The sequence below is a fragment of the Microcaecilia unicolor genome, chromosome 5, assembly GCF_901765095.1.
Source record: "Microcaecilia unicolor chromosome 5, aMicUni1.1, whole genome shotgun sequence".
NCBI classification, from domain to species: Eukaryota; Metazoa; Chordata; class Amphibia; order Gymnophiona; family Siphonopidae; genus Microcaecilia; species Microcaecilia unicolor.
Window position 1 is genome coordinate 358,077,920 of NC_044035.1, and position 144,179 is coordinate 358,222,098.

A 144,179-nucleotide genomic window follows, 5' to 3' on the forward strand; every position below is an offset into this window, starting at 1 on the left:
GGCGGGTCCTCTTAAAGATTTGTTTAATAAATCCTTGGAGACGGGAGAGGTTCTGAGGGATTGGAGAACGGCGGAGGTGGTCCCTCTTCACAAAAGTGGGGATAGGGAAGAAGCTGGAAACTACAGGCCGGTAAGCCTCAATTCGGTTATTGGAAAAGTAATGGAAGCCATGCTGAAGGAAAGGATAGTGAATTTCCTGGAAGCCAATAAGTTGCAAGATCCGAGACAACATGGTTTCACCAAAGGGAAGTCGTGCCAAACGAATCTCATTGAATTCTTTGACTGGGTGACGGGAGAATTAAATCAAGGACATGCTATGGACGTCATCTACTTAGATTTCAGCAAGGCTTTTGACACGGTTCCCCACAGGAGGCTCTTGAATAAACTAGAAGGGCTGAAGATAGGACCCGAAGTGGTGAACTGGATTAGGAACTGGTTGACGGGCAGACGCCAGAGGGTGGTAGTGAATGGAGTTCGCTCGGAGGAGGGAAAGGTGAGTAGTGGAGTGCCTCAGGGATCGGCGCTGGGGCCCATTCTGTTCAATATATTTGTGAGTGACATTGCCGAAGGGTTACAAAGTAAAGTTTGCCTTTTTACGGATGACACCAAGATTTGCAACAGAGTGGACACCCCGGAGGGAGTGGAAAACATGAAAAAAGATCTGAAGAAGCTGGAAAAATGGTCTAACGTTTGGCAATTAAAATTCAATGCGAAGAAATGCAAAGTGATGCACTTAGGGAGTAGAAATCCAAGGGAGGCGTATGTGTTAGGTGGGGAGAGCCTGATAGACACGGACGGGGAGAGGGATCTTGGGGTGATAGTATCTGAGGACCTGAAGGCGATGAAACAGTGCGACAAGGCGGTGGCCGTAGCGAGAAGGTTGCTAGGCTGTATAGAGAGAGGTGTGACCAGCAGAAAAAAGGAGGTTTTAATGCCCCTGTATAAGACGTTGGTGAGGCCCCACCTGGAGTATTGTGTTCAGTTTTGGAGGCCGTACCTTGCGAAGGATGTTAAAAAAATGGAAGCGGTACAAAGAAAAGCTACGAGGATGGTATGGGAGTTGCGTTCCAAGACGTATGAAGAGAGACTTGCTGACCTGAACATGTATACTCTGGAGGAAAGGAGGAACAGGGGTGATATGATACAGATGTTCAAATATTTGAAAGGTATTAATCCGCAAACGAATCTTTTCCGGAGATGGGAAGGCGGTAGAACGAGAGGACATGAAATGAGATTGAAGGGGGGCAGACTCAGGAAAGATGTCAGGAAGTATTTCTTCACGGAGAGGGTGGTGAACGCTTGGAATGCCCTCCCGCGGGAGGTGGTGGAGATGAAAACGGTAACGGAATGCAAGCATGCGTGGGACAGGCATAAAGGAATCCTGTGCAGAAGGAATGGATCCACAGAAGCTTAGCTGAAATTGGGTGGCGGGGGGAAGAGGGGTTGGTGGTTGAGAGGCTAGGATGGGGGAGGGCAGACTTATACGGGGTCTGTGCCGGAGTCGGTGATGGGAGGCGGGAATGGTGGTTGGGAGGCGGGAAATACTGCTGCACAGACTTATACGGTCTGTGCCCTGAAAAAGACAGGTACAAATCAAGGTAAGGTATACACATATGAGTTTATCGTGGGCAGACTAGATGGACCGTGCAGGTCTTTTTTGCCGTCATCTACTATGTTACTATGTAAAACCACATTCAGTAAAGCAGTCTCATTTGGCAGAGTGTCTATCTTGTTACCGTAATCTTGCAAAGTTCTCTAAATGCATTTCCCTTCTTCCTCTGAGATATTGTCTGGGAACAGATGATGAAAACTATGTAATGGGTGTGGCCATGTCCGGACAACCCAATAGAAAGATGAACATCCAAGCGACATATGGACGTATTTCACATTTTTTACATAAGTACATAAGTAGTGCCATACTGGGAAAGACCAAAGGTCCATCTAGCCCAGCATCCTGTCACCGACAGTGGCCAATCCAGGTCAAGGGCACCTGGCACGCTCCCCAAACGTAAAAACATTCCAGACAAGTTATACCTAAAAATGCGGAATTTTTCCAAGTCCATTTAATAGCGGTCTATGGACTTGTCCTTTAGGAATCTATCTAACCCCTTTTTAAACTCCGTCAAGCTAACCGCCCGTACCACGTTCTCCGGCAACGAATTCCAGAGTCTAATTACACGTTGGGTGAAGAAAAATTTTCTCCGATTCGTTTTAAATTTACCACACTGTAGCTTCAACTCATGCCCTCTAGTCCTATTATTTTTGGATAGCGTGAACAGTCGCTTCACATCCACCCGATCCATTCCACTCATTATTTTATACACTTCTATCATATCTCCCCTCAGCCGTCTCTTCTCCAAGCTGAAAAGCCCTAGCCTTCTCAGCCTCTCTTCATAGGAAAGTCGTCCCATCCCCACTATCATTTTCGTCGCCCTTCGCTGTACCTTTTCCAATTCTACTATATCTTTTTTGAGATACGGAGACCAGTACTGAACACAATACTCCAGGTGCGGTCGCACCATGGAGCGATACAACGGCATTATAACATCCGCACACCTGGACTCCATACCCTTCCTAATAACACCCAACATTCTATTTGCTTTCCTAGCCGCAGCAGCACACTGAGCAGAAGGTTTCAGCGTATCATCGACGACGACACCCAGATCCCTTTCTTGATCCGTAACTCCTAACGCGGAACCTTGCAAGACGTAGCTATAATTCGGGTTCCTCTTACCCACATGCATCACTTTGCACTTGTCAACATTTTTGTCAGTAGAATCTGCAGAAATAAGACCGGTGATGTTTGATCCTATAATATGCACAACGAGAGATGGACCTAGACCCAGGGGGATCGTAACCACTGGACATGACTGAAACAGGTCTAACTTGGGACGCCTTCCTTTTTAGAATTGGACGTTTCTTCCTGTTCAATAATAGCTGTTGGATGTCCTGATTTTGGACTCTCCCTAGTCCCACCAAAAACAGCTCTACCATACCCCCCTCCCCCTTGCTATTTGGACGTGCTGCAGTGTCAGACGATGAGACATCCATATGCTTTGAAAATAAGCTCCATAGACACTCTCAGATTCAAGCGCCTGGACTGGTTTCCCAATTTTCTGCTGGATTATATCACCCACGGGCCAAGCCCTGTACGGGCCGGAGTTAGGGGTGGGCAAACAGAGCACTTGCCCTGTGTCACTGGGGCTCCAAATCTGCCTAAAGTTGAAAGAGGGACAATCTGCACGCAAGCTTTGGGGCCCCCTCCCTATCATGTGCCCTGGGCCCCATCTTGTCTAGCACCAGCCCAACCTTGTAGGGTCATAAGATACCTCTTTATCCCAGCTAGCTCATTACTTTCTTGCTGCTCAACCTGTCCACAAAACTGGAAGAAAACTCAGTTAAATGATTAGCCAGTGTTTCTTCCTCAGCAGCCAGGGCATCCCACAGGGACTCCAAACTTAGCAGTGCTGGTTTAACTTGAAAGGCTTTCTTTATCTGAGGGCTTCCCGGAGCTGAAGTTACCACAGAAATGAGAGGCTCACCCTTAAAAAGCTGCTTGGCCTCTCTCACTGCCAAACTCTCACCTGCAATTATATTCTGCACCAGACACTCCCCTCCACAGGAAGACATAGATCATGTAAACACCAATTCTGGGTTCCCAGGCCACGGCCTACTAGCGTAACATGAGATAACATACTTTCTTATATTTCACAATTCCCCATTAGCATTGGTTCAATATGGATAACAAACCAAGAAGCTAGAACAACTCTGGGAATGTACAATAATGAACTTCATTTAACACCTCAGCTATTCAATTTTAAGCAGTAACAGGTCAAATTCCGTTAATAGAATTATTTATCTAAAAGGAATTTCTGAAACAAGCAGGTTTTTAATTTCTTTTGAAATCTCATGTAACCTGTGTGAAAGAAGCACAGCAGCGGCAGTCTGCAGATCGCCTCCCTTCGGGCCTTCCTTCCCTGTGTTCGCCCTTGTCTGACGTAACTTGCTCGAGGGCACGACATAGGGAGGGAAGGCCCAAAGGGAAGCGATTTGCAGGCTGCCGCTGCTGCGCTTCTTTCACACAGAGCGAGGTCGAGGTGAGGCGCTATGATTTGAATTCAGGGGGGCCCGGCCCGGTGGTGGACGGAGGGGGGCGGTGGCGATGACGACCTCGGGGGCGGGGCTCGGGGCGGCCTTGCCCCGGGCCTGGCCCAGTCTCACGGCGGCCCTGGACCTGAGTATAACATCTGAGGGTGGCAAGTAATGTTTTTATCACATTTTGGGGGGTGGGAAGAGGTTAGTGACCACTGGGGGAATCAGGGGAAGTTATCCCTGATTCCTTCCAGTGGTCATCTTGTTATTTAGGGCACCTTTTTGTGCGTTATTCATAATAAAAACAGGTCTAGCTCAAAACGTCTAAGTTTTAGTCCTGGACGTTTTTGTTTTGTTCCATTATGGCTGAAAAACTAAGTCTTAGGAATGCCCAAGTCCCGCCTTGAATACGCCCCTGGCACGCTTCTTTGAGATTTAGACATCCTTCTGATAGACTTCAGAGAGAAACCGTCTAAAAATAGATTTTGAAAATACTGATTTGGATGTTTTTGTGAGAAAAACGTCCAAATGCAGACATTTCGTCCTTTAGATTGTAAGCTCCTTTGAGCAGGGACTGTCCTTATTTGTTAAACTGTACAGCACTGCGTAACCCTAATAGAACTCTAGAAATGTTAAGTAGTAGTAGTAATGTCACTTTTTAGATGTTTCTCTCTTTTGAAAATGAACCTGTTTATGGTGTGGTCTGGATTTTTGTGAGAATGGAAGTCTGATGCCTCACTTGCCCAGCCCTCCAGCTAAAAGGTTGGTCCTGGCCCTGCTCCCACCAAATAAATTCTCTATGTGCCCCTTCTCCCACCATCCCGGTCAGTGACTAGGCAGCTGCCTAGCTCACATATACAACCAAGGGGCTTACATGTGTTCCCCGTGATCCCTTTCTCTTAGATCAAGCAGGTCAGGAAACACCCAAGAATTGGGCCCTACTTCCTATCTCTCTCAGGGTCTCAACACTCATTAGCTCTACTGCTCCCCAGGGTCCAATCAGAGGCATAGCTAGGTTTTGATGTCTGGGGGAGCAGACTTGTAAAATAGGTGCCAGAAGGGTAGGCCGGCCACAGCATCCCACAGCAGAGAAGGTGCAACTAGACATTCTTGGAAAAGAGAAGGCACTGCTAACACGCCCCAAGCCTAGGAGACACTGGTGGGTGCTTTGGAGTCTCATTGGGATTAGCACATCTTCCAAGGCTCTGACTCTCCTATAAAGGTAACAACCATACAGGAACTTCTCTGACCTTTTACACTGTATGCCAAGTGGCAGCCAAGTGCAAAGTGATGAATGTGGGTAAGAGGAACCCGAATTACAGCTATGTCATGCAAGGTTCCGCGTTAGGAGTCACAGACCTAGAAAGGGATCTGGCAGTCATCATGGATAAGACATTAAAACCTTCTGCTCAGTGTGCTGCAGCAGCTAAGAAAGCACACAGAATGTTGGGTATTATTAGGAAAGGGAGGGAAAACAAACACAAGGATGTTATAATGCCGTTGTATCGCTCCATGGCACGACCGCACCTCGAATATTGTGTCCAATTCTGGTCGCCGCATCTCAAAAAAGATATAAAGGAATTGGAGAAGGTGCAGAGAAGGGCGACGAAAATGATAAAAGGGATGGAACGACTTCCCTATGAGGAAAGGCTGAGAAGGTTAGGGCTCTTCAGCTTGGAGAAAAGGCGGCTGAGGGATGATATGATAGAAGTCTACAAGATAATGAGCGTAGTAGAGCGGACAGATGTGAAGCGTTTGTTTACACTTTCAAACAACAATAGAACCAGGGGACACAAGATGAAGCTAGAATATGGTAGATTTAAAACAAATAGGAGAATGCTTTTCTTTACTCAGCGTGTAGTTGGACTCTGGAACTCGTTGCTGGAGAATGTAGTGACAGCAGCTGGCATTACAGAGTTTAAGGGGGGTTTGGACAGATTCCTGAGGGAAAAGTCCATTGAACATTATTCTTTTCTTTTTTTGGTTTTGCCAGGTTCTTGAAGCCTGGATTGGCCGCTGTCGGAGACAGGATGCTGGGCTTGATGGACCATTGGTCTTTTCCCAGTATGGCAGTGCTTATGTTCTTATGTAACACTAATACAAACATAGGCCGAACAAATATTTTTCACACTTGCAACCTATATTATTTACATGGGCGTAGTTTGACTGTTTCATTTGGGGGGGGGGGGGGGGGGGGGGGAAGGATGGGGCAGGGTATATTATCATATTCATTTGCATATATATATATATATATATATATATATATATATATATATATATATATATATATATATATATATATATGCAAATGAATATGCTAATATGGATGGAGGAAGGAAGAAAGAGTTGGCTTTTTTGGGAATAACCATAATGAATATGTATGAGATATCTCATGAAAGGCTACAGAGGAAATTGGAGGGTCATGGGATAGGAGGAAATGTCCTATTATGGATTAAAAACTGGTTGAAGGATAGGAAACAGAGAGTGGGGTTAAATGGGCAGTATTCACAGTGGAGAAGGGTAGTTAGTGGGGTTCCTCAGGGGTCTGTGCTAGGACCGCTGCTTTTTAATATATTTATAAATGATTTAGAGCTGGGCGTAACTAGCGAGGTAATTAAATTTGCTGATGACACAAAGTTATTCAAAGTTGTTAAATCGCGACAGGATTGTGAAAAATTACAAGAGGACCTTACGAGACTGGGAGACTGGGCGGCTAAATGGCAGATGACGTTTAATGTGAGCAAGTGCAAGGTGATGCATTTGGGAAAAAAGAACCCGAATTATAGCTACGTCATGCAAGGTTCCACGTTAGGAGTTACGGACCAAGAAAGGGATCTGGGTGTCGTCGTCGATAATACACTGAAACCTTCTGCTCAGTGTGCTGCTGCAGCTAGGAAAGCGAATAGAATGTTGGGTATTATTAGGAAAGGTATGGAAAACAGGTGTGAGGATGTTATAATGCCGTTGTATCGCACCTTGAGTATTGTGTTCAATTCTGGTTGCCGCATCTCAAGAAAGATATAGTAGAATTGGAAAAGGTGCAGAGAAGGGCGACTAAAATGATAGCGGGGATGGGACGACTTCCCTATGAAGAAAGATTAAGGAGGCTAGGGCTATTCAGCTTGGAGAAGAGACGGCTGAGGGGAGACATGATAGAGGTATATAAAATAATGAGTGGAGTGGAACAGGTGGATGTGAAGCGTCTGTTCACGCTTTCCAAAAATACTAGGACTAGGGTGCATGCGATGAAACTACAGTGTAGTAAATTTAAAACAAATCAGAGAAATTTTTTCTTCACCCAACGTGTAATTAAACTCTGGAATTCGTTGCCGGAGAAAGTGGTGAAGGCGGCTAGCTTAGCAGAGTTTAAAAAGGGGTTGGACGGTTTCCTAAAGGACAAGTCCATAAACCGCTACTAAATGGACTTGGAATAACATGTATAGAATGTTTGTACGTTTGGGAAGCTTGCCAGGTGCCCTTGGCCTGGATTGGCCGCTGACATGGACAGGATGCTGGGCTCGATGGACCCTTGGTCTTTTCCCAGTATGGCATTACTTATGTACTTATGTACTTATCTCATACATACTGATTATGGTTATTCCAAAAAAAGCCAGCTCTTTCTTTCTTCCTTCCTTCCTTCCTTCCTTCCTTCCTTCCTTCCTTCCTTCCTTCCTTCCTTCCTTCCTTCTTTCTTCCTTACCCTCTTCCTCTCCAGTAGTATTTCCCCACCCCCTTTCCCATACCATGCCAGTGTAGACCTTAGAAATGCAAAAGCTCTATATGTGGATCCTTCAAGAGGTAGTGTGTCATGATTTAGGCTCTATACCCTTTCTGATGTTTTGGTGCCTCCTCAGTAAGGCCAACACACAATCTCTCCACTTCAAAACACTATACACAAACTTGTGCAAAAACACACTAATAACCTTACCAAACCATAACAGCACTAATTCCAAGGACAGGACGAGCTACAACCTTATGCATGGAAAGGCAGCACTGTAATTACACCGGACTCTAAAACGCCAGTACACTACCTAATGGAAAAGCAAAACAAATCAAAAAGGGCTGCAAATACTACACACTAGCAGAATACTGCTCCTTGATCACACATGAAAAACACATGACACAACAGATATGACACAAGGAACTAGAAATAAAAAAAATATGAAGGCAAAATACTGAACTGGAAAGTTACCTCAAGAAGTAAGACTCAGCATGCAGCAATACTAGAAAAATTGAAACTTACATGTAAAATATCACAGATGCACATTTCTAAAAGCTGACATATTCCAATCAATCAATTCTGAATAAAATACTTTTTTCTACCTTTGTTGTCTGATCATAGTTTTTCTATTCGCTTTGGTCCCATCTTCTGTTTTATGCAGTGTCTTCTTTCCATTTGATATTTTTTCTCTCACCATGTCCACTATCCTCCTGTGTCCTTATGCGTCCTGTCTACCATCTGTAGCCCTGTCCCTATCCTTCCTCCAGTTTCAGCCCTCCCCTCCTCTCCATGTCTAGCGATCTCTTCTCTCCTCTCCCCTCCATCCATCCATGTCCAGCAACTCTCCATTCTCCCCTGCCTTCTCCTCCATCCACCCATATCCAGCAAATTTCCTCTATTCCCTGCCCCCATTTATCCGTCCATGTCCAGCAATCTCTTCTCTCCCCCTGCCCTCCCCTCCCATCCATGTCCAGCGATTCTCCCTTAAAATATGCTACTCAAACGATATAGCACATAGAATCTATGGGTAGCAGACCTGCAACGTTATCAGTTGGGACTGGGGGCAGCAGTTATTATTGGGGGTTAATGGGGAAGGAGAATTACGTCCTTAGTGGGGTTTGAAGCTTGGCTTGTCCTCTCCCACTTGGACTATTGCAGCGGAATTTACGCGGGCTGCCAGGCCCCTCTGTTGAAAAAGTTCCAAACAGTTCAGAACACTGCTGCGAGACTCATCCTGAGAGAGCAACGCTTTGCACATGCCGAACCCTTACGGTTCAAATTACACTGGCTGCCTGTTCAGTAGCACATTGCCTTTAAACTCTGCTCCTTGACCCATAAAATTATCTATGGGTTTGCCCCGGAGTATATGCACCCCTTGATCGACCTCCCGCCCAGGAATGCCAACCCTGCTGCTCGTTCCTTCCTCTACCTTCACTTGCCAAACTGTAAGGGTGTCAAGTACAAGAGGATCTTCGCCTCATCTTTCCGCTATTGGAGTCCTAAGTACTGGAATTCTCTCCCGCAACACCTTCAAACTCATGCGGACTACGCCCTCTTCAAGAAGTTGTTGAAGACCTACTTCTTTGCCAAGACCTACTCCTCACTTTATACCGCTGCTTGATGCACCCTCCCTGGCTCCTACCCTGCTAGTTCACCCTGTTAGATGCTTCTCCCCCTGCATACTCCTTGTATATTCTTGTAAGTTTTCCTATTCTATATTTTATTTAATGTTTGTAAGCCACATTGTGCCTGCATGAGTGGGAAAATGTGGGATATAAGTGAACAATAAATAAAATAAATAAATAAAATTAGTACATGCAAATTTTCTCTTCTTGTTGACACGCCTCAGGCAGAGGTTAAGGATGGGGTTCACTTTCTTTTCTTCTTGTTTTGTTTTCTATTAGCAATGTTGAATATACAATATCAAATAGAATAAGGAAAATAAGGCAAAAAATATATTATCCACACAGATAATAAAGGACAACTAATCAAAAAGCCCAAATCACAAGGGAAATGATGCACATATTTATTTATTACATTTGCAGGCTCAATGTGGCTTACATAGTACCGTAAAGGCGTTCCCCAATTCCGGTATGAACAAATACAGTAATGTTGTGGTAGAATAAGGTTCGTGTGTACAGACACATTAGGGAATCGTAGAGGAAGAGAATCGTAGAGAGGAAGAGTTATTATATGTCCATTACGAGCTTTGGTTTTGTTGTGTTGCAGGGTACATGCATTTAAGTTGGGATATAACTAAGAAAGAAGGAAATCAAATTAGATGCTACTACACCCAAAATTCCTAACACAGCCATAGTTTAAATACCTCCTAATAGCTAACCAGGGCCATCCATTAAGTTACAACAAGAATTTTTTCCATCTGTAAAGAATCCCAAAAGACATAATCAGTATTTTGGTATATATTTGCAAAGAAGTTGTTTTTTAAGTGTCCCCAATACCCAGAAATAGAAAATCCTTCCTCCAAAGCAGGATGACTCTGGCCACATCAGGAAACACCAAAATTTTAGCTCTCCTTATTTTTTTTAGAACCATAAATGTATTCCTTTCATGTGCAAAGACAACAATAATACAGTGGTTCTTGAAGAAATTGGATCCTGAGTGCCTGTCTTGTAAAAACTTTGCCAAATCAAACTCCTGGGACATACAATAAACTGATCGATCTTTTCGTTACCTTCTACAGAGCCTTGTTTCTTAAAAGAACTATTAGATATAATCAAACTATCTGCTGTTGCAATCTCCAAAATCTCTTTAAGATATTTTCTAAGCAAAATATCTGGGCTCAATAGGTAAATAGACAGAAAATTCAGGTTTCTTACTCCGTGTGTGTCGGGGATGGGTGCTAACTTCTGCAGGTGCTGTGGAGGGGGAACCCGTCCAATTTCTTGATCCCCAGCAGCCCCACACACACACAGTACGTCCTTTACCTTACCCCTGTACTTCCTCCTTTCCCTCAAGCTCTGGACCAGGGACCAAAGCTCAGATGGGCCCCAGAGTGGGGTAGCTCCTGGGTCCTCTCTGGACCACTACTAAGGAGGAAGGGACAAGGCTCCTCTCTTCTTTGAGTTTTACATTTCTCTGCAAAAGTTTAATCTTTGATTCTCTTGGGCCACGTTCTCAGAGTTCAGTGATATCTTTCTGGAACAGGGGTCCAGAATAGCCTCCTGCAACTGCATAGAAGGGCTCATTTTGGCAAGATGCTATATAGAATGGCAAAATGGCATTTAGACAGAAAATCTTCACAAACTCACTCCTTCATGGTCTGCTAAAACAAAGTTAAAAAAAAAAAAAAAGACCATGAAGGAGTGAGTTTGTGAAGATTTTCTGTCTCAATGCCATTTTGAATGGTGTAGTAGTATTTCATTGGATTGATTGATTATATGTAGGGTTACCATATTTTGTCCACCAAAAAGGAGGACACATGCCCCGCCCCACCACACACCCCGCCCCGCCCCCTTTCACACCCTCGCTCCGCCCTGTCACATTTTCCCCTCCCTCCTGTCACATACCCCGTTGCCCCCCCCCTCCCCGTCACCCCCTTCCCTTACCTTACTACTGCCCTGGTGGTCTAGTGACCTCTTCGCGGCAGGAAAGAGCCCCCTCTTTTCTGCCCGGAGCACTGCCCTGCATGCATCCTTCCTGTTGGTGATCTCGGCGCCGATTGAAAATGGCCACCGAGAGTTGAAGTCTCGCAAGGTCCCTTCAACTTTCGGTGGCCATTTTGAATCGGCACCGAGGATCACCAACAGGAAGGATGCATGTAAGGCAGCGCTCCGGGCAGGAAAGAGGGGGCTCTTCCCTGCCCCGAAGGTGGAAGAGGTCACTAGACCACCAGGGTAGTAGTAAGTAAGGGGCGGGGAGGCTAGCAATCTGCCCGTTTGTTCGGATTTCTGGACAAATGGGCAGACTGGCAAAACCCGCCCGGTTGCCCGGACATGCCCTCAAAAAGAGGACATGTCCGGGTAAATCCAGACATATGGTATCTCTAATTATATGAGAGGCTGAGGTTTGTGAATACACACTGGCCAATATTCAGCCTGCAGTGGTGAACATTTTGCTGTCCACTGCTGGCATTATTCCCAGATATTCCATTCTAGGCCCTGTTCCGGCTTCGGCTTAATTATCCCTTTTTTTTTTTTTTTGAGCCGGCTAACACAGTTGCTGGTTACATTAATATTGAGCCCCTCACCACATAAGCCAAAAGGTTTAAAATTAAGACGGCTATTTATGCAGCCCAATTTAAGCTGTTCACTAATGCGTGGAGGAGCTGACTATCGGCACTTAACCTGACTCCGCCCCTAGAATGGCCCACAAATTTGCCTCTTTTGAATTCACCATTAACCGGTCATTTTTCAGTGGCGAAAGCGGTTAAGTGCCACTGAAAATGACCAGATAGCCATGAGCAAGCATTTTAAAAGATACCCAGCAATAGATGCAAAAACACCAATACACACTTCTGCTTGAGTGTGGGGGAAGGGACAGGATGTAGTTCTCTGAAGTTTGTCCTAACTTGATTCCTGTGAATGAAGAAGCAAAACTAAAGTTTTCTAAAGCAAATTCGTGGAAAGGTGAAAAATAAAATTATTTCTACCAAGGGGAGAGGAATGAGAGTCCATGTGTGACACAGAGGAATGAGTACATCTGTGTGTGATGCCTGTGACACAGAGAAGTTGCAGCTGACAGTGAGAATTGCGGCTACAAAGAAACAGTGGCAACCATAAAGGAAACTACCTTGCCAGCAAAGCCACACGTTTCACCATGTGATGTATATGAAATAACAAATAAATCCTGAGGAACAGAATGGCCCTCATTAACGAGGGCACCCGAAAGAGATCAGCAAAGAGTCATGAATTCACTCTATTTTGAAATATTGCTTATCTGGGATTCAATAACAATTGAGATTTAGGGTCATTCTTACTGTTCTGCCCTCATTTGCATAAGAATATGTGTTAAGCATTGTCTGTAACAGATTATATTGCCTGTACTTTTAATTAAGGTTGTGCCCGTGCATTATAAATCCCTGTAATCTTGTAGTTCTGTGTAATAGGCTCTTCCAGAGCATATGTCTCAGATCTCTGTGTCTTATGGGACTCCTTCTATTGGCTTGGCTTGTTCTCTGTGCATGCTGGGCTATTGAGTATTGTGTTCAATTCTGGTCGCCGCACCTCAAGAAAGATATAGTGGAATTGGAAAAGGTGCAGCGAAGGGCGACTAAAATAATAGCGGGGATGGGACGACTTCCCTATGAAGAAAGACTAAGGAGGCTAGGGCTTTTCAGCTTGGAGAAGAGACGGCTGAGGGGAGACATGATAGAGGTATATAAAATAATGAGTGGAGTGGAACAGGTGGATGTGAAGCGTCTGTTCACGCTTTCCAAAAATACTAGGACTAGGGGGCATGCGATGAAACTACAGTGTAGTAAATTTAAAATAAATCTGAGAAAAGTTTTCTTCACCCAACGCGTAATTAAACTCTGGAATTTGTTGCCGGAGAACGTGGTGAAGGTGGTTAGCTTGGCAGAGTTTAAAAAGGGGTTAGACGGTTTCCTAAAGGACAAGTCCATAAGCCGCTACTAAATGGACTTAGGAAAAATCCACAATTCCGGGAATAACATGTATAGAATGTTTGTATGTTTGGGAAAGCTTGCCAGGTGCCCTTGGCCTGGATTGGCCGCTGTCGTGGACAGGATGCTGGGCTCGATGGACCCTTGGTCTTTTCCCAGTGAGGCATTACTTATGTACTTATGTACTTCCCTCCCCCCTTCTTTTCCCATCGGGTCTGTAGAGTTAGTCTGCAGCATGTCTCCTCTGAACTGAAACTGCCTATGCTATATTTTGCTATATGACCCTCTTGAAGCTACTGTGATACTATCAAGATTTTACCAGTGTAAAAGTATAAACAGCATCGTTACTCAGCGTGTTGCTGAATTACGCCCAGCTTCTCTCTTGCATGGAGAGAGAGCTGGTGGAGAACAGACTCCCTGTTGCAAGGCAAAAACTCTTGTCCAGCACATCTGAACTGTAAGTTATTTTTCCTGGTTAGATTACTGCATTAAAGAAGATTTTGGTTCAACAGTTCTGAGTCTTCTCATAGTGAAGTTCTATACTCTGGCTTAAGCTGCAGCCAATCACACCCAGTGAAAGGGCAGATTACTTAATAAATTCCCTTAAAATTAATCTTTTTCAGAGACAGCGAAGCAGTAGAGCTACAGGTCATGAGTTGAGGTTGTAGGGTGGGAGACTTAGGAGCCAGTGGCAAAGTTAGGATTGAATGAGCCCCGGTTAGAAAAAATAAGATGGGATCCACCTATAACACCATCGCTCCCATGGTAGTGGGGACTGAGGGGAGGGGGGAGGATGCACATTTCTTAAAGCTGACATAAAACAATTAATATATTCATAGTAACATAGTAAGTGACGGCAGATAAAGACCTGTAAGTACGGTCCATCCAGTCTGCCCAACAAGATAAACTCATTTACTTGATATGCGATACTATATATATATATATATATATATATACATACCCAAGTTTGATTTGTCCTTACCATTCTCAGGGCACAGACCATAGAAGTCTGCCCAGCACTCTTCTTGTACTAAAGTTCTGAACCTAAAGTCGAAGCCCCTTAAAAGTTACACTCCAGCCCATCCATATCTATTCAGTTACAATCAGGGCATAGACCGTAGAAGTCTGCCCAGCACCAGTGTCGCTTCCCAATTACCAGCGTCACCACCCAATCTCCGCTAAGATTCCGTGGGTCCATTCCTTCTAAATAGGATTCCTTTGTGTTTATCCCATGCATGTTTGAATTCCATTACCATTTTCATCTCCACCACCTCCTTTGGGAGGGCACTCTACATATCCACCACCCTCTCCGTGAAAAAATACTTCCTGACATTACTCCTGAGTCTGCCCCCCCCCCCCAACCTCAATTCATGTCCTCTAGTTCTACCACCTTCCCATCTCCAGAAAAGGTTTGTTTGCGGATTAATACCTTTCAAATATTTGAACGTCTGTATCATGTCACCCCTGTTTCTCCTTTCCTCTAAGGTACACACGTTCAGGTCGGCAAGTCTGTCCTTGTATAGTTTGCAACGTAAATCCCATACCATTTTTGTAGCTTTTCTTTGCACCGCTTCCAGTCTTTTTACATTCTTAGCTAGATTTGGTCTCCGAAACTGAACACAATACTGAAAAGGATGACTTTTTTTCTACCTTTTGTTGTCTGAGCGTTGCTTTGGTCCTAGAGTCTTTCTTCTGCTTTTCTAGATTTTTTTTTTCTTAACTTTCTTCAGGGTCTCCTGTTCTTTGGACATTTCTTCTCTATGTCCCACCATCCACTTTTCTTATGTGTGTCTATCCATCCTGTCCAGTGTGTCCCCTCTGTGTCCCTGTCCCTATGCTCCCTCCAGAGCCAGCATTTGAGACCCTGTCTCTCCTCATGCCCAGCTTCTCTCCTCGCTCTTCACTTCCTCCTGTGCCACTTGACCCACTGACCCTCCTTCCCATACCTTCTGTAGTCTGACAGCTCTCTGTCTTTCTCCCTCTCTCCAATTGGGCCAGTGTCTCTCCCCAGTCTAGTCTCTGCCTTTCTCTCTCTGTCTTCCCTCTGGCTGCTCCCCCTCCCCCCCAGTCTAGCATCTGCCCCTCTCTTCCTCCTCCCATTTGCTCCAGATCTCTTTCTCTTCCCTCAGCCCCCAACCCACCCCATCCCTACCTTAGCAATCAGCACTCAAGAAAAAGATCTAGCTGTCATTGTAGACAATACACTGAAATTTTCTATCCAGTATGTGGCAGCCAAAAAAGCAAACAGGATGCTAGGAATTATTAGGAAAGGGATGCAAAATAAGACCAAGAATATTATAATGCCTCTATATCGTTCCATGGTGCAACCGCTCCTTGAGTATTGCATTCAATTCTGGTCACCTCATCTCAAAAAAGATATAGCTGAGTTAGAAAAGGTTCAAAGAAGAGTGACCAAAATGATAAGAGGGTTGGAGGAGTAGCCTAGTGGATGTTGAGCCTGGGGAACTGGGTTTCATTCCCACTGCAGCTCCTTGTGACTCTGGGCAAGTCACTTAACCCTCCATTTCCCCAGGTACAAATGTACCTTTATATACTAAGTAAACTGCTTTGAATGTAGTTGCAAAAACCACAGAAAGATTGCATATCAAGTCCCATTTCCCTTTCCCTTCCATTTGAGGAAAGGCTAAAGAGGATAGGGATCTTCAGCTTGGAAAAGAGACAGCTGAGGGAGGATATGATTGAGGTCTATAAAATCCTGAATGGTGTAGAACAGATAGAAGTAAATCAATTTTTCACTCTTTCAAAAAAAAAAATTCAAAGACCAGGGGACATTCAATGAAATTACATGGAAATACTTTAAAAATAAATAGGAGGAAATATTTGTTCACTCAAAGAATAGTTAAGCTCTGAAACTCACTGCTGGAGAATTTGCTATTTATGCAGTCCAATTAATTTAAGCTGTTTACTAATGCGTTGAGGAGCTGACTCCGCTCCTGGAATGGCCCACAAATTAGCCTCTTTTGAGTTCATTTTCAGTGGAGAAAAGTGGTTAGGTGCCCCTGAAAATGACCAGATAGCCATGAACAAGCATTTTAAAAGGTCAGCGGCCATTCCCAGCTGGTTAAATCATTTTGAATATCGGCTGGATTGAGTTTACTCACATTGAAAACTAAGGACGCTTCACGCAAGCACTTGCCGAAACATGGCCACGTGGGGTCAAAAATAAAATTTATAGCCAAAGTGTAGCTCCAGTGTATCTGGGTTTAAAAAAGGTTTGGACATGTCCCTAGACATAAAGTCCATAGTCTATTATTGAGATGGGGAAAGCAACTGCTTGCCCTGGGATTGGTAGCATGACTGTTGCTACTCTTGGGTTTCTGCCAGGTACTTGTGACCTGGATTGGCCACTGTTGGAAACAGGGTACTGGGCTAGATGGACCATTGGTCTGGCCCAGTACAGCTATTCTTATGCTCACTCCAGGACCAACATCTCTCTCTCTCTCTCTCTCTTCCCCTTCTCCTTTGATCCTGGCTCTCTCCTCTTCCCCTCCCCCACATGTCCGGTTCTGTCATCTTTCCCCCATGTATCCATGTGGGTCCAGTGTTTTCCTACTGCCATTCCCCCCGTCCTCCAAATACTGACAGGTAACAACAGAGACAGCACTGAAGGCTTTGGTGGGACCTTTCCTCTGTCCTGCCCATAGAAAGTTGTATCAGGGATGTGGCAGAGGACAGGCCTCATTGGACAGAAAGCAGCCTTCAGTGCTGTCTCTGCCATGGTCTCCCAGGATTTGGAGAACGGGTTTTGAGGGGGGGGATGGAGGTAGGTAAATGCCGGACTGACACGAATGCACAGGGGGAGATGTTAGGGGGGTAGGGGCTTCAATTTCAGGTAGCCTCTACCATTGGGCATTTTGCTGGGCTCACTCAATGGTAGCTACACCCCTGATTGGAGGAATGGGGTGGTGGATGCCTGGAATGCCTCCAGCAGGAGGTTGTGAAGACAAAAACAGTGACAGAATTCAAGAATATGTGGGATAAACACTGAAGATCACCTTAGTGTTGACCTTTGTGTAGCAGCTTGAAGCAGCAGTTGAAAATCAATTACAACCTGTAGTAGATTGTGACTGTTTTGTCTTTGGGTTTTGATTCTTGGGATTGGATAGCCAGCTTTTCTGTTGGGAAGATGTGCTGGTTATTTACCCTTGTAGTGTATTGTTGGGGTTTAGCTGTCCTGGGGGAGGTGGGAAGGGTATTATTAATTATGACACTGTATCCACAGTCTGTATAATTGACAATTGGACACGATGTTCTAAATTACCTTGTCATAGCACTAGGAGGCTAGAAAATCTTATAGACTGTCTTAGCGTGTGACCAAGAGCTATACCAGTACTTGTTAGTGTCTGAGGAAAGAATGTTGATCAATCTAAAAGTCAGTTAAAGGATAGGGAAGTTGTTCAAATACCCTGTAAGCAGGATACAAAGTGTAGAGAGGATTATGAGATAATGGAATGTTTGTCTTTTAATGCGAGGTCTGTTTGCAGAAAAGATTTTATAGTTAGGGATTTTATTGCTGATCATTCTCCAGGGCTAACTTTTATAGTTGAGACATGGATTCCAGCTGTCCATTCTCCTTATGTGTTATCAAATGCACGGAGAGTGGTGGATACTTAGAATGCCCTCCCGCGGGAGGTGGTGGAGATGAAAACGGTAACAAAATTCAAAAATGCGTGGGATAAACATAAAGGAATCCTGTTCAGAAGGAATGGATCCTCAGAAGCTTAATGAAGGTTGGGTAGCAGAGCTGGTGGTGGGAGGCAGGGCTAGTGCTGGGCAGACTTCTACGGTCTGTGCCCTGAAAATGACAGATACAAATCAAGGTTAGGTATACACATAAAGTAGCACATATGAGTTTATCTTGTTGGGCAGACTGGATGGACCGTGCAGGTCTTTCTCTGCCGTCATCTACAATGTTACTATCACGCTTATTTTCGAAAAAGAAGGACGCCCATCTTTCAACACAAAGTGGGAGATGGGCGTCCTTCTTGCAAGGTCGTCCAAATTGTCATAATCGAAAGCCGATTTTTTTGACACCCTCAACTGCTTTCCGTCGCGGGGACAACCAAAGTTCACGGGGGCGTGTCGGCAGGGTAGCGAAGGCGGGACTGGGGCGTGATTAGGAGATGGTTGTCCTCGGCCGATAATAGAAAAAAGAAGGGCATCCCTGACGAGCACTTGGCCGACTTTACTTGGTCCATTTGTTTTCACGACCAAACCTTCTCCTGTTGAGCAGCAGCGGCCGCTACAAAAAAAAAAAAAAAGAGCTAATTAAACAACCAAAATGTTTTTAAAAAGCAAGAGCGGCACTGCAGGCAGCCATCAGGCATTGGCTGTTGGCTCTGCAGCCGCTCCTCTTGCCTCTCACATCGCTGCGCTCCTCCGGGGTCCTGCTCCAGGGGCAGTGACGTGAGAAGCGAGAGGAGCAGCTGCAGAGCCGACAGCCAATGCCTGATGGCTGCCTGTGGTGCCGCGCTTGCTTTTTAAAAACATTTTTGTTTTTTTTTTTAAATTTTTTATTTATAACCATTTAAATTTTTACAAGCAATAAAACAACTTGCTGGAAATACAGAGAAAGTAATATGTAGGAATTATTTCAGTCAGGTAATTCTATTCTCTTCCTTAGACCACTAAATAGGGAGAGTGAAACAAGATAAGGAGATCAATTAAACAGTAAACAGAAAAAAACTGTGGTATTAACTGATTATCCCCAGATATTACTCGTCTAATTCATTATTCCACATTGATCATCTGGTTGGCTTCTTCAAGGCACATCATTAATTGTATCTGTTATCCTGTATGACAATGTCATAACAAAACTATGTAAGCCACATTGAGCCTGCAAATAGGTGGGAAAATGTGGGATGCAAATGCAATAAATAAATAAAATACGGTGTATAGTCAAATCATTTCATTGAAAACATACTTATTGGCCAATATTAGTTAGAAATAATACATCTGATTACATTCTTTCTCTTTTAAAAACCAGAAGTTATTTAACAATACATATACTTAAATCTCTAATTCAAATCCCACTGATTAAAGTAATCCCAGTTTTCACAGGCATCACTCCTTTTAAAGTAATAATTTGAGGAAATATTTCTGAGGAAAACTGTAGGAGTCATACCCGGAACTCTGGGAAAAACAGTAATCTCGATATTAATCATCTATAATAATATTCATTTTATTATTCAAAATTTCTGGTCTATTATCATTTTCAAAATCATAACCACTTCCTGCTCATGTAGAATCATTTGTTATATCAATTTTTTACTCTCAAAGGGTTCAGTTGAATTGTCCATATAACTCTCTAATAATATTATATCTGAAACAAAATTATTTACTGCCACCGTTAGGTCCCGAAGCGCCTTCCAGATGGTATTCAATGTAACCTCCACGGGAGCCAAAAACTCCAAGTTGATTTCTCATGGGTGTTTAGGAGTGGTTCCGCTGATTTGGGTTCTGCTGTAAACGTCCTCCATTTCAGCATATACCTCTAACTCACTCCTCCACTCCTTTGGGCACGGTGGTTGAATAATTCGGAAGCGATGGAATTGTTTTTTCTAGGTCCAAGAGTGTTGACGCTCCTTCGCCGGTGCTGATCAAAGGACTCGCCAACCCTTTCATCTGTGGGCAGTTCGTCGCTCAGCGGTCCCACACTTGCTGCTCAGGGGATAAACGCTGGCCATCAGCGGCTGACCGCCGGTTGTCCCCTTCCTCTCAGTTAAGGTAACTGCAATTGCAGAGAGGAAATTTACGTGAAGAAGACGAAACTTCAGAGGGCAGCTGGGCCGTTGGGCATACGAACTTCAGGTCACCATCTTACCACTCTCCCAGTTTGGGACACTCTTTGTCTGGTTTCTCCTCAGAGGCCTGTCTGATATGAGTAAACCTTCAGCAATAGCCCTCTAAGTCATTGAAACACACAAGCCCCTCCACCCCTACAAGGTGGTGTCCCTTTGGAGGGGATTTTTGGTTGTTTAATTAGCTCTTTTTGTTTTTGTAGCGGCCGCTGCTGCTCAACAGGAGAAGCAGCAGTGGCCGGAAATGGGAGCTGGCGCTGCACATTTCGTGGGAGACTTGGCAGGTCTGTGTTGGGTGTGCGGGCCTGGATGGAAAGAAGGGGATAGAGAGAGAGACACTGGATGGAAGAATCGGGAGAGGGGGGTAGATGGATGAAAGGATGAGGAGAGAAAAAGGGAAAACAGATGGAAGGATGGGGACAGAAAGACACGATGGAAGGATGGGGAGAGAAAGACACTGGATGGAAGGATTGGGAGAGAAAGGGGGAGATGGATGAATGGATGCAGAGAGAAAGGGGAGAGACTGGAAGGATGTGGAGAGAGAAGGGACATTGAACAGAAAAGGGTAGAGAGATAGAGAGACACTGGATTGAAGGAGGGGGAGAGAGACATTAGATGGAAGGATCAGGAGAGAGGGTAGATGGGTGGAGGGATGGGGAGAGAGGGAAGACGCTGGATGGAAGGGTAGGGAGAAAGAGGAGACACTGGATGGAAGGATGCAGAAAGAAAGAAGGGAGACACTGGAAGGATGGGGAGAGAAAGAGGGGAAACACTGGAAGGATGGGGAGAGAAAGAGGAGAGCTGCTGGATGGAAAAGGGGAGTAGAGAAAGACTGGAGAATAAGAGGAAGGGGCATGGGGAGAACAAGGGTGAGAAAGATGAAAAGCCATAGGTAGATGAAGGAAATTAAAGAATGGATAGCAAGAATGAATTAAATCTGGACAGAGAGAGAGGCTGAAAAATATTGAAGAAAGCAAAGCAAAAGGAGAGAAAAATGACAAATGGTGCAGAAGAGTTAAGCGAAAATGAAGGAAAGCAGAATCTAGAGACTGGGAGCAACACAATGAGAAAAAGTAAATGGTCATACAACGAAGGTAAAGAAAATAATTTTATTTTTAATTTAGGAAAAAGTAATATGGTACCTGTGTTAGTAACATTTCAGAGACCAATACTTCCTGGTCAGGAGAGGATACCATAACAGCATTATATTGACCTGAGGCAGGAGGTTTTGGCTTCTGAAAGCTCATTGAAAAGGGTGTTAGGCTATTAAATAAATTATTTTCTGAAACCTGATGCACTGAAAAGCAGCACTTTACCCCTGTGTGACAAATGCATCTGATTAGTGTGACTAAATTTTGCTGGGGGGAGGGGGGTAGAGAGAAAATTTTGTGCCCACCCACTTTGGGTTCAGGCCCACCCAAAATTGGCAGTCTGGCTACGTCACTGCACTGCAGTGCCCCCTAGGGTGCCCGGCTGGTGTCCTGACATGTGAGGGGGACCAGTGCACTAAGAATGCTGGCTGTCATGTCTCTCACGGATCCTCAGGGTTAGTGAGCCCTTGGGCCACTGCCGCGGGGCGGCAGAGGCAGGAGAATCACCCAAACACAGACAAGGCAGAACAGATGTACCAGCAAACCCAGGACTGGAACTACCAGGCGAAGACTGTAACTGAGGCAACTCAAGCTGGAGCAAGCAGGACCGGAATTCAGCCCAAACTTCACCTGCATTTGACCGCCGTTCCTCAGGAGTTAAGCCCCTGGGTGCAGGCGGCCAACAGGACTTACCGGACAGGGCTGGAAGGCAGAACTGTAGGAAACAGCAGCCGGCTGGCGAACAGCAGGAAACTTCCAGAAAACACACCGGGGTTCCAGGCAGGCAGCAAGCAGCAGAATAAACCAGAAAACAAGTCGGGTCTGGGCGGGCAGCAGACAGAAGAATAAGCCAGGAGACAAGCAGGGTCAAAACCACAATCAGGAAAAAGCACAGCAGCACTGCAACAAACTCTCACCAAAGGAAACTCCTCTGAGGTCCTCTGTTGCAAGGCAAACTAGAGACCTTCCCAGGTGGTTAATAAAGGCAGCATACAAGGGAGTTCACCAGGTATGGGTACTGCTTAGTTCCAAAAAACTCCCAAAACAATCTGGAAGGCTGGAAGATCCGGACCGGACCAGCATATCTTCTGGAACATGGGAAACGGTAAGCCATCAGTTCACAGCAGCCACCAGGTCTAACCACCGGGGGGGGGCGAGGTGACTGAGAGCAAGGAACCTGGGCACAACCGTGACACTGGCTCTGTCCACAACCAAAGGGCTTGGATTTGAACGTTTTTGAGATATACGTCTTTGGTTTCCATTATCGCCGAAAACCGAGGACAACCATCTCTAAGGTCGACCTAAATGTCAAGATTTGGGTGTCCCCGATTGTATTATCGAAACGAAAGATGGACGTCCATCTTGTTTCAATAATACGCGTTGCCCCACCCCTTAGCGGCACCGGTCCTTAGAGTTGGGCGCCTTTAGAGATGGTCGTCCCCATTCGAAAATGCCCCTCCACATTACTATGTAAGATTATTTATTGTCCTGGCAGTATAAGAATGGTGGAGGTTCTGGCTCTGGTTTTTAAAGATTTTTTAATATCAAGTTAACTGAATTTACAAAGGTATTAATTTGGAATTAATGATCTGCCAATTTATGAATGTATGTAAAAGGGCACTTTGGGTCTGATATTGATCTAAAGACCACCTAAGAAACGGAAGTCTGCACAGCAGCAGCTATTTGAGAAAATAACTATTATGCAGTGCAATTTTCTGAGGTTATTGTGCTGGGGGATATCAATTTACATCTGGAAGACCCCTCTGATTTAGACATATTGACTTTTTTATATTTTCTGCTTTTCACAATTCTGTCATTAGTTGGGGGATGTTTCTGGGGTTGTGCTATTTTCATTGCCTCTGGTTCTACCACAGTACTTCTTTTTTTCGCTATCATAATGATGCAACGCTGCAAAGAATTTAACAGGGGCAAAGCTTGGAAGGGCGAGTGTTTCTGGTTCACAGATCTTAGTGCTACCAGAGCCTACTGTGACCCATCTTTCCTCTGATGTTTCATTCTCTGAGGCAGTGGTGGGTGGTAAATTAGCTGGGAAAATGACGAATCCTGGACGCTTCTTTAATTGTAGTTAATTCCTTCTTGAGTTTGTTGATCTCTTCTTTCAAGGCTGATATTTGGAGACAGATAGGACAAGCTCTAAGGTTCCAGATAGTTTGCCTTAGAATTAAAGCAGAACATATATTACACTGAATGAAGGTCATAATGAAGTGATTCACAAGTGTGAAAAGGTGAACTATGACAGGGAATAACAAGAATTAGGATTGGCCAATTAAGTGTAATGAAGATACTTGTCCCTTGATTGCCCTATATAAAGGGAGTTTACCTAGGGGTGAGTGGGAGTGGGGTGGGTGGGTGGAGCTGGGACACAGGTAACCTCAGTTACCAATGAAACCAAGTCTGAAAATGCCCAGCGCAGCTCCCAGCTCACAAGGTAAACTTAGGTTCTACTACCCAGCTCAAAACAAAATTGCCCCTCCTCCAGAGCTATGAGTCACCAGATGCTATGTAACCAAAACTGATTGAATTAAGTCTCTGGCAGTGTAGATTTGAACACACAATTCTAATGAAAACAGACACCAAATTCAGTGTCACCAGATTAAGTCACAGGTTTAAAACACTTGACACAGGTTAAAACACAGTTCCAATGAAAACACCTTTAAGACAATTCCAGCATAAAAAGATGAAATCAATGTTTGGGATGATTCAATAAATAGTACTTTAGAGAGACTTGCACCATTTCGGGAAAAGAACTCTAGGTTGTTAAAAAATCTTTGGTCTAATGACTCTCTTGCATTATTGAAACGAGCTTGTAGACGACTGGAGTGAATATGGAAGAAGAAAGGTGACAAATTATCTTATTTACTAGGGAGGAAAGAGATAACCAAGTATAAGTTACATGTGGTCCCTCTTCACAAAAGTGGTGATAGGGAAGAAGCTGGAAACTACAGGCCGGTAAGCCTCACTTCGGTTATTGGAAAAGTAATGGAAGCGATGCTAAAGGACAGGATAGTGAATTTCCTGGAAGCCAATAAGTTGCAAGATCCGAAACAACATGGTTTTACCAAAGGGAAATCATGTCAAACGAATCTCATTGAATTCTTTGACTGGGTGACTGGAGAATTGAATCAAGGACGTGCTATGGACGTAATCTACTTAGATTTCAGCAAAGCTTTTGACCCGGTTCCCCACAGGAGGCTCTTGAATAAACTGGACAGGCTGAAGATAGGACCTGAAGTGGTGAACTGGATTAGGAACTAGTTGACGGACAGAAACCAGAGGGTGGTGGTGAATGGAATTCGCTCGGAGGAAGGGAAGGTGAGTAGTGGAGTGCCTCAGGGATCGGTGCTGGTACCGATTCTGTTCAATATATTTATGAGTGACATTGCCGAAGGGTTAGAAGGTAAAGTTTGCCTTTTTGTGGTCGATACTAAGATTTGTAATAAAGTGGACACCAGGGAGGGAGTGGAAAACATGAAAAAGGATCTGCAGAAACTAGAAGAATGGTCTAAGGTTTGGAAATTAAAATTCAATGCGAAGAAATGCAAAGTGATGCACTTAGGGAGTAGAAATCCACGGGAGAAGTATGTGTTAGGCGGGGAGAGTCTGATAGTTACGGATGGGGAGAGGGATCTTGGGGTGATAGTATCGGAGGATCTGAAGGCGACAAAACAGTGTTATAAGGCGGTGGCCATAGCCAGAAGGTTGCTAGGCTGTAACATAGTAACATAGTAGATGACGGCAGTAAAAGACCTGCATGGTCCATCCAGTCTGCCCAACAAGATAAACTCATATGTGTATACCTTACCTTGATTTGTACCTGCCTTTTTCAGGGCACAGACCGTACAAGTCTGCCCAGCAGTATTTCCCGCCTAGGCTGTATAGAGAGAGGTGTGACCAGCAGAAGAAAAGAGGTGTTGATGCCCCTGTATAAGTCGATGGTGAGGCCCCACCTGGAGTATTGTGTGAGGCCGTACCTTGCTAAGGATGTAAAAAAAATGGAAGCGGTGCAAAGAAAAGCTACGAGAATGGTATGGGATTTGCGTTACAAGATGTATGAGGAGAGACTTGCGGACCTGAACATGTATACCCTGGAGGAAAGGAGAAACAGGGGTGATATGATACAGACGTTCAAATATTTGAAAGGTATTAATTCACAAACGAACCTTTTCCGGAGATGGGAGGGCGGTAGAACGAGAGGACATGATATGAGAGTGAAGGGGGGCAGACTCAAGAAAAATGTCAGGAAGTATTTTTCACGGAGAGAGTGGTAGATACTTGGAAGGCCCTCCCGTGGGAGGTGGTGGAGATGAAAGCGTAGCGGAATTCAAGCATGCATGGGATAAACATAAAGGAATCCTGTGCAGAAGGAATGGATCCTCAGAAGCTTAGCCGAGATTGGGAGCAGGGCTGGTGTTTGGGTGGTGGGCTAGTCTGGGCAAGACTTCTACGGCTGTGTCCTGGAAAATGGCCGATACAAATCAAGGTAAGTATACACAAGAAGTAGCACATATGAGTTTATCTGTGTTGGGCAGGACTAGATGGACCGTGCAGGTCTTTTTCTGCCGTCATCTACTATGTTACTATGTTAAGGAAGCAAAACAGGTTTACTAGAGCCAAGAAATTAGAAGATCTGAAAACTCTTCTGAACTTCTTTTGGTAAATCTTGTGAAACCAGAGTGAGTATTGCTGAATGTTAGCGCAGACCAGATTCACATCTAAACTAATAAGTCAATTGAGTACTAACAATGAATTATTGACATTAATTGGAATTAATTGGCGCTTAATTGACACTAATTTGGATTTATGTGTACATCTGCCTACATGCTATTCTGTAAAGCTGCTAACCCGAAGTATCTTGCATGCAACTCGAAAGAGGCCGTAGCCATGGGAGGGGCATAGGCAGGTTAGGGGGTGTTCCAAATCTTTAGGCACAGTGTTATAGATTGCCAGGGTTATGCACTTGTGTGCTAGGATTTACACCAGGGATGTCCAACCTCAGTCCGTGAGGACAAATGCAAAGTGATGCACATTGGAAAGAATAATCTGAATCAGTTACCTGATGCCAAGGTACATCTTAGGGGTCAGCACCCGAAAAAAAGATCTAGGTGTCATTGTGGATAATATGCTGAAATCATCTGCACAGTGGGTAGCAAAAAAGTAAACAGGATGCTAGGGAATTGATATACTGCATGTCTGTGGTTTTTACATTTACATAGTAAATACAGGCACTTATTTGTACCTGGGGCAGTGGAGGGTTAAGTAACTTGCCCAGAGTTGCAAGGAGCTGCTGTGGGAATCAAACTCAGTTCCCTAGGATCAAAGTCTGCTGCTCTAACCACTAGGATACTCCTCCACTAGTAATGTGCCATGTAGAATCTCAAATAGAACTAACATTCTATGTATAATCTCAAATAGGGAAAGGGAAATGTGACTTGATATACCACTTTTCCATGGTTTTTTGCAACTGCATCAAAGTGGTTTACATAGTATATGCAGGTCCTTAATTGTACCTGGGCAATGGAGGGTGTAAGTGACTTGCCAAAGTCACAAGGAGCTGCAGTGGGAATCACCCAGTTTCCGAGGATCAAAGTCTGCTGCGCTAACCAGTGGGGTACTTCTCCACTCCATCATTAGGAATTATTAGGAAAGGGATGCAAAATAAGACCAAGATTATTATAATGCCTCTATATTGCTCCCATGGTGCGACTTCACTTTGAGTATTTATGTTCAGTTCTGGTCGCTGTATCTCAAAAAATATAAGTGGAATTAGAAAGGTTCAAAGAAGAGTGGCCAAAATGATAAAGGGGATGGAACTCATCTCATATGAGGAAAGGCTAAGAGGTTAGAGTCTCTTCAGCTTGGAAATAGACAGATGTAGGGGTGATATGATTGAGGTCTACACAACTCCTAGGTGGTGTAGAATGAGTAGAAAGAATCGATTTTTTACTCGTTCCAGAAAGTACATAGACTAAGGACGTTCAGGAAATAGTTTTTTCACTTGAGTGAGTTGGGCTCTGGAACTAGACTGCACCAACTTGACATTTTGTTCTGTAGATTGTAAGCTCCTTTGATCAGGACCGTCCTTCTTTGTTATTTGTACAGCGCTGCGTAACCCTAGTAGCGCTCTAAATGTTAAGTAGTAGTAGTAACTGTTTGCCAGAGGATGTAGTATAGTGTTAGTGTATCTGGGTTAAAAAAGGTTTAGATTAAGTTCCTGGAGGAAAAGTTCATAGTCTGCTATTGAGACAGACATTGGAAAGCATGGAATGTTGCCATTATTTGGGGGTTTTGCCTGTTAGTTGTGACCTGTCTTAGCCACTGTTGCAAACAGGATACTGGGCTAGATGGACCATTGGTCTGACCCAGTATGGCTCTCTTATGTTCTTATGATTTCCCTAATGAATATGTATGTGATTCTATTTGCATGCACTGCCTCCATTGTATGCAGATAGATCTCATGCATATTCATTGAAGAAATCCTGAAAACCCAACCTGGTTAGGCTGAGGTTGGACACCCCTGATTTACCCAAATTTCATCTGCCGTAAGTCCTCCACGCTCAACAGTTGGACAGGGAATCCACTCTAAATGCGTTTCTATAAAGGGTAAAGATTCATCATACAGGATTTCGGTGTTTTCTGCTTGTATGGAGTGATCACATGAGAAATTGAAAAATCCCTTAAAATGTATCTATTCCAAAAAGTATCTGGATAAGGACCCTTTAAATGTGACTAATTAGTATGCACGCATCTGGGCTCCATGACCAAATATGGACATCTAACATTGGCTAACCTGTATAAGTCCACCTTTTTGATGCTGCTTTTAACTCCTAACCCTTATTCACTTGTTCAGAACCCTTATTTTATCATCCTCACTTCAATATTCCCTTAGCTCTTGTTTGTCCTGTTGTCTGTCCTAATTAGATTGTAAGCTCTGTCAAGCAGGGACTGTCTCTTCATGTCCAAATGTACAGCGCTTGCGTACTCTAGTAGCGCTTTTAGAATTATAAAGTAGTAGTGTAGTCTTTGGGATTCTGGATCTTGCTACTTTGGGATTCCGTACGGAATGTTGCTACTCTTTGGGTGCTCTGGAATCTTGCTACTCTTTGTCCTTATCCGCATTTGTGCTGTTTGTTCTGTCCTAATTAGATTGTAAGCTCTGTTGAGCAGGACTGTCTCTTCATGTTCAAGTGTACAGCGCTGCGTACGTCTAGTAGCCTATAGAAATGATAAGGTAGTAGTGATAAGTAGTATAGAATCTAGGGCAAATGTGAGTAACTGTGTTCCCTTTCAGTCTTTCTAGTCATGAACCTTCAACCTTCCAACCCAGCTGAGACTCACTGCTTTGATCCAGGGTATTGTCCCTGTTATAGATTGTGAAATGTTATCACTTCAGCAGCAAAGATACTAAGTGACCTTTCTTCTCATCGGCTAACGTTGCTTGCTTCCCGTGGCTGAGGATTAACTTCTGTTGGCAGATATAGTCCTCTTAAGCATCAAAATTACCATCATAAAGTAGATTTCATATTTTTTTGTTCTCTACCATCCTCCTCATGTCTTTATTGCACCTATGAATATCCTTAATAGCAGCAATAAGGACTATTGTTACACAGAGGGCATTCTGATTCTATATCTCTATTTCCATTCATGGGCAAAGGTACTGGTACCAAGCCCATGGACAGTATTGACAGTGGAGTAGTAGAGCTGTTGGAGGCCAAGAAGCAGTACAGCTATCAGAGCTAGCTTCCAGCTCTTAGTGGTGTACCTTCAGAAATCTTGAGCAGTTGAATGTAAATCCCAGGTTAGAATCCCCTATTAAATCTGGCTAGAGACTTGACGGGACCCACATCACACATTTTTGCAAAAACTCATTGGCTACCAGTACACACAGAGCGAAATTTAAAACCTATGTCTGATCTTCAAGGCCCTGAAAGGGAATGGGCCCTGAGTACCTGAAGGTAGGAGGATCCTCCACTACATCGCCAGGGACACTAAGGTCCTCCAAGGACTATCACTAACTACACCCTCTCCAAAAGACATTACACAATGTGATACCCGCAATGCTGAGCCTTCTCCGGAGTGCCCCCACCCTCTGGAAGCATGCCTTGAAAGGCTCCACTTAACACAAGAGTACCTCTTACTTCAGGAAGCAGGTGAAAACTTGGCTCTTCAACCAGGCCTTTAATGGAAGAAGTAACTAACTTATTAGTCTCACTCACACACACAAGGATTGACTCGGGCTGCATATACTGCGACGGGACATGTTTATCCACTCCTACCCTAGCTGAGATAATATTTAACCATCTCTCTGACCTCATGTGCAACTTTCTTTAAATCTGTCACCTTACTTTCTAAGTCTTCCTACTTTCTTACCTATCTATATGTTACATCTTTGCTTTAGCCTTCACTATCAAATAAAATGTTCTATTACATATTGTGTTGACATTGTAAGTAGTATACCATGCCATACTTTGTATTGTTATTTGAATATTTTTACTGCTGTAATTGGCTATTGCTCATGTTTAATCTATTCTTCATGTACACTCCCTTGAGTGAATTCCTTCAAAAAGGCGGTAAATAAATCCTAATAAATAAATAAATAAATAAAATTAAGTTTACAAGCTATAAAGAGAAAACTAGATGCCAAAGTTGAGGACCGTTCTCCATAATCTAAGGATGAACATTCACAGAAAACATGTCCTACTGCCCAAGACTTACTTATTTATTTATTTATTATATTTGTATCCCGCACTTTCCCACTAAAAGCAGGTTCAATGCGACTTACATAGTAATCGGTAACACAGAATTTTGTTACGTAAAGTAGGAAATTGAGTATAACATAGTAATAGGATGGATGGGTAGTAATAGGATGGATGGGTAGGTAGAAACAGGTGATAGAGAGGAGGGTAGGTGGGAGATAGAGTCTAGGTCAATGTCGTTTTCTCTTCGGTATATGTAAGGTAGATGGGTTCATAAGATTAATCTGGGTCCTTTGGGTAGGCTTGCTTGAATAAATGGGTTTTTAGTGCTTTCCTGAATGGTAGGTGGTCATGGATTGCTCGAATAGGTCTATCATTTCACCAACAAGATCCTCAAAATTAGGACCAAACTATCTAAAGCTACACCAACAGAGGAAAATAGTCCATCCCATAGCTCAGCCTTAATTGCTGGAGATCCTACAACCCAAGAACTAAAAATAGACCAAAACTGGGAATCTTTTCAACCACTAACAGTTGAGGATGTAAGATCACTACTGTTGAAATGCTCCTGAGCCAACTGCTCCCTGGATGAATGCCCAAAACACCTACTGAAATCCATCCCTATGGAAGCAGTAAACTAGTTACTCAATAATAATGAGCTGTTAAAAATTGTCTCTCTTCCTCCTGATATGGGCAAAATTGTTCTCACTCCACTATTGAAGGGATCTGCACTAGACATAACATCGACTGCAAACTACCGTCCAGTGGCAAGCATACCCCTTTTGACTAAAGTATTAGAAACCTACATTGGTAAATATTTCTCTTTATATCTGGAAAAAATTCTCTGTTTTACACTGGTCACAATTTGGCTTCAGATCGTCACATAGTACAGAAATATTGCTGCCCAGGGCAGGCGGCAGACAGAGCTTCTTGTATCCTGACACTTCCTATCCTTCCCCCTTGCTTCTTTTTGCTCACATTATCTAGCTTCTCCTAGAAGCAAGAGTGTGCAGATTTGAGTTTGTCAAGACCTATAGCAGTTTGATCCCTGGGGCAGGCCTGGTTGAGCGCGAAACACGGCCTGTGTCGGGTCTTTTACTTGTATTCCACATTTTCCCACCTATTTGCAGGCTCAACGTGCTTGCACCAAAGAGTGAGAGGGATATATACCTTCAGCGTTACAAGCTGTTTAAATAGGGGCAGAAAGGCTTGTAAGCTTCTTGCCAACCTAGTGAGGAGCCTCTCTGTAGGAAACAGGTCCATTACCTCTATTAAAGATGAAAAAAGGGCAGGAATACACCACAGAAGCTCAAATTATGGAATCGTTTGTAAAATTTACAGCTCTCTTTATCAAGCATGGGAATTTAATGTGGAAGCATGCAAGGCTTTTTTTCAGCATATGGATATGCCTGTTCTTACGGTAAAGCAGATGTCTGTTTGAACTCTCCCATAACGGACCAGAGAAGTTAGCCAGGGCATTAAAGCCTTGAAGGTGACCTAAGCTCCAGGACCTGACGGTTTGGCCCGATATTTCGCATTTTATCTGACTGGCAGTAGCACCTTGAAGAGCGAATGTTCAGTGGGGTGGGGGAGGAAGGCATGGCCTATATCAGAGCTTGCACGTATGGTGTTTATTCCAAACCGGATAAGGATCCAGCGCAAGTGGGATCTTACCGACCCATTTCGCTCTTAAATTAAATGTTAAATTACTAGCGGCTATATTGGCCCGATGGTCCTGAATGTGGGTGATATCCACACCTGGTACATGAAGATCAAGTGGGTTTTGTCCTGGCCGCTATGCTTCAATGAATCTTCTTAGGGCTTTGTTGGCCATTCAGGAATATAGGGGGAAGAGAGGACTGGGGGCCATAGTGGGTTTAGATAATGGAGAAAGCTTTTGATAGCATATCATGGCAGTACCTTTTTTGGGTCCTGGAGCGTTTGGTTTTCGGGGAACCTTTGGGTGCTTGGATCTCTGCTCTTTACACTTCCCCCAGGGCACAGTTGCTGATAAATAGTAAACTCACAGATAGATTCTCTTTGCAGAGGGGTATGCAGCAGGGGTGTCCTCTTTTCCCACTTCTTTTCTTATTAGCTATTGAGCCCTTGGCTTTGAAGATCAGGGGGAGTGAACGTATACAGGGTATACTGGTGGGGATAGGGAGATGCGTAATAAATCTTTTGCAGATGATATTCAACTATATGTGGCGCAGGCCCTTGTGGCCTGCCAGAGGCGTTGTCTCTGGTGCGGGCATTTGGAGATCTTTCGGGTCTGTGGGTTAATTGTTCTAAATCAGAACTTCTCCCTCTGTCTGGACGCTCTGAGGAGCCTTGTTTTTTCTCGTTACTTATCCCTCCTGTAAAAGGCCCGATTAGTTATCTGGGTACATATCTCAGTACTAACCCAGCCTTATTTTATAAGTACAGTGTCCTAGACCCTATAGATAAAATCAGGAGGCTTTGTGCAGCTTGGAGGGACCTACCGCCTTCATTGTTGGGTAGAGTAGCCTTAGTTAAAATGATACATTTGCCCAAGCTGTTTATAACCCCCTACAGGCTGCTCCTATTTGGGTGTTATGGAGAGATGAACGTCTTTTTCTGTCTTTGATTCGCTCTTTGATCTGGCGACAGAGAGGAGCGAGGAATAGGATATCAGAAGTTAATCTTGGACAAAAACCCAGAAGACTTGGGCCTCCCAGACCTACGCTTATATAACGTTGCAGCCCTGATGCATTTTATCTTTGAGGGGATAAAGGGGATATACTGTTTCTCTCCTCCAGGATGGGTGGCGGAGTGGAGTAGCCCTATGACATTTATAAATGTTTTGCATACACCCCCTGGGACTTCTTTTCGGATTGCCTCTAAGTTGAGTTTTCTTCGACCTTTGTGAATTGATTTTGCACTTTTCTGCTTATTGACAGGCATGACCCATGACCTACATAGCTAAAAGCTCAAACCTCATATTTCTATGCTTTCTGCTGATGCTGTAAATGCAAGGTGCTCTTCCCCCTCCCCTGACAGAAATGGTGCCACTGACTCTAGCTCAGACAGTTTGGGAGGGTAGAATTGTTGAGGACTTAGATAGCACAGTGATGAGACCCAGGTCCGAGGGAAATTCTTGTAACAGAATAGCACTGCAATCTTCAGTAAAAGAACCTTGAACTTATTTTAAGATGCTGAGTTTTATAAACATTATTCTGTATTCTGTAAACAATAACGTAAGACAGAATTTAGCTGATGTTACAATAAATTTGGCTGACATGGCAAGTTGTAGACTGAATGGGAGGGGGATTGGTGCTCAGTCCAATGTATGTAAAGCCACTGTGGTACTGTATATAGTCAGAGGAGGAGATGATCAACAGAGAGTAACTTTTTACAGCAGTGGTCTCTCTCCCTCTCGTAACAAATTGCTATGGCCTGATTTCTTTGCATTTGTTACTTTACCTTGCTTTGTCCAATTACTTTATCTAATTGCTCTGTCTCTATCTAATTACTCTGTCCAATTACTTGACCTAATTACACTACCTAATTCCCTAATTCATTCATCTAATTCCCTATCTAATTCCCTAATTACTTTACCTAAATCTCTAATTACATACCTAATCTCTTTGCCTAGTTGTTTATTGTCTAATTAGATTATTGTCTAATTGCTTTATCATCTTATTGCCTTTTAATTATCTGTACTGGAATAAAGACTATCCCTTTGGAAGGAAAATAGCTTCTGTCCTTTCTATCACCCCTTACCTCGGGGGTGGTTGGTCCATCATATCTGGGGTGGGTGTGAGGAGGTAGAAAAACCTTATTTGCTACATACTTCCAAATTGTATATTTCTTATGGTACATAGATATATCAGAGAAATAATTCCCACATAATCACGGTCCTCACTGATACTAGGCTGTCAGAGGAGGCCCTAAGAGACTCCACTATAAACATTTGCAAAGGGCCTGGTACTGGTGGCAGGGACACCAGGGTCGCTGTCCTGAAGCCTCACCTTTCCTGACACTGGTGGGAAATAGTGCCTTCCTGGCAGGTATGGGTTGTTCAGAGTTTCAGAGATGGCATAGAGCAGGTTGTACACAATTTGCTCAGTTACTGTCAGACGGGGGGGGGGGGGGGGGGGGGGGGGGGGTGGGGGGGGGGGGGACTCTTTTCTTACTTTCACCCGGGTCAAAGAGAAACGGGGTTTTCAAACCATCATATGTTACAGTACGGCATTATTGGTCTTCACTGAGGGGCTAGGTATGACACCGGTTGGATGTATGGAGACCTAGACACTATTCTCCTTCACTTACCTGTATCAATCAATAGATTGTCCACTTGGTACAAGATTTTGAAATTGACTCTACCATTGGGGGGGATTGGAGACACCAACGCAGCAATGGAACAGGGATCTAGGCATTGAGTATACACGCACCCAGTTCAGTGCAATTTTTTTCTACACTTTATGAAATTACTAAATCAGCAGAATTGCAAGAAGTGCAGTATAAAATAATACATAGAGCCCATATGACATTACCTGACTCTTCTTCCCCCTTTCCCTCTCTAAGTTCCCCCCAAATGTTTCCTACCATACATGTACCTCATTATACCACAATATCACTTTGTATTCATTCATACTATGTATTTGTTCAAACCATAACCAGCTAACGCTGTTAACGGTTATATGTAAGCCACATTGAGCCTGCAAAAGGTGGGAAAATGTGGGATACAAATGTAACAAATAATAATAATAATAATGACTAGGGCAAAAGGGGCTAACTTGGGTCTCTGGGACAATGACTGCTGTCTGCTGCGATGTAATTGTGGAAAGGGAACTTTTATTCACACCTTTTTGGAATGCCCTGCTCTGTCCTTGTGGAACAGGGCTTTTTCTTTGCTTAATAAGGTTGTCCAGATGGAGGAGGATTGGGATTATGCTACCCTGCTTCTGGGAGATCAAGGGTTATTTCATACCCAATAATTAACTCAGCCTCAGAGGCACTTCCTGTATATGCCCCTATTGCTAGTTAGGAAAACTATATTGCAGTTCTAGATCTGGGTGGCCTGTGAAATTAGGAGAGATAGGTAGGCATGAAACTCAGCTTTATTCTAAGTCCTTTAAAATGGATAATAGATCTTATGCCTTGTTGTGGTCAAGTTGCTTGGAACTGCTTGATAATTAAGGGGTCGGGAGGGGAGGGGGAGGGAGTTGATGTATGGGTGGATGAATGAGGGTTGTCAGAGGCTGTCTGGTGTGGTTTTGATACAGAGGGAAGTTGTGCTAGTGGAATGTACTTGGCTTAGAAGCATTGTATACTCTAAAGGTCAATGCGCAGGTATTTGCTCCGTGGTCGGTTGCAATGTATATTTATAGTTGTTTTTGTTACTTATGTTTGATATTGTTTTGTACCCAGTTCAATTGTGCTGCTGAACATTCTGTATTGACAACCAAAAATATAATTTCAGAAAGGTAACTTTAAAACCATACAAAACGTAAGACCTTTGAAGTCAGAATGATTGAATATTTTAACACCCAACAGAAAGGACTTAACAAGGATCTGGGGTTCCTAACCCATTATAAACCATAAAGCTGTATGTCTCTGTTGATCACCCCACCCCTCACCTATCCACACCCATCCTGTTAGAATATCTATGATATGCTTTGATGTCCCCATGCATACCTCCGACCCACCCCCATCCTCCCACCCTGTCAGACTGTCATAGTAATGCTTGAATGTTTTCACTTATATACACTGTCAGCTAGCACATTTGCTTATTTCCGATCTGAGGAAGAAGGGCAACCTTCGAAAGCTAATCAAGAAATGTATTATGTCCAATAAAAAAGGTATCATCTTATTTTCTTTTCCATGTTTTATTTTCTTTGATTTCTAACACCCAACAGAAAGGACTTAACAAGGATCTGGGGTTCCTAGCCCATTATAAACCATAAAGCTGTATTTCTCTATTGATCACCCCACCCCTCACCTATCCACACCCATCCTGTTAGAATATCAATGATATGCTTTGATGTCCCCATGCATACCTCTGACCCACCCCCATCCTCCCACCCTGTCAGACTGTCATAGTAATGCTTGAATGTTTTCACTTATATACACTGTCAGCTAGCACATTTGCTTATTTCCGATCTGACGAAGAAGGGCAACCTTCGAAAGCTAATCAAGAAATGTATTAAGTTATGTCCAATTTTCTTTTCCATGTTTTATTTTGTTTGATTTCTATTGATAAGAAAAAGAAATGAAAAGGATAGGTCTGACTATTCTGTCACCTAGTACCTGGAGAGAGGTGACTGAGCTCATAGAAAGGAAATTACTATGTAACTAGTCTGCAATGAAGAATTAAAGCTCATGTGAAGTGTGAACTGAAAAATTTAATCTGAGTCTGGTGTGAAGGATTAATGCTCTGATGTGTAAACTGGAAAGATTAGGTGAAGCTGATTTGAAGGATTAAAGCTCCTGTGATATGCTCAATAATTGAAGAATCTGCCTAGTACATGAACTCTTAAATTCTGATTGAGTGGAAGAGAAATGGCCTATGATAAGCAATTATCACAGTGAAATTGTAAATGACAGCAGATAAAGACCTTCATTCACAGCCCATCTCGGTAGCCAGAACCGCATTGTTTTATGGCTGCAGCATAGTCACACTCATTATCATTGCGTAATTAAATGATTTCCTGACTTGGTACTGATTTCTTACTTTATTAGTTAAATCAAAGAGATGCTTTTACAGAGTCTATTGCTCAGAATTTCTCACATATCAATGACACACTTAATACCAATTTCTGGGTTAAATATTCAGTAATTAGTCTCTGTAGCATTAAATACCCATATTATCTGACTAATATACTCTAAACATTTAATAATCCTGTCTGATAACATATACAAACATTACACATTCTGCATTTTCATATTTATTGTAACAAACACAACTACTTCATACAAAAACTAAATAAAATGATGTCCAAAGTGTTCCCTTCCTCCAAAATCTTCAAATCACAGCTGCTTGGAATATACACACAAATCAACGTCTCTTACATGTCAGAAGAATAGTCTTGTAACCTCAAGCTCAACTTGTCATGTCCCAGGCACGCTGCATTTGATAATAATGAATCTGACAGCTGAGAGAAATCACAGACATCATATAGATGAAATTTCCACTCGTTCCAACAAATTAATCTGAAGTGATAAGGAAACACGGCCAGTGTTGGTCCCAAACCGAGACTGATGATTAATTTGTTGGAACGAGTGGAAAATTTTATCTGTATCATGTCTGATATCAGATCCTTCCAATGAAGTTGTGATTTCTCTCAGCTGTCGGATTCATTATTATCAAATGCAGCGAGCCTGGAACATGACAAGTTGAGCTTGAGGTTACAAGACTATTCTTCTGACATGTAAGAGACGTTGATTTGTGTGTATATTCCAAGCAGCTGTGATTTGAAGATTTTGGAGGAAGGGAACACTTTGGACATCATTTTATTTAGTTTTTGTATGAAGTAGTTGTGTTTGTTACAATAAATATGAAAATGCAGAATGTGTAATGTATGTATATGTTATCAGACAGGATTATTAAATGTTTAGAGTATATTAGTCAGATAATATGGGTATTTAATGCTACAGAGACTAATTATTGAATATTTAACCCAGAAATTGGTATTAAGTGTGTCATTGATATGTGAGAAGCCTGCGCGGCCACATTGGTGATCTGCAAGGGCCGACTTCTACATGGAATGTTGCTAGTGGAATAGCAACATTCCATGTAGAATCTCAAATAGTAGCAACAGTGGAGGAGTGGCCTAGTGGTTAGGGTGGCCTAGTGGTTAGGGTGGTGGGCTTTGGTCCTGAGGAACTGAGTTTGATTCCCACTTCAGGCACAGGCAGCTCCTTGTGACTCTGGGCAAGTCACTTAACCCTCCATTGCCCCATGTAAGCCGCTTTGAGCCTGCCATGAGTGGGAAAGCGCTGGGTACAAATGTAACAAAAATAAAATAGATACTATTGGAGATTCTACATGGAATGTTGCTACTATTGGAGATTCTACATGGAATGTTGCTATTCCACTAGCAACATTCCAGGTAGAAGGCTGCGCAGGCTTCTGTTTCTGTGAGTCTGACGTCCTGCACGTATGTGCAGGACGTCAGACTCACAGAAGCAGAAGCCTGCGCGGCCACATTGGTGATCTGCAAGGGCTGCTATGAGTGGGAAAGCACAGGGTATAAATGTAACAAAAAAATAGTGAGGGAGGCACAGTGGTAAGAATGTGTCACTGATGTTTAGGAGAGACTGCAGTAAAAGTGACTCATTGATGTTTAAGAGAGACTGAAGTAAGAATATGTCACTGATGTTTAGGAGACACTGCAGTGTGTCCTACTAATGTTTGGAAGAGACTGCAATAAGAGTGTCTCTCTGATGTGAGGGACACAGCAGTAAGAATGTCACTGGTGTTTAGGAGAGACTGCAGTAAGAGTCTCTCATTGATGTCAGGGAGACACAGAGATAAGAATGTGTCACTGATATTTAGGAGAGATTGCAGAACCAGTGGCTCACTGATATGAGGGCAACACAGTAGTAGGAATGTTTAGGAGAGACTGCCATAAGACTGTGTTACTAATTTTTGGAAAAGACTGCATTAAGAGTGTCTCGTTGATGTGAAGGAGAAGGTGTCACTGATATGAGGGAGACACAGTGGTAAGACTGTCACTGATGTTTAGGAAAGACTGCAGTAAAGTGTCTCACGATGTTTAGAAGAGACTGCAGGAAGAGCGTCTCACTTATGACTGTGTCACTGATGTTTAGGAGAGACTGCAGTAAGATTGACAGCAGTAATAATGTGTCACTGATTTTAGGAGAGACTGCAGTAAAAGCATGTTACTAATTTTTGGAAAAGACTGCATTAAGGGTGTTTCATTGATGTGAGGGAAGCACACTGGTAAGAAGCTGTCACTGATATGAGGGAGACCAGTGGTAAGACTGTCACTGATGTTTAGGAAAGACTGCAGTAAAGTGTCTCACTGATGTTTAGAAGAGACTGCAGGAAGAGTGTCTCACTGATGACTGTGTCGCTGATGTTTAGGAGAGACTACAATAAGAGTGTATCACTGATATTTAGAAGAGACTGCAGTAAGGGTGTCTCACTGATGACTGTGTCACTGATGTTTAAGAGAGACTTCTCTAAGAGTGTCTCATCTAGTTATCTGCCTGGTTAGTGGGTGATAACTGGGTAGGTGCCTCTCTTACCTGGTTACCACATCTCCTGCTGAACAGGCTCCTATCCGGTTATCTCCTGCTGAATATTGGCCTTAAATTTTCAAAAGGGGAATTTGAGCTGCTATATTTAGCTGCAAAGTGGAGTGAATTTTCCATGTGTTTGGTATAGCTTTGGGTTTTTTGTTTGTTTTTGTTTTTTTATGTATCTGCTTTACCATTGTTTTAGGCACTTGAATTATTTTTCTCAGCTAAGCTTTTTACTTTGGAATCCCATCTAGTGATACTGTTATTGCAACATACAGACAATCCCAACAGGAATTTATTTACTTATTAAAATGACTTGTGGAGGGGCATTTTTGAATGGGGGCACCCATCTCTGAGGATGTCCCCGCGAAGGGGCGGGGCATCCCATATTATCAAAATAAGATGGGCGTCCATCTTTTGTTTCAATAATACGGTCGGGGACGCCCAAATCTCAACATTTAGGTCGGCCTAAGAGATGGTCGACCTTAGAGATGGATGACCTCGGTTTTCGAAGATAATGGAAACCGAGGACACCCATCTCATAAACGACCAAATGCAAGCCCTTTGGTCATGGGAGGAGCCAGCATTCGTAGTGCACTGGTCCCCCTCACATGCCAGGACACCAACTGGGCACCCTAGGGGTCACTGCAGTGGATTTCACAAATTGCTCCCAGGTGCATAGCTCCCTTACCTTTGGTGCCGAAGCCAGCCCCCAACCCCCCCCCCCAAACCCACTCCCCACAACTGTACACCACTACCATAGCCCTAAGGGGTGAAGAGGGGCACCTACATGTGGGTACAGTGGGTTTCGGGTGGGTTTTGGAGGTCTCACATTTACCACCACAAATGTAACAGGTAGGGGGGGGATGGGCCTGGATCCGCCTGCCTGAAGTGCACTGCACCCACTAAAAACTGCTCCAGGGACCTGCATACTGTTGTGATGGAGCTGGGTATGACATTTGAGGCTGGCATAGAGGCTGGAAAAAATGTTTTTTAATTTTTGTTTTGGGTGGCAGGGGGTTGGTGACCACTGGGGGAGTAAGGGGAGGTCATCCCTCATTCCCTCCAGTGGTCATCTGGTCAGTTTGGGCACCTTTTTGAGGCTTAGTCGTGAAAAAAATTGGACCAAGTAAAGTCGGCCAAATGCTCGTCAGGGACGCCCTTCTTTTTTCCATTATTGGCCGAGGATGCCAATCTCTTAACCACGCCCCCGTCTCGCCTTCGGTACACTGCCTACACGCCCCCGTGAACTTTGGTTGTCCCCGCAATGGAAAGCAGTTGAGGAAGCCCAAAATCGGCTTTCGATTATGCCGATTTGGGCGACCCTGAGAGAAGGACGCCCATCTCCTGATTTGTGTCAGAAGATGGGCGTCCTTCTCTTTCGATTATGCCGCTGATAGTCAGTTGATCCATTAGTCCTCTTTGGATTAAAAGAAATGTACAGAATTGAAAAAAAGAAAACATAAATAGAACATTCATACGGCTACCACATCAGTTTACTCAACATTCATAATGAAATATCAAAAGTATATACACAAAATTATTCAAAGGTTTATACTATTAAAACTTTCATCAACTAAAGTGAGATGGCTTGTTGGGGGGGAATGCTTTAACCTTCTTTCTAAAATCCAACATAACATTTATTGGACAAAGCTCAAATGGTACAGAACTCCAGATACTGGACAATATATAGGACAAAAAATGTTTCTAGTTGTTGCCAAATGACCAAATTTCAATGATGGAAAACACAACAGATCTTGGTCCACTCATTGAAGAGACCAAATAGAATCCTTCAATGAGAATGGAATGAGACTATGAACAGCAGAAATTTATTTTGAACCAGCCTTATGGCTTGAACCGAGGATATTGGTAAACCCATATAAAGAAAGCTATAGTAATCTATAGAAGTCAACACAAGTGACTACACCAGAATCCATTCTTCAAGACCAGAATGTTATGTAGGCTAAGGACCTATCTTGATTAAGAAGAATAGATTCTGCACAAGACAAGTATGATTTTTAAATGATACGAGGAATCGCAGATCTTAATACATTGATCTTTCCCACTCATGGCAGGCTCAATGCGGCTTACATGGGGCAATGGAGGGTTAAGTGACTTGCCCAGAGTCACAAGGTGCTGCCTGTGCCTGAAGTGGGAATCAAACTCAGTTCCCCAGGACCAAAGTCCACCACCCTAACCACTAGGCCACTCATCTCTACATGAAGAGACAGTTCCTGCTTGATAGAGCTTACAATCTAATCAGGACAGACAAACAGGATAAATAAGAGATAAAGTAATTACTTAAGGTGGGAATGATAAAACAGACATGGATATTGCACAAGTAAATATGGTTTAGGAGTTAAAAGCAGCCTCAAAAAGGGGGGCTTTTAGCCTAGATTTGAAGTGCCAGAGCTGGAGCCTGACGTACTGATTCAGGAAGTATATTGTACTGTGCAGCAAGATAAAAGGAACGGAGTCTGGAGTTGAAGCTCTTGCTCCAGTCTCTTCCGGACATTAGTAATACACTCTTAACTGCAGTTTCTTCTAAACCTCAGTGACACATTCATACCACTGTGTCTCCCTCACATCAGTGAGAAACTCTTACTGCAGTCTCTTCCAAGCTTCAGTCAGACACTCATTCTGCAGTCTCTTTTTTTTAATTTGTAAGAAGTCTTTATTGTAATTTAAAGAATCCCTGTACAATGGTTTCTAACACAAAGTAAACAAACAACTTATAATATTCCACAATAGAGTTACCAAAGCCATTTCTTCACAACCAGCGAGCTTACTCTTTGCAGTTAAACATTAACAACAGAAATCAAACAAAATAAAACATGGAAAAGAAAATAAGATGATATCTTTTTTATTGGACATAATACATTTCTTGATTAGCTTTCGAAGGTTGCCCTTCTTCGTCAGATCGGAAATAAGCAAATGTGCTAGCTGACAGTGTATATAAGTGAAAACATTCAAGCATTACTATGACAGTCTGACAGGGTGGGAGGATGGGGGTGGGTCGGAGGTATGCATGGGGACATCAAAGCATATCATTGATATTCTAACAGGATGGGTGTGGATAGGTGAGGGGTGGGGTGATCAACAGAGACATACAGCTTTATGGTTTATAATGGGCTAGGAACCCCAGGTCCTTGTTAAGTACAAGAACGTAAGACCTTTGAAGTCAGAATGATTGAATATTTTAACACCCAACAGAAAGGACTTAACCCCCATCCTCCCACCCTGTCAGACTGTCATAGTAATGCTTGAAGGTTTTCACTTATATACACTGTCAGCTAGCACATTTGCTTATTTCCGATCTGACGAAGAAGGGCAACCTTCGAAAGCTAATCAAGAAATGTATTAAGTTATGTCCAATAAAAAAGGTATCATCTTATCCATGTTTTATTTTGTTTGATTTCTATTGATAACCTTAAGAGTGGACTAACACGGCTACCACACTCCTCTACATTAACAACAGAAATTCCAATTCTACCAGTAATATACACAATGACCTCCAATTTATACAATTTTTGAAGATTGTATGAATCTACCTACCCCACCCCCACCCCCCTACTAAATCGAATTCCCTCCTCTGCAGTCTCTTTTAAACACCAGTATTACATTCTTACTGCTGTGTCTGCCTCACATCAATGTGACACTCTTCATGCAGTCTCTTCCAAACATCGGTGAGACCCTCTAACAGCAGTCTCTCCTAAATACTCTTACTGTGGTCCAAACACCAGTGAGATACTGCAGTCTCACCCTCACATTGATGAGACACTCTCGATGCAGTCTCTTCCAAACATCAGTGAGACCTTCTAACAGCAGTCTCTCCTAAACACCGGTGAGATACCGCAGTCTCACCCTCACATTGATGAGACACTCTTACAGCAGTCTATCTTGCACATAGGTGAGACCCTGTAATTTCAGTGTCTCTCTCTTGTCAGTGAGACATTCTTACTGCAGTTTCTCCATCACTTCATAAAGGCATTCACAACCAATACACACAAACAAGGATTCTTCTTATTACTATGTTACTATGTAGGTTAATTTCAATCTGTACAATTTCCATTAAATTCTCCAGCCACAAGGGATTTTTCTTGCAGTGAAGCGCGCGTGTTGTTTTCAGGTTGGATGACTCATAGGGAAAGAAAATTGGTCTTGTTCTGTGAAAAAGGTTTGGTGGTTAGGTGCTGCATTCATACATACAGCCCACACAGTGCACTCAGGGCACTTTTCCTGTTCTGATCAAAAAATAGCTCCCAACCACAAGTTTCTGCTCTATAAACAAACTCTGGCTCTCAGAGATACAGAGCTCTGGCCCCCACAGGGCTCAGAGAGGGAGGACCCAGTTTCTCACTTCTCAGAGACATTGAGCACACGGAGCCCACATCAATGCTACCCAGTTACCCAGCTCCAAGGGGGAGATTTTAGGCCAGCACTGAGGTGTAAAGCACAAAACCAGAAATGGGTAACTTAGCAACTCTGTCATATACCCTGGTTTTCACTCCTCAGTAGGGTACTGGACTCAGGCTCTTTCTCTGGCCTTTATGACTCAACCAAATTGTTCTCTCTGCTAAATAAGTAGAGAAAACATTTGTTACTTTTACTTTTACCACAGTAATAATTTCACCAATTTTTACCACTCGTGGAGTCCTCAGTTACCTGATGCTTGCAGTTAAAAGTAAAAAGTAAAAGTGGAAGCAAGACATAAATGGTAATTCCTCAGTAAATCAAATGAAACAGCAAACAGTGGATCATCTCATCCTAAATTTTGCTGTTCAGTGAATACAGCCTGTAAGAACAATGGAGTTGCCTGTGTTTGTTGCACTGGTTACTGGACTCCAGCCAAACAGAACAGTGATGAGTTGGGTCCTTTTAAATCAGAGGTGACAGCTGAAGCCGGTAGCAATTCCTGGTGAACAGACATATGTCTTTATCATCCCATGGAAATGTTTACATTGGGGTGACTATCCACTGGATTGATGGTCTTTAGAGAGGAAGTCTGCTTGTTGGGCCTTAAGACTGAAGGGTTTCCAGACATTTGACATTCTTGCATCAGTTCTCAAAAATATTCAATTTGCCATCAGATGAAAAATTATTAGAACAACAATTCCAACTTTGTGAAAGCCTTCGCTGTAATTGGACAGCATGAAGTTGGACATGAAGATGCAAGGAATGAATTAGAGAGCACTACTTCTAATGCAGATGATAATGACAATGGTGATGAGAAAGTACTCTTTGCTGTACGGAAGTCAAGTGTTTCAGACAGAGGTTCCCTTGATCAATACTTGCAAACCCAAAGAGAAGACATCAGTAATATTGCAACCTGGCCTAATCTGAAGGAACTTTTTATTCTGCTAGTGCAGTTGTTGAACCTTTTTAGCTGTGTTGGATTAATGACTCACAAGCACACTTGCATGAGTGGCAGTCATTTTCAAAACTTTAGTTTTACTAAAAGCAAAGTGGATTGAATTGTAGAGCAATAAAATTTTGGATAAAAGCATTATCAATAGTTGCATTTATCGTAGTTGTGATACTTTTACTTTTTACTCAAAAAGTATTATTTTAGGCAATAACTTTTTTTTACTTTCACCAAAGTACATTTTTTAATGTGTTCTTCACTTTCCTTTTACTTTTACTTAAGTATTAAAATATAGTTATTTTTACTTTTACTTAAGTACTTTGAACAACAGTGTCAGCTTGTCTCTCTCTGAATGAGGTGTCTACATAAGAACATAAGAGTACCCAAACTGGGTCAGACCAATGGTCCATCTAACCCAGTATCCTGTTTTCCAAACAGTGGCCAAGCCAGGCCACAAGTACCTGGCAGAAACCCAAATTGTGGCAACATTCCATACTACAAATCCCAGGGCAAGCAGTTGCTTCCCTATGCCTGTCTCAATAGCAGACTTTTCCTCCAGGAATTTGTCCAACCCTTTTTAAAACCCAGATACGCTAACTGCTGTTACCACATCCTCCAACATAGAGTTCCAGAGCTTAACAATTCATTGAGAGAAAAAATATTTCCTCCTATTTGTTATAAAAGTATTTCCATGTAACTTCCTCAAGTGTCCCCTAGTAAAGACTACAAAGGTACTTTTGGAATGAGTAAAAAATCAATTTACTTCTACTCGTTCTACAGCATTCAGGATTTTGTAGACCTCAATTATATCTCCCATCATCCGTCTCTTTTCCAAGCTGAAGAACCCTAACCTCTTTAGTCTTTCCTCATACGAGAGGAGTTCCATCCCCTTTATCATTTTGATCACTCTTTGAACCTTTTTCTAATTCCACTATATCTTTTTTGAGATATGGCGACTAGAACTGAATGCAATACTCAAGGTGCAGTCGCACCATGGAGCGATACATAGTATTTTCGGTCTTATTCATCCCTTTCCTAATAACTCCTAGCAACCTGTTTGCATTTTTGCCGTCGCCACACACTGAGCAGAAGATTTCAGCATATTATGTACAACAACACCTAGATCTTTTTCTTGACTGCTGACCCCCAAGGTGGACCCTAGCATCAGGTAACTATGATTCGGATTATTCTTTCCTGTCACGATTGTGACTGTATTCCATGCCTACACTCACACACTCACCTTGCCTCCAGGTGTCCAGGCCCTATGGCTGCTGTGGACTCTTCTTCCTGTTTCCCAGACATGTTCCAGAGTTCATTCCAGTCCTGATGTTCCAGCACTCCAGACTTGCCCTGGTGTTTCTGCTGCCAAGCCTCACCTGTGACCTCATCTGTAATTGCCTTCATTAAGCACCTGGGAACTTTCAGACTTGCCTTTGCAACAGAGGTCTTCAGATGAGTTTTCATCTGTGAGTTCTTGTTGCAGTTCCAGCCCTGCTAGTTCTTGTCTTGTTTGTTTCTAGCTTCAGTTCCCCTCCTGCTTGTATCTACCCTGGTTGTCTTTAGCTTCTGTTCCCCTCCTGTTTGTATCTGCCCTGTTTGTCTCTAGCTTCAGTTCCCCTCCTGTTTGTATCTGTTGTTTGTCTGAGTGGGTCAGCTTTGTATCCTGCTTCTGTCTGCCCTGTTTATCTTCAGCTCCAGTCCTCTTCCTGCTTGTCTCTGCCCTGTTTTGCTTTCAGCTTTTGTTCCTGCCAAGCTTGTTTGAGTATCCTGAATCCTGCTTGAGTATCCTGTCTTGTTCCTGCCAGGCTTGTTTGAAAATCCTGAATCATGCTTGAGTATCTTGAATCCTGTTCCTGCCTAGCTTGTTTGAAAATCCTGAATCCTACTTGAGTATCCTGAATCCTGTTCCTGCCAAGCTTGTTCCAGTATCCTGAATCCTGTTCCTGCCAAGCCAAGTCCATTCCAGCATCCGGCTCCAGCCAAGCCAAGCCAAATCTGTTCCAGCATCTGGTTCCAGACAAGCCGTCCGTTCCAGCATCTGGTTCCAGCCAAGCCAAGTCCGTTCCTGCATCTGGCTCCAGCCAAGCCCAGCCAAGTCCATTCCAGCATCCGGCTCCGGCCAAGTCCATTCCTGCATCCTGGTCCAGCCAAATCAAGTCCATTTCAGAATTCTGTCCAGTCAAACCTGTTTGAGAGTCCTGAATCTTGTACCAGTCTCTCTAGGCTCGCTTCCTGTTGGGTGGTTCACCTGCTGCTGCCGGTCCCCAGCAGCGGCCCAAGGGCTCAATACGGATCATTCCTCACAGCTGTGACATTTCCAGTGTGCATTACCTTGCATTTGCCCACATCAAATTTCATCTGCCATTTGGATGCTCAGTCTTCCAATTTCCTAAGGTCTTCCTGCAATATTTTTACAGTCCGCACGTGTTTTAACAACCTTGAATAGTTTTGTATCATCTGCAAATTTAATCACCTTACTCATCATTCTGATTTCCATATCATTTATAAATATGTTAAATAGCACCGATCCCAGTACAGATCCCGGCGGCACTCCACTGTTCACCCTCTTCCATTGAAAGAAATGACCATTTAACCCTACCCTCTATTTTCTGTCCAATAACCAATTCTTAATCCACACCAGAACCTCACCTCCTATCCCAGGACTCTTTAATTTTCTCAGTAGTGAGTGTGTCTCTCTTTGGTGGATGGAGTGTATAGTGCTCAGGATGACTCTAGTGGATGGGGTATTTAGCAGTGAGGGTGTCTCTCATGGGTGGATGGAATGTTTATGTAACCCCCCAAGGGGTTAAAGTTTTAAACTTACCTGGGCTGGGTCGGGGAGTAGAGGAGAGATGCCGGAGTGTTACCGGTGTCGGGGTCATCTGGGAAGCTGGCTCCGCCTCTGACAATGTTGGGGTGGAGCGGAGCAACGATGTCGGGGCACCTCTGATGATGTTGGGGTGGGACTGAGGCAGCGATTTGTGGAAAAGGAGCGTGGGAGTGTCCACAACTTTGGCGGCATTATGGTAGCTGCTTTGGGAGAGAGAGGGCGGTCCGGAGCAGAGGTGTTGGCCACGGTGGTAGCAGGAGCGGCAGCGCTGAGGTTGATAAGGGGAGAGGAGGCTCGGGAGGGCCCAGGAGGGGGCTGGGTCACTGAAAGGTTTGGCAGCATGTTGACAGATGCTGGGAGAGAGAGGGCGGTCCGGAGCGGAAGATCCGATGTCCGGTGGTTGCCGGCATTTCTCACAGGGCTGCAGGCTTAGGCATCAGTTGTTTGGAGGCAGAGAGGAGGAGGGCTTGGGAGGAGTCTTGGGCCCTGATTGGCTTGCGTTGGTGTCTGACGTTGACGCGATGATGTCAGACACCCGTTTTTGACACAAGGGCAGGGGATTCTGTTTTTTTTTTAAGGAACCGGCTCCTTTTAAGAAGTAGAGCCGGCTCCGGTGCACTTTCCCAGCGTTTTTATTTTTAATAAAAGCGGCCAGCAACGATGTTGGCGCTGCATGCGCCAAAGAGAGTGAGGGCCGGGTGCAGAAGTAAAGGCACAAGCCAGATGCTGGCTCCTGACAGAGCTGGGTAGGAGGCTCGTGCCAGAAGGGATAAAGAAGATTTTCGGGCTCCAGGGATCAAAAGGTACAAACTTTATTGTTAATTTCAAACCTGTGAAAAGGTGAGGAACTTTAAAATGCTTTATTTAACTTTAACATGTTACTGTGCTGTGCTAGGAGGGGGTTTAGTGGGGAAGGCTCGTGGCAGAAGCTCGAGCTTGGGGTGATGTAAGGAGAGTTCCAAACTGCCTTTCTGTTCAGTTGGGAGGTAAGCACTACGCTGTACAGACCTATGTTGTTGGTCTGAGAACAGTTATCTTGAAAAACCTATTTAAAACAGATTTTGAGGTTGTAGAAGTTGTTGGAGTGTGTGAAGAGTGTGATTAATATAAATTACTTGGTTTGAAAAGCCTTCCGCGTTCTTGCAGGCTTTGATAGAGGTGGCTGTCAACTATTTATTTATTGCATTTGTATCCCACATTTTCCCACCTATTTGCAGGCTCAATGTGGCTTACATAGTCTGTTGTGGCAATGCCATTACAGGGTAGCAGATACATGTGGAGGGGCCTAATTGAACGCCCATCTCCATGGGCGTCTATGTCCGAAAACGGGTATGTGAAGAGGTGGGACAGACCGTATTATCGAAAAAGATGGGCGTCCATCTTTCGTTTCGAAAATACGGTTTGGACGGACCAAATGCCATGGATTTGGTCCCTTCTGAGATGGGCGTTTGTTTTTTTTGCGATAATGGAAACTAAAAACGCCCAGCTCAGAAACGTCCCAATCCAAGCCATTTGGTCGTGGGATGGACAAATGTACAACACTGCCATAGCTCTTAGGGGTGAAGGAGGCAACTACATGTGGGTACAGTGAGTTTTAGAGGCCTCCCATTTACCACCACAAGTGTTACGGGTGGGGGGGTGGGGGTGGGCCTGGATCTGCCTGCCTGAAGTGCACTGCAGTACCCATTAAAAGTGCTCCAGGGACAAGACTTGTTGCTGGTGTATAACCTTGGCACAGCAGTTGACATCTGAAGACTAATCTCGCTGACAATGTCCTTTATTTGAATAAGCCCCTACAATATTTGCTTGCCAAACTACTATCATGTTTGATCATTATCATGTCATCCAAAATCCTTCTGCTATTACTAATTGTATACTTTCTCATGTATTTTCATTATTCATGATGTATTGTAAGCCACATTGAGCCTGCAAAGAGGTGGGAAAATGTGGGATACAAATGCAACAAATAAATAAATAAATAAATAAGCACCTTTACTCACAGTTAACTGCAGATCAGAGGTTGTGCCCCACTGGCAACGAGTCTCGCTGGTACTGAGATTAGCAATAGGTCCGAGCTGGCAGAATGGTGTACAGTGCCCTCTTTCAGCAACATTCAAGGTAAAAACTAAGTGCTGTAACGTGGCTAACACATGAAAGGGATCTAAAAGTGTATTACAAAAATGGCCACTACCTCATGGACTACCGGAAACAAAACAGGGCACACTCTGACCCAGTAAGCAGAGGGAAAAGCACCATGGGAGTAGAGCCTACCAACTACCAACATCGTGAGCATTTAACACAAGCTAGTGGAATCACGGAGCCCAATACCCTACACCCACCACAATGCATTGCTGATGTGACTCTGCAGTGCCCTTAACAGAAAAGGTGTCACACTCACCCGAGACCCACATCAGAACCAGGGAAAGGCTGTCAGAGGATAGAACACATTCTGCTGTCATGGAGGTGGGTACGGCATTTGAGGCTGGCATACAGGCTGGGAAAAAAGTTTGTAAAGTGGGTTTTTGTTGGTGGGAGGGGGTTATTGACCACTGGGGGAGTCAGGGGAGGTCATCCCCGATTCCCTCCGGTGGTCATCTGGTCAGTTGGGGCACTTTTTTGGGACTTGGACCTGAAAAAAAAGGGTCCAAATAAAGCGGACCAAATTCTCGTCAAAAACGCCCTTCTTGTTTCAATTATCAGCTAAAGACGCCCATCTCTCCTCGGCCAATAACCACGCCCCAGTCCTGCCTTCGCCACGCCTCCGACACGCCCCAGTGATCTTTGTTCGTCTCCATGACGGACTGCAGTTGAGGACGCCAAAAATCGGGTTTCAATTATACCGATTTAGGCGCCCACGGGAAACGGACGCCCATCTCCCGATTTAGGTCGAAATATGGGCGTCTTTCTCTTTCGAAAATAAGCTGGATGGTGTTACAATCAAGTATCGCAGAAATACATTTGTTATTATCAAGTATAACGGATATACATTTGGTAATGCAAAAGGATCAAGGATCAAACAATTATGTAGAGAAGCGTTTCAGGGAAGGTAAGCTGTGGTTTTATTTGACAAGAAGCTTAATAAATCAAAGTAAAAGACTGATGGTTTGTTGAGCTGAGAAGAACTGAATAACGAATGAGTTGTCACCTTCAGTATTTCAATAAGAGTGCTGACCGTGGTGCTCCTAAGATTCTATGAACTCCAATGGGTTTTTTTTAAAGAATTCTAAAAGGTAAAATCCTCAACAAACTTGTTAATGAAAGGAGCAAATATAACAAAAAGAGAAAATAGCTGAGAGCTATTTGGATCTTAAAAGATTTTACCTTAGGTACAACTAGAATTCTGAGAGAAGAAAGTTTTCACACACTCTCCTTTAGAATAATTAAAAGTGGGAGGGATAGAACAGGGTTCAATAATTATTTTTTTTTGTTATTTGGGTAAGTTAGTTTAGGGAAGTACTGAGATCTTCCTCTGTATGAGCTCAAGTAACCACATTAGATAGATTTTAGGGTTTATTGAGTTTTTTTTTAGCTCAGTGTAGTAGGTTCCCTGGTTCCGGAGGTCCTGCTCCTGGCTCCTGAGATCATCGAAGCTTCTAATGGTACCCATCGTTAAAGAAAGGTGAAGAAAAGAAGTTAAACAAGAAAGCTGAAGACATATCCTTAAAGGTGTCTATTCAAGAAAAAGAATAAAAGACTTTTAAGTGAGCTCTTCTATATACTACAAAAACACTATAGACTATTGTTACTTACCTTGCACGAGATCTGAAAAAGAACCTAAAACAACATAAAAACAAAAGAACAAAGAATCAATTCCTACTTACTTAAAGGAAACAGAAAGAAAAATAATAATTTCTAAAGTACTATATTACTATATTATAGTACTATAGTACAAAGAGGGCTTGTGTCATTCTAAGAGAAAAAGAAAATATTTAATGTTATCTGAAATTATTCATAAACATAAATAAATGTTGGACGGTTTCCTAAAGGACAAGTCCATAAACCGCTACTAAACGGACTTGGAAAAATCCAAAATCCCAGGAATAACATGTATAGAATGTTTGTACGTTTGGGAAGCTTGCCAGGTGCCCTTGGCCTGGATTGGCCGCTGTCGTGGACAAGATGCTGGGCTCGATGGACCCTTGGTCTTTTCCCAGTATGGCATTACTTATGTACTTATGAAACATAAATTTTGCTCAACTGAGTTCTTTTAGTTTACTTCCCCTCTCGTTTTAGAAACTAAGAGGGCGTGGTTAGTTTTAATAATCACTTCTCATCTCTATAAAGTTTCTCATTGTTCACCCGAGGTATTATTAGGGTATTTGTAGGGGGAACAATTGAGAACAAAGGGGGAGGGTACATTTAGCAGTGAGGATGTTTCCTTCTGGTGGACAAGGTGTTTAGCAGTGAAAGAGTGTCTCTCTGGCAGATGAAGTGTTTGGTTTTCAGGATGTCTCTAGTGGATGAGGTGTTTAACAGTGAGGATGTCTCTCTTGGGTGGATGGGGTGTTTAGTAGTGAGGTGGTTTTCCATTGGTGGATGGGGTATTTAGCAATGAGGATCTCTCTCATTGGTGGATGGAGAGTTTAGCAGTGAATGTCTCTCTTTAGTGGTTGGTGTTCAGGATGTCTCTGGTGGATGGGATGTTTTGCAGTGGGTGTCTCTCTTTGGTGGATGAGGTGTTTGATGTTCAAGATGTCTGTGGTGGATGGGATGTTTAGCAGGGAGAGAGTGTCAAATACCTCATTCACTGGAGAGACAATCAGGAATCATTAATCTTTTCCAGTGTAATTTAATCATTAAATTACACTGGAAGCATTAATCTTTTCCAGTGTAATTTAATCATTAAATGAGATATGGGGACCTGCTTATTTGAGTTAGGATCTTGGACTGACAGACACTAAAGCCAGTTCTTCCCTTTACAATCACCATATCTCTGATTACTTGATTACTGTGTGTAATGATTACTTGGGAGCCAAAAGAGGCTGTTCTGGAGGAAAGAATGGCTAATCTTCAACAGGACCTTGAAATATGGCCACAGTGTTATCTTCAGTGCTGGTCAAGGTTAAGCCTCTGTCTTTTTTGTACTTCCCAAATCCTCCTCATTCCCAGTTTCTTCTTCATTTCTATAGTTTCCTACTCCTGCCCTGTCCTAGCCCCCCTCCTTACTGTTGTCTGTCTGTCCATGAAGAACTATGCTTCAAAACATGTGCTATCAATCCTACAGTGATGTTGGAAGGGAAGGAGGGAGCTGGTGCCCTGGGACTGATTGATTTACTGTGTGGAGCTCCTTTGCCCTGTTACTAATTAACCTTGCACTGAAAGAAAAGACTTACCTGCTGCCACAGGACAGGCAGTTGTATCTTGTAAGGATCAGGGCTCTACCTTACCTGAAACTAAACTAGATCCAGATGCAACAGGTGTGATGGACAAGGGACCATTTTAAGCTAGCAAACAGATGGACAAACAAAGCAACGTTTTACCAGGACCTTTAGAAGGAGCAGGATCCAAGGCTTTAGGAGGAAAGCAGTTTATTTACTAGCGGAGATATTAACGCATCCTTATAAGTGCTGGTAATCTGGGAAGAACATGTTGGATGTTCTGCTCCTTCTCTTTGTCTGCTTCACAGCGGGCTCTGGGGAGACTTTCAGAGAGAGAGCAGAGAGGATCATGAATGGTACTCCTGTGATAGATGGGTAAGTTAAACACACCAGAGGAAGGTGCTTCCCTTCCCACTCACTGCCCTGTACAAAGTGCTCTACGGGCTTTTGCTGGTCTCCAGTAGCAGCAGATGTCCAGCATTACAGTAGGTTTGTTGTCGCCATGACCTGGGGCATCTTATCCTTGCTCCCATCTCTCTATACCCAAAAAATATAAAGCCATGTGTTTGAGGGACTCTGTCTCACTGTCTTAGCAATAAAGGTGCCTCTGCTATTTGGTTCTAATTTGGAGGTTTTGTTGTTGTAAGTATTTTGATTTGAGGAGTTCTTCAACATTTTGTTGGAAATGCAGAGTAAAGAATCTGCTGATTGTGAATACCATCTCTATTTTAGGAGTGATGGGTTGCTTTAAATACTGCAGTCAGTCCAGACCAAAGTATTGGCCTGCCTGTCTGACATCACTGCCTGGATGTCTTGCCGCCACCTGAAACTAAACATGACCAAAACCGAGCTTCTCCTCTTTCCCCCTAAACCTGCCTCTCCTCTCCCCTGTTCTCTATTTCGGTAGATAACACTCTCATCCTCCCTGTCCCGTCTGCGCGCAACCTTGGAGTCATCTTTGACTCCGCTCTCTCCTTCTCTGCTCATATTCAGCAGATTGCCAAAACCTGTCGTTTCTTTCTCTATAATATTAACAAAATTCGCCCTTTCCTCTCCGAGGACGCTACCAAAACCCTTACCCACACCCTTATTACCTCTTGCCTAGACTACTGCAATTTGCTTCTCGCTGGTCTCCCGCTCAGCCATCTATCTCCTCTTCAATCTGTCCAAAACTCTGCTGCGCGTCTTATATTCCACCAGAGTCACTATACTCACATTAGCCCTCTCCTCAAGTCGCTTCACTGGCTCCCTATCCGCTTCCGCATACGGTTCAAACTTCTCCTTTTGACCTACAAGTGCATCCACTCGCAGCTCCTCAGTACCTTTCCGCTCTCATCTCTCCCCACACTCCTCCCCGTGAACTCAGTTCGCTGGGTAAATGTCTCCTGTCGTCCCCCTTCTCCCCCACTGCTAACTCCCGGCTCCGTTCCTTCTATCTCGCTGCTCCCTATGCCTGGAATAGACTCCCTGAGCTAGTACGTCAGGCTCAGTCTCTGGCTGTCTTCAAGTCTAGGCTTAAAGCCCACCTCTTTGCTACTGCTTTCGACTCCTAACCATGACTCTCTTACTCAACACCCTCACTTATCACCCCTACCACTGCAATTTCCCCACCCCTAGCTGTCTGTTCGTCTGTCCAATTTAGATTGTAAGCTCTGTTGAGCAGGGACTGTCTTCATGTTAATTTGTACAGCGCTGCGTAAGTCTAGTAGCACTATAGAAATGTTTAGTAGTAGTAGTAGTAAACCACCAAAATCAGCAAGTGCAAAGTGATGCATGTGGGAGAGAGGAACCCGAACTATAGCTTTGAGATGCAAGGTTCCACCTTAGGAGTCACTGCCCAGGAAAAGAATCTAGGTGTCATTGAAATCCTCTGTTCAGTGTGCAATGGTGGCTAAGAAAGCAAATAGAATGTTAGAAATTATTAGAATAGGAATGGAAAACAAAAATGAGAATGTTATAATGCTTTTATATCTCTCCATGGTGTGACCGCACCTCAAATACTGTGTGCAATTCTGGTCACCGGATCTCAAATAAAAGATATAACAGAGAAGAGCAATGAAAATGATAAAGGGGATGGGACGGACTTCCCTTTGAGGAAAGGCTAAAGTGGCTAGGGCTCTTCAGCTTGGAGAAAGGACGACTGAGGGGAGATATGATAGAGGTCTATAAAATAATGAGTTGAGTGGAACGGGTAGACGTGAATCGCTTGTTTACTCTTTCCAAAAATACTAGGACTAGGGGGCATGCAATGAAGCTACTAAATAATAAATTTAAAATAAACTGGAGAAAATATTTCTTCACTCAACATGTAATTAAACTCTGGAATTCGTTTCCAGAGAATGTAGTAAAAGCAATTAGCTTTACAAGGCTTAAAAAAAGGTTTGGATATTATTAAGGTGGACTTGGGGAAAATCCACTGCTTATTTCTAGGATAAGCAGCATAAAATATATTGTACTGTTTTGGGATCTTGCCAGGTACTTGTGACCTGGATTGGCCACTGTTGAAACATGATCCTGGCCTTGATGAACTTTCGGTCTGTCCCAGGATGGCAATGCTTATGCTCCTATGATCTTATGTACCTTTCACTCTGAAGAGCCATGCACATTATTTTGAAAACAAGAATAACCCAATACAGCACAATTAGAGACACTTCACCAGGGTCAAATGGCACCAACATGGCAGGGAACGTTTGTACTGCAGCCTGTGCTGTCTCTCTTCTGTAGCGGGGCTGTGTGTCTGTGTGGGGTAAGTTGCACTAATGCTGCCTGTGCTGTCTCTCTTCTGTAGCGGGGCAGTGTGTCTGTGTGGGGTAAGTTGCACTAATGCTGCCTGTGCTGTCTCTCTTCTGTAGCGGGGCAGTGTGTCTGTGTGGGGTAAGTTGCACTAATGCTGCCTGTGCTGTCTCTCTTCTGTAGCGGGGCAGTGTGTCTGTGTGGGGTAAGTTGCACTAATGCTGCCTGTGCTGTCTCTCTTCTGTAGCGGGGCAGTGTGTCTGTGTGGGGTAAGTTGCACTAATGCTGTCTGTGCTGTCTCTCTTCTGTAGCGGGGCAGTGTGTCTGTGTGGGGTAAGTTGCACTAATGCTGGCTGTGCTGTCTCTCTTCTGTAGCGGGGCAGTGTGTCTGTGTGGGGTAAGTTGCACTAATGCTGCCTGTGCTGTCTCTCTTCTGTAGCGGGGCAGTGTGTCTGTGTGGGGTAAGTTGCACTAATGCTGCCTGTGCTGTCTCTCTTCTGTAGCGGGGCAGTGTGTCTGTGTGGGGTAAGTTGCACTAATGCTGCCTGTGCTGTCTCTCTTCTGTAGCGGGGCAGTGTGTCTGTGTGGGGTAAGTTGCACTAATGCTGCCTGTGCTGTCTCTCTTCTGTAGCGGGGCAGTGTGTCTGTGTGGGGTAAGTTGCACTAATGCTGCCTGTGCTGTCTCTCTTCTGTAGTGACATGGCCAAGTTTGGTAACTTCCTCAGGGAAGAGGTCCAGTTCTAAAGAACTTGCAAGTTTCACATAGGGAAACTTGGCCATGTCGGTGGAAGTCCTCATGCTGTTGGAAACAGCTGTGAGTGAAGTGGTGCTAGTCACACTAAAAAAAAAAAATTTGAATATTTTTGGACTATTTTGAAGAAAACTTAGCAGAAAGCTAATTTAACAAAACAACAACTAAAACGTTAAAATGATGGATCGATGAAGATTTGCACATTGTTGCTTTTGAATGTTTGCATAGCAACGTTGAGGCTGTGAACTCTGATGATCCTTGTATTAGAAATATGAAAATGTTGAAGAATACTTTGAAAAATTCATGAAACTGTGACGTGTTAGTGGTATTGCTATTGCGACTGCGTTGTGTTTAAGTAAGCAGTTGCTGGCAAAGTATTTGGTTGGCACAGCAACACCAACAGTGAATGTTATAAAGGAAAACACACATGCATTTAGGTAACGCATCACACGTGTAATGAATACACCGGATATACAGACAGAATAATAGGATTTGACATCTGAAGTGGGCTTTTGATAATACGAATTTAAATGAGAATTATTTACTGGTACCAGTTGTAGATATCACAATATAAGTGTGAATGGAACTTAGATTGTTTGGGGTTTAATGGGAATTAATATATTCCTGTTGGGCACGTTAATGTTTGGATAAGACTGAAATGTACAAACCCACCTAGCAAGCTCCGCTTTAGCTCTGTCTTCTGTAGCTGGGCTGTAGATGTGCCAGGCTGGCAGTGCTGTCTGTGCTATATCTGCTCTGTGGTGGAGCAGTTGGGGGGGGGGGGGGGGGAGATGTACTGCTCCTGTCTGTGGTGTGTGTGGGGTGGGGACTTGTATTGTTCCTGTTGGTTCTGTAACTAATTAGTTGTGTCTTGGGGGGGGGACTTGTACTGCTTCTGTCTGTGCTGTAGCTGTTCAGTAGTGTGTGTGGGAGCCTGGGGGGGGGGGGGACTTGTACTGGTCCTGTCTGTGGGGTGTGTGTGGGGGGGGACGTACTGTTCCTGTCAGTTCTGTAACTAATTAGTTGTGTGTGGGGGGGGGGGGGCTTGTACTGTTCCTGTCTGTGCTGTAGCTGTTCAGTAGTGTGTGTGTGGGAGCCTGGGGGGGGGGGGGACTTGTACTGCTCCTGTCTGTGCTGTAGCTGTTCAGTAGTGTGTGTGGGAGCCTGGGGGGGGGGGGGGGACTTGTACTGCTCCTGTCTGTGCTGTAGCTGTTCAGTAGTGTGTGTGGGAGCCTGGGGGGGGGGGACTTGTACTGCTCCTGTCTGTGCTGTAGCTGTTCAGTAGTGTGTGTGGGAGCCTGGGGGGGGGACGACTTGTACTGGTCCTGTCTGTGGTGTGTGTGTGGGGGGGGACTTGTACTGGTCCTGTCAGTTCTGTAACTAATTAGTTATGGGGGGGCTTGTACTGCTCCTGTCTGTGTTGTAACTCTTCAGTAGTGTGTATGTGGGAGGGGGAGGGTTCTGAGACAGTGGAACAGTTGTGGAGCGTTTTCGGTTGTGGTGCAATTAGTGGAGTTATGGGAGTAGTTTTGAAGCGGGGACAGTTGATGGAGTGGTAGTGCAGTTATGAGGGGTATTTTTTAAGGGCTTAGGCAATTCATTCAATCATAGGGCATTTGGAAGCTAATTTTTGTGGTTGGGGAATTTGATGTGTGATGTGACTATTGCAGGGGATAGTTTTTAGGATTGAAAGATTTGTGGGATGGTGGGGCAGTTATGGGGGCTGGGTTTTGGGTTACTGTTTGTGGTTGGAGCAGTTTGATGGGTGGTGAGGCCGTTGTAGGGGACTAGTTTTTAGGGTTGGGAAGTTTATGGGACAATGGGTAGTTTTGGGGCTGGTAGGTCAGTAGCAGGTGTTCATTTTGGGGTTGGGGAGGTTGTAGAGTGGTGAGTCAGATATGAAGTAGAGTTTTAGAAGGTGAGGGAAGTTGTCAAAGTGATGAGGCACTTGTAGGGTAGTTGCAGGGGTTGGGGCAATTAGTAGGTTGCTGGGGCAGTTGAGGGGGTAGTATTTGAGTTTGGGAAAGTTTACAGGTTAGTGAAGAGGTTGTGGGGGTACATTTGGAGGTAGGGCATTTTGGTGGGGGTGAGCAATTGCAGGAAGTAGTTTAAGCATTGGAGGCAGTTTGGGGAGGGGGGGTTGGAAGAGTACAGAATGGGGGGAGACACCTTGAAAGGAGGAATTTCCTAATAGCTATGTTTCCCTGTATGTAAATTTTTATGACACGGAAGCTAGACCTCCATCTCACATGGTATTGCATTGGGCTGTGTTTTTTTTTTTGGGTGGGGGCTTATTTCTATGGAGCCCCAGTCCAATTTTGCCCATTTTTGAACTTAATGCATCTATTGGAGGAGTGGTCTCGTGGTTAGGGTGGTGGACTTTGGTCCTGGGGAACTGAGGAACTGAGTTTGATTCCCACTTCAGGCACAGGCAGCTCCTTGTGACTCTGGGCAAGTCACTTAACCCTCCATTGCCCCATGTAAGCCGCATTGAGCCTGCCATGAGTGGGAAAGCGCAGGGTACAAATGTAACAAAAATAAAATAGATACTATTGGAGATTCTACATGGAATGTTGCTACTATTGGAGATTCTACATGGAATGTTGCTACTATTGAGATTCTGTTGCTACTATTGGAGATTCTACATGGAATGTTGCTATTCCACTAGCAACATTCCATGTAGAAGGCTGCGCAGGATTCTGTTTCTGTGAGTCTGATGTCGTGCAGGACGTCAGACTCACAGAAGCAGAAGCCTGCGCGGCCACATTGGTGATCTGCAAGGGCCGACTTCTACATGGAATGTTGCTAGTGGAATAGCAACATTCCATGTAGAATCTCAAATAGTAGCAACAGTGGAGGAGTGGCCTAGTGGTTAGGGTGGTGGACTTTGGTCCTGAGGAACTGAGTTTGATTCCCACTTCAGGCACAGGCAGCTCCTTGTGACTCTGGGCAAGTCACTTAACCCTCCATTGCCCCATGTAAGCCGCATTGAGCCTGCCATGAGTGGGAAAACGCAGGGTACAAATGTAACAAAAATAAAATAGATACTATTGGAGATTCTACATGGAATGTTGCTACTATTGGAGATTCTACATGGAATGTTGCTATTCCACTAGCAACATTCCATGTACAAGGCTGCGCAGGCTTCTGTTTCTGTGAGTCTGACGTCGTGCAGGACGTCAGACTCACAGAAGCAGAAGCCTGCGCGGCCACATTGGTGATCTGCAAGGGCCGACTTCTACATGGAATGTTGCTAGTGGAATAGCAACATTCCATGTAGAATCTCAAATAGTAGCAACAGTGGAGGAGTGGCCTAGTGGTTAGGGTGGTGGACTTTGGTCCTGAGGAACTGAGCACAGGCAGCTCCTTGTGACTCTGGGCAAGTCACTTAACCCTCCATTGCCCCAGGTACAAATAAGTACCTGTATATAATATGTAAGCCGCATTGAGCCTGCCATGAGTGGGAAAGCGTGGGGTACAAATGTAAATAAAAAAAATATTTACTAGTTTTTTTCCACATGCCAAATTTCATCCCTGTTTCTTGGTGGGTCTTTTTATCAGTTTTCCCTATGCCAAGTTCCATCCATTTTTTGTCAGTCCCACCTTAAATACATGTACTGTGGAAGTCAACAAATGTATGTACATATGTTGTCTTGTTGGGCAGACTGGATGGACCGTGCAGGTCTTTTTCTGCCGTCATCTACTATGTTTACTATGTTGTATAGCATGACAAGGGAGGATAATTTTCAGACAGGGCTATTTACCTGGAGAAATGGCATTGAAAGTTGCCCTCTATCGGCTGAAACTACTGATTGACCCTCCTCCCTCTGTAAGAATGATTTACTTTCATTCAAGTGATTTTTTTTGTTTTTCTTTTATATTATTTTCTTTCTTGGATCCTCATGTTTGAGGTCAATTATTTTTAAATAATATATGAGGGAAAAAATTGTTACCTTTGTATGGAAATTTTCCTTTTGTGTACATTTATGGTGGCTATTATGAATGTAATAAATTTAAAGATAAATTAAAAAAAAAAAGAAAGTTGCCCTCAGTGAAGTTAAAACAGTCATAATATAATTTCTTTCAAAGATTTTTAAGGTGTTTTACTTTCACAATCATGGCAGTGTCCCTTCATGTTACTGCTCAACACGTATGAGGAATATGTAACCATTTCAGGGCATGAGCAGGACTACCAATCCCCAAATGCCAAGGGTAGGCAGGTTTTGGGACCGTATGGGAATTCAAAGTCTCCTGCTTTTGGTGACCTGACTGAATGCCTTTCTTCCACAGACACAACGACCTCCCTTGGCAGCTGCTTTCTCAGTTTAATAATAAGCTGAGTAATGTGGACTTGAACGAACTCAACACAACTCACACCAACATCCCCAAGTTGAAGGCAGGACATGTGGGGGGTCAGGTATGTATCACAGATGGGCTACAAGGACCAGGTCAATGCACGGGGTGGGAGGAACTGTGAGCCACAGAATTGTACTGGAGGGTCAGGATTATACATACAACACAAGAGAGAGCAGATCCATTTAACATTGCAAAAGAGACAGTATACAGACTACAGATGTGTAAGAGAGAAGACCCATAGCACTGTACAAGAGAGACATGAAAGAGAGGAGGCCCAGAGCACTGTGCAAAAGAGACAGGCTATATATGTGAGAGCATGTGTAATCAGACTTATAAAATAGTAATGCTTACTTGGGGGGGGGGGGGGGCAGTCTATGCAGGAGCTGGCTGCTGAATGATGGCATCTGGCTGGCAACCCCGGAGTTTTGGGAGGATCCGTGGTTTTCAGCCTTTGGTGGTGTGGACAGGCTGGCTTCTGTAGAGCCAGCCACTGGAGAGTGAAGGCAGTGATGGGTTTTTCAAGTCGTTGCTGCCGGTGGCTGGCCTGGGGTATGCAAGAGGAGAGGTGGAGTTAGGGCATTCATGGACCCAGAAGTGTTTCAAGGCTGCAGGACTGTGCTGGAGTTGGCAGTGGCAGAGTTAGGTGCTGTGAAGAAGGAGAATGCTGTTGCACCATGTGCTGTGGGGTGTGGGCAGCAGGCATGCGCCAAACAAGCACTCATGCGCAGATGGGGCAGCAGCATTGGCCTGGATGTTGGGCGCCCAGAGAGTGCTTGTGCATGAGCCCACTGGAAGGGGAAAAGAGGAGAGAGACCAAACCAATTCAAGAAATACAGAGCCATGCAAAAAAAAAATTGAGGGGAGAATTTGGAAGCACTGACAAGGTACAAAGTTGGTGGGAGTGTTGTAAGTGGATGAGCAGCTATGAGGGAACCTGAGACTGCAGCCTGGATCTGGCTTGTGATTCTCTTGTGCTGCTGCCAGGCAGAGGCAGAGGCAGGCAGCTCCAGGAGATTCTAAACAGATCACTTGTTCAGTTGGGAAGTTGCTGCCTGCCCGAGAGGATGGGTTGTAAGCGAAGCTGCGTTTGTGAAAAATAAAAGAGTGGTTGGAATTGTAATGTTGAGCAAGGAAATGGCTGGAATGTGACTGTGTGTGCTGTTTTTGAACAGTTGTTCTTGACAGAGCCTCCATGGTATCAGATGGCTTGCAGTTAGATCTGTAGAATGAATGTAAAGCAGTGTTGTTGACAGATTTTAAAATTCTTGTAATATTGTTTTAGGAATAATTTGTGTGCTGAAGCACTTAATTGAGGAAGCCTTAGATTAGTTCCTTCAAATCGTAAGCAAAGTCAGTTCCTGAAAGAAAACTGAGCAGCCAGCTAGCTATAATTCATTCACGGTGAAACCCCAGCCTACATGTCTGACTTAATAGACCTACCACCCAGAAACGCTAAAAGATCATCCCGAACTTTCCTTAACCTCCACTTCCCTAATTGCAAAGGCATAAAATACAAAGTGATGCACGCATCAACCTTTTCTTATATGAGCACGCAATTCTGGAACACACTTCCACGTAACCTGAAGGCGACCTACGAGTTGACCAACTTCCGCAAACTATTGAAGACTCATCTCTTCGAAAAAATCTATCGAAAGGATCAAAACACATGAAGTCCACACACACTGTTAGTAATACATCAATACATTCTCATCTGTACTCTCATTTTAACACACTTAAACCTTAATCTACAGGTAAAATTGCCATACCCGAACGTTTTTGCGCTATTGTTCTATAGTTCTATTAGTATCCGTTCTTCCTTTGTTCCATTGTTCTGTTCCATTGTACTATTCTCTTAACGATACGTAGACTTTGTTTTAAACTCAATGCCTCACAATGTAACCACAATCGAGCTGTAACGTATTGTACTTCCATCAATACAATGTATTGTAAGCCACACTGAGCCCGCAAATAGGTGGGAAAATGTGGGATACAAATGCAACAAAATAAATAAATAATTAGCTGCTGGCAGGAAAATTATTGAGGAATTGACGAATTAAAATGGGAAATGGCTTGTGAATGAAAACTGAACTCTGACTAGGTTGTTAGAGTTGGGTTCTCTAAGGAATATGAGTCTTTGTGTGATGAAGTGACTACGAGAATTGAAGTCATTTTGAGACTTCAAAAAGCTAGGACAGGAGTCTAATTCTGCTCTGTTTGGTGGACAAGGAAGGCAAAGAGCGACTTTAAAAAAAATTCATTGGAGGCAAAAACATATAGTAAAACCTTTTTAGCTATATTAAAATCAAGAAACCGGCAAAAGAATCAGTTGCATTGAGCCTGCCATGAGTGGGAAAGCGCGGGGTACAAATGTAATTTAAAAAAAAAGTTGGACCACTAGATGACTGAGGGGTAAAAGGAGCACTCAGGGAAGACAAAGCCATAGTGGAGAGATTAAATGAATTCTTAGCAAATTACCTGGACTCAATGGTATTCATCCCAGAGTGCTGATAGAATTGAAAAATGAACTTGCAGAACTATTGTTAGTAATATATAATTTATCTTTACAATCAAGCATGGTACCGTAAGATTAGAGGGTGGCCAATGTAATGCCGATTTTTTTTAAAAGGTTCCAGAAGTGGTCTGGGAAATTATAGACCAGTGAGCCTGACGTCAGTGCCGGGAAAAATGGAAGAGACTATTATAAAGAACAAAATTACAGAGCATATTCAAAAGCATGGCTTAATGAGACAAAGCCAACATGCATTTAGTGAAGGGAAATCTTGCCTCACCAATCTATTACATTTCTTTGAAGGGGTGAACAAATGTGGATAAAGGTGTGCCAGTCAATATTGTGTATCTGAATTTTCAAAAGGTGTTTGACAAAGTACCTCATGAAAGACTCCAGAGGAAATTGGAGAGTCATGGGATAGGAGTTAGTGTCCTATTGTGGATTAAAAACTGGTTAAAAGATAGAAAACAGAGACTAGGGTTAAATGGTCAGTATTCTCAATGGAGAAGGGTAGATAGTGGGATTCCCCAGGGGTCTGTGCTGGGACCACAGCTTTTTAACATATTTATAAATGATCAAGAGATGGGAGTAACTAGTGAGGTAATTAAATTTGCTGATGACACAAAGAGGGGCATAATTGAAAGGGACACCCAAGTTTTCCTGAGGATGTCCTTGCAGGATGTCCCCAGGCAGGTGCGGGGAAACCTGTATTATTGAAACAAGATGGACGTCCATCTTTCGTTTCGATAATACGGTCGGGGTCGTCCAAATCTTGAAATTTAGGTCGTCCTTAGAGATGGTCGTCCCTAGACTTGGTCATTTCTGATTTTCAGTGATAATGGAAACCGAGGACGCCCATCTCAGAAACAACCAAATCCAAGCCATTTGGTCATGGGAAGAGCCAGCATTTGTAGTGCACTGGTCCCCTTCACATGCCAGGACACCAACCGGGCACCCTAGGGGGCATTGCAGTGGACTTCACAAATTGCTCCCAGGTGCATAGCTCCCTTACCTTGTGCGCTGAGCCCCCCCAACCCCCCCCAAAAAAAAACCTACTTACCACAACTGTACACCACTACCATAGCCCTTATGGGTGAAGGGGGACACCTAGATATGGGTACAGTGGGTTTCTGGTGGATTTTGGAGAGCTCACATTTACCACTACAAGTGTAACAGGTAGGGGGATGGGCCTGGGTCCGCCTGCCTGAAGTGCACTGCAGTACCCATTAAAACTGCTCCATAAGTACATAAGTAATGCCATACTGGGAAAAGACCAAAGGTCCATCGAGCCCAGCATACTGCTGTCATGGAGCTAGGTATGATATTTCAGGCTGGCATAGAGGCTGAAAAAAATATTTTTTAAATTTTTTTTGAGGGTGGGAGGGGGTTAGTGACCACTGGGGGAGAAAGGGGAGGTCATCCCCGATTCCCTCCGGTGGTCATCTGGTCAGGTTGGGCACCTTTTTGTGGCCTGGTTGTAAGAAAAACAGGACCAGTGGTGTACAGTTGTGGAGTGGGTTTGGTGGGGGGGGGGCTCAGCACACAAGGTAAGGGAGCTATGCACCTGGGAGCTTTTTCTGAAGTCCACTGCAGTGCCTCCTAGGGTGCCCAGTTGGTGTCCTGGCATGTCAGGGGTACCAGTGCACTACGAATGTTGGCTCCTCCCATGACCAAATGGCTTGGATTTCTGAGATGGGCGTCCTCGGTTTCCATTATCGCCGAAAACCGGGGACGACCATCTCTAAGGACAGCCATCTAATTTCGCGATTTGGGCGTCCCCGACCATAATATCGAAACAAAAGATGGACGCCCATATTTTTTTGATAATATGGGTTTCCCCGCCCCTTTGCAGGGATGTCCTGTGAGGACGTCCTCAGGAAAACTTGGGTGACCCGTTCGATTATGCCCCTCCACGTGGTCTGAGGAACGGAAGTATAATATGATATATGGTTACTTATTTGTTTTTGCCTTTATTAGGTGTATAATTTTTCTATATTTATGTTTCCCTGTTTTTTCATGTAATTTATTTAGTTAGTTAGTTGTTACATTTATACCCCACATTTTCCCACCTATTTGCAAGCTCAATGTGGCATACAAAGTACCGTAAAAGTGTTTGCCATTTCGATTGAATACAAATACAAGATTGTGTTGTGGTCAAATGAGATAGAGGTGAATCAGGCGTCATGGGTTGAGGGGAAAGGGGATAGTAAATTGTCCACTACAAACTTATATATTATAAATGAATGATTAAAAAAAAAAAGGCAGAGTGCCCTTGCTGTTCTAAGCCTGGGTTTATTAGGGTACTTTAATTATTTGTTATTTTATGGGTAGATAGAAACACAAAAAAGAAAAAAAAAACAAGGACACAGTACGAAGAGAAGAACTGCACAAACTATAGGAAGGAAGTTTTGCTTTATTTATTTGATAAAACTAGAGAATAGGCACAAAAGAGAGAGAAAATAAAGAAGATACTTACCTGGGAGACGCCTGTCATTAAGTTGTCCTTCAGGTACCCAATGCTAGAGAGCCCTAGGAAGAGAAAAACTTGAGATGATTTTTATAAAAGTGTGCACAGAAAAAAAAAAGACAGACTATAGAGGGAAATAGAGAGGCCCTTTTAGTAAGCCGCAGAAGGCTCTACGCGCCAAATTGAAGTTACGGCCTGGCTACTGCGTGGCCCTTGCGGTAATTTCATTTTTGGTGCGCATCCGATATGCGCGGCCAAAAAATAATTTTTATTTTCAGGCGCGCTTATCGGACCCTCACCGTGCCATTTGGCGCACATCGGTCATTACCGCCCGGTTACCACGTGAGACTTTACTGCTAGGTCAATGGCTGGAGGTAAGGTCTCAGACCCAAAATGGACGCACAGCAATTTTGATTTTGCCGCTCATCCATTTTCGGCAAAAATTTTTAAAAGGGCTTTTTTACAGGTGCACTGAAAAATGGATTGGCGCGCATCCAAAACCTGCGCCTACACTACCGCAAGCCATTTTTCAGCGCACCTTAGTAAAAGGACCCCATAAAGAAAGGATAAGGGAAAATAACAACTTACCTGTTTTTGAATCCTGTAGACAGAGAGAGAATCCCTGCAAAACCTGAAAGCCAAAAAGGGGAAACCGATTTAAAGAATCTAGTTCTAAACTGTGAAAGGTTAAGTGAACAATTTTTAGATAGAAGATTTAAGTAGCTGGTCACTATCCTGCTTATAATCGAAAGGGAAAAACGCCTATATTGCGACCCAAATCGGGAGATGGGCGTCTTTCTCCCCGTGGGCGCCCAAATCGGTATAATCGAAAGCCGATTTTGGGCGTTTCCAACTGCAATCCGTCGCGGAAACGGGTAAAGTTGAAAGTTGACGGAGGCGTGTCGGAGGCGTGGTGAAGGCGGAACTGGGGCGTGGTTATCGACCAAGGAGAGATGGGCGTCTTTAGCTGATAATCGAAAAAAAAAAAAAGGAGTTTTGACCACGATTTTGGGTCACTTTTTTTGGACCCTTTTTTTTCACGAACAAGTCCCAAAAAAGTGCTCCAACTGCCCAGATGACCACTGAAGGGAATCGGGGATGACCTCCCCTGACTCCCCCAGTGGTCAATAACCCCCTCCCACTAAAAAAACCCACTTTAAAAACTTTTTTCCAGCCTTTATGCCAGCCTCAAATGCCGTACCCACCTCCTTGACAGCAGAATGTGTTCTATCCTCTGACAGCCTTTCCGTGGTTCTGATTTGGCTCTCGGGTGAGTGTGACACCTTTTCTGTTAAGGGCACTGCAGAGTCACATCAGCAATGCATTGTGGTGGGTGTAGGGTATTGGGCTCCGTGATTCCACTAGCTTGTGTTACATGCTCATGATGTTGGTAGTTGGTAGGCAGTACTCCCATGGTGCTTTTCCCTCTGCTTACTGGGTCAGAGTGTGCCCTGTTTTGTTTCCGGTAGTCCATGAGGTAGTGGCCATTTTTGTAAGCCAGTTTTAGATCCCTTTCACGTGTTAGCCACGTTACAGAACTTAGTTCTTACCTTGAATGTGGCTGAAAGAGGGCATTGTACAGCATTCTGCCAGCTCTGACCTACTGCTCATCTCAGTACCAGGGAGACTCGTTGCCAGTGGGGCACAACCTCTGATCTGCAGTTAACTGTGAGTACGCGTGCTTATTCCAATAAAGGACGTTTTCGGAGAGATTAGTCTTCAGGTGTCAACTGGTGTGCCAATGTTATATAGCAGCAACAAGTCCTAGAGGCCTGCGTGTATGCAGGTCCCTGAAGCACTTTTAGTGGGTACCGCAGTGCACTTCAGCCAGGTGGACCCAGGCCCATCCCCCCCCACCTGTAACACTTGTGCTGGTAAATGGGAGGTCTTAAAAACCCACTGTACCCACATGTAGGTGCCCCCTTCACCCCTAAGAGCTATGGTAGTGTTGTACATTTGTGGGTAGTGGGTTTTGGAGGAGGGGGGTTGGGGGCTCAGCACCCGTGGTAAGGGAGCTATGCATGTGGGAGCTTTTTCTGAAGTCCACCGCACTGACCTCTAGGGTGCCCAGTTGGTCTCCTGGCATATCAGGGGGGCCAGTGTACTACGAATCCTGGCCCCTCCCATGACCAAATGGCTCGGATTAGGACGTTTTTGAGCTGGGCGTTTTTAGTTTCCATTATCGCTAAAAAAAACCGCCCAGCTGAAAAACGTCCATTTTTTCGATAATACGGTCTGTCCCGCCTCTTCACGTACCAGTTTTCGGACATAGACACCCATAGAGATAGGCGTTCGCGTTCGATTATGCCCCTCCTCACTTACCTGAGAACGCTCTTGTGATTATTCTGAACACAACGTTATGTAGTCCTGAAGTTCTGTAATTGAAACATGTACTATTAAAACCTGCTCAGTTTTATGAGAAAACCTACTAAAGAACTTCAACCTTTAATTATCAATAACACCACAAAAATACTTTAATGTTAAATCCCTTGTCTTGGTGTTTATTGAGGGCTCAACCATGACAATAGTATCATCTACTATAATAATTTGCACCGCCAACGTTCTGAAGCTGACTGCCAGGAAGTTGAAGCCCGGTTCGTAATGTCTGAAGCCTTCCGGTGATGTCACCATGTTGCTTGGGAAACCGCGACGCGTCTCAAGCACGGGCACTACGAGTTCGCACCACCATCTCCATCCCCTCCCAGTTCAGCAGTCCAGCCCCTCCCGCCCTCCCCTTCCGAGTTGCAGGACTCCCCCTCCCTCCCTCCCTCCTTCCACTCCCCTCCGAGTTCCACGCCCCCCTCTCCTCCGAGTTCCACAACCCCCCCCCCCACCTCCCTCGAAGTGCAAGCAGGACCTGTCCTCCGGCAGCCCCTCGCCTTCCTGCGTGCCGGCTCTAATTTAAAAATTATTACCACGGGGTCTGGCGTCAGCATTGAAGGTGCCCTTCCGGAAACAGGAAATGAGGGCGGGACCAGAGGCAGAGCTCAGACAGATGGGAAGGCAATCTGTAGCGCCGCTCACCTTCAATGCTGACGCCGGACCCCAAGGTAACAATTTTTAAATTACAGCCGACATACAGGAAGGCGAGGGGCTGCTGGAGGACAGGTCCTGCTTGCACTTCGAGGGAGGGAGGCGCGGGGGCGTTGAACCCGGAGGAGAGGAGAGGTGTGGAACTCAGAAGGGAGTGGAGGGAGGGAGGGGGGCGTCCTGCAACTTGAAGGGGAGGGGGGCCGTCCTGCAGCTTGAAGGGGAGGGGGCCGTGGAACTCGAAGAGCAGGGGAGGGGGGTCCTGCAACTCAAAGGAGAGGGGGGCCTGGAACTCGGAGGAGACGGAGGGAGAGGGGCTGGAACTCAGACGACAGAGAGGGATGGAGGGAGGGAGGGAGGGAGGGGGCCATGGAACTCGGAGGGGAGGGGGGCTGGAACTCGGACGACAGACAGGGAGAGAGGGAGGTAGAGAGGGGGGCGTGGAACCTAGCTAGTGCTCGTTTCATTCCTCTACGAAACGGGCTTCTTTTACTAGTCTATTTTATAAAGTGTAATAACCATATCCCACTACTCGGCTGTTTACAATAAGAGACCCATAGCACTGTATAAGTGAGACAGTATACAGGCTACAGACGTGAGAGAGAGGACGCCAACAGCATTGAAAAGAGGGACAGTATACAGACTACAGATGCGAGAGGAAGTCCAGAGTACTGTGTAAGTGAGGTACAGGAGTATATTTGGAACACATACGTAACAGAACAGGGCCGTAGCGTTATGTAGGAGGTGTAGCACATGCATGTAATTCTTGCTCCTGTGCTTTCCTTGCACGTCTGTCTGTGACATATCCCTGTCCTCTCTTGGTGCAGTTTTGGGCTGCTTATGTGCCATGTGACACTCAAAATAAAGATGCAGTAAAGCGCACCCTGGAACAGATCGACATCATTTGGCGGATGTGTGCGAAATATCCTGATGTGTTTACTTGTGCCAAGACCAGTGCAGGTGAGTGTGGAAGAGATGGGCAGGTATAGCCGGGACACCTGCTCGGGTTAGTGTGGGAGGAATAGATGGACAAGTATGGCGGGAAGACCAGCTCAGGTCAGTGTGAGAGGGAGGGATGGACAAGTATGGCTGGGAGACCTGCTCAAGTCAGTGGGGGAGGGATGAATGGTCAGGCATGGCAGGAAGACCAACTCAAGTAACTGCAAGCTAAACGCATCGGTTTCCATCTCTAGTGAAGCTTCATGCTAAAAATGCATCTGCCTTTCTGATCCCTTCCACAGCCTCTTGCAGTACAGAAGCTTTTGAATGATGCCAAGTTGTGCTTTAATACAGTTCAGTGAACAGGCTGCATGTTCAGTTCTGATGCCAGGCACTCCTTCTATCAAGGGTTAGGGACAATTTGAGAACTATGGGCACGCATGGAAGGCAAGTTAATAACTAATCGTCTGTGTATCTTTATAAAGCTCCTTCAAAAGCTGTAACAATCATGGCTGCAATGAACTTGTGTTCATGAGTTGGTGTAAATATGTCCATGTATTTTACACCCTATGTACAAAGTGGCTCTGTCTGTGCCTTACCCAAACTACAGCTCCAAAACACGTCCCCACATGGCTCTTGCAAAAGTAGGAATTTTCTTGTCACCATGGGCGTACTGAAGGGTGATTTTATAAAATTCCTTTTCTGTGGCTAAAGCAGGGTTTATTTGTGGAAAATAAGCTTTCTAAAGTCATCCTGTGAAAAGAACAGGCAGATCTTTCCCTCGTGCAGACTTTGTTTTCCAAGTGAAAGCAGATGTGAGCCTCCATTTTAACAAATTACTTCAGGCAGAAGCAGCAGAACATGTTTTGGGTTGGCGTACTGGGGGCGCCAAACAAACCAGTCTCTATCCCCAACCCCCAAGTTTACCATGTGGCCAAAAGGTTGATTGGACCCTGCCCCTACCAACGCCTATGACTCCAGAGAGTCTTTCTGTGGACATTTACATCTTCTCTTCAGCACACATGAATTTTCAGGGTTAATTTTATGCATGTATAAGCTTATTTTCACAAGTCTGTGCATACATGAAAACTCCTTGGCCCCATCCCTACCGAGTTCTTATACAGGCTGTAGACACATAATTTCGCCTATTTATCGAGTGGCCTCCTTTACCTGCAGATACTTTGGAAAAATGACTCTCAATGTTTACTTGTTTCTTTTCCCAGATATTAGAAAGGCCTTTGAAGAAAATAAGGTGGCCAGCCTGATTGGCGTGGAAGGTGGACACTCCATGGACAGTAGCCTGGCCACCCTGCGTATGCTGTATGAGCTGGGGGTGAGGTACATGACCCTCACACACAGCTGTAATACACCATGGTAAGAGTGAAAAATGCTGTTCTATGATGTCTCTGGGTCAGACATCCCTGGAACCATTGCCAGAAATGTATATTCCATGACATCCTAGCAATACAAGTTCCCAATGACAGTGTTTAAGACACTCCGATGCTGGGTTGTCCCTGCTTGTGGTGACCACTCTGCACTGTCCAGATATGAGTGCGATCATCAAGGTGGTGTCTGCATCTAGGCCTGGGAGGGCTGCTTATGCTCTGCTGGGGCATTATATGAGGAACAATGAAATCATATGGCGGCCAAGCGGTGTTCACGATAAAGTTATAGCAGAGATGATGAACAAAAAAGAGAGAAGAATTAAAAAGGTGGTCTTAAGTGAAATAAAAGTCAAAAATGTTCTTGGCTTGGGGGCAGTAATAGAAACCCAAAACATGAGAACTAGCCTTAGCCTTGATGTCGGATACTGAGAGCTGGAGGTGACACCAGCCTCCTATAGAGAGGCTGGTTTTCTCTGGCTTCATCTTCCGGCAGGAAGACTGTTACAGATCTTATGTCTTAAAGCAGACACTGCAGATCCACAAGTAAAGAGAAAGAGGTACAAGCAAGCAGGGGTTTTTGCCAATGAAGAGTGGGTTCAGCAGATCTGTTACGACAAAAATATTCAGACCGCTGACATACAGTGGCATTTTCCTGCTTAAAAAAATCTCATCTCTTTAAAATCTCATCTTTAAGGTCTCATCTCTAGATAATTTGTATAAAAGTCAAGTTTTGAAAGAAAAAATACTTAATTCACATGATTATTTAGAAAGTATTTCATGAGCAGAGTCACACAATATTATCCAGCAAAACCACTTTAGATTAGCACTAGATAAATACTACATTAGGGAGTTCTAGGGAGGTAAAATTCTTAGATGTAATAAATGACCTGCATCTTGGAACAACTGGTCCAAGAACTAACAAGAGGTGCAGCTATTTTACATCTGCAGGACATAGTACGAGAGATAACAATGTTGGATCTGCTGGGAAACAGTGATCATAACATGATCAAATTTGAGCTGATAAGTACATAAGTAATGCCACACTGGGAAAAGACCAAGGGTCCATCGAGCCCAGCATCCTGTCTACGACAGCGGCCAATCCAGGCCAAGGGCACCTGGTGAGCTTCCCAAACGTACAAACATTCTTTTTATTTATGTATTTATTTATTGCATTTGTATCCCACATTTTCCCACCTATTTGCAGGCTGAATGTGGCTTACATACTACTACTACTACTACTACTACTTAACATTTCTAGAGCGCTACTAGGGTTACGCAGCGCTGTACAAATTAACAAAGAAGGACGGTCCCTGCTCAAAGGAGCTTACAATCTAAAAGACATAGTTTAGTTATGATATTGTCATTCCAGGATATCAGATACAATTAGTAATATGTAGAGATTAAGTAAGGGGAAAAAGAAGGAAGTGGTTGGGTGGGTAAATTTAGAAGGTGGACTTTCATAACTGGATGGATTGGTGAGGTGGATTGTTGGGGCTATGGGTTCTCTTTGTAGGTCTTGTTGAAGAAATATGTTTTCAGAGATTTGCGAAAGTTATTTATTTCCTCAATTGTTTTTAGGTCTGTGGGTAATGCATTCCATAGCTGCATGTTATTTCTGGAATTGTGGATTTTTCCCAAGTCCATTTAGTAGTGGTTTATGGACTTGTCCTTTAGGAAACCATCTAACCGCCTTCACCACGTTCTCCGGCAACGAATTCCAGAGTTTAATTACGCGTTGGGTGAAGAAAACTTTTCTCTGATTTGTTTTAAATGGACTACACTGAAGTTTCATCGCATGCCCCCCTAGTCCTAGTATTTTTGGAAGTTGAAGTGAAGATGAAGTGAAGTCACTAAAGAAATCTACTGTAGCAGCATTTATTTTTTGAAAGGGTGACTATGATAAAATGAGGAAAATGGTTGAAAAGAAGCTGAAAGGATTGGCCGCAAAGGATAGGATTTTAAATTAGGCATGGATGTTTAAAAATACCATCGTGGAAGACCATACCAGATGTATTCCACATATTAACAAAGGTGGATAGAAGAGCAAACGACAGCCAGCATTGTTAAAAGATGACATGAAAGAGGCTATTAGAGCCAAAAGAGCGGAAGAAGGAACCGAATGAAGAAAATAAGAAGCAACATAAGCAGTGTCAAGCTAGGTGAAAGCATTGATAAAGAATGCTAAAAGAGACTACTACTACTACTTAACATTTCTAAAGCGCTACTAGGGTTACGCAGCGGTGTACAATTTAACATAGAAGGACAGTCCCTGCTCAAAGAGCTTACAATCTAAAGGACACGTGAGCAGTCAGTCTGATAGGGGCAGTCAAATTGGGGCAGTCTGGATTTCCTAAAAGAGTTAGGTGCCGAACGCAGCATTGAAGAGGTGGGCTTTAAGCAGGGACTTGAAGATGGGCAGGGAGGGGGCTTGGCGTAAGGGCTCGGGAAGGTTGTTCCAAGCATAGGGTGAGGCGAGGCAGAATGAGCAGAGCCTGGAGTTGGCGGTGGTGGAGAAGGGTAATGAGAGGAGGGATTTGTCCTGTGAACGGAGGTTTCGGGCGGGAACGTAAGGGGAGATGAGGGTAGAGAGGTAGTGAGGGGCAGCAGACTGAGTGCATTTGTAGGTAAGAAGGAGAAGCTTGAATTGAATGCGGTATCTGATTGGAACCCAGTGAAGTGACATGAGGAGAGGGGTGATATGAGTATATCGGTTCTGGCGGAATATAGACTATGAAGAACAACTTGTCATGGAGACAAAAACTCATAGCAACACCTTTTTCAGGTACATCAGAAGCAGAAAGCCTATGAGGGAATCTGTGGGACCGTTTGATCATAAAGGAGCAAAAGGGGCACTCAGGGATGACAAGGCCATAGCAGAGAGACTGAATGAATGAATTCTTTGCTTCGGTCTTTACGGAAGAAGATGAAAGAAATCTACCTGTACCAGAAATGGTTTTCAAGGGTGACGATGCAGAGGAACTGAAAAAAAATCTCAGTGAACCTGGAAGACATACTGGGCCAAATTGACAAGTTAAAGAGTGATAAATCACCTGGACTGGATGGCATACACCCAAGGGTAGTAAAGAAGTCAAACATGAAATTGTTGCTCTGTTGTTAGTGATCTGTAACCTGTCGTTAAAATCATCTGTACTGGCTGAAGATTGGGGGGTGACCAATGTAATGCCAATTTTTAAAATGGGTTCCAGGGGTGATCCAGGAAATTACAGACCGGTAAACCTGACTTCAGTGCTGGGGAAAATAGTGGAAACTATTATAAAGAATGTAATTATGGAACACATAGACAAATATGGTTTAATGGGACAGAGTCAGCATGGGTTCAGCCAAAGGAAGTTTTGCCTCACCAATTTGCTTCATTTCTTTAAAGGCATAAATAAGCATATGGATAATGGTAAGCCGGTTGATGTGGTGTATCTAGATTTTCAGAAAGCTTATGACAAAGTTTCTCATGAGAGACTCCTGAGCAAATTTTAAAAAGTCATGGGATAGATGGAGGAGTAATTTTCTTCAGGACTAAACACCCATAACCTCCAGACGTTAGTTCTTACTCTGGTTTCTCTTCCGCTGCTATGTCAAACTTTTGCAAAATGCCCTTTCAGTAGGGGAAAACCCCTGTGACTTCCCTAGTGAGGAAAAGTGCTAACCAAGAGACTGACTCATGGCAGCAGATCTGACCAAGAAGGTAAACTAAGCTAACAGTAAACCATAAGTAACATCAGAGGAGAAGGAACTGTGGGAACTTACATGAAAGAGAGAAGCACAAGGAAGGAGAACTGCACCACAGAGCCATAACACATGTACCCTAAACATCAAAAGAAGGGAGAGCTGGTGCAGTTAGGATTACTGGAGCTCCTTATCCGCTCCCGTCTGTGTTGCACTGCACCTCTAGACCGAAGCACTAGCCCCTTCCTATCCTCCTCCCTGCACCATACCCACTCCCACTCATGATAGGTCCGGGCCTACCTGAAGTCCCTGCTGGTTCCAGTAAGGGTGATGGGGACAGGAGCAAACCCCACTCACTTCTGCCCCTAGAAAATCTCTTCTGAAAAACTCTAGTGGCAGACATTTTCCAGAGGGTTCACTCCTGCTCTCATCACCCTCACTGTAGGTAGGCCCAGTGAGGAGCCTATAGTAAGTGTGGGGTGGGGGGTTAGGAGTGGTTATATGGGCCAGGGGGGCCTGAGAGGGGGATCTTGCCTCATCGGAGGGTGGGAAAGAGAGGGTGGAGGAACAGAAGTGGGGTGAGAGGGAGGGGATTGGAATTGGGAGGTATAATGTGCTTGTAGAAGGGATGGGGGAAAGACTGGAGGGGGGGTTTGGGATATTCCGTGGGATGGGAGGGAGGGGGTTAGGCTGGGACCCAGAAGTTAACTGGGCACTGGTCAATCATCACATAAAGTTAAGGTAGCCTTTTTTCTGTTCTGTCTTTATGCAGTTGCTCAGCTGGTTAGTGGACTGAAAATTGAAACTAATAAGATAAAGCTCTGTTCCTGGACCACCCACAAAGTAACTGGTTTCGGCATTGGGTGGGTGGGGTAGGGGGTTAGAGGGGATATTCAGTGGCACTGTCCGGTTAAGAGCCATTGAATTTCCCTGGATAGCTCTGCACAAGTGATTTAAATGACCAGGAGTCTAAATAAATAAAGATAAAGTGCCTGATATTCAGCTAGGGACTGTCAGTGTTTTTTTAAACGCTGACTGTCGCTGGCTAGATTAGCCTCAGTACTGAATATCCAGGCTAATTTTCCTGATGCTGGCTGCTGGGACTTATGGGGGGTCCCAGCCAATACTCAGCCAGGTTCCAGCTTAGTATCAACTGAAACCCGCATACCTTTTTTTTTTTTTTTTGCATTTAACCCAGCCCCCCCGACATAGCCCCCCTTCTTCTCTCCCCCTTCCCCCCACCATGATCAAGACCCTCCCAGGTCTACCTCATGTCCCTAGTGGTGTGTGAGGGTTGTTGGGGGCAGGAGCGAAGGCCATTGACTCCTGTCCCTTGCGAGAGGTCGTGGCAGCCATTTTATCATGGAAGCTGCAAGGATAGGAGTGAGCGGCCTTTGCTCCTGCCCTCAATGACCCGCACGGACCACCAGGGACATCAGGTATGCCCTGGGGGACATACTTAGACAGTGGTGGGAGGCATTCTGGGAGGGATGGAGAGACCTTGATCATGGTGGCAGGCTGGGTGAGGGGGAGGGAAGGGGGGGCATTGTCAGGAGGCTGGGAGGGGGATCAGAGGGGGGGGGGGGGTTAAGCAAAAAACGGTATACAGGTGCTTTTGAGCAGTCCTAATTAGGCTGCTTAGCTGTGTGAGTTCCAGCACCGAATAGTGTTGGCATCCACATAACCCCAGGCCGCTCCCTGTACTGCCCCTGACCTGCCCTTTTTGGGTTTTTTTGCAGCAGTCAGGGGCAATATTCAGTTGCAGTGCTCCGTTTAGTGCCACTGAATATCAGGGGGGGGGGGGGGGTTAGTGACAAGAGGCATTTTAAACCAGGCAGGAGCCTCTCCTGCTCTTTAAATTACTTAGCATATCAGCCAGAATTATCCCTTGCAAGGTCTCCTCTCCCAGCCTTCTGCTGATGCTACTCCTGCCGCCCTGTGGAAATGTCTCCTAACACAGGCCAGTCGCTCACAACATTGGAAAAGACCACCACATGTTTTTCAGTAATCCTTGATCGAAGATGCAGACCCTAAACCACTTTCCCATTTGCTCAATGAATAGTTAAGCTCTGAAACTCATTGCCAGAGGATGTGGTAACAGCGGTTAGCGTATCTGGGTTTAAAAAAGATTTGGACAAATTCGTGGAGGAAAAGTCCATAGTCTGCTATTGAGACAGACATGGGAAGCAACTGCTTGCCCTGGGATTTGTAGTATGGAGTGTTGCCACAATTTGGGTTTCTGCCAGGTACTTGTGACCTGGCTTGGCCACTATTTGGAAGACAGGATGCTGGGCTAGATGGACCATTGGTCTGACCCAGTATGGCTACTCTTATGTTCTTATATATGCTTTTTTTTTCCAGGGTGGATAATTGGATGGTGGACACGGACCAGGAAGCAGCTCTCAGTAATGGAATCTCTCCTTTTGGGGAAGTAAGTTGGTGATAACCATTTTCTGCAGGTTTCCTTCACTCTGGCAGCTTTAAGTCAATGAAACTTCCACATGGTCAGATCTGGACTGTGGCTGAAGTGTAGGTGTTTAGAGAGCGGTGTAGCAGATGGGGATTGGCTCAATCGCTCAAGACAGGAGTTTGATTCCTGGGCTGGCATCAGAGGCAGTGCCACAGCCACTTGGGTAGGGAAGAGAGTGTCATCCTTTATTCCACAGCAATACCGCTCACTCCCTGCCCACTGAAGCAATCACATCTTTTATTAAGATTATCTCCTGCCATCCGAGGGGGAGGCGGCTTGTTAGTGCTACTGCTGAGGCCTGTCAGGGGGTGGAGCCAGAAGGTGGAGTAGGTGTGGCTGGGTGCAGTAAGGTGGAGCTGGGCGTGGCTTAAAATCTCCCTTGGCAGCTCTGCTTGTAGCTAACAGACATGAATGCAAAAATCTGTTGAATCCTGAAAAATCCAAACAGTTGGCAATTCTAACCTCCTGACAGGACCCCTCTAAATATTTAGACCACAAGTTTGCCACTAACTTAACCTGCACTGACATAGCACTGACTACATTAAATATAGTTTTAACTATGTCTGCTTAGTTATTTGGATACTGCCACTGAATTTTGGCGCACCTAGGTAACTTCAAGGAGCTGCCCATACCTGGATGAAGGCCCCACAGGGCTTCCCTATCCCCTCCAACCCCTTCCAACAATCATAACAGTCTGATCACTAAAAACCAACGTGTTCAAAAAGGCATACCACAATGATCTATCCTAAATTCCAGATAACGAAACCTATACCAGAACTGGACAAAACTGAACCCTGGATACTTGATTGCTTAATTTACTCTGTCACCGTTGAACTTTAACGCAATACCATTTTATTTCTCAGTCCGGAAATGAACTCTCTATACCTGACTGCTTAAAGTACTCTGTCACTTATGAACTTTAATGCAATACCACTCTGTATTTCTCATTCCGATAATGGCGATCGCCACTACGGCATAATGTAAGTCACATTGAGCCTGCAAATAGGTGGGAAAATGTGGGATACAAATGCAACAAATAATAAATAAATAAATAGCAACAGGTATACACAGCAACCATTAAGATACCTGTATGACTCAGTTAGTATTTTTCATATTAGAAATGAAAAGAACATGAAATCTACATCAGAATGACTAAAAATGAAGCCCATTAGGGATGGGGGGGGTGGGAGTGAGATGTATTGCTGTTGTGTATTTTTGCTCTGTACGTGTGTTGTGTTACTAGGGGATAGCTGTGGTGGTGGAGGAGGCAGGTTCTGGTGTGTTAGGGCAGTTATGAGGGGTAGTTTCTGGAGTTGTGGAAGTTTGCAGAGTGATCAGGTAGTTGCAGAAGGCAGTTTTTAGGTTAGAGGAGTTGCAGGGGGTAGTTTGGGGGGGAAGGGTAGTTGGAGAGGGTAGTTTTGGGGGTGAGGTATTGTAGTGGGGGTTGGGCAGTTGCAGGGGTGATGGAACAGTTTGTAAAGTGGTGGGGCAGTTGCAAGGGATAGTTTGTGGGGATGGGGCAGTTTGTGTAAGGGGGTAATTATATGGTCTGGAGTATTTTGCAGAGTAGACAAAGACAGGGAAAGGCAGCGTGGAAGGAGAAGTTTTATTATATGGACATTTCTGTGCTATAGAAGCTGAAACTCCTTCCGTAGAAATGCAATGAGCCATTTTTTTATTGGAGGGGGGAGGGCTCATTTCTCTGGAACCCAGTTCAATCTGTCTTTTCACCACTTTTTCCCCCATACCTAGTTCTGTCTCATTCCAATAAATTTTAGTGAGTTATATTGCCTCCAGAGTCCAGACAGATGGACACATTCCTGAACTCCATTTGTATAATTCTTTCCAACTTTTTTTGGGTTGGAAAGAATAAAAAAGTGTCATCTACAACTTGTTTGACCTTCATTTCCACATGTCCAAGTGAAGTGACACAGCAACCATGACTGATTTATGCAGAAAGTCATAGCGGAGATGAACCGATTGGGAATGATCGTTGACCTGGCTCATGTCTCTGTGGACACAATGAAAGATGCTTTGGCCATGTCTAAGGCTCCCGTGATCTTCAGCCACTCTTCGGCCTACGACATTTGTCCGCATAAACGTAATGTGCCCAATGACGTGCTCAGAATTGTGGTGAGTGCTAATACTTTAGCGTAACAAATACTAAAACTGTGTAACACTGGGGTTGAGCTAGACTCCTGACTTGCTCATTCATTATAAGCACAGATTGCAAACCAGAGCATTGATTATATTGTATTATTATTTATTAGGATTTATTTACCACCTTTTTGAAGAAATTGACCAAAGGCAGGGAACACCAAAAATAAGTCAAACATATGTAATAGACAATTACAATAGTAAAAATATTCAAACAACAATACAAAGTATGGCATAGTATACTACATGCAATGTCAACACAATACAAAATAAAACATTTGAATAGACAGCATAGGGTGTAAACAAAGGTGGAACATATAGATAGTCAAAAAAGAGTAACAGGAGTAAGAAAATAAGGGACCTTTTTACTAAGGTGTCCCGAAAAATGGCCTGCACTGGTGTAGACACATGTAATGGATGCTCACAGGTCCATTTTTCAGTGTGCCTGCAAAAAAAGGCCTTTTTTTTTTGCCGAAAATGGACTTGTGGCAAAATAAAAATCAGCGTGCGTCCATTTTGGGCCTAAGACCTTACCACCACCCATTGACTTAGTTAGCGGTAAGGTCTCCGGCCCAAAATGGACACGTACACTGACGATCCGGTTAGCGCCATGCGGTAGAAAATAGAAATTATTTCTGCCGTGCTTTTTGGACTCGTGTAGAAATTAGAATTACCGCCCGGGGCACGCAGTAGCTGAGTGTTAGTTCTAATTTGGAGCCCATTGTACCCGAGCAGGCGCCCTGTGTGTCTTAGTAAAAGGGGCCCCTAAGGGAACTAATTTAAAGCAAGTTACAGATGAAGTCAAGTGCTTGAATGTTATCTTAGCTAGAGCGAGAGTGGATAAGCAAGTCCTGCTACAGTATCTGCAGCTGGCATTAGTCTTTGTCTGTGTGAGGTTGAGTCTGTTAAGCAACATTGAGTTTTGTTTTTTGTTTTTTTTTAATGTACCGGTCAATATCCACAGTGAGAATGTTTTTAAACACTGACAGCTGCAGGCTGAATTAAGCCCTGGATGTTCACTGCCGGACCATGTGTAGGAACATGCATTGAATATCCAGGTCTGGCCAAACGTGTTTTCGCTGCCTGAGCTTATGAGCATCCTGGCTGATATATTCAGTCGGGACACGCATAAGACACTTACTTATGCAGGTCCTGGCTGAATATTAGCTGGGACCCACATAAGGGGATTATGCTTTCCACCCCTCAACATAACTCGACCTCCTCCCTAACCCCCACTGGAGAAGCCCCCCTCCAGGTCTGCCTCTGGGCCTGTCTGCACAACCCTGATAGGCTATTGGTTCTTCAAGGCAGGAGCAAACTCCACTTGTTCCTGCCCTGGTGACTACAGATTCAGAATGGCCACTGTGATCTCTAGTCCTGCAGTACTATCGCTAGGGTTCAGCCTCAAGAGGTAGTACCATAAGACTACCACTAGAGAGCATAGTGGTCATTTTGTATCCACAACCATCAGGGCCAAGAGCCAGTGGGGCTCACTCCTTCCCTGAAGACTCACTAGCCCACCAGGGATGTCCAGATAGGCCTGGGGGGGCCTCCTTGGACATGGAAGGGGACTGTACTATAATATACTATACAGTGCTTCTAGTCCACAAGCACCTAACCAGTTTGCTGCGGATTACATAAAGAGAAACTGGATCATATCTTCTAGGAAATACATTTAGATTTCAAAATAAAGAAGAGCATAATTAAACTCCATGAAATTTCTCAAATAACCAGGTTTTTAATGTTTTGCTCTTGAAGAGGGCATTTTCTAGGGGATGGGCTTGGGAAGGGGTCCACTTTTGGTGGGGGGAAGGGTTATGTCAACTTGAGGAATGAGAAGGGAGTTGGGTCATGTTGAGGGGGGTTCAGGCATGTGGGTGGGGGGTGGCAGATCTTGGTAGAGAAGCAGGAGAGCACATCTCTGATCTTCAGGCCAGTACCAGGAAGTAATGTGGGTGCCCACAGATATTCAGTGCATTGGGCTGAGAACCAGGGGAACTGGGTTCCTTGTACCCTGGGAAAGTTACTTAAACCTCCACTGCCCCAGGTACAAAAAAAAAGCTTAGATTGTGAGCCCACTAGGGACAGAGAAAGTAATATAAGAATAGCCTTAGTGGGTCAGTCCAATGGTCCATCTAGCCCAATATCCTGTTTCCAACAGTGGCCAATCCAGGTCACACGTACCTGGCAGAAACCCAATTAGCAGCAACATTCAATGCTACCAATCCCAGGGACAGCAGTGGCTTCCCCATGTCTATCTCAATAGCAGACTATGGACTTTACCTCCAGGAACTTGTCCAAACATTTTTTAAACCCAGATACACTAACCACTGTGACCACATCCTCCAACAATGAGTTCCTGAGATTAGCACTTTGTTGAATGAAAAAAATATTTCCTTCTGTTTGTTTAAAAAGTACTAACATCTAATTTCATTGTGTGTCCCCTGGTCTTTTTACTTTTTGAAAGTACCTGCTTATAATAAATGTAAACTTCTTTGGTTGTACCACAGAAAGGTGGTGTATCAAACCCTTGACCCTTTCCTTTCCCGCTCAAGTGCATAAGGTACAGAATACTGTCACTTTTGTGGGTAAGTTGGACACTTACCTTCGGATTCTATATAGCACGCCTAGATTTCCATGCCGAAATCCAAGCGTATTCTACAACAAAGCGCGTAAGTTAATTGGCTTAACAAACTAATTAGCACTGATAACAGCATTTAACGAGCACTAATTGACAATAATTAGAATTTATGTCCACAACTCGCTAAGTGTATTCTGTAATGCAGTGCGCCTAACTGCTAGCACGCACAGGCAAAAGGGGGACGTGGTTATAGGCGGGGAAATAGGCATTTCGTAGGCGTTCCAAAATTTACGCATGTTGTCATAGAATATGGCCATCTGCACCTAAATCTACATGTTTTCGTTGGTGTAAATGGAGATTTAGGCATTACGATTGCCACCTAAGCCTACTCTATATTTCTATAGCACTACTAGACTGCACTTAAATCTAGGCAACACTTGTAAAATACGCTTAAGCGGAAATGTATTCCCCTTGTATTTTTTAGGCGCCATATGTAGAATCCCCCCCCCCCCCCTTATGGCAGCAAAGTTTCAAGTTTATTAGGTTCTGACATACAGCCCTATAGTGGGGTCTTCAGGGCAGTTTACTTAATGTAATAATGGAGCTAAGATAACAGTGAGAAGAGTATGAAAGAGGAGCAGAGAGATCAGCGAAGGGAAAAGGATGAATCTCTTCATTAAGGCAGTTAATAAATCCGTAAATAAAATCCAGTAAAATATAGGATAGGGAGGGATAGTCTCATGAGGATCGGTGTCCACCAGCGACTGCAGTCCAGCCAGGGAAGGACATGGTTAGGGTGTCAGATCAAAGGCATCTTTGAAGGGAGAGGTTTTTAGGGCTGCAAGGAATTCGGGAGCAGGAATTCCAAAGGATTGGTTCTACCACACTGAAATCTTTAGTGCAGGTGAAATCGAAGCTCTATTCTGTACGAGTGCATGTAAGTGATTTAGCGTATAAATGCGTACAAATATAAGGGGCGACACAGGGGAAGGGTGTGAGCTGGGCTGCAAATATGCTTATAGACTGCAGTAATTCATGCCAGGGACACTGAGAGACTGAGCCAGGCCCGGGTGTCTCCCCCCTCCCCCGGACCGCCGTGTAGCCAGACTACAAAAATTGGGGTGCTGGAACCCAAAGTGGGGAGGGGCACATTTTGCCCCACCTTCCTGCCACAACTCCACATACCTTGGCTGGTGGGAGTCTCCAAGCCCTGGCCAACAGAAGCCTTCCTCCAGCGCTGTTCTCTACCGCATTGCCTGCCACGGGTCACACAATGCGGCAGAGAACAGCGCTGGAGGAAGGCTTCTGCTGGTGGGGCTTGGGAACCCTCACCAGTCAAACCAGAGGCCCCGAAGCCCTGTGTCTGCTCCTCCCCAGCCTCTAAGGGGGGTCTAGCGCCGGAGTTTTCTCTCTCCCGCTCCTGTTAGGATATGATCACCCAGGTCCCATCAGGAGCAGGAGAGAGACAGACCCCAGCACTGGGTCCCCCTTGGAGGCTGCGCCAGAGGGAATCTTGCCCCCCTCCTGCCCCCACTCTCAGGGGCCCTGACTGATGCCCTGGCTGTACTGGGTACCCACACTTTCACCAGGTCCTGTGGCCGATGTGATTGCAGAAGCATAAATGCTAGACATAGCAACATCAGATTACTTTAATATTCTATCATGGAATCTGGTAACCCAGGTGTAGCATAGGCTCTTGCCATGCGGCATTGGGGCATGTAAAAGCAAACAGAGAACTGCCCCCAAAGAGTCCAAACCAGGAAAAGCAGTTCAGAAGATTCAGTTTCAAAAATGAGCAAAGAAAAAAATGCCTTGTTAAACTACTAAGAAAAAGAAAATTGAGAGTTGAGCATTGTCACGAAATGCCTAACCACCCGCCTGGGGCTACCCCACGGCCACTTACAGGGTCTATCCTGAGCACAGCTCACATCTGCCTGCACCCTTCTCCCACTGATTGGGTGCCTCTGGGCGAGTCTCCTGCTCTCAAATTATCCCCAGTGATTTCTAGGTAACTGGGGCCACACTCCCAGTGGTCTCACAGTTCCAAAGAAGCATTCACAGACCCAAACACAAACCACCAGGATTCTTAGTCAGTCCAGACAAGCAGAGCCAATAAAAAAAATTAGAACAATGAACAGAAAAGGTGCAATCAGCAAACAGTAAAAAGTAACTGAAATATGGATCAATTATAACACTATCTAAACATTTTTTTAGTATCTAAATAGTACCTGGGGAGATCAGGACTTATAGCTGCTCACAGGTTATCAAATATAATTGTTCACAGGGCCTCGGCAAAGAGATCCTTCTCTCTTTCTCCCTGGCTAAGACTAGTGAAAAAGACAGTACATCCTAGCTGAATTTTATGTTTCAACAATTTTTTATTTTAGATATAACTACATATTAACAAACATTTACTTTCACAGGTTACATACAATTGAGTTCCACATCATTTGCTCTTATTCCAAATTGTCCTGCTAAGATCCCCTAAAGTGGTGTGGTTCCCCCTTCTATTTAATCTACATATTTCCATTCCTTAACCTTTATCCTCCCCTCCCCTAGTCCCCTCCTCCTCATCTCCCTCCCCCCTCCCGTCAGCCCTCCCAGTAACTCCTATATGCCAAAACCCGTTTCTATCAGCTTATAGTATATGATTATAAAGTATTAACAATAAGACTACGTCCTTTCTGTGTCATCTTATCTAAGTAGCATCCCCATATTTTAAGGAATCGAGTTTTCCTTTTACAATGTCCTTTGGCCTCCTTTGCTTCCCAAACCAGCAATTAATGCACCTTATTGCGCCAATGCCAGAAGGTCGGTGGATTGGCTACAGTCCAATGTTGCATGATACATTTTCTTGCTACCAGATAAAGTTTTCGACACAACAGTGTTTTATCAGCATTCAATCTCCTTTGTGGCTCCTTCATATCTAATACTAGTTGTACTGGGTTCATATCTCTTCTACTACCCACCACCCCTGTAAGATAAGTAACTATTTGCCTCCAATAGCGTTGTATTGGTACACAATCCCACAGTGCATGATACAATGAGTTCTCAGAGTTATTACATTTCAAACACATAGTTGTTTCAATTCCCCCCGATTTATACAGTTGGACTTGGGTGAAGTATGCTCTGTGTAGTATTCTATAAGCACATTCTCTATAATCAGCTCCTCCTATTATGTGTGGAATATCTTTGAGCTGCGTCATCATATCCCAAGAGTCCAATGCCCTTCCCACGTCTTTTTCCCATTTCTGCCGGATCTGAGTCAGTTCTTTCCCCGGGGCCAGACTCCACAGCTTCTGATGTATTTGTGATATGGAGGGGGCATGTTCAGAGATCTCATCAAAGAAAGTCTTAATTTTGTTGCCTAGTTTGTTATTCAATACTTCTTTACTTAGTGATTGTATGTAGTGCTTCAGTTGGCAGTGTGCATATTTGTCGCCCCAGCCCTGTTCATTTTGGCCTATCAACTGTGTCAGCGATTTGATTTCCCCAGTTGCATCTAAAGCATCTGCCAATTCAATTACCCCTAGTTACATAGTAACATAACATAGTAGATGACGGCAGATAAAGACCTGCATGGTCCATCCAGTCTGCCCATGACAAACTCATATGTGTATACCTTACCTTGAATTTGTACCTGTCCTTTTCAGGGCACAGACCATATAAGTCTGCCCAGCAGTATTTCCCGCCTCCCAGCCACCAGTCCCGCCTCCCATCACCGGCTCTGGTACAGACTGTATAAGTCTGCCCACCCCTATCCTCGCCTCCCAACCACCACCCCCTCTTCCCCTCAACTGCTCCGCCACCCAATTTCAGCTAAGCTTCTGAGGATATATTCCCTCTGCACAGGATTCCTCTATGCATATCCCACGCATGTTTGAACTCCGTTACCGTTTTCATCTCCACCACCTCCCGCGGGAGGGCATTCCAAGCGTCCACCACCCTCTCCGTGAAAAAATACTTCCTGACATCTTTCCTGAGTCTGCCCCCCTTCAATCTCATTTCATGTCCTCTCGTTCTACCGCCTTCCCATCTCCGGAAAAGGTGCGTTTGCGGATTAATACCTTTCAAATATTTGAACGTCTGTATCATATCACCCCTGTTCCTCCTTTCCTCCAGGGTGTACATGTTCAGGTCAGCAAGCCTTTCTTTATACGTCTTGGAACGTAAATCCCATACCATCCTCGTAGCTTTTCTTTGCACCGCTTCCATTTTTTTAACATCCTTCGCAAGATACGGCCTCCAAAACTGAACACAATACTCCAGGTGGGGCCTCACCAACGTCTTATACAGGGGCATTAAAACCTCCTTTCTTCTGCTGGTCACTCCTCTCTCTATACAGCCTAGCAATCTTCTAGCTACTGCCACCGCCTTGTCGCACTGTTTCGTCGCCTTCAGGTCCTCAGATACTATCACCCCAAGATCCCTCTCCCCTTCCGTGCCTATCAGACTCTCCCCGCCTAACACATACGTCTCCCTTGGATTTCTCCTCCCCAAGTGCATCACTTTACATTTCTTCGCATTGAATTTTAATTGCCAAACCTTAGACCATTCTTCTAGCTTCTTCAGATCTTTTTTCATGTTTTCCACACCCTCCGGGGTGTCCACTCTGTTGGAAATCTTGGTGTCATCCGCAAAAAGGCAAACCTTACCTTGTAACCCCTCGGCAATGTCACTCACAAATATATTGAACAGAATGGGCCCCAGCACCGATCCCTGAGGCACTCCACTACTCACCTTTCCTTCCTCCGAGCGAACTCCATTTACTACCACCCTCTGGCGTCTGTCCGTCAACCAGTTCCTAATCCAGTTCACCACTTCGGGTCCTATCTTCAGGCCGTCTAGTTTATTTAAGAGCCTCCTGTGGGGAACCGTGTCAAAAGCCTTGCTGAAATCTAAGTAGATGACGTCCATAGCACGTCCTTGATTTAATTCTCCCGTCACCCAGTCAAAGAATTCAATGAGATTCGTTTGGCACGATTTCCCTTTGGTGAAACCATGTTGTCTCGGATCCTGCAACTTATTGGTTTCCAGGAAATTCACTATCCTTTCCTTCAGCATGGCTTCCATTACTTTTCCAATAACCGAAGTGAGGCTTACCGGCCTGTAGTTTCCAGCTTCTTCCCTATCCCCACTTTTGTGAAGAGGGACCACCTCCGCCGTTCTCCAATCCCTCGGAACCTCTCCCGTCTCCAAGGATCTATTAAACAAGTCTTTAAGAGGACCCGCCAGAACCTCTCTGAGCTCCCTCAGTACTCTGGGGTGGATCCCGTCCGGCCCCATGGCTTTGTCCACCTTCAGCTTTCCAAGTTGTTGATACACACTCTCTTCCGTGAATGGCGCTCTATCCACCTCCTTCTCAGGTGTACTTTTGCCAGTCCCTCTCGGTCCTTCCCCAGGGTTTTCATCAGTGAAAACAGAACAAAAGTATCTATTTAGCAAATTGGCTTTTTCTTCATCATTTTCTACATAGCGTTTTGATGTTTCTTTTAGTCTCACAATTCCCTTTATAGTCTTTCTCCTTTCACTAATATACCTGAAGAAGTTTTTGTCTCCCCTCCTTACATTTCTAGCCATTTGTTCCCATCTGTCAAAAGTTTTATTTTCCATCCCAGGCACAAAGGCCGGGTTCCCTTTAATATTTATAAGTTCAGTTGTTCTCGGGTCCCCTCCTAGTAATGTCCCTAAGAATCTCCATGCTTCTCTTATTGGTTTAAGTAGAACGTTATTTCTATGTTTATGTGGAATCTCTGTATTCCGCAAGTGTAGTAGTGTAATATAGCGGTAAGGACTAAAGAGCGCATCTTCCATCTCCAGGGGTGTATGTTCTTGAGTCTGGTAAATCCTATCCCTCACATGCCGTAGGAGGCAGGCCATATTATAAAATTTAATATTGGGAATTTCCAAGCCCCCCTGTTTCCATCCTCCCAACATATATTTCTGCTGCATCCTAGCTCGTTTCCTGACCCAGCAAAACCTAAACATTAGTCGATATAGGTGTTTTATATCTTTCTGTAGCAATGCTATGGGCAAGATCTGTAGTGCATAGAGCCACCTTGGCAATATGACCATTTTAATAAGACTTATCCTCCCCGACAGAGACAGCGTCAAGGTGCCCCAGGAGTCCAGTTGCTGTGTTGTCTGTTCTAACAGCTTTGCTACATTTAATTGATATATCTCCCTCGGTCTAGCCGGTAGTAATATACCCAAATATGTAAAGAAGTTATGTGTCTGTTTCAAAGGGAATCCATCCAGCCATAAGCTTTGGATGTCCACATTGATTGCAAGGGCTTCCGACTTGTCCATGTTTAATTTGAAGCCCGAATAGTCTCCATATTCACAGAAGATCTCTAAAAGATTTTCAAGTGTCTTCTTCGGCTTTGTAATGATCATTAACAAGTCGTCTGCAAATGCAGCCAGTTTGAACTCCTGTTTCTTAAGTTGCACCCCAGGTATCGCTTTACAATCATATATATCCCTAATGAGAGGGTCCAATTGGAGCGCAAAAAGCAGGGGTGACAAAGGGCACCCCTGCCTTGTTCCTCTACCAATCTGTATTTCTCCTGATACGTTACCGTTTATCAGCACTTGCGCTCTCGGTAGATAATACAATGCTCTGATCGCCTGCATAAAATTGCCATTGAATCCATATTTCTCTAGCGCCGAGTACAGAAAGGGCCACTCCACTCTATCGAATGCTTTTTCTGCATCAAAGCTTATCATTAAAGCTTGTTCTTTGGAGTGACCCAGTCCTTCCAAGGCCGCCAGAATGTTCCTCATGTTTTTCGTAACTGATCTACCTTGTACAAATCCTACTTGCGCTGGATGTATAAGCTCAGGTAGTACTCTGCCTAGTCTGTTTGCCAGTATTTTGGCAAAGAGTTTTGCCTCCTGATTGAGTAGGGAGATAGGTCTGTAAGATAAACTAGTTTTTCATCTCTTTTAGGCTTAGGAAACACCACTATTCGGGCCAAATTTAAATGTTCAGGCATCTTACCCTTTTCCATCCATTCATTAAATACCCTAACCAAGGTAGGAATCACCGAGTCCCCCATCAGCTTATAAAATTCCGCTTTATATCCATCTGGGCCTGGGGCTTTGCCTGCTTTGCTCTGGGTTATGGCCCAGGTCACCTCCTCAACGCTAATCTTAGCATTCAGGCAATTCTGGTCGCTGCACCGCAGCTTCGGGATTTGTAGGCCCTCTAAATATAATTCCCCTGATAGTCCCTCCTGGTCTGTAGCCTTATAAAGTTGTTGATAGTATGTTTGGAAAGCTAACCTGATCTCATGGTTAGTGTGTATGAGTTTCCCCTCCGTGGTTTTCATAGCTGTTATGTTTCTAGGTGCACACTTAGGTGCTATGAGGCGAGCTAGATATTTGCCCCCTTTGTTCCCATGTCTATATAGTTGGAATCTATAATAGGCCTGAGACTTTATTTCTCTCTCGTGCAGCAGAGAATTCAGAGCTGTTTGTAGGACCAACGCTTCCTGTCTAGTCTTGTTACAGGGATTCGTGCCATATCGTCTATTCAATTGGTGTAGTTGTTTTTCAAGCCTCATAATTTCTCTATCTCTTGTTCTTTTATATTGCGTAACATAACTTATAATTTCGCCTCTCAATACTGCCTTTGCCGCTTCCCAAAAGTTAGTCATTTCATTTACCGAGCCTTCATTAAAGTGTTTATATTCAGCCCATTTTGCGAGTAAATATTCCCTAAATTTTGCTTCTCTTATCAAGTATGTTGGAAACATCCAGCTGTGCATCCTCTCCTCTTCCCCTCCTCCACTCCATTTCATTCCTATCACCGAGTGATCCGATATTACACAAGGGTCTATATGGGCTGCCGTGATATCTGTTAATAAGTTGCGGGATGCTAATAAGTAATCTATTCTAGATGATGTTCCGTGTGCTCTGGATTGGTGCGTGTATTCTTTGTCAAGTGGGTGTAGTGTCCGCCAGACGTCAATTAGATCAAGCGCTGTACATAAATCTGGTAGTCCTCTGGTATCTATTTTTCTTATTTTAGTTGGGGGGTGTGATCTATCTAAGATTGGATCCCAAGTCATATTGAAGTCGCCTCCTAACATTGTGGGTAGCGTGTCCAACCGTGTGATCTGTTTGAGTACCTTCTTATAGAATTTTTGGTCTAGTACGTTAGGAGCATAAATACTTCACAGAAGTATGTTTTCTCTATTTATCATAGCTATACACAAAACATATCTACCCTCTGGGTCTGTAATTATCCTATGCACTTTAGTTGCTAACCCCTTTCGTATGAGTATTGCCACCCCTCCTTTCTTTCCTACAGCCGCAGATGCCACACAATCAGCTACCCACCATTTAGCTAGTTTGGCATGTTCAGTTTTGGACAAATGTGTTTCCTGGAGCATCGCAATATCTGCCCCTATGCGTTTAAGATGTCTCAGGATTTTTGATCTTTTGATTGGGGAGTGTATGCCCCCTACATTCCAAGATACTACTTTAATCTGTTACCTTTTTGTATCCATTGTACTGTCTTCTGATTATACTTTGCTTCTAGGAGTCGCCGGCCCAGCCTCCGGCCACCCCTTCTATGATGCCATTTTCTTTCTACTAGCTGTATTTGGATTCTGGCTTTATAATGGGTTACTCTCTTCCCCTCCCACCCCTCTTCCCCAGTTCTAACTCTATCTACCTGTGCTCTGTTCACTATCCTTCCCTTCCCAATCTTCTCCCCTCCCTGAAGTCTACCTTCCTCTTCCCCTCCCTGTTCCCCCTTTGAGTTCCCAGCCCCTATTGGACTTGTCACGTGTTAACCCCCTCCTTCTAGTCTCCCCCGTAGTGTATTGTATCTTCCCAGGCATTTCGATCTCCCGTAATATCTTTTATACCCTAACATCAGTGTCCCAGTAACAAGATCATAGATTTTTAACATATAACTTCCCCTCAGAACTTTCAACATCAATTCACATCCTAAACATACCCCGCCAGGGTTGCAGCACCCTAGCTAGCTGTGTTAACTCCAGGCAGTTGTATTTTGTCCCAGTGACATTATGCTGTCTAATCAACATGAGATTACTTTAACCCTAAATCTCCTTATTGTCTTATCATTAAATTCTTCTAACAAACAGAACTTAGTGTACTAAACATTTTACTCTTAAACCTGGATATTATAGTCTACTGCGCTTTCACCAGCTTCAAAGACACCATGTGTGGTTATTAGAAGAGTTCTCCTTTATTTGTCGTCTCTTCGTCTCCTCGCTCTTTTTTTTTTTCGGCAGAGATTATCAAGCTTCTCCATGGCCATGCTCTATTCATCAACATCCAGCCGTCCTTCATCGAGTCATTATCGGTATGTGGCGTCGCCCCTGCCAAGTCTGATAGCTCAGTGGAGTGATTTTGATCATTCGTGGGTGTTGATATTAATATCATCCTGCGAGTCGGGGCTGATTCCTCATCCGATAAAAAAGGTGGTCCCATCGCGGCGTCTCCCGCCAGATATTGTCATTATCAGTTTCGCAGCGTTCAAACCTTTCCGGCTTCTCAGTGTAATCCCAGGTTCTTAGTTAGAATTATAATCCAATTGAGTTTATGGCTGGTTCCAGATCATTGTCACCATGTTTGCTGTGTCCTTGGTATACAAGTCTCAATCTCTCATGCCAGTTTTGACTACTTCTTCCGTAGTATTCATTCATCTCTAGCTGTTAAAATGCTTTTAACATATTCTTGAGCTTCTGGCAGCGTGTTGCACATGTGCGTATTGGATTGGTAGAATATCTTTAATTTGGCAGGGTACAGCAAAGCAAACTTGATTTTATGTTGCACCAGCTGGGAGCAAATTGGTGAGAAGTTCTTTCTCTGGGCGGCCACCGCCATGGAATAGTCTTGGAAACATAGGATTTTGTAGTTGTTGTAAATCAGACTGGCTCCCGCTCGTATTTTCTGCATGATGACAGTTTTATGGTGAAAATTTAACACTCTGCAGATAACCACCCTTGGTCTGTTGTTATTCTGTCTCACCGGGCCTACCCGATGGGCCCGTTCGACAATCAGTGGGCCCATATCTGCAGGTAAGCGAAGTTCTTTTGTGAGCCACGTCTCCAAAAAGCCTTGTATCTCTTTGTCTCCCAGCTCCTCCGGTAAGCCTACAAAGCGAAGATTGTTTCTCCGCGATCGATTTTCGAGATCTTCAAGCTTTTCCGCTTGAGTTTCAACCATTTTCAGGAGCTTGGAATAATGGCGTTCCACTGCAGTGACCTGGTCTTCGAGGGCCCCCGTGCACTGTTGAAAGCTAGCCACTTCCTGGCTTATTTGAGTCATATGCGTTTGGAGACCCTCCAATTTGGCTTCCAGCCCCTGTAATTTTTTATCTAAGATGGCTTCCAATGCTGTGGTGACTTCTCCCACGATTTCAGCTGTCCATGCGGAGCTAACTGTCACGCTCGACGGACTTGCTGGGGCCGCCATCTTGTCTTCTCCGAGTTTACTCTTTTCCTTGTCTCGTCGGAGCGATTTGGCCGCCATCGCCGCTTTTGTTCGCCAGCTAAAGTAATTATATCGTTGAGAAGGTATCCCGGTCCTTTCTGAGGTGATTTTGTATAGGTTTGCGGGATTCCAAACCGGGGTTATCTAGAAGGAGCACGGAGCTGATCTTTTAGTGACCGCTCGCGTGCATGGCGTCACGTGACTCCCATCCTAGCTGAATTTTGAACTCCTGGGCCAATAAGGGAAAGGGACATGGGGCTTGATATACCGCCTTTCTGAGGTTTTTGCAACTACATTCAAAGTGGTTTACATATATTCAGGTACCTATTTTGTACCAGGGGCAATGGAGGGTTAAGTGACTTGCCAAGAGTCACAAGGAGCTGCAGTGGAAATTGAACTCAATTTCCCATGATCAAAGTCCACTGCGCTAACCACTAGGCTACTCCTCCAGAACAACAAGTTTTAAAAATAGCTGGCCACATCACTGCAGGACCTCTTATCTGTGTTAACTAAAGAAGGAACAGTCAGTTCTCTAACAGCTTTAAACGTAGACAAGCATCACCTGCTGGCCACACTAGAGAAATACACTTCAAGAAATAATCAATACAGTTTACAGGCTTAAAGTACACTGTTTTGTCACAAGCATCAATTGTAAGTAAAGTTAAGGAAAAATCCAGTAGATTGCCCTACTACATTTGTAGTCAAATAACTCAATAAAATGCCATCCATTTCACCATTTCTTAGCAAGTCTCTTGTGTGCTTTGTGTTTTTAACTTTGTTCTAATGTTGTCTGTATATAGATATATATATATTGCTACTGCTTCTGCTGCTACTAATTATCATTTCTATAGTGCTACTAGACGTACGCAGCACTGCACAGTAAACACGTATGAGCCAGTCCCTGCTCGACAGAATTACATCCAAGACAGACAGACAAACTGGACAAATTCAGGGAATGATATTGTAATGGAAATCAAGATAGAGCACATTTTGTAGGAAATAGAGATGTGTCAGACCTTACTGTAGAATAATAATCACTCAGAAGAAAGGTCATATATATGCCATGCTTCTAATTGACTAAAGCTTGTTAGTAGAAAGTAGGCCAGAACTACCTCAGGAGTGAGGAATGCTTTAATTAGCTGAGAAGTTTGGGCCTTATCTAAAAAGCAGGAAAAGTGAATCATTATATATTTTTTCCTCATTATGTTTTCTTTTTTTTCCCTGTTACTTGTTAGCCATAGCAATTGCACCTGGCGATCTAGTGATAACAGTATTTTTTGGCTATTTAAGATTTCATTTTAATCATTATAGTCAGACTGTGGACTGAGTTTTCCTGGTTCATTTAGTCTCCCTGTATATACAGGAATTGATTCTACTAAATAAAGATCTTTGTTTATATATTTGAATCCAGAGTCTGTGAGCTTCTTTGGTAAGAGGAATATTTTTCCATAACAGATATAAAACATGGGTGGTTAAGAGTTAAAAACAGCCTGATAAAGGGTAGGCTTTTAGCCTGCATTTGAATAGGGCCAAAGACAGAGCTTTGACATAGGACACAGGAAGTCTATTCCAGGCATGCGGTGCAGCAAAGTGGAAGGAACGGAGTGAGGCGTTGATGGTGGAGGTATGAGTGATTTAATGAATAGAGTTCCCAGGGAGGGAGAGATACTGAGGAGCTGCAGAATGAATAGACTTGTAAGAAGAGTTTATTTTCATTATTTCATATTTTGATTGTTCTCTGCCAAGACACATTAGCAGATTATAAATTCTTTTAAATAAATATATAAGAATAAATTCCAGTCCTCAAGAGCTGCCAATAGGTCAGGTTTTTAGGCTATCCCTAGCTTTATAGGCATGAGAGAGTTGCATACGTTGGAGTCAGTACCAAGCAAATCTCTCTCATGCATATTCATTAGGGATATCCTGAACATTTTCTCTTTTAATATGGCGTTCCTTTTCTTTTATCACATGTTTTAGTTAGATTGTAAACCGCTGTGGTGCACAAGTCGGAAATTGCAGTATATCAAGTATTTTAATAAACAAAAACGCTTGACCTGTTGGTGGCCCTCAAGGATTGGGATTGAAGACCAAGGCCATAAGAGCAAGAAAACTGAAGACCATATAAAGATTTGTTGCTAGAACTCCTAGAGCCAAGCCTGACTGCTTGGCTCTGGTTTGGCTACCAAACTTTGGTTGGGAGAGGGAAGTGTCTCAGTATTCACTCTGAGAACAGATAACATACATACAGTGAAATGTTAGACTGAACTTTCTGGAGTGTTTAAATCTGTTTTCTTCTTCCTACAGAAGGAAAAGCATGGTCTGGTGATGGTGAACTTTTATAACAAGTATGTGTCCTGCGATTCAAAGGCTAGTCTGACTCAAGTGGCAGGTCAGAGTTGCAAACGCTCATTGGGTTGTGTGTGAAGTTTTTCTGTGCCTTCCAGTGACTCAGTGTGATGGAATATTGCTAATTAACTTTTGAAATTCACTTCTGCAGATCACTTTGACTATATTAAGAAGATCGCTGGCTATGAAGCTGTTGGATTTGGTGGAGACTATGACGGTGTGCCCAAGTAAGTTCTACAGGGGTGAGGAGAAGAAAGCTGGAAGATTGATGGACACTAACATGGTTTAGCAGGATCAATATGCGTTAGTCCACATGATCGTGTGGCTCTCTTTAATAACTCTACACTCTTTTTCTATAGATTAGTTTCCTGATTATAATGCATTTGTTCTTTCAAGATTATATTGTAATCACGGGTGTAGCTTGACACCCAATTTTGGGCAGGCCTGAGTCCAAAGTGGGTGGGCTCTCTCTACCCCTCCTGCAACAAGCCATTTCCAACTTTGGAAAAGGACATGTTGGATGCTTTCACTTTCTCTTCTACTTCAGATCACCTGCTAGAAGAAATTGTGGGTCCTCTGAAGCATCCTTTTCACAAGGCCCTCACTCACATGATATTGGCAGAATGGGAGTCCCTTGATGAGGCCCTGGTTGTTTATACACCCTTGCCTCTGAGGATTGGCAGAGGTACTGGGTATACCCCAAGGTGGACACGCTGGTCACGGCAATCACCAAGAAAATGGCTGTCCCTGTGCAGGGAGGCTCAGCTCTCTGTGAACTTCATGAGAAGCAGGTAGAGCTAAAGTTTAGGCTTGCCTTCTCTCTCAGGGCATCAGGCGTGCAGACCGTCATCTGCAGTGGCTATATAGCCAGGCCCATGCAGTGTTGATTACAGCTGCTGCCGGAGTCTCCAGAAGTTTCCCATCTGGAATATGGCACGACATTTTTAGCGAATGTTCTCTGCCAAAAAAACACCTTTCTCTCCCTCTCTGCCTAGCGCTGATAATAGAGAGATTAGGTATTTCAAACTGTCTCTGGTCTTTCACATTACTAACTCTTGGCTACTGAACTGTAGACGAGTTTTGCAAGGTTTATTTTCCATTGCCAGTCCTAGGTAAGGGAGTAGCTTTAGTTTTACAGCTGTTTTAATTTCCAGTTAGAGATTATATTAAATAAACTGCAATATTTATTGGAAATATTTGGTTTTAAAGGAGAAAATTTAGATTCTAGCAGAACTTGATGTTTTTTCAAATTGTCTCATTTCTTGCCCCTCCTAGAGTCCATATAAAAGAGAAAAACAAAAACTTCCACAAAAATAGCACAAGCAAATAAATCCCAGGGGTAGAAGGAATAAAGCGCAAGATGATCCAATGTAGTAAAAATCAGGTTTTTTTATTGATCGTGCGAGTCCCAGACAAACATACTCAACAAAGGCTATGTTTCGGCTTAGCAGCCTTCATCAGGAGTTAACTTTTAAACTCAAATATTAAAACAATAAATACATGAACATAAGCCAATGAGTAAAATCAATAGATTATCAAAAATTAAAATTCAGTGATGTGAGAGAGGATTACAATCATAAAGTCATGAGTGAATATACATGAGCACAATGAGAAAGTGAATGTATAGTGACCAAAACATAGTGACGCTAGAACACTTGAGAGAAAGATAAAAATAATGTGAGTTAAAATGCGAATAAAAATACTTAAGACCCCCCCCCCCACCAGAAGTGTGTCATATGTTAAAATTGAGTGGTGACCGAATAAAAAGTGACACCACTTTGCAGTGAACTCTACCTGCTGAGACTTCCCAAAAAGGGAACTTCATATAGTGCTGATGGTGAATATGATAAACATCTGGAATAATCACACCATAAGAACATAAGACTAGCCATACTGGGTCAGACCAATGGTCCATCTAGTCCAGTATCCTGCTTCCAACAGTGGCAATCCAGGTCACAAGTACCTGGCAGAAACCCAATTAGTAGCAACATTCCATCTACAACCCCAAAGAATAGCAAGATTCTGGAATCCTAAAGAGTAACAAGATTCCATGCGGAATCTCAAAGAGTAGCAACATTCCATGCTACAAATCTAGCCCAGTATCCTGCTCTCAACAGTGGCCAATACAGGTCACAAGTACCTGGCAGAAACCCAGTTAGTAGCAACATTCCATGTAGAACCCTAAAGAATAGCAAGATTCTGGAATCCTAAAGAGTAACAAGATTCCATGTGGAATCTCAAAGAGTAGCAACATTCCATGTAGAACCCCAAAGAATAGCAAGATTCTAGAATCCTAAAGAGTAACAAGATTCCATGTGGAATCTCCAAGAGTAGCAACATTCCATGTAGAACCCTGAAGAACAGCAAGATTCTGGTCCTAAAGAGTAACAAGATTCCATATGGAATCTCAAAGAGTAGCAACATTCCATGCTACAAGTCTAGCCCAGTATCCTGCTTCCAACAGTAGCCAATACAGGTCACAAGTACCTGGCGGAAACCCAAATAGCAGCAACATTCCATGCTAAAGTAGCACCATTTCATACCCCTCCTAGAGAACATTTTTAATAGTGGTACTTGGCTAAATCACTGTGAGATGCAAACATACTATAATCTATTTAGGAAGGATAGAGATAGTCGAAAAGGTGGAGGAGTAGATTTATATGTGAGAAACAATATCAAAGCAACTGAAATGCAGGGGGCCTGGGGAAAGGAAGAAGCAATATGGATCTCCTTGAAAAGAGAAGATGGAACCTCTATCCACATGGGTGTTGTCTACAGACATCCAACACTATTGGAGCAGATATTCAAAAGTTGGGAAAGAAAGGGGAAGTGCTATTACTGGAGATTTCAACCTGCTGGGTGTGGATTGGAAAGTTCCATCTGTGGAATCGGAAAGAAGTAGAGAGATCTTGGGTGCCTTTCAAAGTGAAGGAACCCACAAGGGAAAGAGCGACACTGGATCTGCTACTCATAAATGGAAAAAGTGTGTCTAATGTCCAATTGGGTGCCCACCTGGACAGCAGTGATCATCAAACAGTTTGGTTTGATATAGAAACATAGAACTATGACGATAGATAAAGGCCAAATGGTTCATCCAGTTTGCCCATCCTCCATAACCCTTAACTCCTCCTTTTCCTAAGGGATCCCACATAACAGCAAAAGTAGAGACCAGTCACTCAAAATTCAAAGTCCTGGATTTCAAACATGCTGACTTTAGTAAAATGGGAAAGTACCTGAAGAAAGGGCTGATGGGATGGGATGACATATGAGAAGTGGAAAGACAGTGGTCTAGGCTAAAAGGAACTATAAAAATGGCTACTGACCTTTATGTGAGGAAACTAAATAAAGACAAGAGAAAAAGGAAACTGATATAGTTCTCCAAACAAGTGGCTGAGAAAATAGGCAAAAGAGTTGGCGTTCATGAAATACAGGAAAACTCAAAAAGAGGAACACAGAGAGGATTACCGGATGAAACTGAAAGAAGCCAAGAGAGATATACGTCTGGTGAAAGCGGAAGAACAAATGGCTAGAAATGTAAAGAGGGGAGATGACAATTTTTTCAGATATATTAGTGAAAGGAGGAAGGCTAAAAATGGAATTGTTTGACTGAAAGATGTTGTGGGCTTCTATGGTGATGATAAAGAAACAAATGTGCTATACAAATACCTCTGTTCTCTGTTCATGGAAGAAAATCCTAGAGAAGGGCCACGATCGGCTGGCAAAGATACATATGAGAATGGAGTGGATATTGCACCATTCACAGAAGAAAGCAGTGACGTTCCTAGGGTCCCCCCGGGTGTAGCGCGACCCCCCAACCCCTGGCAAAAGGACACTCCCCCCCCCCCCGGGCACATTTTTACCTGCTGGGGGGGTGCTGCGCGCCTGTCAGCTTCGCTCGTTCCATGCTCCTTCTGCCCCGGAACAGGAAGTAACCTGTTCCAGGGCAGAGGGAGCACAGAATGAGCGAAGCCGACAGGCGCGCGGCACCCCCCCCAGCGGCGTGCACCCAGGGCGGTCCACCCCCACCCCCCCCCCCTTGGTACGCCACTGGAAGAAAGTGTTTATGAACAACTGGAAAATTGAAGGTGGACAAAGCCATGTGATTAGACAGGATTCATCCCAGGATATTGAGGAAGCTCAGAGAGGTTCTGGCGGGTCCTCTTAAAGATTTGTTTAATAAATCCTTGGAAACCAGGGAGGTTCCATGGGATTGGAGAATAGCGGGGATGTGGTCCCTCATCACAAAAGTGGTGATGGAGAAGAAGCAGGAAACTATAGGCTGGTAAGCCTTATTTCAGTTACTGGAAAAGTAATTGAAGTATTGCTGAAGGAAAGGATAGTGAATTTCCTGGAATCGAATGGGTTACAAGATCCAAGGCAACATGGTTTTACCCAGTGCTTTTCTTGTAGGAAAAAAGGTACCAGTATTCATGCAGGGCCAACCATAAGGGACACTATATGGCTCCACCCACACAGTAGCCACACCCATTTTACCAGCCATGGAGCTCATAAAAAGGCATCATTGAAAGTAGAGTGACCATAAACTAATAAAATATATAGATAAAAAATCAGCTGAAACCCCCAAAATCCAGACTCTGGCATGCAGGATAACACCAGAAAAACAAAATTATTTTCCCCTTGTGCTGCTATAAAGATAGTAGATGTAAATTTCAAAAACTGGCATATTCCATTCACTATAGTAGAAATTAACAGCTACTAATAAAGCAAATTAACACAGCTACCACACTACTTTATCTTACTCTAAAAATAAAATTCTTTTTTCTACCTTTGTTGTCTGGTCACGTACTTTTTTTGAATTGTGTTGATCCCAGTCTTTGGTTTCTACTTTCCTCGTGTTCTCTTAACTTTATTGCCAAGATTTCCAGTTTGTCATTTTTCTCTCTCCCTTTTCCTTTCAGCTTTCTTCGATTTTATTTTCTGCCTTTGTCCACATATAGTTCTTTCTTACTATCCATACTTCAGTTTCCCTCTTTTGACTCTGTCTACCTACAGCTTGCCCGTCTCTCCTCCCCACTTCCATCCAGTATTCTCCCGTTCCATTCAGCATTCTCCCCACTTCCATCAAGCATTTCCCCCTCTTTTGATTGTGCCTGCAGCTTGCCCCTCTCTCTTCCCCATGTCCATCTAGCATTTCCCCCTCTATCCTCCCAATATCCATCCAGCAATTTACCCCTCTCTCCCCTCCCCACTTCTATCCAGCATTGCCCCTCCTCTCCTCCCAATATCCATCCGGCATTTACCCCCTTTCTCTCCTCCCCACTCCCAACCAGCATTTCCCCCTCTCCTCCCCACTTCCATCCAGCATTTGCCCCCTCTATCTTCTCCACTTCTATCCAGAATTACTCCCTTTTTCCCCATTCTCCCATCCAGTATCTCTCCCTATGCCCCTTCTCTCCCATTCAGCATCTCCCCTTGCTTCCTCTCTCCCCATCCAGCATCTCTTCCTTTGCCCCCTTTCTCCCCATCTAGCATCTTCCCTTTCCTCCTTTCTCCCCATCCAGCATCTCTCCTCATCCAGCATTCTCCCCTTGTCCCTTCTCTTCCCATTCAGCATCTCTCCTTGCCCCCTCTTACCCATCTAGCATCTCTCCTGCAGCTGCTGTTGCTTCTCCCAACTAGCAGCAGCGGTGGGCAAATCAAAGAGTAAAAGGTGTGGGGCTTCAGTGCTCAGACGCACACAGTTGGCTCTGCCGATCCCCTGCCCCTCTAATGTCTACTTCCTGTTCTGGGGCAGGAGATCAGCAGAACCGACAGCGTGTGTCCTAGCACTGCAACCCCGCGCCTGCTGCTCCTTGCTTTGCCTGTTGCTGCTGCTGCTCAATGGGAAAAGCAGCAGTTACTACTACTACTACTACTACTACTACTACTACTTAGCATTTCTATAGCGCTGCCAGGGTTACGCAGCGCTGTACAAGTTTAACATGGGGAAGGACCATCCCTGCTCAAAAGAGCTTACAATCAAAAGGTTACAAACTATGTAGTCAGTGTGGGTATCATGAGTGGGGAAGGTGGTTATGCGCCAAAAGCAAGGGAGAAGAGATGGGCTTTGAGTAAGGACTTGAAGATGGGCAGGGAGGGCGCATGATGTATGGGCTCGGGAAGGCTGTTCCAGGCATATGGTGATGCGAGGCAGAAGGGGCGGAGCAGTTGCCATGGGAGAGAGGCGGGAGATGGGGGTATGAGCAGGGAAGGGAAAAAAAGGTGCTGGTACGCTGTACTTGTCACAACTGTCAGGAATGGTGAGCCCTTGGACTAAAGCTGGAGCTTTGGCAGACAAATCACCGGGGCTGGCACAGGAAGGAATCAGAACAGACTGGACTAGGATAAACTAACAGACTCGACACAGGCAGGACAGAGATAACTAAGCACAATGGACTAAACAAGGACTTGGATCCAGACAAGGCAAGGAAAAGAAGGCAAAGGGGCCAGAACTGGAACCCAGACAGGACAAGGCAAAACTCGGAACTGGATTAAAACTGGGACTGGGACCCAGAAATGCAAGACAAGGCAACACACGGAAGTAGATTAAAACTGGGTCCAGAAAAGGGCAAGACAAGGACAAGGCAAGAACTGGATCCGGACAGGACTAGACTGAAAGAGACAAAACACAACTAGACAGGCAATGCAGGGCAGGAGCTAGGCAACAGAAACAAGACAATACACAAGGCAGGAACAGGATTCAGGCTTGGCTGGAACAGGATTCAGGATTCTCAAACAGGATTCAGGATTCTCAAACAGGCTTGGCTGGAACCGGATTCTGGAACGGGCTGGGCTTGGTTGGAACCAGATTCTGGAGCGGGCTTGGCTGGAACCGGATTCTGGAATGGGCTTGGCTTGGCTGGAACAGGATACTGAAAGGGACTTGGCTGGGCTTGGCTGGATAAGAAATGCAAAATACAAGGAATAATCAAATAGTTATATCAAAGAATATCAATATATAAGTAACAGAGGAGGGAAAAGTAGGGAGGTAAAGGAGGGGAGGTTAGAGGAAAGCAAGTTATAAATATATTCAAAACAGAACCTGCAATTTACACTCAAGTACTATGGAGAACTCTTGGGGAAAATCCACTATTTCTGGGATAAGCAGTACAGAATGTTTTGTACTTTTTGGGGATCTTGCCAGATATTTGTGACCTGGATTGGCCACTGTTGGAAACAGGATGCTGGGCTTGATGGACCTTTGGTCTTTCCCAGTATGGCAATACTTATGTATTTATGGCAGTGTCACTCACAAATATATTGAACAGATCCTTGAGGCACTCCACTACTCACCTTTCCCTCCTCTGAGTGAATGCCATTAACCACCACTCTCTGGCGTCTGTCAACCAGTTCCTAATCCAGTTCACCACTTTAGGTCCTATAGGTTTTATAATTTGGCTTTTAAGTAAGTTTACTTAATATGGGGGATTTTATGCTATTGAGGTGGGTATTATAAGTTGGACATTTTGTTTATTTTTAAATTTTGTTACTTGCTTCAAGCTAACTGGTTCAGCGAGCCATCGAGTTGAATAAAGTATAGTGAAAGGTCTCCACTACATAGGGGATTCTTTCTGTGAACAGCTACTACTACTACTACTACTACTTAACATTTATAAAGCGCTACTAGGGTTACGCAGCGCTGTACAATTTAACATGGAAGGACAGTCCCTGCTCGAAGAGCTTACAATCTAAAAGACAAATGTACAGTTAATCTGATAGGTCAGACAGATTGGGGCAACCTATATGTTCGAAAGGTTAGGTTCCGAATGCAGCATTGAAGAGATGAGCTTTAAGCAAGGATTTGAAGATGGGTAGGGAGGGGGCTTGGCATAGAGATTGGGGAAGGTTGTTCCAGGCATAGGGTGAGGCAAGGCAAAATGAGCGGAGCCTGGAGTTGGCAGTGGTGGAGAAGGGTACTGAGAGGAGGGATTTGTCATGTGAGCGGAGGTTACGGGCAGGAACGTAGGGGGAGATGAGGGTAGAGAGGTAGTGAGGGGCAGCAGATTGAGTGCATTTGTAAGTAAGGAGGAGAAGCTTGAATTTTATGCGGTATCTGATCGGAAGCCAGTGAAGTGACTTGAGGAGAGGGGTGATATGAGTATATCGGTTCTGGGGGAATATAAGACGTGCGGCAGAGTTCTGAATGAAGGGGGATAGATGGCTGAGTGGGAGGCCAGTGAGGAGTAAGTTGCAGTAGTCGAGGCGAGAGGTAATGAGAGCGTGGACAAGAGTTCGGGTGGTGTGCTCAGTAAGGAAAGGGCGAATTTTGTTGATGTTGAAAAGGAAGAAGCGACAGGTTTTGGCAGTCTGCTGGATATGCGCAGGGAAGGAGAGGGAGGAGTCGAAGATGACTCCGAGGTTGCGGGCAGATGAGACGGGGAGGATGAGGGTGCCATCAACTGAGATAGAGAGTGGGGGAAGAGGAGAAGTGGGCTTAGGTGGAAAGACGAGGAGCTCGGTCTTGGACATGTTCAGCTTCAGGTGGCGGTTGGACATCCAGGCAGCAATGTCGGATAGGCAGGCCGATACCTTGGCCTGGGTCTCTGCGGTGATGTCTGGTGTGGAGAGATAGAGCTGGGTGTCATCAGCGTAGAGATGATACTGGAAGCCATGAGATGAGATCAGTGAGCCTAGGGAAGAGGTGTAGATAGAGAAGAGAAGGGGTCCAAGGACAGATCCCTGGGGAACTTCAACAGATAGCGGGATGAGAGTGGAGGAAGATCCATGAGAGTGAACCCTGAAGGTGCGGTGGGAGAGATAAGAGGAGAACCAGGAGAGGACAGAGCCCCGGACCCCAAATGAGGCCAGTGTGGCGAGAAGTAAATCGTGATTGACAGTGTCAAAAGCGGCAGAAAGATCGAGGAGGATGAGGATGGAGTAGTGGCCTTTGGATTTGGCCAGCTAAGATAAGATTATAAAACTAATAAACTGTATTTTCTATGGATAAGATTATTAAATTGCAATATATAAAACTAATAAACTGTATTTTCTATGATGTGGCTGTAATGTTTTGTCTTTTTTCAGTGTTCCTGAGGGCCTGGAAGATGTTTCCAAATACCCAGATCTCGTGGCAGAATTACTCAGGAGGAATTGGACAGAAGAAGAAGTCCAAGCTGCGCTGGCCCTGAACCTGCTGCGTGTCTTTGAGGCAGTGGAGAAGGTGAGATGTAGGATCATTGCTTTTACATCACAGAAGGCTTTCTGTGGGATGAGCTAGTCGGCATGCTACTGTAGGCATGAAGCTTCTCCTGACCATTACTTATTTGGGCATTCATTTTCAGTTCCACAGGTCCTTAACTTGCAAAGCTGGAGTTAGAACAGAGGACTCCTGCCTTCTAAGCCTGTATTCTGATCATGAGGTCTTCTTTCTAAAATCAGTCTTGTGAACGGGAGTGCAATTACTCCTATTCGAGCCTCCTGCGCTGCTCTTTCCAGCGTTGGTCAAAGTGTTCGTCATCATCAAAGAGAAAATCAGATGTTTAAGTCCAACTCTTTCCTGAATCTCTACATAAGGCAAAAGAAGGAAAAAATAAATACAGGTGGAGCCATAACTGTTTCAGCTGCCCAGCAAAACTACATTTCTTTTCAGCCTTAAACAACTGAAATGTCAGCTTGAGAAGAGATAGAGGAAATCCAGATCTGAAGATGATGGGGAGTGGTGCAAGGCCATGTAGAAGCTACTGATGAGGCTGAAAGAACTTATCTATCAGATCGATTAGGGGCTTTATTGAATAGAACAAAGGGGCTTTTTGCAATTAAAGTCTCTAACTGGCCTGCAGCGGCAGCAAGTCCCCATTCTCCTTTCTGCTCAGACTATTTTAAGTCTAAGACTGACGCTGTTAAGAGTCTCTTATTGATGAGTCCATGGATAGAAAGGAGGTGACAGCTATAGTGAATGAGGCGAATGGTCAAGTGAAATCCTAGGAAAGTGGGGTTGTGGATCTTGATGATGAGTTACAGGGTATGAAGAAACTGAGGATACTCCGGCTAAGGGAAGCATAAGCAGCTTTGTAGGTTCAGCAGCTCTTTTCACATTCTTATCTTTTCATTTAGTTTCAGAATTAGATACTGAAAAGCTGTTGGTTAGCTTCTAAGTCATGTTATTGTCCCCTGGTTACGAGTGATGGTTAATCTTTAAAAGAGGCAGTAGGTAAATCAGTTTCTAAGAGAAACAGTGACAAGCACTTAGAGGATCCTTAGACTTATAAACTAGTTTCTAATCTGCTTTTCTCGGGAAAATGTATTGAAAATGTTGTGTTTCAACAATAAGTTGATTATTGTGATTCAAGAGAGCTACTTCATCATGGGCGTAGACTGGGGGGGCGAGGGGGGGGCAATGCTCCCCCCAAACGACGACGAGGTGCCGCCGCGCCAGTAGTTTAAAAAAAAAAAACAAGCAGGCACGCGCTCGTCTCCGTCCGCTTGGCTTACCTGCCCTCTCTGTCTGCGTCCCGCCTTCCTCTGACGTCATTTCCTTTCGGGCGGGACGCAGACAGAGAGGGCAGGGAAGCCAAGCAGACGGAGACGAGCGTGTCCGTCTACCCCCTCTCTTCCTCCCTCCCTCTGGCGCAGGCAGCAGTCTTCTTCAGTTTTTCTGTGTTCCTGGCAGCGGTAGCGATGTACACGCTGCCTTCGGCTCTGCCCCGAAGCCTTCTCTTCAAGTTCCTGTTCCCGCATAGGTGGGAACAGGAACTTGAAGAGAAGGCTTCCGGGGCAGCCCGAAGGCAGCGTGTACGTCGCTACTGCTGCCAGGAGCACAGAAAGGTTGAAGAAGACTGCTGCCTGCACCGGAAGGAGGGAGGAAGAGAGGGGGTAAACGGAGTCCACGATCCTGGACCTTTCCAGGGGGGCAGCAGATGGAAGATGGATGGGACTGGGAGGGGTGGGGAGCAGAGGGAAGGAGCAGGAGATGGATGGGACTGGGAGGGGTGGGAAGCAGAGGGAATGAGCAAGAGATGGATGGGACTGGGAGGGGTGGGGAGCAGAGGGAAGGAGCAAGAGATGGATGGGACTGGGAGGGGTGGGGAGCAGAGGGAAGATGGATGGGACTGGGAGGGGTGGGGAGCAGAGGGAAGATGGATGGGACTGGGAGGGGTGGGGAGCAGAGGGATGGACCAGGAGATGGATGGGATTGGGAGAGGTCAGGCACAGCAGAGGGAAGGAGCAGAAGATGGATGGGCGGAGGGATGGTGAGCAGAGGGAAGGAACAGAAGCTGGATGGGACTGGGAGGGGTGGGGAGCAGAGGGAAGGAGCAAGAGATGTATGGGACTGGGAGGGTGGGGAGCAGAGGGATGGACCAGGAGATGGATGGGACTGGGAGCGTTGGGAGCAGAGGGAAGGACCAGGAGATGAATGGGACTGGGAGCGTTGGGAGCAGAGGGAAGGACCAGGAGATGGATGGGACTGGGAGCGTTGGGAGCAGAGGGAAGGACCAGGAGATGGATTGGACTGGGAGGGGTGGGAAGCAGAGGGAAGGAGCAAGAGATGGATGGGACTGGGAGGGGTGGGAGCAGAGGGAAGCCTACTGGAAAGAAGACACTGCATAAAACAGAAGACACTGGGACCAAAGCGAATAGAAAAACTAAATGATCAGACAACAAAGGTAGATAGAAGTATTTTATTCAGAATTTATTAATTGAAATATGTCAGCTTTTTGAAATGTGCATCTGTGATATTTTGCCTGTAAATTTCAATTCCTTCCTCCATATTAGCATATTCATTTGCATATGTATGTATGCAAATGACTATGCTAATATGCTCCGCCCATCCTTTGCCCCCCCCCCCCCCCCCAAATGAAACAGTCAAACTACGCCTATGAACTTCATCCATTTCAGTTGGGATTTCAAAAGGGATGTGGAACCGAGGTCATGTTAACTTCATGTTAACATGTTTTGATGGTTGCTGATAAGGATCAAGAATCTCTTTTGATTTTGCTTGATTTAATATTGGCTTTTGATGCTGTTGACCTTTCAGTTTTAATCCAGTGGCTTTATGATGTGGTCTTGATCTGTTTGTTGTTGTTGTTTTGGAATGGTACATTTGTAGCTCTCACTTTGAATTGTGGTTTACCCCAATAATCCTCATTCTGACCATTGTTCAATGTTTGAATTTTTGGTTGACCAACTTGGATTTAAATGTCATCTGTATGCAGATAACGTCCAAATTTTAGCTCACTGTGAGAAAGGCTCATCAGAGGCACCATAGAAAGTGAATGCCTGTTCAAGAAGTCTGGTGTACAACTGTTGCTAAATCCAAATATATGTGGAGTACCTGAAAAGAGGGGGTTCTAGGCTTCCAACCAGTTATTGTTGACTCTCCTCTAATCTTCAAATCAGTTACTTGCTTGCTCTAGGGCTTTTTCTTTACCTCTGATTCCAAGGGGGAAGCAGTCTAATTATACACTCCAAATGTTGTAGCAGTTCTGAGGTGTTAGCTCGACTGCCTGGGAGTCAAAATTTCAGATCTCTGTATGAGTCTATGAACTTCAGAAATCTCTACCATCCAAAGAGGAATTCAAACTGAAATATGAAAGCTCCTACAGCTGACAAGGGTCCAGAAACATCATGTTGCCAAAGCTTTTGCCCCTTATAGCTTCTGTCTTCATCCAGCCAGATTGTGTGAGCCAAGGTGAAGGACTGGCGAAACGGGTACCTATTAGGGTCTATCTTTTATGATAAGTGCCTCACTAGTAAATTCTCACGTTTTTGAAGGGATTTTGGTCACTGTAGTTTTGGGACCAGTGAATGAATTGTCGCTAAAGATACGCTTTGTTACCAATACAACCTTTTCCGGAGATGGGAGGGCGGTAGAACGAGAGGACATGATGTGAGAGTGAAGGGGGGCAGACTCAAGAAAAATGTCAGGAAGTATTTTTTCACGGAGAGAGTGGTAGATACTTGGAATGCCCTCCCGCGGGAGGTGGTGGAGATGAAAACGGTAACGGAATTCAAACATGCATGGGATAAACATAAAGGAACCCTGTGCAGAAGGAAGGGATCCTCAGAAGCTTAGCTGAGATTGGGAGGCGGGGCTGGTGTTTGGGTTGTGGGGCCAGTTCTGGGCAAGACTTCTACGGTCTGTGTCCTGAAAATGGGGCTAGTTCTGGGCAAGACTTCTACGGTCTGTGTCCTGAAAATGGCAGATACAAATCAAGGTAAGGTATACACAAGAAGTAGCACATATGAATTTATCTTGTTGGGCAGACTAGATGGACCGTACAGGTCTTTTTCTGCCGTCATCTACTATGTTACTATGTTACCAATACAAAAAGGTTGGTGGTTAAAATCTTGCGATGTCTGAGGTCCCTTTTTCCCCTATAAAAAAGGTATCATCTTATTTTCTTTTCCATGTTTTATTTTGTTTGATTTCTATTGATCCCCTAAATAATGATAAAGTGGATCTGTTTAATTTTCTGTGAGTTTAGTTTTGTACCATTTGATTGAGAGGACTGATATAAGCCATCTTCTGTGCTGTCATCTCAAGAAAAACATAATGGAACTAGAAAAGTTCCAAAGAAGGGTAACCAAAACGATAAAAGGATAGAACAGAAAGGCTAAAGCGGTTAGGATGTTGCAGTTTGGAGAACAAATAGCCGAGAGGAGATATGATTGAACTAAATGATAGCACCTTTAGCACAAATTAGAGAAGTTTTTTCTTCTCTCTATGCATAATTAAACTGTGGAATTTGTCACTGGAAAATGTGGAGGGAAGGTCCGTAAACCATTTATTTATTTATTAGGATTTATTTACCGCCTTTTTGAAGGAGTTCACTCAAGGTGGTATACAGTAAGAATAGATCAAACATGAGCAATAGGCAATTACAGCAGTAAAAATATTCAAGTAACAATACAAAGTATGGCATGGTATACTACTTGCAATGACAACACAATATGTACTAGAACATTATAATTGGTAGTGAAGGGTAAAGCAAAGTTGTAACATACAGATGGGTAAGAAAGTAGGAAGAATTAGAAAGTAAGGTGACTGATTTGAAGAAAGTTGCACATGGAGGAGTGGATAAACATGTCCCGCTGCAGTATATGCAGCCTGAGTCACTCCTTTTGTGTGTGTGAGTGAGACTAACAAGTTAGTTACTTCTTCCATTAAAGGCTTGGTTGAAGAGTCAAGCTTTCACCTGCTAGAGATAGTCTTGTGTTAAGCGGAGCCTTTCAGGCAATGCATTCCAGAGTGTGGGGGCTACTCCGGAGAAGGCTTGCTTGCGGGTATCACATCATGTAATGTCTTTTGGAGAGGGTGTAGTTAGTGAAAGTCCTTGGGAGGACCTTAGTGTCCTTGGCGGTGTGTGAAGGATCATCCTATTCTTTAGATACTCAGGACCATTTCCTTTCAGGGCCTTGAAGATCAGACATAGAGTTTTAAATTTAGCCTAAGTTTTTGCAAAAATGGTGTGATGTGGTCACGTCGCTTGCAACCTTCTATGAGTCTTGCTGCTGCATTCTGAATGAACTGGAGCTGGTGCAGGCCCTTTGTAGTCAGACCATTGTATAGTGCATTGCAGTAATCCAGCCTTGATGTTACCATGGCATGCACAACTGGGATAAGATTTACCTTCTTGATGTAAGGAGAGAGGCAGCATAGCTGTCGCAAATAGTAGAAGCAGCTCTTGAAGGTTGCTTTGATTTAGGGAATCAGAGTAAGTGTTGAATCTATCTGTATTCCAAGGTTCCTGACTTGTGATTTGAGGGGGAGTTCATACTTCCCAAAAGGGATTTTGATGTCAGGTATGTATCCACTTGTGTTAGGGACCCAGAGAAGCTCGGTTTTACTTGGGTTCAGGCAAAGTTTGTTGAGTTTAGCCCATTCTTGAATCGATGTTAGACAGGTAATCAGTTTATTCAAGGCTGTAGGTAAATCAAGTTCAATGGGTATGAGTAGCTGCACATCATCCGCATAGATGTAGATCTGAGTGCCCATTGACCGAATCAGCTCAGCTTGTGGCTTGAGGTAAATATTGAACAGAATAGGTGACAGTATCGATCCTTGTGGTACCCCGCAGGTCAGTGCCCATAGTGGTGATGAGTTGCTGCCAATCATTATGGATTGTTGCCTGTCTGATAGATAGGTTCTGAACCAGGCAAGTACTGTTCCATTGATACCTGTTTCTGTCAGTCGTGCTAGCAAGATATCATGATCCACAGTGTCAAAAGCTGCTGAGAAATCTAGCAGCACTAACATTGAGGCGAATCCCTTGTCTCGGTTTCTGTGGAGATCATCTAGCAGGGATACAAGGACTGTTTCTGTTCCATAACCGGGTCTGAATCCAGATTGACATGGATCTAGCCAGTTACTTTTTTCTAGCCATTCATTGAGTTGAACACAGACTGTTTGTTCTATGAGTTTCCCTAGAAACAGGATGTTGGATACTGGCCTGTAACTTTAAAGTTTGTCCTGATCAAGGTTGATTTTCTTCAGCAGAGGGCGAACCACTGCCCTTTTTAATGTTGTTGGTAGTTGACCATTAGAAAGAGAGGCCCATACTTACCTGCTGCACTATCTTTGATGGGCAGGGATCGAGGGAGCAGGTAATTGGTCAAAGGACTCTTAGGATTTTGTCAAGGGTCTCCTCTGTCATTAGGTTAAAAGTGTTCCATCTGTCTCTGTTTGGAGGGGGCAAGTTTGTGCACCTCTGGTTGACTGGTTGGGCACTGGGTGGGATTGCCTGTAAATCCTGGTGGAGACTTTTAATTTTGTTGGCAAAGTATGCAGCAAAATCATTGCAGTTCACTTTAGACTGGGCAGGCTGGTTCTGTTGTGGGGGTTGCAGCAGGCTGTTTACTATACTGAACAGCTGCTTGGTTGAATTGGCAGCCTGTGCAATGCATTGAGAGAAATACTGTTTTTTGGTTGCTGTTAAGGCTTGGCGGTACTTTGCCATGTGCTTCCTGCAGTTTAGCCTGTCTTCATCCAGGTGAGATTTGCGCCATCTCCTTTCCAGTTTTCGTCCTTCGCGTTTAAGGATCTGAAGTTCTGGAGAAAACCAAGGTGAGCGTTTGTGAGTGGGGCATAAGACCTTTTTTAGTGGTGTTGTTTTCTCTAAGGTCTTAGCCAAGTGTGTATTCAAGATGTCAACTTGTTCTGACAGTGTTGTCTTTTCATCTACATGTGGATAGTCCAAGGCCTCTAGGAAATTCTCAGTGGTCAGCTTTTTTTTGTCTCTGATCTCCTTCCAAACTCTGGGAGGTGCCATTTGTTTCAGGTGGTCACTTAGGGAGAATTCAATTAGAAAATGGTCTGACCATGATAGGGGTGTTATTTCAATACTGTTATCCCAGAATTCTGGGATATCCACCCCTTTGTAGAATACCAGGTCTAGTATGTGACCGTTTTTGAGGGTTGGAGAATTGATCACCTGTGTAACTCCTAGTGCTGTCATCGTGTCCAGAAAGGCAGCTGTGGTGGTATCTGGGGTTTTGATGTGTAGATTGAAGTCTCCCATGATCACCAGCCTAGGGTAATTCAGGGTCACTTGAGTAATCAGGTCTAGGAGTTCTTGCACAGATAATGTGTTGTTACGAGGTGCTCTGTAAACCATGAGCAACCAGATTGGTTTCTCCTCTTCAAGTTGGATTAAAAGAGATTCTGATCCATATAGCTGGGGGATGGATATTCTGCGCAGTTTGATGGATCTTCTCATTGGGATCCTGCCTGAAACTTGAGACCTTTATTGGCCATAGTTGGAAAGAAGACGTTGAACTTGATGGACCATTTTGGTCTGACCTAATATGGTATTTCTGATTGCAAGGTCACAGACCTTTTTTTGTTCTAAAAGTTCGTTTTAGAATTTCACTAATCCTGAAGTAAAGACTCCATTCCTTTTGAAGGTGATGCTGTGCAATCTCTTCTCCTTGATCTTTCACATACTTTCATTTCTTGTATAGGTGAAGAAAGACTTGGCCAACACCATAGTTGATGATGAACCCATCTCCTATGAACAAATCAAGGGGTCATGTCGAACTTCCTATGGATACAAAGGTGTCAAGGATGGAGGGAAGAGCCTACATTACCTGCCTACTGCTCTCATAAGCTCACTCCTGTACTTCCTCTTCATGTTAAAATAAAGCAGTTGCAACATTTTGGTTGAGCAATATCTTGTCAGTTATAGACTCCATGATGTGTACCAGTCTCTTAACTGCTATGGGCAAGACAATGTCATAAGAGTTTCATTTCTTACTACAGCTGTTTTAGATCAGAGGCAGGAGAAAGCAGAGGGGACCTTTCCTACTGCCTGTCTCTTTTTCCTGCATTTGAAATCCACTGGACAGGCCTGGCATGGTCCTCCTTCCTGCCTCTTGCTTAGAAAACTCTTTATGAAGGGCACCCTACCTTGTCCATGACTTGAAATGCCTTATGTGGTTGTTCACACTTTTTGTTTGAGAAGCTTGGGGCTCCCTGTTTTACATTAAGGCCTCTGTCCTAAGGAAGGGGTAGGCAGGCACCTCCATCACGCAGTCACATTTCGCAATTATCCCTCTCTTAGAGACCCCATACTCCAGTGTAAACTTCCTTTAAGCTTCACACACAGGGTCAGATCCTGAATATTCTAAAAACAGTCAAAAGGGGCCCAAATGAGTTGTGTGTACTCCTGAGATTCGGTGGTTTCGTGAAGAGCTTGTGGTATTAGAGTTTCAGTGAGTAACAGTACAAATAAAAATTCTCCTTATCACAGCAGTATTATCCTACAAGAGTTACCAGCTAGCTTCCTGTGAATGCATCATTATCACCCAATCGAGCTCCACTAATCTGCCTCACATGAGCTGAGTGTTGCAAATGTTGGACATAAGGTCAGAATTCAGCCATACAAATGTCTTAGTTTAAATAATCTCAAATAATACATATGTTAAGTGGTGCTGTCCATTTTGGCATAGATATGTATCTTCTGCCACTAACTTAGAATAGACATTATATACATATTACGCATTCAACTTTTCTGTCGTAGGCAGTCAACTTTGGAATGCCTTACCAAGATCCATTCGATTAGTCAATGACCTTTTACCTTTCCGAAAACTACTAAAAACTTACCTCTTCAAGCAAGCCTACACAAATAACCTAACTTAAATTTTACCAGATTATAAACAGAACCTAGAATATGCTCCCCATTTTTTTCCTCTATAACATCCCTCTCCTTACCCCTTCCTACACAATTTAATACTCCCCCTCCCTATCCCTCCCTACATTTTCACTTACTGATCTACATGTTAATTCCCAACTCTTCCTTCCTCCTTTATGCCCATCTTACCTATCCACACATAAATGATCACCTCTCTACTTACAATATTATAGCTGCATCCATTTTATAACACTTTGTTAACATGACGTACTATGTAAGCCGCATTGAACCTGCCAGTGAGTGGGAAAGTGTGGGGTATAAATGTTACAAATAATAATAATAATAATATATATAACTATATATGGTACTTTGAGGTGTGTATGTAAATTTTGGCGCACACACAACTTAACTGAATAACCGGCCAGTCAGTGCCAATAATTGGGTGACAACAAGCAATTATCGTCACTAATTGGCAATAATTAAGAGTTTACATGCACATCTTTTTAGGCGTATTATATAAAGAAGTGCGTGTAAATCCTAGTGCATGGACCTGAAAAGGGGGCATGGTCATGGGAAGAGCATGGTTGGGTCGGGGCATTCCTGCAGTTTATGCAAGTTGTTATAGGATTAGGGGGATCCGCGCCTACTTTACATCCGGGAATTTGCACCAGGTTTTCATTGGTGTCAGTAGTCTGGTCGTGGTTTCCAGCACTAAGTGCTTAGCATGTATTTGCAAGGGGGATTACAGATGGACAACACGTAGACAAAACCTCCTACTAACACATGTCTTATATGGGTCACACTTACACCAGCTCTATGGATCTGTGGCTGGTGTGAGTGCAAGCACCTATCACATCAACACCGCGTCACACTCGTGTTCCTATAACGGAACCTAGCGCATCAACACCACGTCACACTTGTGTCCTATAACGGAACCTAGCGCATCAACACCGCGTCACACTCGTGTTCCTATAATGGAACCTAGCACATCGACACTGAGCCACACTCATGCTGTATAACGGAATGTAGTGCATCGACATCGAGTCACGCTCGTATTCCTATAATGGAACCTAGCGCATCGACACCAAGTCACACTCGTGTGCCTATTATGGAACCTAGCGCATCGACACCGAGTCACACTCGTGTGCCTATTATGGAACCTATCTCATCAACACTGAGTCACACTCCTGTTCCTATAACGGAACCTAGCACATCAACACCGCGTCACACTCATGTTCCTATAATGGAACCTAGCGCATTAACACTGAGTCACACTCGTGTGCCTATTATGGAATCTAGCGCATCGACACCGAATTACACTCGTGTTCCTATAATGGAACCTAGCGCATCAACACCGCGTCACACTTGTGTTCCTATAACGGAACCTAGCGCATCGACACTGAGTCACACTCCTGTTCCTATAACGGAACCTAGCACATCAACACTGAGTTACACTCATGCTGTATAACGGAATCTAGTGCATTGACATCGAGTCACACTCCTGTTCCTATAATGGAACCTAGCGCATCAACACCGCGTCACACTCCTGTTCCTATAACGGAACCTAGCACATCAACACTGAGTTACACTCATGCTGTATAACGGAATCTAGTGCATTGACATCGAGTCACACTCCTGTTCCTATAATGGAACCTAGCGCATCAACACCGCGTCACACTCCTGTTCCTATAACGGAACCTAGCACATCAACACTGAGTTACACTCATGCTGTATAACGGAATCTAGTGCATTGACATCGAGTCACACTCCTGTTCCTATAATGGAACCTAGCGCATCAACACCGCGTCACACTCCTGTTCCTATAACGGAAATTAGCACACCAACACCGTGTCACACTCATGTTCCTATAATGGAACCTAGCACATCGACACTGAGTCACACTCATGCTGTATAACGGAATCTATTGCATCGACATCGAGTCACGCTCGTGTTCCTATAATGGAACCTAACGCATTGATACCGAGTTATGTTTGTGCTGTATAACAGAACCCAGACTCCTTGGTTGTGTTATAAAATAGGCTTCCACTGTTGGATCTCAAGGCACCCAAGTAGGGAGAAATAGTAGAAAGAAGGTGCCGGTTATGCACATAAGTTATAAATACCGATGTTGACCTGCTTTATGTGCACACGTGCGTAAATGCCAAGTAAGCAGCTTATGCTAACTCTGCAGCAGGGGTGTAGCTACGTGGGGCCACGGGGGCCTGGGCCCCCATAGATTTGGCCGTGTACCCCCCTGCCGTCGACCCTCTCGACCCCCCCTCCCACCACCAACCCGCCATCGCCTACCTTTGCTGGCAGGGGACCCCAACCCCCGCCAGTCGAGGTCCTCTTCTTCCTTCGTTCTGTTTCTGAGTCTGACGTTGTACGTGCAGGACATCAGACTCAGAAACAGAACAGAAACAATGAAGCCTTGCGATCTGCAAGGCTTCGTTCTGTTTCTGTGAGTCTGACGTCCTGCAGTATAAAATGTATTGTACTGTTTTGGGATATTGCCAGGTACTTGTGACCAGGATTGGCCACTGTTGGAAACAGGATGCTGGGCTTGATGGACCTTCGGTCTGCCTAGTATGGCAATACTTATGTTCTTATGTGCTGGGTAGGAGAGAGGGAAGAGCCAGAAAGAGGCTTCAGATCTAAGGGGGAAGCACTGTACTACTAAAATGCCAGATTACAGCTTGGTAACTTCTGGCTCAAGACTCTACATCTTATATTTTATCATAGTCCATTCTCTACAAAACTGTTTTGCCTCAAGGATGAATTTCTGGATTCCTAGTGCAAACTGGGGAAAGGAAGAAGTAAACAGGGCTAACCAGGCCAAAGGTTTAGTGGATTTTATTCACAGATTCTGGTGCCATCTACTGGAAGAGCATGACAATTGCACACAATACTTTCATTTTTAATCTGATTGATCTTGATCAGAAACTGGCTACAATTCTGAGACAATACGTGCAGGACATCAGACTCAGAGAACAGAACGAGCTGCACGTACAACATGTAGGACGTCAGCATGCAACAGAACGAAGACTTTTTTGACTGCAGGACGAAGAGGACACCGGCTGGCGGGGATTGGGGTCCCCGCCAGCAAAACCGAAGGTAGGCGACGGCGGGGGAGGGTTCGCAGGGGGGGGGGGTCCAGGAGGAAATCTATGGGGGCCCAGGCCCCCTCAGGCCCCACGTAGCTACTCCACTGTGCCATACTGAGTAGTCCAAAACAATAGCAAACGCTATTGAAACCAATAGCAAACTTGTGAGGTTTATATTGTTTTATTAAAACTCCATGGTTTTGCACTCTGTCTGTTAGGATCAGGGGAGGAGAGATGTAGGCGTGGGTTTATATTCAAAATGCTGTTGTCCGTGCACCAGAGCTTGCTTAGTTATTTGCAATGTCGTATTGTGGATTTCAGTGCTGCAATATATGCCTTTATTTTTGCTTATGACAATAAAGATATTGCTATATAAAAATAACAAATGCTTATGACTGCCTATGTATGGATTTTTTTTATTTGACAGTTTTTTTATTTACTTGAAAGCTAACCATATGTAGATATATATTCGTGAATAAAATTGAAAATCACTTAAACAACATTAAAAGTATTGTAGCTGGTAGAAATAGCAGCAATAAACTCTGTATTTTGTGCTCATTTTTTTATACTGTTCTATAGAATTCAGTAATACTTGGCCAAATCTCAGTGAGGATATCCTGTTTCCTGATGGGTTCATTTTAACTGTTGTTTTAATCTGCTTTGGGAAGCCTGGTGATATTAATTAAGATGGAATAGACTGAAATTAAATGGAAGTAAAATTAAACTCTCCTTTCATTGGGGAACATTAGGAACATCTTCACTCCATCTCTTTTGTAGAAGTTTACATTTTAGATACACAAATGGATTATTCTGTTTTGAGCAAGTTTCAGGGGATAAGTAGTTTTATAAGTCAAAATAAAAATACATATTTTGTTTCATGCAAATCTCTCATTTATTGAAACACTAGTAAAAAAGTCCCGTTTCTGTCAGAAATGAAACGGGCGCTAGCAAGGTTTTCCTCGGAGTGTATGTTTGAGAGAGAATGTGTGTAAGAGATGGAGAGTGTGATAGACAGAGAGTGTGGATTGTCTGTTTTTCACAGGCAGGATTGTTGCTGTTTGAGGTCTGAGTGTTAATGCTGATGTAGTAGGTCAGGTTTGCCATATGTGTTGATTGTGTATGCCAGAGTTTACTCCTGGGGAAATTCTGTGCAACTACACAGCACAGAATTCACATAGAATTCCTCACTCCAGCAGAACACGCAAACATCTGCTCTTTCCCCTTCCCTCAGAGAGATCGCAGGGCAGGAGGAAGAGGAGGAAGTGAACCCCTGCACTGGATTACTTCCTCTTCCTCTGGCAGCTTAGACCCAACTGTATATATGAACTGCAGGACACTTGTAATTAGGAGCTACAAAGGAAGCAAAGCAGTCCCTTTCTCCACAAGCTGCAGGGGCTGGTCATCAGGAGCCAAAGCCCCATCTCACCACCTTGGTCACTGCCCACCACGTGCTCTGCGACAATGGCATCAAATTCCACACCAACTCCTCCAGGGTAACTTGCTTTGATGTGCATTAGGGCTGCTGGCAATGCCACCTTGCTGCGAGCTCCACTTGAGAAATGGATTTCTTTTTATTCTGTAGCTGTCCCGCCACTGCCAGATCAAGCCTCCAGCCTAGCATCAGAGCCTTCCTGTGTGCTGAGCTAGAAAGGCTGCTGTTTCTGCAAACGATGCTACATGTGACAGATGGAAATTTCTACGTAATTGGCATTCTGTACACAGAGGATCCTCCAGAACTTTCTAATGCCTCCACACCTGGCAAATTGCAAATGATGCTGGGACAGCCTGGTAAAGCCCATTTCAGAGTCGGAAATTATATTGCTAAGAAAAGCAAATAAATTGAACCACAACAGCCTGGTTACCCCTCCTTGGGAGCTCAGATGTTTCAGTGGGACTGTTTTTCACACTTAGATGGTGAAGAATTAGTACCTGAGGGAGGGTGTGGCCTTGTGAACATCTCAGGGATGCTGTCAATTGAGGGAGCACAGCTGCTTTGCCTACCTGTCAGTTGCTCACTGTATTAGATCACACTACCAGAACAGGTTTACGAAGACACCAGTGAAACTGTTGAACTCAGAGGAGGATCCCCAAACCTCATGTTTTCATAGCAGATGTTCCTCGTTTAGACATGAAAAAAATGGCCAACGAGCTGATTGGGTGAGTCAGTGGCTAAATATTTGTATAAATTGTTCACTGCTCCGTTAGTTAAAATTATCAATGTTAGCCTGCAAGAACAACAGTTTTAAGATATTTTATTTTCCAGAGCCTAGATCTTGCCCTGGAAGGCTTAAAAAAAAAAAAAAAAAGAGGGGATTAACTGTTGATAGTAGGTGTTTAAAATGTGGCAATGAAAAAGCAACAGTGCGACACTGATTCTGGAGCTGTGTACCCATAAAATTACCCATCACTTGCCCCTGAAACGTCAACTCTTCCTCTTTGCCGATTTACCACTTTTGGGTTCGCCCATAGTTTAAAAAAGAAAACAAAAACAGCACAGCTACTTAATTTTATGTTGACATTGGCCTGCAAGGCTGTTTTGATTCATTGGAGAGTGCCAGAGCCACCCAATTTGACTCAGCGGCATAACTTGTTATACACCATCATGAGAATGGAACGCAACCTGCCTGCAAGATGGAAATGATATCAAGTAAAGTGGGAGCCACTTTGGTCAGCTATACTGCTGAAGTGTGAGGTCAGAAGCAGTTTCCACCATGCCTGACGCCTGCTTTGCTAACTTTATTCCTGCTTCTGGTGTAAGGAATCCCACTGAAGCGGGAGGTCACAACTTATTTTGACCATGAAAGTGGTGGGTTAAGCATTTAAGGGATGGATAAGGGGATAGAGGAGAAGGGGGTTAGACACAGGGGATGGGTAGGGAAAATAAAGGAATTTAAAATTGGTTTTCTTACTGATTTTTTGCAAGTTCTGTTTCATCAATGCCTATGGTATTATCTAAGTGCTTTGTATCTTATTTTTAATAAACAAGAAATTATTGTAAAAATTGGTTAATGCCTCTACTGCTCCAAGGAGATTTTACAAAAAAAAAAAAAAAACCCTCTTCGCAGAGGTATGTTAAGTTGAGCTCTAGAACAAATATCAAAACCCTACCTTCATTGACATCCCTGCAGTGGGCTTCTTCCACCCCCTACCCTGGTCTTCCTTTAAATGCATCTTCCCCCTCCAGAGAAAGCTGGAAAGGGTAGCAATTCACATATGCTGCAAGCAGCTGGCCATTGGCAACCTATGTGAAATCACTACCCTTACCAGCAACATCTAGAGCAGAGAGATGCAAATAAAGGTAGACCGGCCAGGTGCAGGGTAGGGGTTAGAGAGAGGGGGGGGAGATAGCAGAGCTAGGGAAGGAGAGATGCTGGATAATAGGAGGAAGGAAAGAGACAGTGGGAGAAGAGGGACAGATGTTGGACCTGGGGCTGAAGGAAAGATGCTGGACATAGGGAGACCAAAAGGAGATATTAGACATGGAGGGTTGTGATTTTTATAGGGAGATGCTGTACACAGGGAAGTGGTAGAGAGATGCTGGGTCATGGTGAATAGGGAGAGAGGGGGGACACTGCACAGGAAGAAAGGGAGAGGGAAGGGACTATATAGTGGAATGTGAGGGGAGATTTGGGGCAGAAGAGGAAAGTTACTGATATGCTGGGGAAGGAGAGAGATAGGGGAATAGTGGCTAAGATGAGGGAAAGAGACGAAAAGCTCTAAGATGTTGCAGTAAAAAGAGGAAGACTTAAGAGACTGAGGAGTGGATGGTAACATAATAGTCGTACTGTTGTTATGTTACCATCCAGGATACTGTTGGAAACAGGATCCTGTTTACAACAGTGGCCAATCCAGGTCAAAAGTACCTGACAGAAACCCAAATAGCAGCAACATTCCATGTTCCCAATCCCAAGGAGAGCAGTGGCTTCCACATGGCTATCTCAATAGCAGACTAGAAAGCGGGATTTGAACCTGGGTTCCTTGGTTTACTGTCCACTGCACTAACCACTAGGCTGCCCCTCTGCTAAGGAAGGCTGAAATCTTAGTGGAGAGAAAGAAAATGAAATGGGAGCAAGTTGAAAGGTAAAGATCAATATCCGAGAAGGACGTAGGAGAGAAAGGGAGGAAGACAAAAGGGGAGAGTAGTAGTATCAGAGGGACTGGAGACCCTGGAGAGTTAAAAGAAGCTGGAGGAAAACAGAAACAATAGACCCAAGACCAACACCATTAGAGAAATAGAAAGACCAGATAAACTTAATGATGATACCCTTGGCCAAACTATTATCAAACCAAAATCTCAATCCATACATATACGCAGACGACGTAACGACCTACATCCCATTTAATCAAGATCTAAAGGAAATCTCCAATGAAATCAACCAAAGTCTACAAATCATGCACTCATGGGCAGATGCATTTCAGCTGAAACTCAATGCAGAAAAAACCCAATGCCTAATACTCACCTCTCAACACAACACGAATAAATTCATCACCATTAACACACCTAAACTGAATCTTCCAATCTCAGACACCCTAAAAATTCTGGGAGTCACCATTGACCGACACCTAACACTTGAGAACCATACGAAAAACACAATCAAGAAAATGTTCCACTTAATGTGGAAATTAAAAAAAGACCTTTCTTCCCAAGATCCGTCTTCCGTAACCTGGTGCAATCAATGGTCCTCAGTCATCTAGACTATTGCAACGCACTATACGCTGGCTGCAATAAGCAAATAATCAAGAAACTCCAAACAGCCCAAAACACTGCAGCTAGACTCATATTCGGTAAAACAAAATATGAAAGTGCCAAACCCCTACGAGAAAAGCTACACTGGCTCCCAATCAAAGAACGCATCACGTTCAAGATATGCTCCCTAGTTCACAAAATCATTCACGGGGATGCCCCAGCCTACATGTCAGACCTGATAGACCTACCACCCAGGAATGCTAAAAAATCATCCCGCACATTCCTCAATCTTCATTTCCCCAACTGCAAAGGCCTAAAATACAAACTAACGCATGCGTCAACCTTTTCTTACCTGAGCACACAATTCTGGAACGCGCTGCCACGTAATTTAAAAACGATCTATGAACTTACTAACTTCCGCAAACTACTGAAAACCCATCTCTTTAACAAGGCATACCACAAAGACCAACAAATATGAACCTCTCCACATATACCCAGAATAGACTTATATATTATATCTGCTTGTTAGACTACTATCATGTCTTATCATAATCATGTCACCCAAGATCCGTTTGCAATACTATATATCTATCTTATCATGTATTTCCACTATTCATGATTATTGTAAGCCACAACTGAGCCTGCAAAGAGGTGGGAAAATGTGGGATACAAATGCAATAAATAAATAAATAAATAAATAAAAGGTAGAAAGAAAATTAACTTTCAATTTAATGATTTGAATATGTTGGCTTTTTGGAATTGATATCTGCTAACTTTATATTTTGCACAGTAGAGGGGTAGCTGCTGCACCTATTTCTCTGGTGTCGTACCACACGCAGAGTACGGTTTCTGGGGGTTCACATTTTGTGCATATATTTCTACTTTTAAGTCTGTACGGAGGATCTAGGTAAGTTGTAAGAGTGTGACCGAGACCAGGTATTTTCTTTGCACAGGTAATCAATAGAAATCAAACAAAATAAAAACATGGAAAAGAAAATAAGATGATACCTTTTTTATTGGACATAACTTAGTACATTTCTTGATTAGCTTTCGAAGGTTGCCCTTCTTCCTCAGATCGGAAATAAGCAAATGTGGTAGCTGACAGTGTATATATCAGTCCCTCATAGATGGTCTAGCAGGGTGGGTAGGAGATGTGTATGGGGACTTCAAAGCATTCCATAGATAGTCTAGCAGGATGTTTGTGGGGAGGGGAGGGGAGGGTGATAAGCAGAGAAATACAACTTTATGGTTTATAATGGGCTAGAAAACCCAGATCCTTGTTAAGTCCTGTCTGTTGGGTGTCAAAATATTCAATCATTCTGACTTCAAAGGTTTTGCGTTCCTGTATTGTTTTAAAGTTACCTTTCAGTATTCTCACTGTGAAATCACTGGTACGGTGTCCCCTCCCCTCCCCACAAACATCCTGCTAGACTATCTATGGAATGCTTTGAAGTCCCCATACACATCTCCTACCCACCCTGCTAGACCATCTATGAGGGACTGATATATACACTGTCAGCTAACACATTTGCTTATTTCCGATCTGACGAAGAAGGGCGACCTTCGAAAGCTAATCAAGAAATGTATTATGTCCAATAAAAAAGGTATCATCTTATTTTCTTTTCCGTGTTTTTATTTTGTTTGATTTCTATTGATAACCTTTGACTAACACACCTCTCTACTTTCTTTGCACAGAAATTCTGACTTGTTTAGTTTTCGCAGGTGTATTGAATTTCTAGAGAAAGGGGGTTCTCAAGCCAGTCCTAGGGACACACCAAACCACTCAGGTTGTCAAGATAGCCAATGAATATGCAAGAGATAGATTAGCATAGAACGGATGTAGTGCTTGCAAATTTCTCAAGCATATGCAATTGTGGATATCCTGAAAACCTTAATGGCTAAGTGTGTCCTGAGTTCAGAACTCCTGGTCTAGAACCTTCTTCACATTAGTGCCGCTGAGCTCTAGTGGGTGGTTTTGCAGTATTAGGGTTGCAGGCTGCCATATAAGGACTTTTTTCTCTCACATGGCAGCTTGAACCTCCAAGTGGCACCTTTTCAAAGGCAGCCACCAGGGCAGGAGCAAATGGGGAACGATCTTAGGTGACTGGAGAGCCACTTATTTTAGTTTGGAAGATATTGCTTTTGCTTAGTTTATTATAAACTGCCTAGAATATAGGCTAGGATAGAGCAGTCTATAAACTGTTACAAATAAAGATCTGGCCACTTGGATCTCTAGGATGAGACAGAAGAGAGCTGAAACGGGGGGGGGGGGGGGGGGGGGGGGGGGGGGGGGGCAGGACAGCAAAGTAAAGATTGGCTCAGAGCACTTTTATCCCTTGAGTCAGCCCTGTTCTTGGAGGACAGGAGATTGCTGCTGTTAGACCTGGGGCTACAGGAGAGGATGAAAGGTCAGGACATACCATCTGCTCCAATTGTGTGGAGCTCTTGGTCCCAACAGTCACTCCCAACATCCTCACGATTTAGCAAGGTAACAAGATCTTCAAATCCTTTTCAGCCATTAAACTCTCAGTATCTTATGATTCTGCTGGAAATCCAGAACATGAAGACTCAGATTCTGTATGGACCAAAACCAGCTCCCTACATTTCTCAGCCACTGTGACCTAGTACATGGGATTTCAATGTCAGCTGAGAATGATCTGCCTCACCCGTCCCCTTCTCCTCGAGTGGCTCCAAGTATGTCTAGGACAAATGGCAGACCAAGAAAAGGAGAGGACAGAATTGTTAGTTTGCATGGAAACAAACCAAATATGGTGAGATGAGTCATGTTTTAGCATTCACATGAAAACAAATGCACATTTCTAATATTCACAGTGACTATCTTCCTTTTCTTGGGTGGTGTCTCCTAACCTGGAACCCAGGATGCTGGACTTGTGATCAGGATGTTCATCACTTTGCAATTGTACATGGCAGATGAGATAATCTGAACATATTTAATCTCCGAGTCTCACTGGATCCTTCTACAATTCCTCCCAACTCTAAATTAAAACTGTTTTGCCAGAGTCTCCATGTACACCATCCATCTACTCTCTGCATCCCTATCTATCTGACCCAGCATTGCCCGTGTCTTCTCGCCATGTTGAGCATCTCCCATCTCAATGTCCCTATTCTTGCCCTCTCCAACATAGTTCTTGTATGTCCTTATTCCCTCCCCCCCCCCCCCCCCCAATGTGCCAGGCTGTCTCTCTCCAATCCCTCCTGTCTCACTCCTGGTCAGCATTTCTCCCTCTGTCCCCCCCCCCCCCCCCAGGTGTCCAGCAAGTTTTCCTCTTCTCTCACTGCTGCTCTATCTCCCCTTTGCAGGACCAGCACATCTCCCTCTTCCTGCTCAGGTCCTGGCACCTCTCCTTTCTTGTCCCCACCCCCTCCCCACCAAGTCCACCACCTCTTTCCCTCTCTGCACCCCCCCTCTCTTACCCCCCTCATTGGATCTTTTCCCTACCTGCCCTCCCTGTCCAGCACCTGTCTCCCTTCTTCCCCCAGCCCACAATGCAGTACCTGTCTCCGTCCTTGTCCCCCCTCCTCACAAGATACAGTACCTCTCTCCTTCTTTGTTCTTCTCAAGTTCTTCTTGCTGTGATTAATCTGTGCAATACCCTCAGCAAGAGCCAACTGCTTCAGCCAATCCTGGAGGCCTTCCTTCAGCTGTGTCCCATCCTTGCTGAAGGAAAAGCCCAGGACTGGCTGAAGGTGCCGGTACTGCAGGAAGAACTTAAAAGAGAGGAAAGGTACCAGATTGAAGTGGTAGGGAGAGGACGCCAATGCGTGAGACTGAGCTCCTTAAGTGTATGAGCTGGAAAAGGGGCCCGAAGGCATACAACTTGGCATGTCTGAGAACTGCACCCAGTGTTTAAAGTGTGGCAATTCACAAACCAGAACAGAAGCATCATGCTAGACTCAGTTTTATTCGCCAGTTCTTTCCAAATAATTTGTATCTGTTTGTTTTTTTTGGATCACCATTACCCATGGACGTGTGGAATCTGGTAAATAAATGGTTAGTCTAGAATACTTTGGATTTATTTATAGAAGGGGAAATCGACAGAAGATAATAACCTCAATTGTTAAATCCGTCAGTAAAGACCTGGGGATTAAAAAAATAGCCACACCACATTGATGTAGAGGGCCATGATTGACAGTGGCTTATAAAAGCTACAATTCTCCAAAGACAAGCAGGCTGATATTCTCACAAGTGGGTGACGCCACGTCGGCCCCGGAGGATTTTAAAGCAAAATCTCAAAATCTCTTTACGGCGTTCCGTCGCGCGAGCGATCGTACTGCGCATGTGCGCACACCTCTTCCCGCTCGCTGTGCGGACACGCCCCTCAGTTTTTCTTTTTCCGCGTCTGAGGAGACACGGAGTTCGTTAGGGCTTCGTGTTTTCATCAGGTCCTCGGAGTAAAATCTCTTTTTTTATTTACCCTTTTGGGTGTTCTTTATTTTTCATTTGTACTTTTCATGGCAGGCTCATTGTGGCTTATATTTATACAGGTTCTTTTTGTACCTGGGGCAAGAAAAAGTTAACTAATTGCCAGAGTCACAAGGGGCTGTGCCTGAAATGAAAACAAAGCTTATAAGCTTCTCTTTTCTTTTTTCTTATAAAACAAGCCCACATTTTTAGATCCATTTATTAAAACTTAAACAAATGGCTCTCGAGAGCTGTGAGAGCCTGCTTCAACACAAGTGGTGAAGGTGTATGTTAAGCAGGTGCATCCCTGCTCAGCCACTGAATGGGCAACCTGGTGACACAAAATCAGTGGTGTCACCTTTGAAGCGAGTCTCCACCCGCCTCGGCGTCTCCTGCTCTGCAGGTTATTCGGGCGCATCGGCGGACGTGTCTTGGGCCGGATCATCTCCCTGTGAAGCGCAAGTAGTGTCTCAAAGACGAGACTTATGCTACTTGTCAGGGATGCCCAAAGGAGATTTGGGCGCATCGGCGGATGTGTCTTGGGCCGGATCATCTCCCTGTGAAGCACAAGTAGTGTCTCAAAGACGAGACGTATTCTACTCTGCCAGGGATGCCCAAAGGAGATCATTCTGGAGTCCGACAGAGACCGATGCACGCTGGGTATAGTTATGCATCGAATAGGTCTCCACCTGCCTCGGCGCCTCCTGCTTGGCCAGGTCATTCGGCGCGCATCAGCGGGTGTCGGTACCATCGGTGCCCAGAGCTTTGCTCCCTCTGTTATGGAGGTATCGGGGCTTCACATCAGTCGGTGCCGAGAGCGTTGCTCCCTCTGTTATGGAGGTATCCTGGCATTGGACGTCGATACCGGTACCAGGTATCAACGGTGCCATCGGTACCGGGTAACATCGGTTCCGTGGATATCATCGGTACCGGGTGTCATGGGTTACCGTCGGTACCGAGTATCATCTGTACCATGGGTGCCGTCGGTACCGAGTATCAATCGGTGCCATTGGTTGCCGTCGGTGCCGAATGTCATCGGTGCGTTGGTACCCCGAGGAGGTATCGGTGCCAGGAACATTGGTACATGGGTCCCGTCGGTACCGGGTGTCATCGGTGCCGTGGGTCCCGTCGGCACCGGGTATCATCGGTACCAATGGGTACCGTCGGTGCCGAGTGTCTTCGGTGCATGGTGCCGTCGGTACCAGGTGTCATGGGCACCATCGGCACCAGGTATCATGGGCACCATCGACCATCGGTACCAGGTATCATCGCCCATCGGTACCGAATATCATGAGTACCGTCGGTATCGGGCATCATCGGTACCATGGACAGGTATCATGGATACCGTCGGTACATGAGTACCATCGATACCAGATATCATGACCAGGTACCATCAGTACCATGAGTGCCATTGGTACCAGGTGTCTTGAGCACCGTCGGTGCCATGTGTACATCGGTACCGTCGGTGCTGTTGGTGCCGGATATCATGGGTACCATCGGTACCACATGTCAAGGGTACCATCGATACCAGAGTATCGTGGGTACTATCGATACCAGATATGACTATCATCGGTGCCAAGTACCATGGATTCCATTGGTACCGGGGGTCATCGGTACCATGTGTATCATCGGTACCGTCGGTGCCATGGGTACTATCGGTACCATCGGTCGTATCTCTGTTATGGAAGTCACCTGGCAGTCTGGTTTCGATTCCCTTGCATTTCCAGATTTTGTCCTTGGCTTTGGGACCATGGGTACCATTGGATGCCATGGGTGCTACCGCCTCCTGCGGCATCTAGCTTTTCACCTGGTCTCCTTCACCAATGCTGCCTCTGGTATGGGTGTTCGCAGCCTACTGGGGCAACTTCTTGACCCCGTCGTAGAACTTACCGCGCCTCCATACCTTGGCTTCCAGGCCCAGAAATGCATGTTAAGAACAGCCAGTTTGCCTACAGGAGAACATAATTTTCCATAGCTGTTCTGGTATAATTGTATGTATGACAGTTGCTCTATACTGGTCAATGTTTGGATCTGAGCTGCTCTGTTTGAGTAGTTAGCTCAGTTCAATGATGGTTCATCTGATGAACATGAAGGTCATGGGGTTTTCTCTGCTGAGAATCCTCTAGATCTTCTATCTGTCTTGACATTACAGTCGAGATTGTGAATCAACCGAATGCAGATGCTCGAGGTCCTGGACTACCATCTTCATCTGAGTCTTCTGCCACTCAGAACAGATAGGAGTTCTAAGAACTTGCTTCGGCGCCCCCGGGGCCAGAGCATACATCCTTAGCCTCCTTTGGGGAATGGCGTACCAGGCTGGCATGATCGCATCCAAAACCAAGTCCTGCCAGATCTATACGAGCATTCCCACCGGAGTAGGCTACACCTTTTCACCAAGTGGTCAGGTGGCACACGGTGTGTTGCAAGTTCCTGTCCAATGGCATTTCGACACTTGTAATGTAACACCTAGATTTCTGCTCTAGGTACAGTGATGCGCAGACTCTCATGACTGTGTGCCTCTCACCTGGAGGAGGAGACTCAGCAGAAAATTGTAGATATGCTGTGCTTACACTTCCTCATCTCGGAAGTTCTTTGAAGAGAAGAGTAGTTTTCCTTGTGCCTTAAGGGGTCGTACGTATACTCTTACTTCTCGACAGCCGGTTTAGGCTATGCCTCAGCACGCTCGTTCTAGTTAGCGGCGTGCACCTAATCAGACTCCTGCAACTGTTCCGCAGGAACCGGAGAGGGGTTTTTGACTGGCTCCAATTCAGCATAGCCAATATAAAAAAACAAAACAAACAAACAAAAAAAAAAACATCCGTACCGGCCAATCTGCATTCTCAATCTGGAATCAAACCCTCCACATTGTTCATTGGGAGCTTAATCCTTTAGCTTCCATCATCAGTGAGTACTTGCAGAGGAACTCTCTGTCTTTCTCAGTGCAATGCAGTCGAGCCCGTTCCACCAGGACAAGAAGGGTTGAGTTTCTATTCCAGGTCCTTCCTTGTGGGTTGCGTCTCATCATAGACATAGGAGGCCTAAACAGATTTCGTTCAGGATGATTTCCCTGGGCATTCTTCTTCCCATACTTCAGGAAAACGATTGGTTATGCTCTCTGGACTTACAGGATACTTATACTCACTTTGCGTCCAGAGTATGTTTTTCCTAGTGCCCGGCTGTTCTGCAGCGTATCTTCATGGACTGGGAGTGCATGTGTTCCCTTATCACCCATGGCACTTTTGCACATGACATCCGCTCAGTGCATCCTAGCTTCCCAGTGGTATCAACTTTAGGGTATCTAGAGGATGTGACCCAACTGTTTGCCAGTCTTCGGAATTCCCCTCAGAGGTGGTTAATTCTCTCCATTTTGATTCTGAGGCTTCCCGTCCACCTTATTCAGTCAAAAGCTGCTCACGAGGGTTGCATCCCTCCTGGCTATCCAACCAAATTATTTTAATTCAACCAAACAATCGGGTTGTGATGTACTCGATAACAAAGGAGTACTGGATCTTGTCCTCTGAGTCAGGATGCCATGCAGATGTAGCGGTGGGCCCGCCAACGCGGCATGTTTTCTCCAAGCCATTTATCTAATTGGCGAAAACAGCAGTCTGGCCGACAGGCTGAGCAGGATAATGCTACAGTCATGGTTGTTGAGCATGGCTGTAGCTCGAAAGATCTTCCGGGAGTGAGATACCCCCTCAGTGGATCTTTTTCCTACTTAGTCCAATCACAAAGTCCCTCAATTCTGTTCCAGGCTGCAGGTTCACGGCAGTCTATCATCGAATGCCTTTCTCCTTCTTTGGGGGACAGGTTTTCTGTATGCGTATCCTCCCATACATCTGGTGGAAAAGACTTTGCTGATTCTCAAGCAAGATTGTGGAGCCATGATTCTGATTGCTCCTTTCTAGCTGCGTCAGATACGATTCCCTCTTCTTCTGGAGTTGGAATGTTTTCCAGCTCTCATTACACAGAACGAGGGGGCACTTCTACATCCCAACCTCCAATCTCTGCCTCACACGGTCTGGATGTTGAATGTGTAGTTTTCGTTGAGTTTTCCAGAAGAGTGTCTCCCGACTCTTGCCTGCTTCCAGAAAAGATTTCACAAAGAGATGTTATTCTTTTCATGGAAGAGGTTTGCCGTCTGGTGTGACAGCAAGGCCCTAGATCCTGCCTCTTGTCTTATACAGACCTTGCTTGAGTTCTTTCTACACCTGTCTGAGTCTGGTCTCAAGACCAACTCTGTCAGTATTCATCTTCGTGCAATGAGAGCTTATCATCAACGTGTAAAAGGTCAGCCTTTAGCTGTCCACTTCATGAGAGGTTTATTTCTCCCCCAGTGTTGAGAAAATTCCTTCTATGTGTCTAGGGGGGATTATTTCTGTTGAGCTTAGCACAATAATTTTCACAGTTGGCTCTTATGCTTCGGTCAGAGCCCTTATCACTCCTTATTCAGTATCTTGGGGTCTCAATGTCGTTTTCATCCAGCTGCTGCAAGCTCAATTCGGGCCACTGGATTCCTGTCATCTGAAGTATTGGACCTGGAAGGTCGTTTTTTCTTAGTGGCTGTTCCTTCAACTCGTAAGGTCGGTGAGCTTCAGACTCTAGTAGCTCAAGCGCCTTACCTTACTCCTCATCTTTACAGAGTAGTTCTCCGCATGCAGACAAAGTTCTTACTGGCGCTGCTATCAGAGTACCAGCTGATCCAGTCAATTCTCTTGCCAACATTCTTTCTCCCTCATCTTGCAAGCCCTGGCGAAAGCAAGCTGCGCACTTTTTGCGTGGAGCAGACGAGCTCCCTCGGACGGTCCGCCCAGTTGTTTATTTCTTTAATGCCAGTTGCTGTCGGAAACCGCATCATTTCTTCTTAGCTAGCAGATTGCATCTCCTTCATTTTTGTCCAAGCTGGACTGACTCTAGAGAGCCATGTCACGGCTCACAAAATCAGAGCCATGGCTGAGTCGGTGGCTAATCTAAGATCAGTCACTATTGAAGAAATCTGCAAAGCTGCGGCGTGGTCATTAGTCCACACATTCACATCTTACTACTGCCTTCAGCAGGCTAGCCGACGCGTCAGTCGGTTTTGGGCAGTCGAGGCTGCAGAACTTCTTTGGGGTTTAGAATCCAACTCCAACCCTCCTAAGCCCATGTTTCTTCTGTTCCAGGCTACACTCATTTAGATGTTTCTTCTTTTCAGGTCAATTTTTATTCTGGCCTCGCCGTTGCGAGACTCAATTGACCACTGTTTGTTGTGTAAGCCTGGAAGCTAGGGATACCCCACTTGTGAGAATATCAGCCTGCTTGTCTTTGGAGAAAGAGTAGTTACTTACCTGTAACAGGTGTTCTCCGAAGACAGCAGGCTGCATATTCTCACAAACCCTCCCACCTCCCCTTTTGGAGTTGTCTCCTCTATCTTTTGGATATAACTGAGGGGCGTGTCCGCACAGCGAGCGGGAAGAGGTGTGCGCACATGCGCAGTACGATCGCTCGCGCGACGGAACGCCGTAAAGAGATTTTGCTTTAAAATCCTCCGGGGCCGACGTGGCGTCACCCACTTGTGAGAATATGCAACCTGCTGTCTTCGGAGAACACCTGTTACAGGTAAGTAACTACTCTTTATAGTATCGTTCAACCATCTTTGTGTGTCATCAGAAGTATAAATCAATAGCTGCTCACCCTGGGCCCAGCTACATTATGATGCCATAAATCACCATCAGAGAAGCCCTGCCATTGGTTGGTAGAAAAAGATATGCAAATGAGTTCCTGCTTGGTTGTGGTGGCAACTGCAGGGGTGAGAAGAATGGCAGCAGCTCAGATAGCCAGGACTGCGGCTATGGGCATGGTGCAGGAGTAAGACACATGGCTTATCCAATAAACGACAAAAAGATTTAGGAATCAACAGCATTTATTTCAAAGGCAAATGAAACAAGTCAATTCCTTGTTGCACTTGAATAATTTAAGAACAGCATCTCAGCAAAATAAAAGGCTTCGGCTACCAGCTCCGCTTACAGAGTCGCCTTGGGATATTTGTAAGAACCACAGCAGGGAAAAAGGGAAAGGGACTTGATAGACGCCCCTTCTGTGGTTTTTGCAAATACATCCAAAGCGGTTTACACAGTATATACAGGGGCAATGGAGGATTAAGTGACTTGCCCAGAGTCACAAAAGAAACCCCAGGTGCGGTAGTTAGAGAGCCTCACTTGCAGTCACGTCCTCTTGCTGTGACTCTTACGACAACATACCGTGTACTGCCAAGACGATCTCTTGTAAAGGATCACAAACCCTAGTGCTAGCTCTTGAAAGATTTTGACCTTGTGTCAACCCAGCTAGAAATGCAAGCAAAAGGCATTTTACTATGACTTCCCAAGGTCTCACTTTCCACTTCAGTTACTCCTGAGAAATAGACAGCTGACTTAAGAGCACCCAAAACGCTGACGCGGCTACTGTACCCCAATACTATTCTGGAAGCAGGGCCTCCTTCTGAAACGGCAGAGTATTACAGGAGTCTGCCCACTGCAGATGAGAAGACAGCTCCTTCAGCTCAACCACACGGAATCGTCTTCTGAGAGACCTAAAGGGCTTGTTACAAAGATTAAAATACAGACTAATACCAGTACTCTATTTTAATATCTATCCCCTTTTATAACAAATCACATCATTTATATACATACAGACAGATCTGTCTGCACAAAAGCTTTACAGGGAAGAGAAAGTCAGATTATATGTACAGGGAAAGTTTAGCTCTTATTATACATGGCCTGAGCAAAAAGGGGTTCATGTGCTCTTCCCCACCCCAATTTTAGCAGTCATTGCTACGTCACCTCCTCAGGTCCAAGTCACACAGCTAAGATTTCCAAAGAGCAGTTTCCTTGCAGAATGGAAATGGGACATGTTGAAATACTTGTTGGAAAGAAGTAGGGGGTTTGAACATACATCTGGAAGCAGCTGTTACATTCATGCGACCTAACAGACCCCTCCCCCTTTCTTTCTACAGATCTACTCCTATAAAGCAAACATGTTCGCATGCAATCCCGTGACCTATTCTGTTATCCACCTTCCTTATCTTGAGCTGTTGCTGCACTGTAAATTCACTCTCAAGCTTCTCATCTACGATGCCTTCCTGCTGTTACTGCCTCTACACCTCAGACCTACTGAGCTAATTTGGCACCAGCAAAGACCAACAGCGCAGGGATGTGAGTGAGCAAGACAGAAGTTGTGCTGACCAGTCAAACATGAAATGGAGAGTGGGGGAAGAAATCTCTCAGCTGGAAACATGGTAGCCCTTCTCTGAGCAAAACATGCACAGTGGTAAATAGACTCTTGCTCTCGCTTCGAGCAAAAATCTAAGCTTACGTAGGTGATGAGTTATTCAGATAAGAAAAGCACAGGACCACATGCTACCAAATCTTCCTATGCAAAATGCTGCACTTAAACAGCAACCAGGCCCATCAACTGGACATCTCATCACATGGATGACACCAAATTTGTAAGGCAACACCAGCAAGTACTGTGTCCCCAGCTGGCACTAGGGGCACACAGATCACACAGGACACTATTGTGTAGGGCAAGTCAAGGTCACATGAACTCTATCAGAGGATGAAAAGATATGTGGCACCTCCTGCCATGGAGTGCCCCCTCCCAGAGGCTCTTCACTATGGCACTGGGAACTGCTGCAGAAAACCATCACCAGCTGAAAGAGCCCGAGGGCAGCTCTGGGGTGCTGATAACAAAATATGAATTTACAACTAACACATATACAGACAGGGCTTAATGGAAGAGCAGAATGTGCAGTTCAGTGTTTAGGTACAACAGTCCATAAAATCATGAAGGAAATAAAGAAAAGGTCTGCAGGAATCCTGAGTCCAGACAGGAAAATCTAGTTTCTTTCAGAAAAGTGCTCGAGGACAGGGCACAGCCTCGATCATTCTCCTGAATGAGACAGACAGCAGATCCTTAGATCTGGGCCCCACCAGGGATAGGCCTGCTGCCTTCCTTTAACTGTAGTGTCTTAGGTGCTGGACTTGGTGGCTCTCATCTTCATTTCACCCATCAGGTCAGCCTGGCATCAGGACTAATTACGCAGTGCAGCCAGCCTAGGAAACACACACAGTACAAAAGTTCAGAATCGCCACAAGGGAACAAAAATCAGCTGCTTGGGTCACACCCCCCTCACAGGACACTGACGTACCTGCGGGACAGCTGGTCTTCCTGAGTGCGGACAGAGCTCTCTCCTACAGACGAGGCTCCTTCGGGCAGCTGGTTCAGCTGGTCCATGACCTCCAAGCCATTTTCCTCAGCGATCTGAACAATGAGATTGTCCACCTGCTCCTGAGGAGTGGTCAGGGTGGTCGCAGAGCTCATGGAGTCTTCCATGACCTACAGACACAGAACACAAGAAGATAGGCCAATGAGAGAGAGCAGATGAACAAACAGTTTAACCCCTAAATTACGTAGAGGGCGGGTGAGCTCTGTGGCTGTGTGAGATAAAATGGTCATATATTCAAAAAATGGAAAGACAAACTGTACAAGGTTGAGCTTCAGTGGGTGTAAAGCCATTACTGTACACGATGTAATGCTGGAATAAAGATTCAATAAACAGTTCTCACAATACTCATCACTAGAGCCTTCTCTTGGTCATAAGACTTCCAGGTACGTGGCTCAACACCCATTTCTTTCCTGTCACCTGGTCCATTCCCCAGACCCAAACCCTTCCCACCCCTACATACCGAAGTGTGAACATCCAGATTCTGAACCTGCTGCTCAAACTTATCCATCACGGCCGAGACCTTCTGCAAGTCCATTGAGCTCAGAGCCTTATCCAGAGCTTTAGTCACCTGAGCCATGTTCTTCGTGACCTGTAACCGACAAATCACGCAATGTTTTGAACATCTGTGCAGAAAGGGATGGATGGGGGGCAGCAGCTCATACGCTATAGGTAAATCTTGTGGGCAGGACTGAGGGACGTCTAACAGCAAAGGGGGTACTGCAGGGCAAGAACAAGGTGTCCTGGTACAGGCATCTGGAAACCCTGGTAGACATTGAACCTTACCCCCTTCATTGTCACAGCTGTCTGCACTTTCGAGGCTACGGCATCCACTCGGGATGCCATCCGAAGCCAGTTTAACCCTTCATTCTTCTTGCGAATAGCATTCTCAGCATAGACCCGAGCACATTCCACATTCTTTTGCTGCAAGGCCTGCGGATTGAAGAGTTCAGTGTAAATCAGAAGTCAATGTTCCAGGATAGGGTCTCCCAGGCATTTGGAGACTAACCTCAGAGGCTCTTGTTTCCAAAGTGAATATAAAGTTAACTTCTAAAGCTAAGCTTACATCCAATTTAGCACACAGATTCTTCACATCAATGATTCTTAAATATCATTAAAATGTAATCAGAAGTAACAAAAAAGTAATGCAAAAAACATTTGTTACAAATTTAACAGACTTAACAGTCCTGTTATGAGTTTTCTCCAAACGTTCTCAGCGACAGTGCAACATTTTGTGTAAAGTTCAAGGTTTTCAGCCCTGTCTGTTAAAACCAGCCTCACGTGGTTCAAGCCAAGGGCTAATGAAGCTTATGTGACGGCCACCATAATATGGCAAAGACTAGCTTAAACTTGGCTCTTGGCTACCGCACCAAACTTTTATGTGGATTATTTACTTCAAAATATGGAAGCCCAAACTGCAATCATGACTTAGCTAGGACTCTGCTCCCCACCCTGGGACCATTCAAGCAGCAATCATACCTTCTTCACTTTGGCTTGTTCGGCTTTCGAGTCCTTCTCCGCCTTCTTGGCCAACTTTTCCAGCTGCTTTGCTGTGAACTACAGGACAAAAAAAAAATACTTCAACTCAAATTCCTCTTGCATGTCACAGGAGAAACCAGAGAATCGAGCGTAAAGCCTTCCCCAGCAGCACACTGCAAGCTTCCAGCAAGTCCTAGCCATAAAGTGAGTTTCCACCTGCAGAAACAAGTCCAGAGCCTGAAGGAACAGTGAGTGAAAGATGACGGACATGCTCACATCATCACAGGGAAAATATATATGCCTTACTCGGCCCTCTCTCACGAGTGCTGTGATGTGTTCAGGTTCTTGGCCACCCTAGGTGCTGTTGGCACTCTCCACCAGCCCCCTCCTTCCCAGTGGCATCTTTGTGGCCCAGCCCTGTATCAGCCAGTAAAAAGTGCACACAGCTTGGGTGGATTGTTACAGTCAAGAACCCCCAGGGCCCCCACACGCACCGTGACAGAAGTCTGTCCAGCGATTCCTGTCCAATCCCAGGGCCAACACTACAGCAGGACCATTTGAACGATGTACCACTCCTTAATCAGGACAAGTTTTTTGTCACCTTCCTCATTTCTACGTGTGCTTCTTGGGCAGGTGAGGTTCCCTACTTAGCTCACATCAGCATCCCTGCCTTATAAACATGTAACTGCAAGGTTTTTAAAATTAACCTAGTTAAATCACTTACCACAAACACTTTATGGTCCCCCTCTGATCTCTGCCACCCCGAGAGCTTTACACTTTTCTAAATGAGGAGTCAGGAACTAAAGCCAAGACCTTTGTTCCACTTGATTTCATTATAAGTGATTTTTAAATGTCATAGAACCCACAAGTACTAGAATCCTACTGCAAACCCTCTTCCTCCCTCCCTGCAAGGAGATCATATGGCAACAGGAAGGAAGCGTCACAAGAAGTCCACTGTTCCCTAAGTAGCTCTCTAGGAAATGGTTTTGTGGCCCAATGCAGGGGCATCCTGGGATGCACTGACTGACCATGCCCTTACCCTTGTGTTTACGTGGCAGCTGTTTGGTAAAGCATATGCTAGACAGAGGTAGCTGTAAAAGGCTCACTGGCACGTGGAGAGTACTCACCTTCAACTGAAAAAGCGTGTCTGTAAGCAAAAAGAAAGGAACAGTAAGATAGATAACAGAAGAGCAGGATTCTATTTCAGGCACACTATGCCCCTCCACCCCCGGACAAGGAACAAGAAACACTCCCTCTGGGTAATAGTTTGAACCATCTTATCTGTAAGAGCAACTTCTGTCCTTCTCAAGTGGGACCACTGCAAAGTTAACATGGCTCAGACTGCTCTGAAACAGAGCAGATTTTATTCTGGCTGGAGAGAGGTCAGAGAAATCTAACAAAAATATGCCCAGGAATCTGCATTAAGTGACTGGTGTGCTCAGGGAGCAGCAGTGGGCCAGCCAACATACACAAACTCAATACCCAACTGTAGACAAAGAAACACGTTACCACACAAAACATTGGTCCAGTCCTTTAAAACAGATTCCTGATGTCCCCAAAACCACTCCTATTACCCCCCCCCCCCCCCCCCCCGCTTTTTTGAAGCTCAGCTTTTCAGAGACAGGAGGGATACTAAGCACATAAGCACCATCATACTGGGAAAAGACCAAGGGTCCATCAAGCCAAGCATCCTGTCTCCGACAGCAGCCAATCCAGACAGCGGCTTCAAGAACCTGGCAACCACCCCCCCCCCCCCCCCCCCCAAAAAAAAAAAATGTTCAATGGACTTTTCCCTCAGGAATCTGTCCAAACCCCTTTAAACTCCGTAAGGCCAGCTGCTGTCACTACATTCTCCGGCAACGAGTTCCAGAGTCTAACTACACGCTGAGTAAAGAAAAACTTTCTCCTATTTGTTTTAAATCTGCCATATTCTAGCTTCATCTTGTGTCCCCTGGTTCTATTATTATTTGAAAGTGTAAACAAACACTTCACATCTGTCCGCTCTACTCGGCTCATTATCTTGTAAATTCTCTGGCAACGAATTCCAGAGTTTAATTACACGCTGAGTGAAGAAATATTTTCTCTGATTCGTTTTAAATTTACTACATTGTAGCTTCATCGCATGCCCCCTAGTCCTAGTATTTTTAGAAAGAGTAAACAAATGATTCACGTCTACCCTTTCCACTCCACTCATTAGGAGTGGCCTAGTGGTTAGGGTGGTGGACTTTGGTCCTGGGGAACTGAGGAACTGAGTTCGATTCCCGGCACAGGTAGCTCCTTGTGACTCTGGGCAAGTCACTTAACCCTCCATTGCCTGCCGCATTGAGCCTGCCATGAGTGGGAAAGTGCGGGGTACAAATGTAACAAAAAAAAAAATTATAGACCTCAATCATATCTCCACTCAGCTGCCTTTTCTCCAAGCTGAAGAGCCCTAGCCACTTTAGCCTTTCCTCATAGGGAAGTCGTCCCATCCCCTTTATCATTTTCGTCATCCTTCTCTGTACTTTTAATTCGGTGACCAGATGCGGTGACCAGAACTGCACACATTATTCGAGGTGTGGTCGATAATTTCCTTTCCCCCCCAGTCTGACTGAAAACTGCATAGATTGGTTCATGTCTAACTGGCACAGTGCAAGCTTTATAACACAAGAGGAAAAGAAAAGCCATTAATGATTCTGCAAAGAGGTGGCCTACAAAAATAAAGGGGAAAAAGGAGTATTGTTCACCAAATACAGAAGCTCACATAAAGAGGAGCAAAAAAGAATACTGCATAAAGCTGAGAAAAAGAAAAATCAGGACAGCAAAAGAATGGGCAGAACAGAAAAACGGGAAAAAAGATGTAAAGCAAGGTGACAAAACTTTTTTCAGATATTTTGACAAAAGGAGGAAGGCCAGAGGTAGAATTACAAGACTTAAGGACACCGAGGGTCAATGTGTAGATAGTAATGAGGGAAAGGGGAATTACTCACTTCTGTGTCATATTCAAGGAAGAAAAGCTCAGCAAAGGTCCACAGATGTTTGACAAGTGTAGTTACCACACCGTTCACAGAACAAAATGTTTATGAACACCTTGCAAACCCGATCATGGACAAAGTCACGGAACCAGATGAGAAACATCTCAGGATACTGGCGGGGCTTAGACAGATTTTGGCAGACCCTCTAAAGAATGTGTTTAGTAGATCCTTGAAGACTGGAGAAGTGCTACAGGACTGAATAAAGGTTGAGGTGGTCCCTCTTCACAAAGGCAGAGAAGAGAAACAGGCAACATGGATTTACCAAAGGCAAACTGTATCAAACTACTCTGATTTTTTTGACTGGCTAACGAAGAACTGGATCAAGGGAATGAGCTGGATGTGGTCTACTTAGATTTCAGCAAAGTCTTTGCTACTGTGCCTTAGAAAGCTCATAAATAAACTTAACAGGGTAAAATTAAGACCCAAAGTGGTGAACTGGATTAGAAACTGGTTGACCGACAGATAGCAGAGAGTAGTGGTAAATCAAGTTTACTCAGAGGATAGAAAGGCAAGTAGCTGAGTGTCTCAAGGATTATATACTGGGGCCAATTCTAGTCAATATATTTGTCAAAGAACTAGAAGGGACGTTTGCCTTTTTGTGGATGACACAAAGATTTATAATGCAGTGGACAACTCACAGGGAGTGAAGAGTAGGAGACATGACCTACAAAAGTTAGAAGCATGGTCTAATGTTTGACAGTGATGCACTTGGGGTATAGAAATTTAAAGTTGCTGTATGAGACAGGGGGCGAGAGGCAGGCATGCACAGACCAGGAGAGGGACCTTGGGGTGATGATGGCAGAAGACCTCAAGGTGACAAAACAATGTGACAAGGCAGTGGCCAACGCCAGAAGATGGTAGGCTGCATTGAGAGGGGTATAACCAGCAGATGAAAGGAAGTGTTTAGGCCCTATCTGGAGAACTGGGTTTTGTTTTGGAGGCCTACATTGCTAAGGACATAACAAAGACAAAGTGGTTCAAAAGAAGGTGACAAAAATAGTGTAGGGTTTGTGCGAAACATATAAGAAATGACTTGAATGTGTACAAGGCCTTTTTTGAGGGGGTACTTGGGGGGTACTGAATACCGGCACCTTTTCCATTGTCTGCTAAAATTGACCCACGGACCCCAAGTTTTAATGAAAGAGCTCAGGCTCTAAACATCAATTCTGCCTTGTCATAGATTCTGTGGCTGGTTGCAGGGGGTCTGGCTATTGTGGGGTGGGTCCTTCAGTAATCACTCCACCCCTGAAGAGTGGCCTGACATTTGAGTACTGGAACCTTTTTTGTTAGAAAATATGTACTGAATGTGTACATTCTAAAGGAAAGGAGGGCCACTCCGACTACTGCAATCTGCTTCTTGCTGGCCTCCCACTTAGTCACCTCTCCCCTCTCCAGTCGGTTCAAAACGCTGCTGCCCGTCTCTTCTTCCGCCAGGGTCGCTTTACTCATACTACCCCTCTCCGGCTCCCTATCCGTTTTTGCATCCTGTTCAAACTTCTTCTACTAACCTATCAATGTACTCACTCTGCTGCTCCCCAGTATCTCTCCACACTCGTCCTTCCCTACACCCCTTCCCGTGCACTCCGCTCCATAGATAAATCCTTCTTATCTGTTCCCTTCTCCACTACTGCCAACTCCAGACTTCGCGCCTTCTGTCTTGCTGCATCCTACGCCTGGAATAAACTTCCTGAGCCCCTACGTCTTGCCCCATCCTTGGCCACCTTTAAATCTAGACTGAAAGCCCACCTCTTTAACATTGCTTTTGACTCGTAACCACTTGTAACCACTCACCTCCACCTACCCTCCTCTCTTCCTTCCCGTTCACATTAATTGATTTGATTTGCTTACTTTATTTCTTGTCTATTAGATTGTAAGCTCTTTGAGCAGGGACTGTCTTTCTTCTATGTTTGTGCAGCGCTGCGTACGCCTTGTAGCGCTATAGAAATGCTAAATAGTAGTAGTAGCCTGGGAGAAAAGGCACGTCAATACTTGTAAAGTATTACTATACAGATTTTTTTTTTTTTTTTTTAAAGAGATGGGCAAATGGTAGAACTAAAGGTCACGAATCAAGACAGCAGGGTGGGAGATTTAACAGTAAGATAAGGAAATGGTGGAGGAAAAAGCCATAGAATGTTATTGAATGGACGAGGGAATAATACAGTATTTCTAGGATGGGCGGGCCAAATTGCTTGTTCTTTTGGCCGCTGTCGGTGACAGGGTGCTGGGCTCGATGGACCCTTGGTCTGTCCCAGCATGGCGATGCTTATGTACTTATGATGCTTGGTATACCAGACTAGGAGAGGAGGAGGAGGAGGAGATAAAGGCAACGTTTTCCTATAGAGAAAGCGCCTGGAATCAAAGGCAAATTAAGTGACCCTCACACTTTAAACAGGACATAGAGGGATGTCTCTTCATGTTCAAGTGTACAGCGCTGCATACGTCTAGTAGCAATTTAGAAATTATAAGTACTACTACTCATCATTTCTATAGTGCTACTAGACTTACACAGTGCTGTACACTTGAACATGAAGAGACAGTCCCTGCTCCACAGAGCTTACAATCTAATCAGGACAGACAAACAGCACACATAAAGGATAAGGACAAAGAGTAGCAAGATTCCGGAATCCCAAAGACTACTAGTACTACTATTTATCATTTCTATAGCGCTACTAGACGTACGCAGCGCTGTACACTTGAACATGAAGAGACAGTCCCTGCTCGACAGAGCTTACAATCTAATTAGGACAGACAAACAGGACAAATAAGGGATAAGGACAAAGAGTAGCAAGATTCCGGAATCCCAAAGACTTCTACTACTACTACTTATCATTTCTATGGCGCTACTAGACGTACGCAGCGCTGTACACTGCACATGAAAAGAAAGTCCCTGCTCAACAGAGCTTACAATCTAATTAGGATTAGCATCTATCTCTTCCCTTCAGGCCCCTCCCCTCCTAGGGATACACAAAACTACTAGTGGCCGCCTTGCTGGGGAGTCTGGGCGGACTACACAGGCCTTTATCTACCTCATTCCTGTCACACTGCTCAGGACTAACCCCATGAATACATGGCGCCCAGGCGACCGCCTATGGTGCCACTTCCTGCCGATCCATTAGCTCCCTCTCAACACCGCCCAAGCCTCGTCTGCTTCCAAACGCTCTCATCTTCTCCACTATCCCTCCGAGTTGCCTCGACTCAAATCCCTTATTTCTCCGGGGGGGGGGGGGTCGACCTTCCCTCCCCTCCTCACTCAGCCCCTCCCAACACCCCGGACCCCGCAGTCTCTTACCGTCCATTCCGTCGCCAAACACTTCCTACTAGCTATCCCAAGTTCAGCACTTCCGCCTTCCGGCCCCCGCTTGGTCACTTCCGGTACGTGACGGCGGCGTAAACCAAGAGACGGGATGACGTCAAAACGTTGACAAGCCAATTAGGTAAGCCTCTGTTTCCCCTTCCTCGCTCAGCCGTCATCCCAGAACACTCAAAACAAAGCAAAGAAACCTATGAACTGCTGCATCCATGTTGTCCTTCTTTTTTAATCTCACTTATATTTTCAAACATGCCGGGATGATGTACACTGAGGAAGTATAATAACGGAATAACTTTTCATAGGTAGCATAGTACTTTCTTATAAATCGTAGTGGGTCATTTGTAGGGGCTGGTTGTAGGGTCTCCCCAGCCCGTGTTGTGTTGGTGCAGAGATTTTATTTCTCCTGGTAAAGCACCACGAAAACAGACATCATGTTATTGCATAGGAGCTGGCTCTGTGGGTGCTTGAGAACCCCCAATATTGAAAGAATTCCTCCTTGTATGTGTCCAGGGAGGGGTTATTTCCATTGGGCGTAGCACCCTAAATAATTCTGGAAAGTTGGCTCCTATGATCAGATGCTCAACATTCGGAGCTTCTATTTATTTACTTATTTTTGACATTTATATCTCACATCAAACATGCATTTGGTTGAAACTTGGGAGCACTTAAAATCTTTTTTTTCCTGTGCCTAGATCACTACTACTACTTAACATTTCTAGAGCGCTACTAGGGTTACGCAGCGCTGTACAAATTAATAACTAAGGACGGTGCCTGCTCAGAAGAGCTTACAATCTAAAGGACGAAATGTCAAGTTGGGGTAGTCTAGATTTCCTGAGTATAGGTGTTGTGATTAGGTGCTGAAAGCGACATTGAAGAGGTTGGCTTTGAGCAATGATTTGAAGATGGGTAGGGAGGGGGCCTGGCGTATGGGCTCAGGGAGTTTGTTCCAAGCATGGGGTGAGGCGAGGCAGAAAGGGCGGAGCCTAGAGTTGGCGGTGGTGGAGAAGGGTACTGAAAAGAGGGATTTGTCTTGAGAGCGGAGGTTACGGGTAGGGACGTAAGGGGAGATGAGGGTAGAGAGGTAAGGAGGGGCTGCAGAACGAGTGCATTTGTAGGTTAGTAGGAGAAGCTTGAACTGTATGCGGTATCTGATCGGAAGCCAGTGAAGTGGCTTGAGGAGAGGGGTGATATGAGTATATCGGTCAAGGCGGAAGATAAGACGTGCAGCAGAGTTCTGGATGGACTGAAGGGGGGATAGGTGGCTAAGTGGGAGGCCGGTGAGGAGTAGGTTGCAGTAGTCAAGGCGAGAGGTAATGAGAGAGTGGATGAGAGTTCGGGTGGTGTGCTCAGAGTGGAAGGGGCGAATTTTGCTAATGTTGTAGAGGAAGAAGCGACAGGTCTTGGCTATCTGCTGGATATGCGCAGAGAAGGAGAGGGAGAAGTCGAAGATGATGCCGAGGTTGCGGGCAGATGAGACGGGGATGATGAGGGTGTTATCAACTGAGATAGAGAGTGAAGGGAGAGGAGAAGTGGGTTTGGGTGGGAAAACAATAAGTTCAGTCTTGGCCATGTTCAGTTTCAGGTGGCGGTTGGACATCCAGGCAGCAATCAAAAGAAAAAGATGGCATGTGGGAACTTGCTCCTTTTCTTTTCTGGATTGCAATGGTATATTATAAAAATGCACTTGATATACACCCCTAGGCACTATGCATATGGGTTACCAACCAGATACTAAAATAATCCTTTTACTTTACAATCAGCCACACTTTACATGTGGTGGGGGCGGGACACATGCCCCGCCCCCCCACACCCCGCCCCCTTTCACACCCACACACACCCTGTCACACCCTCGCTCCACCCCTATCACATTTTCCCCTCCCCCCGTCACATACCCCGTTGCCCCCCCTCCCCATCACCCCCCTCCCCTTTCCTTACTACTGCCCTGGTAGTCTAGTGACCACTTCAGGGCAGGAAAGAGCCACCTCTTTCCTGCCCAGAGCGCTGCCCTGCATGCATCCTTCCTGTTGCTGATCCTCGGAAAATAAAATAAAATAAGATGATACCTTTTTTATTGGACATAACTTAATACATTTCTTTATTAGCTTTCGAAGGTTGCCCTTCTTCCTCAGATCGGAAATAAGCAAATGTGGTAGCTGACAGTGTATATAAGTGAAAACATTCAAGCATTACTATGACAGTAAAATAGATACCATTGGACATTCTACATGGAATGTTGCTTCTATTGGAGATTCTACATGGAATGTTGCTACTATTGTAGATTCTACATGGAATGTTGCTACTATTGGAGCTTCTACATGGAATGTTGCTATTCCACTAGCAACATTGCATGTAGAAGGCTGCGCAGGCTTCTGTTTCTGTGAGTCTGACGTCCTGCACGTACGTGCAGGACGTCAGACTCACAGAAGCAGAAACCTGCGCGGCCACATTGGTGATCTGCAAGGGCCGACTTCTACATGGAATGTTGTTAGTGGAATAGCAACATTCCATGTAGAATCTATAGAAATCAAACAAAATAAAACATGGGAAAGAAAATAAGATGATACCTTTTTTATTGGACATAACTTAATACATTTCTTGATTAGCTTTCGAAGGTTGCCCTTCTTCCTCAGATCGGAAATAAGCAAATGTGCTAGCTGACAGTGTATATAAGTGAAAACATTCAAGCATTACTATGACAGTAAAATAGATACCATTGGAGATTCTACGTGGAATGTTGCTACTATTGGACATTCTACATGGAATGTTGCTATTCCACTAGCAACATTCCATGTAGAAGGCTGCGCAGGCTTCTGTTTCTGTGAGTCTGACGTCCTGCACGTACGTGCAGGACGTCAGACTCACAGAAGCAGAATCCTGCGCGGCCACATAGGTGATCCGCAAGGGCCGACTTCTACATGGAATGTTGTTAGTGGAATAGCAACATTCCATGTAGAATCTATAGAAATCAAACAAAATAAAACATGGGAAAGAAAATAAGATGATACCTTTTTTATTGGACATAACTTAATACATTTCTTTATTAGCTTTCGAAGGTTGCCCTTCTTCCTCAGATCGGAAATAAGCAAATGTGGTAGCTGACAGTGTATATAAGTGAAAACATTCAAGCATTACTATGACAGTAAAATAGATACCATTGGACATTCTACATGGAATGTTGCTTCTATTGGAGATTCT

At 44.5% G+C, this 144,179-nt stretch overlaps 2 protein-coding genes across 2 annotated transcripts; one reads left to right on the top strand and one right to left on the bottom strand.

The window, feature by feature from the left end:
• Positions 1-52,781: 52,781 nt before the first annotated feature.
• DPEP1 (dipeptidase 1) lies at positions 52,782-111,747 on the top strand. The gene is made up of 10 exons (XM_030204609.1): positions 52,782-53,139; positions 60,539-60,665; positions 69,438-69,570; positions 70,773-70,923; positions 76,977-77,046; positions 79,042-79,218; positions 94,598-94,682; positions 94,791-94,866; positions 103,664-103,799; positions 111,539-111,747. The coding sequence occupies exons 1-10, from the start codon at positions 53,033-53,035 to the stop codon at positions 111,716-111,718; spliced, it is 1,242 nt and encodes a 413-aa protein (XP_030060469.1). The 5' UTR covers positions 52,782-53,032; the 3' UTR covers positions 111,719-111,747.
• Positions 111,748-130,805: 19,058 nt separating this feature from the next.
• On the bottom strand, positions 130,806-141,047 carry CHMP1A (charged multivesicular body protein 1A). Its single transcript, XM_030204611.1, has 7 exons — positions 140,964-141,047; positions 135,788-135,807; positions 134,661-134,738; positions 133,968-134,114; positions 133,645-133,773; positions 133,107-133,294; positions 130,806-133,011 (listed from the first exon to the last, which is right to left on the bottom strand). The coding sequence occupies exons 1-7, from the start codon at positions 140,968-140,970 to the stop codon at positions 132,990-132,992; spliced, it is 591 nt and encodes a 196-aa protein (XP_030060471.1). The 5' UTR covers positions 140,971-141,047; the 3' UTR covers positions 130,806-132,989.
• Positions 141,048-144,179: the final 3,132 nt, after the last annotated feature.

What these genes read in the sequence shown, in the direction of transcription:
- CHMP1A (XM_030204611.1), bottom strand. An exon ending in CAGCTGTGACAATGAAGGGG is followed by an intron (nt 133,774 to 133,967) that starts GTAAGGTTCAAT and finishes TGTCGGTTACAG; the next exon opens with GTCACGAAGAACATGGCTCA. An exon ending in GAAGACCAGCTGTCCCGCAG is followed by an intron (nt 133,012 to 133,106) that starts GTACGTCAGTGT and finishes TGTGTTTCCTAG; the next exon opens with GCTGGCTGCACTGCGTAATT.
- DPEP1 (XM_030204609.1), top strand. Translation starts at nt 53,033, where the DNA reads ATGTTGGATGTTCTGCTCCTTCTCTTTGTCTGCTTCACAGCGGGCTCT. An exon ending in TTGTGCCAAGACCAGTGCAG is followed by an intron (nt 69,571 to 70,772) that starts GTGAGTGTGGAA and finishes TTCTTTTCCCAG; the next exon opens with ATATTAGAAAGGCCTTTGAA. An exon ending in TAGTCTGACTCAAGTGGCAG is followed by an intron (nt 94,683 to 94,790) that starts GTCAGAGTTGCA and finishes TCACTTCTGCAG; the next exon opens with ATCACTTTGACTATATTAAG.